Source organism: Triturus cristatus, chromosome 8 (assembly GCF_964204655.1).
Source record: "Triturus cristatus chromosome 8, aTriCri1.1, whole genome shotgun sequence".
Taxonomy (NCBI): Eukaryota; Metazoa; Chordata; class Amphibia; order Caudata; family Salamandridae; genus Triturus; species Triturus cristatus.
The window spans coordinates 1,351,484,017-1,351,628,195 of NC_140591.1; positions in this window are offsets into that span (position 1 = coordinate 1,351,484,017).

A 144,179-nucleotide genomic window follows, 5' to 3' on the forward strand; every position below is an offset into this window, starting at 1 on the left:
CGAAACGCTCTCAAAAGTTTGCAATTTCTACCTACCTACAAGATATAAAAGACCTTCTGGGACAGATAAAGGATCTACCTTTCAATCCAAACACGTCTTTCTTGGTAAGTCTAGATGTAGAAAGCCTCTACACTAGTCTACCACAAGATGACACCCTAAAAGATTTAGAATCCTTTCTCAATGTAGGCACCTGGGAATTTATAACACTAAAATCAGTCATCCTGAAATGCGCTGAGCTTGCACTAAAGGACAACTATTTTGAGTAGGAAGGCCACTTGTACCTGCAAACGTACAGCACTTCAATGGGCAGTACTTTTGCCCCAAGTGTGGCAGGACTGTATGTTTTTAATTTTTAAAAAAACTTACCTGTTCAATCCCGGCACACCACTGACTTCACACATTTGTTTTTATAAAAGATACATCAACGATGTCTTCCTAATCTGGAAAGGATCAGAGGAGTCCTTGGGGAATTTCCTGACATGGATAATTGGATGTGACACGAATCTGAAATTCACCAGTACAATCAGCAGAAAGAACATGACATTTCTTGATCTTGATATCATTTATGCCAATGGTAAACTGGAGACCAAAACTCATTTCAAAGGAACCGCTAAGCATTCACTACTCCACTGCACAAGTTTTCATCCTCGAACTCTAAGAGAGAACCTACCATATGGACAGTATCTGCGACTACGGAGAAACTGTAGTAATCTGTCTGATTTCAAGCAACAAGCCCAGGGATTAACTACCAAATTACAACTACGAGGATACCTAGACAGGATTACCAACAAGGCAAGGAACAGGGCTTGCAATCAAAACAGAGAAAGTCTACTAGAACACAAACCAAAAGTGGAATCCCCCTGACTTGTGTGACCACATACAATCCTGTTTCATGGCAAGTGACCAAAATCGTCCAAAAACATTGGAAAATACTGAACACTGGGAACTAACAAAGGAAAAATAACCTTTTTTTGTATAAAAAGGGTAGAAGTCTCAAGGACAGTCTAGTACATACAAGGCAACAGCAACTGACCAGACAAAAGAACACTATAAACAACGCTTGGGGTCTCCAAAGGGTTACTGGCCACTACCCCTGCGGAGACTGCAGTGTGTGCCATTTAACTAAACCAACTATAACTCTCAACCTTCAACCAGAAAAAGTATGGGAAATCCAAAAACACACAAACTGTAACACAGACACGCCATTTAACTTATTACCTGTCCATGTAGGCTCAGGTATATAGGAATGACCAGCCGCAGAGTAAAAAAAAGGATCTGTGACACAGAAGTACAATTTGGTGCAAACGAAATAAAACTCACATGAAAAATCATTTCCTAGAACAAGGCCACACAACCAATGATATGGAATGGGTAGTGATTGAACATCTAGAGACTGGGAACAGCAACGTCCAACAACAACTGTTTGAAAAGGAGCAACGGTGGATTTATCGCCTGTCCACGCATACTATTGGCTGAACGATAATATACCGTGGAATAGTCTAAACAGATAGAGACATCAACAACAGAGCACACTCAGCTGAACGTTAATGGACCATGGAACACTGATTGGGTCAGTGGATCCGGGCCTTGTACTAACCCGCAGCCTTATCCCATCGATATGCACCATTACGCTCTACATAGAGCAATGACCAGACAGTACATCAAACTTCACATGTAATTTCAAGTGTACCTCGTTCACATAATCTCAAAAATGGAGTCTTGACTGTGAGCTCTACGTGAATAGACCATGGAACGTGTATCTTGGGTTTTGTACTAACTCGTAGCCACATTCGAATTTGAATCGTAGCGCTCCACAATGAACTATGAGTATATGGTACATCAGACCGCAAATGTACTACCTCTTGTGCCTTGTTCATTCAATCTCAAAAATGGTGTCTTGATTCTCATTCCATTGCACACCCCTCATGCAGGTTGTACAATGTGAGTGATTAGTCTTACTCTACAAATCATGTGAACAAGAACCAACGTGCTTGCCAGAGCGCCACCACACACACGTTAAGAAACTAAGGGTTAGCGATCCAGCGTATCAAACACTTGGGTGACTGGTTCAAGCACACTACACACATGCACAGCACCAGCACGCCACACACATGATCAGGTACCTATGCACCCGACAATGCGCTACCACAAGCAAGTCGCTCACTGAGGGTTGGCGGTTGAGTTTACAACACACGTGATCACGCACTTACGCATGACATCACCATTCAGGAAGTGATCAGTAACATTTAATACCTGCTAGACCCCAGCCCCGGGACACATCCAGTTCCAGAAGATGCTGGAATAGGTTTATATGCGGGCGAGCAATGAGACACAAGTAAGACCTTTCTTTGTAGAAGCCAATCCAAACATCTTTAAATCTGCCACCATGGAACACTGACACACGGTAGAATCCTTATCTGTGTTTTTAATCCTCATCTAGATTTCTTAATACGGGCTCACCCCTCCCTGGAACCGAACGGCTACCCAAAAATCGTGAATTACGTAACTACATTTTAGTGATCCCGCTTTGGAACAGCACAATTAGAAGCCTAGACTACAGAGCACATGCAGCGTGCTTGCTAGCAATATCCCTTGTGGTTTTCTAGACCGCCACTTCCAGTCACTATCACTTAATATTAGCGGTAGTTGGCTCTTCACGGAGAGCATATTCTAATTAGGATATACCGGCATGCTCACGAAAATTGGCAACTAGCATGCAAGCCAAACAGGAGACATTATCGCTCACCCACAGCGATGGTCATAACGCGGTACAGCGCGCACCTTTAATAATGCAAAATAAACACAAGCATGCTCACCAAGTCGCAATCAAGCATGTCAAACGTGAATATTTGTACATAGGTATGAGTGGCTATGCACGCATGAGTGACACTGAATGTTTCTGTAACCACATGGGCAATAAGAGAATGAAATTGATAACAACAAACAAATGAACCACTGTTTTTATATTTTATATGTTGTATCGTCTTGTCCAATTTCTCTTCACAGGTACTTTTACAACAGTGGACACGGTGACACGGTCAGTCCACTTAGGATGAACTGTACACCTTAGCGTGTGTACAAAATATGCATTAACACGTGATTATAATTTTTACCACTCACTTTTTTCACTTTTCACCACATTAAGTATAGAGAGGTCCTGAAGAAAGCTCCTTTTAATATATTTCCTTGAGAGCTGAAACATGTTGACCAAAGGATAAATCAGGCGCAAATAGCAGTGCTGACACATTAATCATCTCATTCGTTTTTAATATACCCTGGGCCACTGGGAATAAAAGTATCGGTTAGTGAGTTTCCCAGAGGTATTTTTATTCTCACATCACTTCCAGTACCAACACATAAAAACAAAAAAACAGCTCCACTGTAATCAGGTGTTGCAGCACAGCTGGGTAGCATTTGGCTACCCAGCTGGGAACCCTATGATGAAGCATGACACCCACTAGGTTGATATGTGAGGGTTCTTTTTAAAAACCCTTGTGTTGTCAGACATTACAGTGACAAAACCACTCTCTAGTGGACCGTCTCAGTTGATTAATTCATTAATATACAGGGACAAGGACAGCCTAAATACTGTCCTAACTATCTCTTTTGGTTTTATAGAAATACAACTACCAAAGACCACCTCCTTTTTTAAGTGGCATGCCCGGGACCTCAGAGGGACAGGAACAGGAGTGGCAACCATGTCCATTGGTCAACAACGGAAGACGAGACGCCATGCGTCTCCACCCGGAGCATGACAGGGGCAGCGACCAACCAGCCAACAACAAGCCGGAAGAAAACTTAGTGGTAAACCTCACAGAGTATGAACTTACACCCGCACAGAATAGAGTCCTGGAAAGAGGTTTGGGTTTTGTCCCCACCAACATCATTGACAGATTCAAACTCTGTGCGGAAATGAAAGAATTTATCCACAAACTCAAATTGCGAGCCTTCTTCAAGGACAACAAACCAACAGAGGAAGAGAGAGAGGACACAGTCTTGAGGGTTAAGTCCACTTTTAACCCCCTGACTCTACATTGCCTTTAGAGCTGCTAACCTTTGAAAAGGTGGTGATGAATGAAGTATAGAGTATTAACACCAAGGACAATCACAACTTCCACAACATATCTAAAGAAGAAAAAGAAGCAATAAGCCAACTTTCAACAAATGGTGATATCACAATAAAATCGGCGGATAATGGAGGTGCCATTGTCATTCAAACTACCACCGCCTATGACAACAAGTGCAGAAGACTACTCGAGGATCATAGAAACTACGACATTTTACAGGAGGATCCCACGGAATCCATCAGGATCTGGATTGCATCTATGGTGGAGGAAGCATTATCTCATAACTGGATCGCCAAGAGAGAGAGGCTGATTACTCATAAATAAATTACCTAGGACCCCATATATCCACAAAGTCCCGATGATCCACAAGGATCTTGAAAAACCTCCAGGCTGCCCGATAGTGTCAGGCATTGGTTCCATCCTTGAGCCGCTATCAAAATTTGTAGACACTTTTCTCCGTTCCCTGGTCAAAAAGACTGGAACACATCTCAATGACACTAAGGAAGTCCTCCAGCTACTACAGGAGATTAATTTTGACCCCAGCAAACATCAACTGATGGGACTAGACGTGGAGATCCCCTACACTAGTTTCCCACATGATGAGACCTTAACCATAATAGAGCACGTATTAATCACCACTGACTGGAAGTACCAGATACCACCGAATGTGATCATGGAGTGTGTGTTTCTGGCACTCACTAAAAACATTTTCGCCTATGAAGACACCCTCTACCTTCAGAGACACGGGATCAGCATGGTTAGCACCTTCGCCCCGAGCATAGCTGGCCTCTATGTCTACCAATTGGAGAGAAGTAGAATCTCTTACCCAAACAACCCATTTTTCGACCACATAAGAACATGGAAAGTCTACATTGATGATGTGCTGGTGGTATGGGAAGGAGACATTGCATCAACTGAAGCTTTTATGAACTGGCTTAACCAACAAAACTCCTACCTTAATTTCACGAGTACAGTCAAACAGACCAATTTGGTCTTCCTCTATCTTAATATTTTCCCGGAGGATGGCATCGTGAAGACTAACACTCACTTCAAAGTCACAGCAAAAAATTGTTTGCTGTTATACAACAGTTTCCATCCTAGGCACCTCCGGGAAAACCTCCCTTACGGACAGTTCCTCTGCTTAAGGAGGAATTCCACTGAAGTCAAGGACTTTAAGAGACAGGCAACAGCCCTACATGAAAAATTGAGGAAACGTAACTATCCGGTACGGATTATAGACAAGGCCCTCAAAAGGGCACACAACAACAATAGAGAGGCCCTCCTGGAACCCAAAGTCCAAAAGGAACCAGAGCAGAGACCCATATGCGTCACTACCTATAATACCAACTCGAACCAGGTGGTTAAAATCATAAACAAACATTGGAGAATGTTAACCTGTGTTAACCTTGATCTTCCTAAACCCATGTTTGCTCACAGAAGAGGAAAAAGTCTGAGGGACATGTTGGTCCATACAAGACCACAGCATGTTGCACCCAAAGGAGTGGACAACACACTCCTACCACCAGTCAAAGGCCACTATCCCTGTGGAAGTTGCAGTACTTGCCATTTAACCAAAAAAAGCAAGCACATAAAATTCAGGAAGGGCTCAGATTGGGAGCAGCAACGATTTACCAACTGCTACAGTAAAAATGTAATATACATCATCACCTGTCCTTGTGGAATAGAGTATGTCGGAATGACAACAAGACTGTTAAAATGAGAATAGGAGAACACAGGAGCAATGTGTGCTGCAACAAAAGCACCACGAAGATGGCAACTTACTATCTGATGACGCAACATACTATGGAAGACCTGCAATGGACAATCATAGAACAGTTGAACAGTGAGAATGGTATGTTCGAAAAGAAACAATGTTGAGTGTTCAGTCTGGGCACACATGTCATAGGCCACAATGATGATATACTTTGGGGACAATTCACTTAAATTCAACCCCCTCGGAATTGGACACATTTTTTTTTTTTTTTAATAATTAGGGGTTAGTCTTACATCTCCTGTGATACACTCATCATAGTAAATAACCTCGACAACTCACCGTGCCAACTTATTCGTGATATTGCTCTTTAAAAACTTAATATGACAATGCCAACATGGCCGAGTTCCATCATAATCACTAACAAACGAGGCCAGAAAATTGAAGACGCCTTCTATTTTATGTGGGCACTAAACATTTTATCACCCTTGAACATTCTGTCTATTGAAGATAAAAATGAACGATATGTTTTTAACTTTATAAATATAACTAAAAATATGCAGTTGCACCAACATCTTTTGAGTCTCCACATCGGTTTTAATTGCTTTGGAACATCAGCAGCGAGCGCTTCATTTCTCGCAGCAGGAAGTGGGAATACTTACACTCACAAACACACTGCGATGAATGCGTTTTATTTTTCAGCGCGGACACAAACTCTCACCTTTGAACATTCTGTGTATTGAAAAACAAATGATAAGTTACTATCTTTATGAATATAACTATAAATATGCAGTTGCACCAACGTTATATTCAATGGCAACTTGCAATGCCGGATAACATCTTTTAGTCTCCACATTGTTTTTTTTGTTTTGGAACATCAGCAGCGGGTGCATCTATTCTCGCATATCAGCAGGAAGTCAGTATACCTACACTCACAACACACTGCGAGGTATGTGTTTTATTTTTCTGCGCGGACTCGAGCTTTCACGTCATGCTCAAGGGGATATTTACAGGAGTGATTTGACAGGAAGTGAGAAAAAATACCACGACCGTATGGTTCCATTAGTATACTCAGTGTTTTTCTCACACAGTCTAACTTTAGGAACAAATTAAGACAGGTTTAGAGTGCTTTTTACCAATCACATCCAGTATAAAACTACTACCCTCACGGAGGCTCAATATTCCACGAAGCTGCGGAGAGGAAGTAACCAAGTTAGGTAGTATCCTTGATAACATGAGTACGGCATAGCCGCTGACATGCTGACTTAACTGCTAACACAGGAGAGTTGAAGTGATAACTTTGGCGGTTCATATACCTTTTGTTTGTTCTTTTTTCCTTAGTGTCTGACTACAGGAGTACTTTCCTCCCATCCAGCAGGCTCATGGGGCACATAAGGGGTTAAAATAAAGTACTTGAAAAGCCCAGCAAAACTATCTGATGACATTGGATACTTGAATAATGTATCTTTTTTCCATATTGGAAGTGACTCTTAGCTATCTCTTTCCCTATTTTTAATAATATCAGCTCCAAGGAACATTAATGTTTTTTTTCAACTGAGCCAGATATTTTTTAAATTGACCATTACTTTCACTCACTTTAGACCCTTCCACTCACATTCCTACACCACACATAGATTTATTTTCAGAATTAATGCTCCCGCGTAGTATAGGTCCCATCTCACAGCGAGGCGGGAAGACCCCGATGATGAAGCATGCCACCAAAGGCCCTTTTGGTGGGTGAGGGGTATTTTAACAAATCTGTGTGTTTCTCACCACTGTAGAAGACACACATAGTCTGGAAGAATATCACTGTTGTAATCCTATAAGGTTGGATCCTTTTGTTTTGATGCAGCAGTGTGTCTAGTTGTTTAAAACTTGAGACTGGTACCCCCACTGGTAAATTAGCAAATAAATAGAGCAGCCTGAGGAGCATGGACATCTTCGAAACTGAGACCCGAGCCATTATGAGTAATTTGAGAGAGAACCAAAAAGAAACATAGAACTTTTGGGATCTAAGAGCTTTCCCCAGTTTACTCTCTCATAGATTTTCCAGGGAATGAAAGATCTAGATTCCTAGATATCGAAAGGAGGTGGAGGATGGTGTCAAGTCCAAAGGGAAACCCAGCGGGCCCACCGTGCCAGGGGGCACTGGAAATATATGTATCTGGCTGCCCCAGAGGCCCAAAACTGTCTTAAAATCTTGTAGGATTGTAAATGTCTTTGCAATGCGAGAAGTTCCATTCCTCAGATAAAGGTGGCTATCATCTGTGTAAAGTTCAATAATATGTTCCTCTCCTTCGACTGCTATACAATAACCTCTACCTCCCTGTCTAAAGAGCTCTGCAAGGGTTTCAATTGCTAGGGCAAATAGAAGAGGGGAGAGAGGGTACCCCTGCCTCCACATACCTTATATGGTGGAGACAATGTGGTGCTAGTCTTAACCTGAGCCATCAGGGCTGTGTTGAGTAATCTGATAGATTGAATCCGAACTTCCCCTAGGCCCATGTGCTGCATTACTTCAAACAAGATGTCCTATCTCACTGTATCAAATGCTTTTTAGAGGTCTACAGACACTAATACAGTGTCTCTGCAAACTCAGGCCTCTGGATGATCAATTACATGATACAACCATCTACAGTTCTGAGATGTATTACAAGCGGGCATGAAGCCGCTCTGATCATGGTGGAACAATGTTTTCCCTCATTCGCGTTCGTCAACATCAAGTTCTAGGGCAAAAGCAAGGAAAATCAACCTCCCGGTGAGATTTTCAACGCAGGCATTCAGATTTCTTAATGCGAATGGGTGACTGCTCGCATTGAGAAAATGTCCGCTCGCGTTGAGAAAGCTGCCGCTCGACCAAAAATATACTCAAGCGGCAGTGCATTGTGCCATTCGCTATGATTGCACAGTGCAGACAAGCATCAGCCACTGAAAATCAATGCAAACAGCATTTATCCAATGCACTCCGCTGCTTGCTGGGCTCCGTGTAGCGTGGCAGAGTTTTTTTACACTTCGCTTAGTTCCGCTTAGGAGAACTCTGTGAACTCCAGGCTTAGTTCAAGGTCACTCACGGTTTTCACTAGAATCTCATGTCGCACAGAGTGTTTCAGTAGTGCTATATCCTTCCGATCCGCAGCTTTCTTGCCCCTGGGTGCTTCAGTGACCCATCTAATTTAAGATCTAACTATGCTGCTTGGATTGGTTTATAGTTCAGGCCTCCCTAAAGATGTCATATTATGGGATATATAAGCCAACCAGGGAATCAAGGAAGGCTTATCCATATTCAGACAGTCTTGTATAATGAATCTGTCAAGACCAAGTTCTTCCTTTGTCCCAATTGAAAGCCAGAGTTTTAGACGACAGATTATGAGCTGGTCGGTGATATAACCAAATCCCAATTCTTTGTGGACAATTTTATAGGGTGCACTTTGTGGAACTCCCAAAAGGCCCCTTGGGAATTACTTTTCCGCTATTTGAATTTGAGCCACAGGGTCTTATCCCCATATTCCTAACCCATAACTGGCTATTAGGATACACTTGGCCTTGAAAAATTCCTGAACAGATTTTATGTGGGTGCACGAAAGCCAATGTAAAAAATCACCTATGCTAAACGTAGTTCTATTTAAAGACATCACATTATGAGTTATAAATGAATGCCAATTAAGGCCAGAATATAACTGAACCCCTAAATATCAAAACTCATCCACCTGACTGATACTCTATCTCCTGTGCTGATACAGGACCAGCCAGGTACTCATGCTGCTCCTCAGGTAGCCTATTTATTGGTAGGTTGACCAAGAAGGCCGATCATGCCTCTGGCTGAAGAAGTTCAGGTGCAGCATACAAAGTCTCATAGTGTCTGCTGAATTCAGCATAAATGGAAGCACGGGAGTACAGTCGCTGTTCTCTCCCTTGTTTGACATGTGTGATGGGGCCCCCATTAATTCAGGTCGGATAAGCCATGCTGGCCGACTGTCCGGGCGGCACGAAAATTCACCAATTTCTAAAACCTGATGACTGTGAACGAACAGAGTTTGACTACAGGGGTACCCCACAGAGTGGTGAGGTTCCACTAGGAGTTGAAACCTCTCCCAAAACGGGGTAAGAGAGAGAGAGAGAGATATATATACACACAAACGAGTATGGAGTGAGAGTCGATTAACAGTTTTTAATATTTCCGAGAGACACAGCGATTTTTAAAGTTACAAGTTTGAGCGGGAGTGAATGACACAGATGTTGTATCAATACCAACAACACTCTAGAGAGTGGAAGTTGATAGGATGCGGCGCAGTGCCGCCACTTCAATAGGCATTATGAAAACACGAGCGTGTGATAGATAAAGTATGATTTCACTCGCAACCTCTGCGTTTTCAGTGGGAAACCTTTCATCACAGGTTAATGTACATGAACGCATGAAGATATGAACAATCTAAAACTCTATATACAACGATATGTGGTATCTTTTTTTTTCTTTTTCTCATCCCAGATGGAGTGAATACATGAGACAAATTTGTCCTAAAAAAATAAGAAGCAGCTATCTGCCCTTATAAGAAGTAGAATAGGGAAATTCACTTTACTACTCTTACCAGGGGGCACACAGTCTCGCCCTGAAGAAAGTCCAGCACCGTTTATGGGGCTTACACGGACTGAAACATGTTGGCTATAGGGTCTTAGGACCATAATATCCCTATTGACCCTATCCTTATATTTTATTATTACCCCCGGCAGATCCAAGAATAAAGGGAAACTGGGATCTGTTGGTGGGCTTTTAATCTTTATCCCCCTGGCCAAAAACATCTTCCTAAGAGCTCCCTGAAAGATGGTTGAGCCCACCCTGACTTCTAGGCGTCAAGGTGTCCCGATGATGAAGCATGACACCACTAGGGTGTGTGAGGGAATATAAAACAAAAGGATTTGCCTCCTTTTCCACTAAGTAGTGGTGTTCCTGTAGGGGCTTCAAGTAGGAATCTCCACGCAATCAGAGTCTAGGGATTGTTCAAATAGATCCAACCACTTATTAGTTATTCGGTTATTGGGGAGTACTTTTTTGGTAAAGCAGTGTTAAAACACGGGAGGGTGCACTCCCCTCTTTAGTTCCTCTCGGCCCCCCCATAAGCCTGGAAGTTCTTCCTGCTTACATTGTGCATTACGTAAATTATTCAATGACCACCACCACATTCAAAAGTTTTAACTTAAAAAAATCATTCTAACTATTACAATAAACACATTACTAACTACATCACTGGCTAATGTTTGTGCACATATTTTTCCAATAAGTTTTTTCAAAAACTGTGTTTGAACCCTGCTTCCCATCTTCCTGCTGACGCTGAGAGTCGTGATGCCTTCAGGAACTGTGGAGATCCTGTCTTTTTTAAGAGGTGTAAAACACATATATACACATTTTAGAGTATTTTAGACACTAGGGGTATATTAGTGCACTGTTTAAAATCATATCATGCTAGGTAGTTTGTATGAAAACCATCTTTAAAACCAATTTTCTGTTTGTACTATGATGACTAGTGCCGCAATGATATCAGTAGCTGCGATCCCCTAGAGTACGCTGCAAAATGACAAAACAAAAGCACACATTCAATAGCCACCACCACATATAAAACGTATGAATACAAGATAGAATATAACCAGCACACCTAACACATCACTATCTAAATTACTCTATAACAGCATGCATAACGCACTTATTATCTCTATAATACAGTGTATAACATTTTCAGTGGAATCAGCATGTCTCTCATTCACTGTTTAAGTATGTCAGTGGATCTGTGAAATGGTGCATCAGTCTATCATTGGTTCTGTAACAAACTGTGTGACTGTCTTTGTGCATCTTTGACTGAGTGCATCAGTGTCTCAATGGATCTGTGAACTTGTTACATGAGTGTCTCAGTTGATCTATGAATGGGTGCATGAGTGACTTTGTGCAATAGAAAGTAAGTATATGACTGTCTGACCGGATCTGTGAGTGTATACATAAGTGTCTAAGTGACTGTCTCTGTGGGTGAGTGAGTAGGTGCATGAGTGTCTGAGTGGGTCTGTGTTGGACTTGGCCCTTTTTGCAGGGTCATCCCTGAACCTTTTGCCTCCTCCTGGTATTTTTTCTGACCTGGTGTTGGTAGCTTTAGGACTCTGGGCACTTTATCACTGCTGTCCAGTGTAAAGTGCATGTGCTCTCTATGGTAAACAAGGTAATATTAGTCTACACCTGTTTGGCGTATTTAATTTACCTATCAGTCCCCAGTAAAGTGGTATCTCTTATACCCGGGGTTAGTAAATGAAATGCTACTGGTGGGCTTGCAGCGCTGCTTGCGCCATCCACCAAAGTAGTCTTTCAAACCTGCCTCAGGCCTCTGCTATTGAAGGGCCTGCGTGTGCAGTTTACTGCCGCTGTGACCTGGCACATAAAGTGGATGCCACGTCTGTGACTCCTCACTTACTACATATCAGTCACCCCTATGGTAGGCCCTAGCTAGCCCTATGGCAGGGTACGCTGTAGGTAAAAGGTAGGACATGTGCCTTAACTGTGTGGCATGTCCTCGTAGTGACAAGCAGCCATTTTGGTTTCTCACGCCTGTGAGGCTGCCCTCTCATAGGAATGCATTAAGGATTCCCTGATAGGTGTTTCAGTGGTAATTCCTGATATGAGAATAGTAGCACAATCAAGTTTGGTATGTTTGGGATAGTGGTGATAAATGCTGCGTGGGGGTGTGCGCAGATTTATTATCACTATTTGAGAAATGCCACTTTTAGAAGTTGGCATCTCTGTGTGCTATGTGTCTTTGTGCCTGCCTGTTGTGTATTGCATGTCTGACTCTGGGTTGACAGAGGCTGGGGAGGTGCAGTGGCTCTAGGGGGGCTGGGTAAATCAGCGCTAGGCTGAATGGGCCTGATCTGCATTTGTAGTAGTAGGAGCAGTAGCCCCTGGCACTAAATAGGTCTGTGCCTGCCTTGTACAATTCTGACTCCGCCCCATATGGTGTGACTGGGGCCAGGACCTACACTGTCAATGTTGAGCTTTGTGCACTTGTTAAGTGCCCCCAGAACTAGTTTGGGCTGGGTCCCACGCCACGTGCCAGGGCAGAACACAGAAGACATGTAGTATAAGTATTGGGGCTGTGACCCCATGTGCCGTGTGCTTACTTGGGGCTGAAGGACTGCTGGGTGCCAGGAGGAACTGCCATGAAGGACTCCCTCTCTGTTGGAGGGCCCTGTGGGCTCGCCTGCCTGGGCCCAGCTCCGCCCCTGGAGACTTTGAAGTTCAGCACAGGGTGAGCGTGGTGCTCCTCACCCCTACACTGTATCTGACGCGCTGTGCTGGGATAAGAGTCCCATGTGTTCCCCGCGAAGTAGAGCAGAGGGAGGAACAGCATTGCCAGGCCATCGGAGGCCGAGACAGGGTTGCTCGACCAAGAATTCTGATTCACCCGGGACGTGGGAGAGTTTCCTGGAAAACCTGGGCAGAAGAGGGGAGCCCAGGGCGACACCTCGACAGAGGCCCCTGGGTAAAATTGCCTCCCCATTTCTGTCCTGATCGAAGCTGTGCCACACGATCGCAGGCAGCTGCATTTGCATCACAGCACCAAGGACACCCCCTTAAGAGGGAACAGGTGAGCTGCACCCCTGCCCCCTTTCTAGTGACGCAGGGGCGGTGGAGACATTCGGTGGCAGCTGCAAGGGAGGCATGTGGTTGCCCTCCCTCTCGACCGGCTGTATTTGTGCCCTAACATTGGGCTACAGGACAGGTGCCTATGAGTGAGGCAGTTGCTAAAGGTGGGCAGGGGGAGTGTATGACATGTGGCCCACTGCATTGTTCTTTTTGCCGATTGTGAGTCAGGCTCCATGATGAGGGCTTTGCCTAATACCTGATGTTCACATGTAGGTTGGGTTGCATTGCCAAGGTTGACACCCCATGTACCATAAGGTTGATTCTCTGGTGTGTGCCCTGATGCAATGTTTGTTATGGTGCCCTGCTGATTATGTTAATGCATAATGCATTATGCTGAGTACCCAAGTGTGCAGTAATGATGATATGGTACACTGCTGCTGATGAGGTTTAGGCCTAAGGTGGGTCTGATGTGATTATGACATATGCATAATATACTGTTCTATGTAATGCTATGATGTTCATGCCTCATGCTTGGTGCTAAGTGTACCCTTACCAGTAGGTCCTGTTTGTTTTCACTAATTCTGTGACATGGTTCTGACAGTGGTCCGATTGACCCTGTAGTGTATATAATCCAAGTAAAGTAACACCCAGCGCCAGGTGGGGCAGTGTATATATGTTCTTGCATTCTAGTGTGTATTATGAGTAAAACAAAGGCTATTTTTGATATAACCTTGTGTGGGGTCTATTTTGTGGTGTGCCAAGTGTGTCACTGGTGTGTGTGTTGCCCAAATGCTTTACAGATTGCCTCTGGGGTAAGCCTGACTGCTCTGCCAAGCTACCAAGGGGGTGAGCAGGGGTTATCTTCAGCGTGTAACTCCCTTGCCCTGACTAGAGTGGTGATTTCTGACTGGCTTAGGTACATGCCCTAGCCAGTCAGAAATTCCATTTCTAAAAGTCTGTGCCTGAGTACATAAGTCTCTCATTGGGTCTATGACTGGGGGCAAAAGTGTCTGAATGGTTCTGTGAATGGATGTGTAGGTCTCTGAGTGCAACTGTGAGTAGGTGTGTGAGTCTCTGAATGTATGAGTGACTGGGTGCATAAGTATTTGAGTAGGTCTGTGAGTGGGTGTGTGAGTGACTGTATGGGTGTGTGAGTATCTGGGTGGGTCTGTATGTGGGTGTGTGAGTGTCTGAGTGGATCTGTCAGTGGGTGAATGAGTGTCTCAATGGGTCTGTGAGGGAGAGCATATGTCTTTGAGTGGGTCTGTGGCTGGGAGGGCAAGTGCACGGGTGGGTCTGTGAATGGATGTGTAAGTCTTTGAGTGGGTGAGTGAGTGGGTGCATGTACATCTGAGTGAGTCTATGAGTGGGTGTCTGAGTCTCTGAGTGTATGTGTGAGTGACCGAGTACATAACTCTCTGATAGGATCCGTGATTGTGTGAGTGACTGTATGGGTGTGTGAGTGTATGTATGAGTGTCTGAGTGTCTATGAGTGGGTGCATGAGTGTCTCAGTGGGTCTGTCAGTGGATATGTGAGTGTCTCAGTGTGTCTGTTAGTACATACATGCATGTGTGAGTGGGTCTCTAAATAGGTGCGTAACTCGCTGAGTGAATCTGTAAGTGGGTGCATCGTTACCTTAATGTGACTGGATGTGTAAGTGTGTGAGTAGGTATGCAAATGGGTGTATAAGTGTCTGAGTGAGTTTGTGAGTACATACATGAGTCTGTGACCATGACCGATGAGTGTGTACAAATATATCTATTTTTTAAATATTTTTACCAACATTCATGGTGTAACTGTGACATTCACTGCGACAGAACACCAGGGGCTCCGCTTGAAAAAACATTTTGGACACAACTTGTGTCACTAATGCCCCCATTTTTCAAACATAGGGTGAGAGTATCTCCAACCTGACCCTTTATCTTAGCTTCCACAGAAACTTTCAGCCCCGGTAACCATTCCTGATCAATAAAATGGTGGCCGCAACTTCTGTTCAGGTTGTGTCCAGCTAATCACAGGCTTCCGACTGGTGCACTTTTGTAGTTTAACTTGTACAGGTCGCGATATCAACACGATCACAATAAAACTGCTACAACTTTCTGTTCAGATCACATTCAGCAAATCAGAGCATCCCCGCTGGCATGCTTTCATGGATTATCATGAACATGTCTCCATTTAACCGCGATCACTGCAAAACCACTGCAAAATATCCACAACTAGAGATATTATTCTGCATCAAAAAGCACAATCTGCATAACAACATCTACCTTTCTGCCAAATTTGGTGTAATTCTGTCCAGTGGTTCCGGCTGCAGGACCGCCAGTTGTAATATTACCTACTGGCGGTCGCCAGTAGGTAGTTATAGTTAGGACCCTGTTTCCATAGGAAATCCGCAACATTCTATTTGGAATAACTTTGGCGCCGGTCGACGAATCCTCGCGAATTTCTCAAAATAGGTGGGGCGCTACGCTCCGCTCCTACCCTGAAAGTCTCGGGGGGATTCGTCAAGCAGGGGCTGAGATAAAAGGGGGGTCCCAAAACGCGTTTTTCCCATGCATTTTTCCATAGGACCTTTAGACAGGGCTACAGCCCGAACGGCTGAACAGAATTACTAGAAATTTGGCAGAAAGGTAGTCCTCAGGTCAAGGAAGTGCCTTTTGTAGGTTTGGTGTAAATCTGTTCAGTAGATTCTGAGAAAATAGCCTTTAAATCAATATATATATCTGAGCCAGCTTACGGTACGCTTACCGTAAGCTTACCGTACGCGTACGGTGGCGTGCGCGAGCGCGATTCTGATTGGCTGTTAGATCTTAGTAAACATTCGAATCGGCCAAAACCAGGAAGCGGCGGCCGCCATTTTGTGTATTTCACTCCGGTAAAAAAGAGTGATATCTTGAAAAGGGGGCAAGGGAGAGAGTTACAGACCCCCTAACATTTGTAAGGGGGTCAAAGAAGGACAGAAAAGTGAAAAGGAAACATTTATTGATTTTAAAAAAAATCACGGGGTAGGCGTACGGTAAGCTTACGGTAAGCGTACGGTAAAAAAAAAAAAAAAAAAAGAAATGAAATTCAGATTTAAGTGTTTAGATATTAGGGGGCTCTAAAAAGAGCCGTTGTGTTTATTAAGTGATTTTTTTGTGGTACCTACAAGTAAGTACCGATGCAGAGTCTAAGGTTCAAGAGGAAGACTCTGTTCCCTTCATCATTGAAGTGCACACCATCTCCTCTATAAATGTCTTGCATGTCGTAACGCAAGTTGTTGTGGTAAATGGAACCCATACCATAGTCACGGAGGAAAGCAGAAACTTATATACCCATTTATTCTTCCATCGACCTTGAGATATACATATATAAAACATATGTAATTTTCAGAAAAACAGACATTCACTGGATGATGTAATCAGTGATGTCATCAGTGATGTCATTTGAGATGTCATCAGTGATGTCATGAGTGATGTCACTGACCATGTCATGAGTGATGTAATATGTGACGTCATCAGCAGTGCATTGCGGGCGCGCGAGTTATAGTTAGCTGAACTAACTATAAAGGGGGAATTTCAATGGTTTTGTACAAGTGAAAAGTCCAGCTAACTATAACACCCCTGAAACCTATGGTTTTTTCAGTGAATATATATATATATATATATATATATTATCTACTGGCGGTCGCCAGTAAATAGTTATAGTTACAACCTAGTTTCCATAAGAAATCTCAAAATTCTATTTTGAATAACTTTGGCGCCGGTTGACGAATCCTCAGCTCCGTTCAGCTCCTACCCTGAAAGTCTCGGGGTGATTCGTCAAGCGGGGGCCGAGAAAAAGGGGGGGTCCCAAAACGCGTTTTCCCCATGCATTTTTCCATAGGACCTTTAGTCGCTGCTACAGCCCGAACGGCTGAACAGAATTACGTGAAATTTGGCAGAGAGGTAGCCATAAGGTCAAGGAAGTGCCTTTTGCAGGTCTGGTGTAAATCTGTTCAGTATTTCCTGAGAAAATAGCATTTAAAAGCATATCAATATCTATAAGCGCGCACCGTGCGCGCACTGTGCGCGCACCCTGCCGTGCGCGAGCGCAATTCTGATTGGTTGTTAGATGTCGGTAAACATTCGAATCGGTCGAAACCAGGAAGTGTCGGCCGCCATTTTGTCTCTCGCAGTCTGAGGGGGTGAAAAATAAAGGTGGAGAACGTGAAAAGGGGGCAGAGTGGACAGTTCCTGACCCCCTAGCCTTGGTCAGGGGGTCACAGAAGGACCAACAAGGGCGAATTATTATTATTTTTTTTTTTTTAAATCGCGAGGTACGCGCACCGCGCGCGCACGGCATGCACTGCGAATTGTGGGTGCTCGGTGCGCGAAGCACACCGAGCACCAACAGCACGTGCATGGTGAAAAACCTGAAAAAAAAAAATGTATAAATACATAACTTAGCATTTAAAAAAACGTACAAATTCACTGAAAAAACCATAGGTTTCACACACGTTATAGTTACGAATTAGCATTTAAAAAACCTTGCAAATTCACTTAAAAAACCATAGGTTTCACACATGTTATAGTTAGCTGGACATTTCACTCGTAAAAAACCAATGAAATTCCCCCGTTATAGTTAGTGCAGGCAACTATAACTCACGCGACCGCAATCCTCTGCTGATGACGTCAGATATTACATCACTGATGACATATGTGTCTTTATGAAAAATAAATATTTGTAATATATGTATAGCTAAAGATTAATGGAAGAAGACATGGGTAAATAAGTGTCTAAATACAGTGATGTAATATCTGATGTCATCAGCAGAGGATTGCGGTCGCGTGAGTTATAGTTGCCTGCACTAACTATAACGGGGGAATTTCATTGGTTTTTTACGAGTGAAATGTCCAGCTAACTATAACATGTGTGAAACCTATGGTTTTTTAAGTGAATATATATATATATGTATATTACCTACTGGCAATCTCCAGTATGTAGTTATAATTAGGACCTGATGTCTATTAAAAAGCTGTTTTTCAGTTGCCTATATCTTTGGCGTAGTTTGACAAAACTTTGCAAACTTTTGAAAACCAATTTGACGCTCACTTCAGCGGCTGTCTTGAAGGTTATAGAGTGATTTGTCAAGCGGGGGTCAAAAAAAAGGGGGGGTCTCAAAACGCTTTTTTCCATGTTAATTTCCATAGGAATCATTAGAATGGAAATACACCAAATTTGGCAAAAAGGTAGCTATTAGTCCAGAAAGCACCCTTTCTGTTAAATGGTGTAAAACCGTTCAGTAGTTCCTGAGAAATATAAAGATTTCTCAGATATATAACTGTGGCCGTGGTGGATCCGTGACTCCTTTTGATCTCATGCCTGAGATGTGATTGGCTGCCAATTTTTCAAACCAGGAAAGGTTGGCAGCCATCTTTTGACTCAGTTGAACAGAGTGACAAGAAAAAAGATTTAAAAAAAAGAAAACGGGGCAGGGTAGAAACACCCTGACACCCTAGGCCTCTAGGGGGAGGGTCCCAGAGGTATACCAATGACCCAAAAAGCATTTTTTTTAAACAATTTTTATCCCGCCACGTTTGTTTTTAAAACTAAGCATGGCCCCCTATGCTTTATTAAATAAAGGCCCGCAGGTGGGCCAGGTTCCGGGGTGGGTTAAGAGTTAATGCTGGAATGTGCCTGGGGACCCCTACCTCCCCAGGGCAAAAATTATTAAAGAGGTGTGGGAAACCCCCCCAAAGCCCTGGGGACTGCCAACTACCTGAGGGTAATGGTTACAAAAAGGTGTGGGGAAGGCCCTCTGCCTTCCCGCAGTACTGTGGACTGCCACCTCCCCGGGGCTAATGTAATGGGATGGCCTTGAGGACCTTCCTGCCCCGGGGACCCCCACCTCCCCGGGACTTTAACATTTTAAAATGGGGGTCCTCACACACCCCCCAGCTCTGGGGACCACCACCACCCTGGGACTTTAACTATGTAATATGGGTGGGCCTCATGGAATCCCCTGGCCTCGGGGACCACCCCTCCATGGCCAAACTCTACATTTTTAGAAATGGGAGGGGGGCTGCATGGCCTTCCTCCCAAGCCATACTGGGCCCCAGGGACCATCACCTCAAGGAAGGAGGGGTGCTGAGTGGCGCCCATCCAGGAACCCTAGATGGCCCTGGGGACCGCCACCCCCCAAGGGCCTGCTCTAGCAATGTCCTGGGTTACCCAACCATGGGGCATTGCAGTTTGCTATGGCATGGCGGAAGCACCACTCCCTCCATGCCATAGCAAACAAGTGCTCCAGTTTCAGAAAGCAAGAGCATTTCTTTCTCACTTGCTGAAAGTGGAGCTTTTTGCACACAGGGAGCTGCATGTCATCAATGCCAGCTCCCGCAGGATGTTGAGCCGGCCGGGACCGTTGGGCCCTTCAGGCTCTCCCTGCAGTCCCCAATGAGGTGGCATGACCGGGAAACAACCGTTACAACGCAGTCATTACATCGTACTACCTTTACAATGCAGTCATTACAACGTAACATTCTTTGCATCACATGCCATTACAACTCAGCCATTATATAGTATGTCACTACGATGCACGTCATTACAATGCATGTCACTACAACACATGCCATTACAACGCAATATAAGGAAAGTAATGGGGAATAGTAATTTTTACCGCTACACTATCCAACACTTACCCTACTGTTGCACTCACTGGAGTGGGAATAGTAATTTTTACTGCTACACTATCCTACACTTACCCTACTGTTGCACTAAAAGTAATATGTGTTGTAATGGTATGCGTTGTAATGGAATGCGTTGTAAATGTAGTTTCTAAAAATGCATTCTGATGGCATGCGATGTAAAATCATACGTTGTAATGGATGTTGCAATGTAAAAACTACGTTATAAAGGCATACATTGTAAATGTTTGTGTTGTAACATCATACATTCGAGTGGGTGTATGAGTGGCAGTATGGGTGAGCAAGTGCATGTTTTTGTATCTACATGAATCAGTGAGTGGGTGTGTAAGAACTGGTATGGGCCTGTGATTGGGTTTGTGAATGCTTTTGTGGGAGTGCCAATGACTGAATAAATGATTCTATACGGATGAGAGATTGTGTGTCAGAGATGATGTGGATGATGTCATCAGTGATGTTATTTGCGATGTTATTAGTGATGTCACTGATCATGTCATGAGTGATGTAATATGTGAGGTCATAAGCAGTGCAATGAAGGGGCACAAGTTATAGTTAACTCAGCTAACTAGAACGTCCCTGTAACCATTTGTTTTTCAGTGAATATATGTTATGTTATTGTTATGTTATTGACACTTTTAAAGCGCGACAAATACCCGGAGGTGTCCTGGCGCTGTCTAGAAATCCTGAAGGTCAAACCAGTAAGTAACGAGCGGCAAAAGAAAGGAGATCAGTCGTACAGAAAAAGCCAGGTCTTAAGTTCCTTTCTAAAGGACAGCAGATCAGGTACGGTTCTAAGATATAGTGGTAGATCGTTCCAAGCCTTAACGGCTCCGTCAACAAAACTTCTACCTCCCCATCGGGCCTTCCTGATACGGGGGACTTGCGCCTGTTTTGTGCTTTTAGAACGAAGGCTTCTACCCGGAACATACCATTGTATACGCTGCTTTAAAAATTCTGGGCCTAGTCCTTAAATGCCATGGACAGCGCCTTAAAACGTATACGGCTTTTTATGGGGAGCCAATGTAGAGATCTTCTTTCCAAAGAAACTGAGGAGAATCTGGAAGAGCTTGTAAGTAAACGGACTGCCGCATTTTGCAAAATCTGTAATCTGTTCAGTATGCTTTGCTGCGCATTCAGATACAGGCCATTACAATAATCCAGTCTCGTTGTTACTAGGGCCCTTACCACCATATGCCTACTATCTCGAGGGAGCAAAGGTAGCACTTTTCTCATCATTCTGATGGTATACCAAGTTTTGGATGTTAGTACTTTTATTTGGTGCTCCATGGTGAGTTTATCGTCCAGTATCATGCCGAGGTTTTTCACCTTTCTGGCTGGGATTGGAAGGGTACCCATGGAGTTGGGCCAACAGGCAGGGGTCCAGAAATTGGATGAAATACCAAACAGAATGACCTCTGTTTTGTCCGAATTTAATTTCAGACAATTTTTGGGCATCCAACTGCTCACGGCCACCATGCACTCCCGCAGACGCAATTCCACATCCACCTCCCCCCCTGGTGTCAGTGGTACAACAATTTGCGTATCGTCAGCGTAGGAGGTGATGTCGAACCCATAGGACCCTATGACGGGTGCCAGTGAGCTAACGTAAACATTAAAAAGGGTGGGGCTGAGTGAGGACCCCTGAGGGACCCCACAAGGAGTTGAAAAATGTTTCGAGTGGAAGTCCCCCAGGGTCACCACTTGTTTTCTCTTGGCTAGAAAGGATTTGATAAGGTCCCCTGCTTTACCATCAATCCCACATGTTTTTAAACGATTCAGGAGTATTGAATGGTGGACCGTATCAAAGGCCGCAGACAAATCAAGCAAAATCAGAGCTGCCTTGCCACCCTGATCTACTGCCTCCCTAATCTCTTCTGTAGCTTTAATTAGGGCGGATTCTGTGCTGTGACCTGACCTGAAAACATATTGAGTGGGATCAAGTACTTGGGAGTCTTCCAAGATGAGACTAAGTTGTCTGTTCATGAGCTTTTCAACAAGTTTAGCTGGAAGCGGAAGTCTGGCTATTGGGCAAAAACTGTTGGGGTCATTAATCGGGTGATGAGGTTTTTTTAGTAATGGAAGAATAGATGCTAATTTCCATTGACTGGGAAAAAACCCAGTTTCAAACATCAGGTTAAATAGACTGGAAAGCTGGTCAGCAATCGGACCCGCAGCTAGTTTGGCCATCTTAATGGGGCAAGGGTCAAATGGTGATCCCGAATTAGCTTCCATCAAAATCTTTTGCGTGTCCAAGGAGGACACTGGCCAAAATTTGACCAAAGTCGGATGGGAGGCATGATTTAACCTCGAGCCCTCCCAGCTAGTGTCTGGGCTACTGATACTCCTCTTGTTAAAGACCGCAAAGATAGTCTCCACCTTAGAAGAGAAAAATTTGGCCAAGTCATCGCACAGCTGTTGGCTGGGTTGAACTGGACATGGCTTTGGTGCTACCAGCTTGGCCACTGTCTTAAATAACTCATTGACTGAGTTACTAGAGTCCAAAATCTGAGATGCGAAGTATGATTGTTTGGCCATAAAAATGACCTGTTTATATGTCTGAAGGCTGATTTTGTAAGCTTTTCTGTCGGATTCATTATAATTACTCCTCCATCTACATTCTTGCTGCTTACAAATAAGCTTTTGGGATCTAATCTCCTGTGAGTACCAAGGGGCAGAAGGAAGTGCTCTCTTAGGCCGCAAAATTTTTGTGGGGGCTACGGTATCACAAGCTTGCTGCAACCAACTTGTATAATTATAACATGCTATATCCACATCACCTGGCATTCCGACAACAGTGGAGGACAACAACTTAATCAAGGAGTCTCCTTCCACCTTGTTCCACGCTTTTGTTCTTATCCTGTCTTTATATCCTGTGGTTATCTTGCCTGAGTCATTTAATAGAATTTCAAATTGGACAGCGGAATGATCTGACCAAGCCAGGGGAAAAAGGTTCTTGAAGTGTATATTACATTGGTTGGAAAAAATCCCATCCAAAGTGTGTCTTCCCCTGTGCGTAGGGCCCACTACCCGCTGCCTAAGATCTAACGACAGCATCAGTTCCTCCAAGACCCTAGTATCAACATCCGCCGTGCGTTCCAAGTGAAAATTAAAATCACCTAAAACCGTAAATGCATCCGAAAGTAGCCCCTCTTCAAATAGCGTACCCACGGACGCCAGGAAAGCATTTCTGGTTCCAGGAGGCCTGTAAACTAGGCATCCCTTAAAAGATTGATGAGGCGTTAACATCAGATTGAAAAATAGGGCTTCACAGGTATCCATAGAAATAGGCTGAAAAGAAGCTTTAATAGAGTGATGATAAATCACCGCCAGGCCTCCGCCTTTCCTTAGTGGCCTATCCTGTGTATAGCAGAGAAAGTCCGGAGGGGTAGCAAGCACAATATCTGGCCCAGCGGCCGGATCAGTCCAGGTTTCCGTGACAAAGGCTACCTTAGCCTCGAGTTCTTCCAAGAGTCTAGCGCACTCGAGGCTATGTTTGACTAAAGATCTTGAGTTTAACAAGATGCAAGTTAGTGAGAGATCCTTCTTGGTTTCTACCCTTCCTCCCCTATGTGTGTGTATATATATATATTATCTACTGGCGGTCGCCAGTAGATAGTTATAGTTAGGACCGAGTTCCCATAGGAAATCTGAAAATTCTATTTTGAATAACTTTGGCGCCGGTTGACTTATCTTCCTAAAATTTTCAAAACTAATGGGACGCTCCGCTCAGCTCCTACCCTGAAAGTTTCGGGGTGATTCGTCAAGCGGGGGCTGAGAAAAAAGGGGGGTCCCAAAACACGTTTTCCCCATGCATTTTCCCATAGGACCTTTAGTCGAAGGTACAGCCCGAACGGCTGAACAGAATTACTTGAAATTTGGCAAAGAGGTAGTCCTCAGGTCAGGCATGTGCCTTTTGCATATATGGTGTCAATCTGTTCAGTAGTTCCTGAGAAAATTGCATTTAAAAGCACATAAATATCTATAAGCGCGTACCGGGTCGGCAGAGCTGCTCTAGAGCCAGAGAACCAGGTCAGCAGAGCTGCTCTAGAGCCAGAGAAACCAGATCAGTAGAGAAGCTTTAGAGGGAGTGAACCAGGGCAGCAGAGCTGCTCTAGAGGGTGAGATTCAGGTCAGCAGAACTGCTTTAGAGCCAGAGAACCAGGTCAGCAGAGCTATTCTAGAGCCAGAGAACCATGTCAGCAGAACTGTTTTAGAGCCATAGAACCGGGTCAGCAGAGCTGCTTTGGAGCCAGAGAACCAGGTCAGCAGAGCTGCTCTAGCTGACACTGACTGACTGACACTCACTGACTGACACTCACTGATTGACACTGACTGACACTGATTGACTGACACTGATACTGACTGACACTGACTGACACTGATTGACAGACACTGACTGACTGACTGACACTGACTAACTGAGACTGACACTGACTGACATTGACTGACTGACACTGATTGACTGACACAGACTTAAACTGAGAGACAACTCTCTACTACTCTACTACTCACTCTCTACTAATCTGTGCTACTCTCTCTCTACTACTCACTCTTTACTACTGACTTTCTACTACTGTCTACTACTCACTCTCTACTACTCTACTATTCTCTACTACTCACTCTCTACTACTCACTCTCTACGACTCTCTACTGCCCACTCTCTACTACTATCTACTACTCTCTACTATTCACTCTCTACTACTCTCTGCTACTCTCTACTACTCACTCTTTGCTACTCTCTACAACTCACTCTCTACTACTCACTCTCTACTACTCTCTACTACTCACTCTCTACTACTCTCTACTATTCACTCTCTACTACTCACTCTCTACTACTCTCTACTACTCTCTCTCTACTACTCACTCTCTACTACTCTCTAGTACTCACTCTACTACTCACTCTCTACTACTCTCTACTACTCTCGCTCTACTACTCTCTACTACTCAGTCTACTACTCACTCTCTTCTACTCTCAACTACTCTCTCTGCTACTCACTCTCTACTACTCACTCTCTACTACTCTCTGCTACTCACTCTGTACTACTCTCTACTATTCACTCTCTACTACTCACTCTCTACTACTCTCTCTCTACTACTCACTCTCTACTACTCTCTACTACTCTCTACTACTCTCTACTACTATTCTCCACTACTCACTCTCTACTACTCACTCTCTACTACTCTCTAGTACTCACTCTACTACTCACTCTCTACTACTCTCTACTACTCTCGCTCTACTACTCTCTACTACTCAGTCTACTACTCACTCTCTACTACTCTCAACTACTCTCTCTGCTACTCACTCTACTACTCACTCTCTACTACTCTACTACTCTCTACTACTCACTCTCTACTCCTCACTCTCTACTACTTTGTACTAGAGAGTAGTAGAGTAGTAGAGAGTGAGTAGTAGAGAGTGTGAAGTAGAGAGTAGTTGAGTAGTAGAGAGTGAGTAGTAGAGAGTAGTAGAGAGTGAGTAGTAGAGTGAGTAGTAGAGAGTAGTAGAGACTGAGTAGTAGAGAGCAAGTTGTAGAGAGTGTGTAGTAGAGAGTGAGTAGTAGTGAGTAGTAGGGAGAGTAGTAGAGAGTGAGAAGTAGAGAGAGTATTAGAGAGTAGTAGAGTAGTAGAGAGTGAGTAGTAGAGTGAGTAGTAGAGAGTAGTTAAGAGCGAGTAGTAGAGAGTGAGTAGTGGAGATTGAGTAATAGAGAATAGTAGAGAGCGAGTAGTAGAGAGAGAGTAGTAGAAAGAGAGTAGTAGAGAGTAGTAGGGAGAGAGTAGTAGAGAGTGAGTAGTAGAGAGTAGTAGAGTGAGTACTAGAGGGTAGTTGAGAGCAAGTAGTAGAGTGTAAGTAGTGGAGATTGAGTAGTAGAGAGTAGTAGAGTGCAGGTAGAGAAAGAGTAGTAGAGAGGGAGTAGTAGAGAGTAGTAGAGTGAGTAGGAGAGAGTGAGTAGTAGAGAAAGAGTAGTAGAATGTGAGTAGTAGATTAGTAGAGAGTGAGTGGTAGAGAAAAGTAGAGAGTAGTAGAGTGAGTAGTAGAGAGTAGTAGAGATTGAGTAGTAGAGAGAAGTAGAGTAGGAGAGAGTGAGTAGTAGAGAGTAAGTAGTAGAGCGAGTAGTAGAGAGTAGTGGAGTAGTAGAGAGTCAGTCGTAGAGAGTGAGTACTAGAGAGCGAGTAGTAGAGAGTGAGTAGTAGAGAGTGAGTAGTGGAGAGTGAGTAGTAGAAAAAGAGTAGTAGAGAGTAGTAGAGAGAGAGAGTAGGAGAGAGTGAGTAGTAGAGAGTAGAAGAGTGAGTAGTAGAGAGTGAGTAGTAGAGAAAGAGTAGTAGAGAGTGAGTAGTAGAGTAGTAGAGAGTGAGTAGTAGAGAGTGAGTAGTAGAGTAGTTGAGAATGAGTAGTAGAGTGAGTAGTAGAGAGTAGTAGAGAGTGAGTAGTAGAGAGTAGTAGAGCGTGAGTAGTAGAGAGTGAGTAGTAGAGAGTGAGTTGCAGAGAGAGAGTAGTAGAGAGTAGTTGTGTGCTGAGTAGTAGAGTGAGTAGAAGAGAGTAGTAGAGAGAGAGTAGTAGAGACTTAGTAGTACAGTAGTAGAGAGTGAGTAGTAGAGAGTAGTAGAGAGTGAGTAGTAGAGAGTAGTAGAGCATGAGTAGTAGAGAGTGAGTAGTAGAGAGTGAGTTGCAGAGAGAGAGAGTAGAGAGTAGTTGTGAGTGAGTAGTAGAGTGAGTAGTAGAGAGTAGTAGAGAGAGAGTAGTAGAGATTTAGTAGTACAGTAGTAGAGAGTGAGTAGTAGAGAGTTGTAGAGAGTGAGTTGTAGAGAGTGAGTAGTAGAGAGAGAGTAGTAGAGAGAGTAGTAGAGAGTAGTAAAGAGTGAGTAGTACATGAAATTTTGAAAAACACTAATACAAGCAAAGCTAAAAAGCCAGCTAATTACAATCAGAATTGCTTTAACTTAAACGAGGGCGAGACCTATTGCATTTTCATTGCTTGTTTACTTTGGTTCCATCAAGAAGGCATTCAGATGTGTCTCACATTTGCCATAAATTCTGGATGTTAGCACTCTAGTTGCTCATTAGATCACTGTAGTAAAGCTACTGCTCACCAGGGAAGTCTCCTGCTGGTATTCAAAGTGCATGGTTCAGTCTGCATGTCAGAATTCTTTAATTAAATAGAAGAGGATTTGAGAAGTCAAAATGTGCCCTAATTTTTCTTTCTGCAGCACTAATCATAATTTCTATGGCAAAATGAACCCCCTCATTTGGTTCCTTTGCAAATTAAATGTCTTAAGTGTTACCAGTTTATTCCAATCAAGATGGCTTCAGGTGTGCCATACTTACGTCATAATTAAGACTATTAGCGCTTTAGTTGTTCTTTAAAACACTCTGGGACATTCTGTCATTGGGCTATACTTGGGCTACATCTGGGTGATATTTGTGCTACATTTGGGCTCTTTTGTCTCTGGTGGCCATCTTGGGAGACTTCTTTGTTACGAAGTTTCCTTATTTCCTCATTCCACAGTCTCCTCAGCAGGAAATAATTTCAGTTTTTTACTTTGATTCCATCAAGAAGTCATTCAGATGCGTCACACATTTGCCATAAATTCAGAATATTAGCACTCTAGTTGCTCATTAGATTACTGTAGTAAAGCTACTGCTCACCAGGGAAGTCTGCTGCTGGTATTGAAAGTTCATGTTTCAGTCTGCATGTCAGAATTTTTTAATGAACTAGAGGAGGATTTGAGAATTCACTCAAAATGTGCCCTAATTTTTCTTTCTTCAGCACTAATCATAATTACTATGGCAAAATGAACCCCCTCATTGTGTTCCTTTTTAAATTAAATGTTTTAAGAGTTACCACTTTATTCCAATGAAGATGGATTCAGGTGTGCCATACTTTTGTCATAAGTAAGACAGTAAGCGGGGGGGCGGAGCTAGCCGGCAGCGAAGGCGGACGCGTGAGTGCGGAGCTCCTCGCTGTAACCCTCACAAGATCCGCCCAATGATCCTGCCCAACGGTGCTGCCTAGTGGGGAACAAGGGGGAATCCTCCCTCCTTGGAGCGGTGTTGCCGATGGGGAACCCCCGACTAGTTAGGGGGCCAAGTGTGCTGATGTGGGGGCCGAGGCTGTGACTTGCGGGCAGGCCCGGCATCCCCGACCTCTCCTGGGGAAGTCCCTGACGTGCGTGCTGCGACGTGCGGCAGCAAGATCGAAAGTGAACCCGATCCCCCGGGCCTTCATCTGGACCCCCCGCCAGAGGAGAAATCAGCGTGATGAATACAGGCCCCAGCTAGGCCCGCAGGACACAAGGGTTCGCTCTCCTGCAATGGAATCTATAAGGAAGTTGGCACGGAAACTGCAAAGTACAAAGACAAGGTTTATTAACCCTTAAGGGTGGTCCTACAATCCATACAATACCCTTCAGTATTGCATAGAGTAGCACACAGAACTTGCGTACACAGTCCCCTTTTATACACAACAGAGGGGCTCATAAGTGGGAGGATACAACATGAGGCAAGGAATGTTACCTTTTATGGACATTTTCGATACAAGATCAATATGTGGGCGGAGCTGACATACTCCTTGAGCCCGCGAAAACATGGTCAAGCAAGGACTAACTGATAACAGATGTGGTCAAGCCTGGGCATGCGCCAGGCGGACAAAGGAACTATTTATAGACTGTTACTAGGCATATTACAAGAGCAACTAACACGGAGATAGGACTCTTCTCGTGTTGAGCACGTGGAGACATGACAATACAAAATGGAGTCCAAACTTCAGTCAACATAACGAAAGAGACATGTGTAAGGCAGGAGAATTCATGTCTTTAGTAAATGCTTAATCACATCGTGGTTTCAATTTACAACAAGCGGAGCGGACGGCTCCGACGGACGGTGCCCAGGCCTCAGACCCTTGCAGTGGCAACCACTGGACCAGGTACGGGCTGGGACAGACGTCCTGGGTTCGGTGGCGCGGCGGAGCCCTGAGGCGTTGGTGGACTCGAAGACGGCTGAGGAGCGCCCGGACGGAAAACCCCCTGGAGCGTCCCGGGGCCAGTGTGGCGGTCGGGCTGCTCTGAGGACTTGCTGAGCGGAGTGACCGGCGGTGGGTGCGGGGACAGCGCCTGGTGCTGGTATCTGGAGGTGCGGTGGGCGCGTTGGCCCCTCTTCCCCCCCCCATTGCTGGAGGATCCTTACTGGCGAGTCTGCTGGGCGCCCCGGGTGGCATGAGGGGTCCGGAGTAGCCCCCTCGGGCGCGCATTCGCCTGCCTTTTTGGAAGTGCCTGGAGGTTGTGCGGCGTGCCGGGGTCGGGTGCGTTTGCCGCTGTGGTGCAACCTGACGTGGATGGGGTCTGCCTGCGGGGATCGCCTCTCCTGACAACGCCGGCCTGGGCCAGGAGGTGAGGCCCGCTCGAGAGGTGGCTGACGAGGTGCACCGGAGTCTGATAGCCCCTAGTGTCAGTTGGAGGAGCCCGGACCTGGGGTAGTGCTTAACCCGGACGGCAGCCATGGTGAAAACCGATAAGACACAGCCCAAGCTTTCCTTCGACCCCCGCAGGGCAAAGGGGCCGGCCGCGGAGAAGGCCGAGGCGGCGGTGGGCGGCTCTGCCACGGTGGGCCCCGCGGAAGCGGATATCCGAGAGATGCTGGTGGCGATGGAGAGGGGCCTCCAGGGCAGTCTCACTACAATCGACGCCAAGCTGGACGCGCTTACTTACCGAATGGACCGCATGTCAGAGCGTGTAGATAAGAATTCGGAGCGCCTCGACACGACGGAAAAAAGGGTGTCCCACGTGGAGGACGCGCAGACGGAGTGTGATGCGGATAGAAAGCAAATGAGCAGGCTGTTGCAGGCCATCCAGGACAAAGCGGAGGATTTGGAGGCCCGCTCGAGGAGGTCTAACATCCGTATCACGGGGGTCGCGGAGACGACGCAGACCGGGAGGATGGAACTCTTGGTGGAGAAGCTTCTGCGTGGCCTGTTGAGGGAGGACGTGTTCTCTCCCATGTTTGTAGTCGAAAGAGCGCATCGCTCGCTGGGGCCTCGCCCGAAACCTGGGGCACCAGCGAGGCCCATAATTGCAAAGCTGTTGAATTACAGAGACCGCGATGTGGCCCTGCGGGTGGCCAGGGAAAAGGGCGTGCTCCAATATGAAGGCATGGACATATCCATTTTCCCCGACTTCACGGCCAGGGTGCAGGAAGAGCGCTGACAATTTGCTCCATATAAAAAACAGCTTAGGGAACTGGGCCTGGACTACGCGATGCTGTACCCTGCGTGACTGCGGATCAACAGACAGGGCCGTTCCCACTTTTTTACTGACCCCAAGGAGCTGCATCGTTCCTTGAAGGACTGGTCGAAGGAGCAGCGGGGTGGTCAGCGGCGACAAACTGACACCTCGGAGGAGTCCTCCCGCCGGAGCAGGACTAGCCCGAGATGAACTGTCGGACTTTGGGTGCGACGGGGCAGATTGCTTTTGCTCTGCGGGCGGGGGGGTGATTGCTGGCCTGGCGGCGGAAGGGACTTTGGAGTTACCCGCCTAGCTGAGTTTGGCGTGGACATACATGGAGACACTGCTGCAGCCTCCTGGTGAGACCTTTCTGACATATTGGGTGGGTGGGTGTCTGGGGGCCCTGTGGCGTGCTTTTACGGTGCGGCAATACGTTGAGCCCGCTCAGAGACTGGCATGAGTGATCCGACTCCTGGGGACCTTGGGAGCCCTTCCCCCCCCCTCCCGGGATGAGGTCTGTTATTTGCTCCCCTGACCCTGACGTGAGTTTCCCCGGGTGGGGGGCTGGCTGGCGGGGGGGCCCCAGCGGACTTGTGTTGCGTAGCGTCTGGCTTGGTTCCTCTAGGGGGTGCCCTGAGTCCTTCCCCGGTCCCCATGGGGTAGTGCAGGTGGGGCGGCACACGTTGGGTGGTGTACGAGGGCAAGGCGGGGAGAGTACGCGACTGCCCAGAGGCGCTATCTAATTGAGAGTACCTGGCGCCTAGCTCTCTCTGCCCCCACGCTGCGGCTATCGGTGGCCCCAGTTGGGGCTACTTTGGGAAATGTTCTTGAGTGATGTTTGTGGTTTTGAGGGGTGGGGGGTGGGATTGGGGTCCTGTCTGGCCAGGTTTGGGGAGGTCGGCTGTGGGTGGGGGGGAAGCAGTTGGGGGGGGTTTGAAAAGTGGGGAGGTTGGGCACACTACGCGCTGCGAGACCTATGTATTGGTTGGTTTCTGGCATACTGGCAGTGGAGGTATGAGAGCGGCCCAGTCGGTGCTCTCATGTGTGAAACTCCTTCTGTTGGCACGACTGTTGAGTGGATGTTGCGATGGCAGCCCCTGAAGTGGTGACTGGTGACGGTAATCCTGGCACTTTAAGAGCACTGACGTGGAATGTACGAGGACTGAATGACTTCCGTAAGCTCCGGAAAGTGCTGAACTATTTCCACAGGCACCACATTGACCTAGCCTTAATACAGGAGACACACCTTCCCACAGGGAGTAAAATGCTTTCGGCACGCGGCTTGGTGGGCAACAGCATGGCGACTGGCTTTACAACACACTCCCGGGGGGTGGTCACGTGGGTGAACCCGACCTCCAAATTGAAGCTTACGGTGCTTGAGGCTGATCCACACGGGCGTTACTTACTCGCTAGGTGTACAGGGCAGGGTCACGACCTAGTGGTGGTTAACGTGTACGGCCCAAATTTTGACGACCCAGAGTTCTACAGCACGCTGGCCGCACTTTGTAGGCAGTACGAGCATGCAAGAATGGTGTGGGGGGGCGACTTCAATTTTATATTCAACCCGTCGCTGGACCGATCATCGGGGTCGGTGAGGCGCCCGGCGGCTGCGGCCGTGCGCATGCAGGTGGAGATGACTAGGCTTGACCTGGTTGATGCCTGGAGACACGGTCACTCGGGGAAGGGAGGCTTCACGCACTACTCCGCACACCACGACGTGCACACCCGAATCGATTACTGGTTGGTGTTGCGTTCACTACTGGCGGCGTCTAAGGGGTGCATAGTGCTCCCTCGTACGCTTTCGGATCACTCCCCCCTCCTCCTAACCTTGGCCTCTCCGGTTAGGCGGATTCCGCCGTTCACCTGTCGCCTGCTGCCTTATTCGTTGCTGGACGAGGTCTTCAGGGGGGAGCTGGCGGAAGACATCGCATCCTTCTTTGATCAGAACCTGGGCTCGGTACAGAGTTTCCACACGCTTTGGGATTCCTTCAAAGTGTACATACGCGGCATAGCTATGTCCAAGCACTCTAGTGTCCTTAAGTGTGTCCGACAGCGCATGCGGACCATTGAAACGCAGTTGACACAGCTTGAAGGGCAGCTACTGCGATCCCCAGCAGCCGGGGTCGAAGAAAGAATCCGCAAGTTGGTCTCAGAATACAATAGCGAGGCAGACAGAGAGGTGCAACACATGGGCAAGTACGCAACCGCCCGTACATATGGGGAGGGTGAGCGCCCGGGCTCCTTGCTGGCAAAGTTGCTGCATAATCGCAGACGGCCCCTGGTAGTTGAGGAGCTGGTCTCCCCTGCAGGCGCAGTGCTCACGGACCAAGAGGAGATTGTGGCTGAATTCAGAGCGTTTTATGCAGACCTCTACTCCTCTAAGTCGTCACGGATGGAGGAGGAAATAGATGATTATCTCAGCTACATCAAAATGCCCTTCTTGTCGAACTCGCAGAGGGAGTTTTTGATGCTACCTATACAACACGACGAGATACGGGAGGCACTGGGGGGCATGCGGACGAGTAGTGCGCCGGGTGCGGACGGGTTGATGGTGGCCTTCTACAAAGCATTCCAGGACGTGCTCCTGCCCCACCTGATCGCGCTCTTCGATGAGATATGCCAGGAGGGGTGTATGCCTGATACCATGAGAGAGGCACTTCTGGCTGCGGTCCTGAAGCCCGGGAGACCTCCTAATGTATGTGGGTCATACCGGCCCCTTTCTCTGCTTAACGTAGACGCTAAGCTGTATGCTAAGGTCTTGGCAATGCGCCTGGCACTCTTGGTGCCGGAGCTGGTTGCCCCGGAGCAGGCGGGCTTCATCTCATCGAGGAACCTCACATACAACATCCGTACGGTACTGGGGGCCATGCAACATGTACGTCCGGATTGCAAGGTTCTGGCGCTTTTCCTGGACATGGAAAAAGCATTTGACTCCGTAGAATGGCCATTCATGGTGCGTGTACTCCGTAAGTTGGGGCTGGGTGAGCCCTTCCTGCAGATGTTGGGGGCTTTGTACTATCGCCCCACTGCTAGGCTGCGGATTGGGGATCGTGTCACGGACGCATTCGACATCGGCAGGGGAACTAGGCAGGGCTGCCCCCTCTCTCCGCTCCTATACGCCCTGGTGGCGGAGCCCTTGGCTTGCGCTATCAGGGAATACCATAGACACGAGGGCATCAGCTTTCACACTTATAAGATCGGCATCTCAACCTATGCTGACGACACGCTGCTGTATGTCAGGGACCCGGAGGTGAATCTCCCTTCCATCCTCAGGGAGGTGGTCCGGTTCGGGGCGCTGTCGGGCCTTCGGGTTAACTGGAGTAAGTCGTTGGCGTTCCCTTTGTTGCCGGTGACACAGCAGTTTCCCATGGAGTACCCCCTGCAGTGGACCACTGACTCGATAAGGTACCTGGGGATTCAGCTGCACAGGGACCCGGAGGTGCTCCTTCGGGAAAATTACGGAGTGGCATACACCAAGTTAGTTGAGGATGTGGAGGCATGGAATAGGCTGCCCCTGACGTTGCTGGGCAGAATAGCCATCATGAAAATGGTGGTCTTGCCGTGGTTCCTGTTCCTGTTTAATAATATCCCGGTTGTGTTATCTAAGGCCTTTTTCAAGCAGCTCAACCAAACGCTTACTGCCCTGGCCTGGGGGGGCAAGCAGCCCAGAGTCCGATGGGAGGTGCTGACGCTGCCGTACGAACAAGGGGGACTGGGGGCTCCAGACCTGGAAAGGTACTACAGAACAGCGCAGGCGGCGCATCTGCATACATGGATTCATGCTGATCCAGGGGTTCCCCATGTGATCCTGGAGAAACTGTTCGCAGACCCGCTCCCCTTGCCGGCTATTGCCCTTCAGCAGGTAGATCGCAGGGTGGGCAGTCTTGACTCCCTTAAGGCCACGACGCACGCCTGGTGGGAGTTGGCGAAGGCCCGGGGCTGCGCGATTTTGTACTCCCCGTTGCTACCAGTGGAGTGGGCGGTGTGGCTCCCCCCGCTGAGAGAAAGGGGTGTGTTGCAGGCGCTGAACGCTCTGGGCATTTCAAGGATGGAGGACCTATTCGTTAACGGGGTGGCCAGGGCGTGGCTCCCACGCCACTGCAGCGTTTTCAGTTCCACAGAGTGCGGGCTGCGCTCTCTACCATGTTGGGGCCGGGAATGGTGGAACCCCCGGAGGTTTTGGAACTCACTTATGTAATAAAGACCGCGGCGTCTGCCAAGCTGATCACGACGCTCAAAAAGCTGGGGGACCAGTGTATGCCACACCGGTGCGAAGCGGTGAGAACTGCATGGCAGACGGACCTGGCCATGGAGATCACAGACGATATGTGGAAGTACTGCTGCGCCAGCACTAAGACGGTGTCCTTGAACGGCCGGCACAGATTGGTGCATTTTAAATTCTTGCAGCGTGTATATTATACCCTGCAGCTGTTACATAGGTATGGGCTGCGCCCATCTGCGGAGTGTGAGCGCTGCCACCATCCGGAGGCGGATTTCATGCATATGGCCTGGAGCTGTCCGGGGGTCGCCAGGTTCTGGGCGGGGGTGTTCAGGGAGCTCAGTAAGATACTGGAGGTTGAGATTCCTCCTAGCCCCGCTTTGGCGTTGCTGGGGTACTCTCGACCCCTCCGACCGGCGTTGCGTCGCCTGGCGGACATTGCTCTGTTGATCGCCAGGAGAGTGGTGGCGCTTTGCTGGATGAGAGGACCTCTGCCTACTGTGAAGCGATGGGCCAGCGACCTGTTGTATTGTAGTACGCAGGCGGAGATATATAGTGAACTACTACCACCTAAAAGCCGCCCCAAGAATTTTTGGGGGCTGTATAGAGCGTCGCTGAAGACCGGAGACCCTGCAGTGGATAGTCAGGGGGGGACACTGAATGTGGAGCCCAGTGGAGGTGTGACGGCGGCCGGGGATGCCGAGCATGGCCGGGAAGCCGGGGAGGAGCGCCCAGGAGGCACTCAGTAGCACAGAATGGTGGAGAGCGCTGCATGTGGAGAGTGTGTGTGGATGAACTCATGGTTTGACTAGGGTCGGGTTCCCGTTGGGACCACATTAGGGGTGAGTGTGCTGCCAGGGGAAATATAGACTGACTGCGGGAGGGCACTTTGCCTGGGTTAGCCAGGATGGCGGGGTGGCAGATGCGGGTAACATCACAGAGACATGTGGTTAAGGCAGTGCGTGTGTGCTGGGTGGGGTGGGAGGGGGGGGTTAGGGGTACGGTTGGAGCTTGCAGGGGCTAGGCCGGCGGTGTGTGCCCTAGTGGGTGCGTGTGTGGCCACAAGATCTACTGCCACACTATCCTAGGGCGGGAGGTCCACCGTGGTCCTGTCTGCGGTTGGGGCACTGCTTGGGTGCTACTAACGTATTGAAGGTGGCAACGCCGCCGGTCCTCCGGGATGTCGGCTAAATGGCTGTGTAAGAGTCATCCCAACTGCCTGCACAAGGGGTTCCCCCCCTGTGTTGTGATATGCCCGGAGGGCGACTGTACCTGTATTGCTTCTTTGTATTAATAAAGACTTGTTGAAAACTTAAAAAAAAAAAAAAAAAAGTAAGACAGTAAGCGCTCTATTTGTTCTTAAGAACACTCTGGGACATTCTGTAATTGGGCTATACTTGGGCTACATCTGGGTGATATTTGGGCTACATTTGGGCTCTTTTGTCTCTGGTGGCCATCTTGGGAGATTTATTTGTTAAGAAGTTTCCTAATTTCCTCATTTACTGCAGTCTCCTCAGTAGGAAATACTTTCAGTTTTTTTATTTTGATTCCATCAAGAAGGCATCCAGATGTGTCACACATTTGCTATAAATTCTAAATGTTAGCACTCTAGTTGCTCATTAGATCACTGTAGTAAAGATACTGCTCACCAGGGCAGTCTGCTGCTGGTAATCAAAGTGCATGGGGTAGGGCAGGAGCAGCAAGATGACCATGGAGGTCAGGCAGGATGGGCACTAGAAACAAGACACACCATGGAGAGCAACAATGGGACTATGATGGCATACACACAGACCATGGAGGGAAGGTGGGAGGGGGTCAGGGCAAGCTAGCTGACCACACAGGGAAGGTGGGAGGGGCCATGGCAGCACAGAAGACCATGCATGGCAAGCGGGAGGGTTAGTGGCAGCACAATGGCTATGATCGGCAAGAAGGAGCGTTCCAGGGCATGCACAAAGGACCATGGAGGAAAGAAGGGAGGGTCAGGACCTGGGCACAGACAAGAGAGTTCAGGGGAAGGGGCCTCACAACAGACCATGCGGGGCAGGCAGGAGGAGCAGTTGCAGAACAACAGACCACGGAGGGCAGAAGGGTGTGGCAGTAAAATGGACCATGGAGGACAGGAGGAAGGGGATAGGGGCATGGCATTTGGACAGGCAGGTTGGAGGTGGCAGGGACAGGTTACAGTCATCTGACAATGCTAGGCAGGTGGGAGGGAAGTGGCAGCTCAACAGAACACTCAGAGCAGATAGGAGTGGCAGGTCCATGGAACATGGTGGGCAAAAATGATGGAGCAGGGACATGCACAGAGACCTCGGAGGGCAGGGGGAAGGAGAATTGGGGCAGCAAGCTAAGCACAGAGGCTAAGCAGGAGGTCAATGGTGGGCCAAAGAATTGGGCAATGGAGGGCAGGAGGAGTGGACTGGTATATCATGCTAAATGGAGGGCAGTGTCAGCACATCAGACCATACAGGGCAGGAGGGAGGAGGCTAGTCCATGGATTCAGACAACAGAGGATAGGAAGGAGGTGGATGGGGCAGCAAGCTAACTGTTCTGAAAAGATGGGTATTAGGAACTGTATTGTTTTTAAAATGTGTGTCTGTGCGAACTGCTTAAAATATGAACAAGTATGCAGCATAATCTCAGTTTTATTCAGGAAGAAGAGGACGCTTGTGACTGTGACTCCGGGCTCACTTGGCAGAAACACCCCCTGACCCTCCACCCCCATCGCAAAATGTAATGCCCATGAAAAGGGTCGGTGGACGCAGTGTTATATAGAACATAGTCCTGAGAGCACGATTAAAAATGAAAACTAGATATACTATATGGTATAAACTATGCACCAAAAAGTGAAATATAATTTGCAATACATTGTGCGCAATGACAGATTCATTGTAGAGCATGAGACAGCACAGGCACTAGCACGTGCTATGCGATATGCGCCTTGGAGTGTAATATGCACAGGGCAGTGTTGTGTAACCTAACTAGTCTCTAAAGGTGTAATATAAAATATTTGCTGGGGAGTGGAACGTTGCATATGCACTGTGACAAAGATATGGATCCCAGATTGTAATATGTATGGCATAGCGCTGTGCGTTATAACATAGGCATCGAGGAAGGCACGTTAGATGGGGCAATATAACCCGTGCGAAGGCAAGTGTGGCATGACATATTCACGGGGTGGTGTTACAGTGCACATGGGCTTGAGAGTGTCATAGCATACGCACTAGCTGGTGGAATACAACACAGAGGTGTGTGGCACTCGGCGGGCACTGTGAGTGTAACACAGCATTGGGCTAAGCCAGGAGCACGCTGTGACTCTCAAGTGAGGTTCGTCTCCTTTCCAGATAGTAAAATAAAAAGTATTACACATCCAGCGGTGGATGTGTGTTTCATTAACCGTGAGGGGGGTTTCTTGCATAGTTTGGTTGAATTTTTTTCTAATCCCCTTTGAATGACTTGGTGTGCGGGTGTATTAAATGTGCCCGTCAATAGCTACCCATGTTTGTATAAATAAACGACTGGTGTCTTCTTGGAGAGCACCCACCGGCGGGGGTGCTGGGATTAGGCACGGTAGGGCGTCAGACATGTCAGAGCTTCACTAGCGGTGTAAATACATTCCACGTGGATTCATTGTATGCATAGTCACCTTTTAATGAATATCACGCAAATCGTCATGGTGATAGGTACATACGGTTTGTCCAGCATGTCCTAGGTGTTTCTATAAATATATATTTTTTTTAAATAATAAAAAACAAAGGCTGGCCCCGGGGGATGGGGTCCCCGGCGCCATAAGTGGCCTGAGGAGGGGGGCAACACAGCCCCCCTTCTACAGAATAAAAAACAAAAAGGCCATGACCCGGGGGTTGGGGTCCCCGGGGCCGATTAAGGCCATGGGAGGGCCAAATTAATTAATTAGGGTGAAGGCCCTGGGGGATGGGGTCCCCAGGGCCAATAAATTGGAAAAAGAAGGGGGGGGGCACACAGCCCTCCTTCTTAAATAAATAAATAAATAAAAGACCGGCATCGCGCCGGAGGCCACACCCCCTCCTTGCAGCACTCTGCAAATGCGCCCCCTGGCCAGTTGTAAGTTGGGGAAATAATTCCCTTTCAATCCTGAGGGACCCTGGGGGCCAACTAGCCCACCAGGTACTTCCAGTAAGCACCACTGCTCTGCGTTGCAGAGAGGTGCTGCAGGCCGTGCCCCTTTTTACACCTCTCTTCAATGGTGCTTACTGGATGTACCTAGTGGCTATTTTGCCCCTAGGGACCCTCAAGATTCAAGGGGACTTAATCTCCCAACTTAAAAAATGGCCACAGGGCGTGTTTACACAGCGGGGAAGGGAGGGGACGGGGCCTGAGGTGACGTGTGCAAACACGCCCTATGGCACGTTTTAAGTTGGGGAAATAATTCCCCTTCAATCCTGAGGGCCCCTGGGGGCTAACTAGCCCACCGTGTGCTTCCAGTAAGCGCCACTGAGCTGCGTTGCAGAGAGGTGGTCCAGGCCGTGCCACTTTTTACACCTCTCTGCAAAGCAGCTCTGTGGCGCTTACTGGAGGTACCTAGTGGGCTAGTTGGACCCTAGGGACCCTCAGGTTTCAAATGAACTTAATCTCCCAACTAAAAACTGCCACAGGGTGTGTTTACACATTGGTGAAGGGAGGGGACGGGCCTGAGTTAACGTGTGCAAACAAGCCCTGTGGCGCATTTTAAGTTGGGGAAATAATTCCCCTTCAATCCTGAGGGACCCTGGAGGCCAACTAGCCCACCAGGTGCTTCCAGTAAGCGCCACTGTGCTGCGTTGCAGAGAGGTGGTCTAGGCCGTGCCCCTTTTTTTATCTCTCTGGAACGCAGCTTTGTGGTGTTTACTGGAGGTACTTAGTGGTCTAGTTGGACCCTAGGGACCCTCAGGATTCAAGGGGACTTAATCTTCCAACTTAAAACGGCCACAGGGCGTGTTTACACAGTGGGGAAGGGAGGGGACGGGGCCTGAGGTGATGTCTGCAAACACGCACTGTGGCGCATTTTAAGAGGGAGTTTTAATCCCCTGCCCTATTATATACTAGGGGTTTACAGAGGAGGTCATGCTAATCACAGGGGGACCCCAATGCATAGTGTTCCCTTGTGTATGTAGGTGTTTTCACTGTATTCTGAGTGTCTTTTAACTTAGCACTGGCTCTAGGACTGGTTAGTTAGACGCAGTTACCACCAGTATCTTGCAGTATTTTGCAACAAGGCTTCTTTCTGCTCTTCTGTTTGTTCTTTCTGCACATTATCCTTCTTCCTGCACTTTTCTTTGTCTTTGAGGAATTCTGTTGCTTCTTCCTGCATTTCTTTTTTTTCTTTCTGGACATTTTTTCTTCTTTCTTCACATGTCCTATCTCTGTAGGCATATTTAGAAAATAGAATTTAAAAAAACTTTGAAATTCACTGAAATAAACATAGGTTTCAGGCATGTTATAGTTAGGTCATTTGAGATGTCATCAGTGATGTCATGAGTGATGTCACTGACCATGTCATGAGTGATGTAATATGTGACGTCATCAGCAGTGCATTGTGGGCGCGCGAGTTATAGTTAACTGAACTAACTATAACGGGGGAATTTCAATGGTTTTGTACGAGTGAAAAGTCCAGCTAACTATAACGCCCCTGAAACCTATGGTTTTTTCAGTGAATTGCTAAGATTTTTTAAATGCTAATTCCTAACTATAACGTGCCTGAAACCTATGTTTTTTTCAGTGAATATATATATATATATTATTTTATTTTATTTTTTAGCACCAAACAGTCCAATTTCAGCGTGCACTCTTGGACAGCCGGTGCGGTCTTCGAGGTCAGACTTTACCTTTTGACGATACCAAGATCAAGGCCATTTTTTGGCTGAAACGTTGGTGGTGGTAGGGGTGGAAAATGCGCTCGGAATAAAGTAAAATTGATGAAGATTCGGGGAGTACGGTACCTTTTCTTGCTGAACTATATCTATCTATCTATCTATCTATCTATCTATCTATCTATCTATCTATCTATCTATCTATCTATCTATCTATCTATCTATCTATCTATCTATCTATCTATCTATCTATCTATCTATCTATCTATCTATCTATCTATCTATCTATCTATCTATCTATCTATCTATCTATCTATCTATCTATCTATCTATCTATCTATATGTATATGTATATGTGTGTATATATATTACCTACTGGCGGTCGCCAGTAGGTAGTTATAGTTAGAACCAAGTTTCCATAGGAAGAGCATTTTTTGTTTTGCTTATAACTTTGTCGTCGTTTGATGAATCTTCATGAAATTTTCAAACTAATTCTTTGTTCATATCAGTTCCTATGTGGGAAGTTTGGGGGTGATTCGTCAAGGGGGTGCTGAGAAAAAAGGGGTCCCAAAACGTGTTTTCTCCATGTTCATTTCCACGGGAACCTTTAGACAAGGCTAAAGGTCGAACGGGTGAACGGAATTGCCCCAAATTTGGCAGGTAGAAGGGTCTAGGTCTAGAAAGCATGCTTTTGTTTATTTGGTATAAAACCATTCAGTAGTTTTGGAGAAATATCGAAATTTACAGATATCGATATTTGGGAATTCTGCCATCTGATTGGCTGAGGCGTTACGAGCACGAGCTTGCTGCTTATTGGTTGTGAGCGCTGCTAGTGGTTGCAACTAGGAAGTGTTGGCCACCGTTTTGTGATTCCATTGAAGTGAGTTTGGGGGAAAAAGGGTGAAAAGAGTAGGAAACAGGAGGATAGGAGCACTGTAACCTCTGTGATGGAGTGCGAAGCGAAGTAGTCACACCTACCGGTCTGAAAGTGCAGTGTTGCTCAGAGTGACATGGTGCTGAGATGAGATGCTGCTACAGTCGGGTATGAAACCTAGAGCCTAAACGGAAGGTCATTGCTGTAAAGTGATGTGCTCTGGTGTTTGTAGGATACCTGTGGAAGTAGTGTTAGTAGGCGTTTATACCATACAAGAAGTGGGAAGCGAACTACTTAGCTCTACCATGCGTTTATACTATACCGGAAGTGGGAAGCGAAGTACTACGCCTACCGGTGTGAAGACTCAGGGATCAAACCAAGCTGATTGTTGTAAAGTGATGGGCTGTGGGCGCTGTAGCATACTTGCCGCAGTACTATAACTGTAAGTAGTGTTAGTATGCGTTTATACTATACAGGGAGTGGGAAACAAACTACTCACCCCTATTGGTCTGAAGACTCGGGTATTAAACCGTGAGCTCATTGCTGTAAAGTGATGAGCTCAGTCTACTATTTCAATGTAAGTCATAGTACAATGTTAGTATGTAATGATTCTATAATGTAAGTATGTAATGTTAGAATGTAGGGCTGTCATGACGGGAATCTTGGGGAGTTTGTACACGGTGTTGAAGAAGACGGATGCCTTGGTGTCTGGTCCTGTTGGTGGCTGTTTAAGCTGTCTTCTTTTCCTGCAATAAATCTACTTATCGGATCCACTGCTGTCTTCCTGTTCACTACATAAATTTGGTGACAAGCGGGAGAAGGAGGAAAGAAGGCAGCACTCACTAAGATTTTGCGCTTGCTTGCGTTGTGCTGAAGACCGTTTTCTTGGTGAATCTGTTTCTACTCATCCCAGGGTCGTGTGTTGAAGACCCGTTTTCTTGGTGAATCTGTTTCTACTCATCCCAGGGTCATCGGCTGATCAAACTATGTGATCGTACCTCTGGTAGGATTTATATTTTTTGATTTTGGGCTTCCTCTGCCTCTTCACTACACTCTGGTTGCTGTACCACACGTGTGCAAGTAGTGTTAGTATGTGTTTATACTAATTCTGTAGTTATGCATTAAACAAAGCATCATGGTCCCATGGAGCACCACCTCCCAGACGCAGGTCATACAATGTCCCCGGGTGTGCAAGCGTGGGACATTTATGTTTGCCATTACAGGGCGGGAGCATTGCTTGTACCCTGTGATAGTAAATTCTTGTTTGCCTCGTTGAAGCGAGAGGAGGAAAACCTCGTATCGTTTCAATAAAGTGGAACCGGATGGTAAAAATGGAGAAAAAAAAAAATGAAGCAGTGTCTCACTCGTGCATTTAAATGAGCCCACTGGTGGGTAATGTTCCAGGACCAATCCTATAATTATATTGCGGTGTCTCTGCAGCACCGGGGATCTTAATCTCACATCTAAATTAGGAAGGGGAGTGGACAGAGACGTTTTGCAGACTAGGGGATCGACATCTCCCTGGGTATTGTTTACGAATTGTTCGCGGGGCTTCGAGGCCAAATCAAGACCGGGGATCGGCAACCTCCGGGGCTTTATTTAAATATGTAGGGTGGGCCTCGCCAGTCCTTGAAGCCTCGGTGGACCTAGGCAGTGCCTTATTGGTTATCAGCAACATCAAGTTGCCAATCGCGAGCGTGGGAAATAAACCTCCCGGCGAGATTCTCAATGCGGGGAGGTCAGGCTTCTCATTGCGAGTGGTCGTGTATGCTCGCGAGAAACTACCAGTCCGAGTTGAGAAAGCTGACGCTCGAGTAAAAATCTGCTCGAGCAGCAGAAAACTACAGCTTGTACTGTGCAAGATGCCGTTTTCAATGATTGCACAGTGCCGGATGCTTGCCGGTGTGAGTTCCAACTCCGGGGTGCCACTCTCAGGGTGGCCCAGCAGGTACTGGTCGGGGACGGTGTCTTGATACCATGGTGGAAGGCATCATAATGCCCAGGGCATCATCACTGGGTGAGCACCCGCTCCGCCCATTTTGGGTCCACTAACCCAGTGTCTGAAAAGGGAGAAAAAATATAATGTTGGAAACGTCTTGAGGTAAATGAAGGTTTCTTTCATCGTTAATAGAGAACACCAGTTGAGTGCATCCTTCCTTCTTGAAGTACGATCGTGGTTCAAAGAGGAGTTGGAGTGCACGAGAATACACAAGGTTAAATAATAATATTTTATGCCAACGTTCACATACAAAGGAACAGAGCGCATGGTAGAAGCATAATGTGCGCGTGTAATGCAGTGGTGCAAGCCTGTGTGCATGTACACTTAATAATCAGCTCACTACAGTGCCCCAAAAGCCAACGCCACATTTCTGTAGGGCAGCGCTGCTCACTGGCTCATGCCTACAGTACGGTCCAGCAGGTCCTTAACCCCATCAATGCGCATGACGGAGCGGTTCCGTCATGCGCGTCGGTTGCGCTGTGCGCAAGACGGAACCGCTCTGTCACGGCCCCGCCCGCTCAATAGAACCTTCAGCACGGCACGGTAATCCGCGCCGCGCTGAAGGGGTTAAAATGAGACAGAGATGTGACTGAATGAGGTCAGAGATCACATTGGTATGCAGGGTAACATCGGTTGTTCGCACCTTTGCACACAGGCTGATGCACCCCACCCCTCCCGCATTACTGCGCTCAACACGTGTCTAAAGGGCAGTGCTGCCCGCTGGCTCAGGCCTACAGTACGGTCCAGCAGGTCCTTAAAATGAGACAGGCATGTGCCTGAATGAGGTCAGAGAACACATTATTAAGCAGGGCAATATCGCTTGTTTGTACCTGCGCACCCAGGCTGATGCACCCCACCCCTCCCGCAGCATTGCGCTCAATTGCAGCCCCTGTGCACCCAGGCCCCACTGCTCACCTGCTGTCATTGTTGTGTGTCCCAACACGACGGGCAGCTGTGTTCACAATTCTGGTGCAGTGTTGATTGTGACAATGGTGTATGCCTTATGAGGCAGTGTAGAAGAACTGGGACATGTGGCGTTGTCTTTATCCTATTTATATGTACGCAAAGTGGGCTGGGCTTGCATACGCCAGGCGAGCGTAGGGGTGTGAATAATAGTTCCGGGGACCTGGGCGTTGTTCAATTCCTGCCTGGCCAGGAAATGTACTTATGTGTGTTTCTGTTGCAGTTTTGACGTAGCAGAATGCGCAATTTACATTAATGTAGCATGTACCCGGAGGGTGGCACCTATCGCTAATGAGATGCTGTTCGAAAACATAGAATGGCGAACATCACATGTCATTGTCAAAGTTGTGGATATGCGAAGACACTCATGTCAAGGGTGTGCGGTATTATTGAAAGTGTTGCTATCGCGAAGCGCACACATGTGAATGTGCTCGAATGGAGGGAGGATCAGCAGTGAAGCTACGTCATAAATAGTGATAACGTTCATTATAGTCAAGCAATGCATGCCAAACGTGAATCTGAAAGTCTCACATACAACACACTACTATACTGGTAAAGCCTGACAACAGAGAATACAGCAATACAAATGTACACATTACTGTTTACTGTTTGTCACATGTGATCTAGGATGTGAACTCTGCACATGGCTGATGATACCACTTCGGGCCAGCAATAACCAGGCCGAAAGGCTGCACAATAATGTGCACACACACACACCAGGGGCATCGTGTAACACACATCTGATTTTTGATGTAACTTTTGAGCTGCATGGCCATAATACGTGGAAGGCTAATGTACAGACCATGAATATTGATCAAGATGATCGTTGCATGTTGTGTGTAGTAGAAGATATGTGTACACAGCAAAAAAACTTTTCAAAAAAGCTCTCTAAGCAGAAGGGGTGTGTCTCATCAAACGCTGTAGAGAGAATGACTAAAATGGGTGGGGTCCTCCAACTGTTACAATGGGAAATGTTATGAACTAATCAAATTCTTTTTTTTAAGGTCACATGGCAATCGCACATCGAGGGCGCAAGGAGGCCGCACAAAACAAGATTTTGAGAAAATATATTTATCATAATATAAGTTTATTACAGTTAGAATAAATTTTTAAAATATTTTAGAATATCGCTTGCTTTCATATAAGGTTTAGAGTTATTTAGATATAGTTTTGAGACATAAAAAAAAATGAGGGAATGGAATACCCGGCGCGACACCATACATCTTTGACATAACACAGGGCCTGGCAGCGTGCACTCGTCGCAACGCGCAGCGAGCGTGACCTCCTACGTACATGATGTAAAACGTGGCTTGGTACTGCATACCCGTCGGATACCTATGTAGCAGCAGGCGCAAACTCATACATTCATGATGTTACGTGGGACGCGGTGCCACGAATCCATCGGATACGAAATGCGCATCCTTTACGAGTTTAGCAATATGGTGGATAGGATTCTCGTGGTGATGGAGCTTGGTACACTACCGGTATGGAAGTGCAGTTTTCTAAAAAAAAAAAAAGATATACATTACTTCATTTTTAAAGTAAAAAAAAATAGAGTTCCAAAATATTACAAAAAATAGAAAAAATATAGGTTTTATAAACATTAAAATATGAAATAAACATTTAAAAAACCTTCGAAATTCACTAAAATAACCATAGGTTTTACAGATGTTATAGTTAGGAATTAGCATTTAAAAAACCTTTGAAATTCACAAAAAAAACCATAGGTTTCAGGGACATTATAGTTAGTTGGAAATTTGACTCATATAAAACCAGAGAAAATCGCCTGGAGTTAGTTGAGCTAACTATAACTTGCGTGCCCTCAATGCACTGCTGATGATATCACATATTACATCACTCATGACATGGTCACTGACATCACTCATGACATCACTCATGACATCTCAAATGACATCACTGATGACATAATCCACGTGATAATCTGATGCACATACTGATACACCCATTCTAAACTTTTACTATTTTTGAAACTATACACGCAACAATGAGATATATACTTCATACCACTCACTGTTTCCTAGGTCTACAGACATATCCAGTCACTTATACATTTAGTTACTCATCAATACAGTAGTATAATATGCACTCATACATCTATACATGGAGTCACACTCTGCCGCTCATCCATAGAGTTACTCTCACACCTAGTCAGTAATGCAAAGAATGAATCACATATCCATTTACTCATGTATACAGTTATAAACACCAAGTCAGTTATTTATAGACACAACATATCACTTATTTATAGAGATACTAACACATATTTACTGTCTTATACAATGACTGATACAAGCACACTCATTTATACACAAACTCTTTAAATAACTTACTCTCATGTATAGTCATTTATATACTCCAACACTCACATATAGTGCCTTAAAACATATGTAGTTAGTCACACAATTACCACTGAGACATTCATTCACTCATCAACACACCCATACACACAGTAACTCATCCAAACAGCCCTTCCCAGATGCGCTTTTGAATCAATACAACCAGTGAATCACCCACTCAGACATCTATGCACAGAGTCATACACCCCCACCCACCCATACAGACACACAGGGACGCATACAGATAATCAGACAACAAATCAATAACCCATATAGATATTCATGTAGCTAATTAGCAACCCATGCAGTTGCTTACACACTAACTGAGAGACTAATACAGATGTTCACACAGTGTAGTCACTAACCCATGCATTCAGTAAGACACATTCAATCACTCACTTACACAGTCAGTCATGCACCTACTAAATAATCCCTTCAGGCACTTGTAAATGCATTCATTCTTCAATACACCTTGGCATAGATATATATGAAAACTATTTAAACTTTACAGAAACACACATTCACTGGATGATGTCATCGCTGATGACATCATCCAGTGAATGTGTGTTTTTCTGAAAATAAATATGTTTTATATATGTATATCTCAAGGTCGATGGAAGAATAAATGGGTATATAAGTGTCTAAATGGATGATTTGTTTTTGAAAAATTGATTGTATAACTGACTGATTAAGTGTATCTTAGTGAATACATGGCTTAGTGAGTAATGTTTAAATATGTAAATATCTGTATCAGTCTCTCACTTTGTGTATAAGTGGCTGCATAGGTTTGTGAATAGCTACATGAGTGTCTATATAGGTTATTAGTTGGTTTTTTGAGTATCAGTGTCTATATGGTTCGGTGGGGGGTATTACGTAGTGCATAGGTGCATGAATGAGTGACTCACTGTTTGTATGTGTTGAAGACAGCATATGTGCTGGACTGTATGGGTGGAAGAGTGTGTGTATGGGTGTGATAGTGAGTGAATGGCTGTCTCAATAGTGTCTTTATGAGTAACTACATATGTTTTAAACTAGTATATGTGACTATTGGTGTATATAAGTGAGTATATATGAGAGTGAGAGATTGAAAGAGTTCCTGTATGAATACGTATGTGTTTCTATAAGTGATTGTTTAAAAGACTAAGTATGTGTAAGTTTCTGTAGAAGTAAGTGTGGTGGTGTGTGTATAACTGTATATACAAGTAAATGTGTGTTTCTTTCTTTTTTTCATGAGTGACTAAGTGTGTCAGTAACTCTGTGGATGAGTGGCATTGTGTAACAGGATGAATTGGTGTATGAGTACATATGATGTGTGAGTACACGAATGAGTGACTGTACAGGACAGTTGGTGAATGAGTGGATGTTTATGTGGTTCTTAGAATTATTGAAGAGGTTGTTGTAATTGGTATTGGTATGTCCATTTTTTTGAAAATTTCAGTCTCTATTTTTGAATGTGTCTATCAAAGGTTATATTAGGGTGAGAGGACATCTGCCACTCCATCACATGGATGATGTAATCAGTGATGTCATCAGTGATGTCATTTGAGATGTCATCAGTGATGTCATGAGTGATGTCACTGACCATGTCATGAGTGATGTAATATGTGACGTCATCAGCAGTGCATTGCGGGCGCGCGAGTTATAGTTAGCTTAACTAACTATAACGGGAAAATTTCATTGGTTTTTTACGAGTGAAATGTCCAGCTATAACGTGTGTGAAACCTATGGTTTTTTCACTGAATTTGCAAGGTTTTTTAAATGCTAATTCCTAACTATAACATGTGTGAAACCTATGGTTTTTTCAGTGAATTTGCAAGGTTTTTTAAATGCTAATCCCTAACTATAACATGTGTGAAACCTATGGTTTTTTCAGTGAATTTGCAAGGTTTTTTAAATGCTAATTTCTAACTATAACGTGTGTGAAACCCTTGTTTTTTTCAGTGAATTTGTATGGTTTTTTAAATGCTAATTCTTACCTATAACATATGTGATTCCCATATTTTTTTTTATTGATTTTGTATGATTTTTTTATTATAAATTCTTATCTTAAATGTGTTTTTTTTTTAAAAAAAAACAAGTTTTTTTTAACTTTTTATTCTCTTAAAACACTATGTTTTTTTTAAAAAAAATATGCAATATATCAAGTTTTCTCTTTTTTTTTTTACCAAACAGGTAAGATATATTAGTATAACATAGAAATTTATGTATTTTTTTTTTTTTTTTTTTTAATGCGCGCACGGTAAGCGTACGGTAAGCGTACGGTTTACGCAATGTTTGTAATTTTTCTACTCTGTTTGCGTATAGTTACGCAATTTGCGTAGCCGCGCGTACTGTGCGTGGGCGCGTAGGCGTGTACGCTACACGCGCACGTTACGCGGAAGTGTTGTAGAGTGTTTTGCGCATGCGCGCGAGCGCGGTTTTTTTTTTACGCGCATGCGCACTTTTACCGTAAGCGCACCGTAAGCGCACCGTAAGCGTAACGTAAGTGTAACGTACGCGCACGGTGGGTCATGTGATCATGAAACACAACTTTTGATTGGTTGAAACTACTTTCAGTTCTAGAACTCTCCTACACCACACCCATTCCCCTCATTTCTGCTTGTGATCCCTTAGGAGAACGAGCTGACTTGTCTTTGTGATACGATGGCAGAACAGCACTCTTCTGCTGAGAGTGAGGCAAGCAGCACTACCATCAGGCAGAGAAGGAGGAAACAGAAGGGCTCTTTCATATGGGAGTATTTCAGTTTTCCAGAGGGTGAGAAAAAAGTCAATGCTGCCTTGGTGACTTGCAAGCTGTGCCAGCGTGTACTTTCGCGAGGTAATCCCAACAAGAAGTATTCCTTTGGGAATCACACTATGTTGAGACACCTTGAGGATGTGCATCCTAGGACACATGCACGACATACTAAGGGCAACCCTTCAGTAAGTCGAGCAAGCACATCCACAGCAGCTCAGCCGAGTCCTTCTTCGGAAGCTCAGCAGAGCCCTTCATCTGTGGGGGCACATTTTCTGAACCTCTGGAAATGAACCCTCGGTTTGGTAGGGTTACTATGCGGTGTTCATTTTGCCATGATCTAATTGTTCATAGGGAGACCAGTGTTTCCCTCATTAACAACAGAATAGATCAGCACAAATGTCCAACCAGCTAATGTTCCCATACTTCTTTTCCTCTGTCCCTGCATGAACACAACAGCTCTTTTAAGAGCCAACCTTACCTCTCAATTTTTTTTTATTTTTTCTTTAAAACTTTTTTTTTTTTTTTTACCGTACGCGTAAGCGTATTTTTTTTTTTATTTTTTTTTAAAAAACACTAAAAATCAATTACCACATCTCAAGATCCTTGAGGAATTAATAACTAAATACTAAAAATCTGTTTGAGGAAAAGTGGAAGAAAGGGACCTTCTAATTTCTCAGTTACCTGTCCCACCCAACAATTTATTTTTTAATTAAAATGTAATTGAAATTACTTAAAAAAATGGTTGGTTTTTTTTGAATATTTTCTTTCACAATCTGAAAAAAAAGAAAAAAGTATTAATATTTAATAAATCAATATATTACACAGTACACGTAACATGTTTTTCCCCAAAAATGTTTTGCCTTTTCTTTGCTGTTTTCAGAATATATTGCATTTCACTATAAATTGTGAAAGCAATTGCATTCATCATTTAACAGCGGGCAAAAAAAAAATAACAATCTCAAAGATTGTATAAAAAAGCCCAGAATCTCTTTTAACTTAAACATAACATTATAGAAATGCATAATATTCTAAAAAAATATCAACTAATATCAATACTTATTTCTTTAAAATACCGTCTGACATTTTTGTTTCAGAAGTATAATCACAAAAATATATCTCAAATAACTCCACAATACATCTGGTTCCATTTCCTTTAGGCCAAATAGTAATTTTAAAATTCTTTTTTGATTAAATTTCCAATGGTAATCCAATAAAATTCTAAAGTTTAAATTGTACAGATCTCACCGATTCTCTGTAACATTTTGGTTTCCGAAAGATTAATTAATAATTAAATAAGTCCACAATGCAATTGTTTACCTTTCCTCATGGCCAAATAGTAATTTTAAAAATCTTTTTTGAATAAATTTCCAATGGCAATCCAATAACATTCCAAAATTTAAATTGTGCAGATGTTACCGATTTTGTCTAAATTTTTGGTTTTCCAAAGTTTCATTAAAAATTTAAAAAGTCCACATTACAATTGGTTACCTTTCCATTAGGCCAAATGATAATTTGAAAAATATTTTTTTTTGAAAATTCCAATGGTAATCCAATAAAATGGTAAAATTGTTTTGTACACATCTTGCCAAGTCTCTCTAAAATTTAGGTTTCAGGAAGATTAGATAGGAATTTGCTAAATCAAAAGGCAAACGTTGCTTGAAAATCAATTGGGAATCATTACACAGTGTCCAGACTTTTTCACATTTCAGATAAACTGTGTAATGTCCAGAAGTAACAGTAGGTCCTTCATGGAAAATTATTGCAACTGTTACAAAAGATTTTCCTGAAATTGATAATTGCTGTCCTGTAAACTTCTTTATTAAAGTATCCAATTTTGAACCATCAGCTTTACATCGTTGCATCATTAAAATTACATATTGTCCGTATTCCTTTAAAAGTAACGTTGAAAACATTTCAGATTGACACTCACTGCATTCCATGTTATGATTAGCATCTTTAACTAATTTAGCAAAAGTGACTGTTTTACTTTCTGGCAATGTTAAATAAATAAACCTTTCAGAATCAACATTAGAGCCACATGTATTATAACAGTTTTCACAACTATGTTCCCATTTATAAGAGAGACCAAACAAATTTTCAATGGGAACCCCTTCTTCTTCCAGTACCTGAAGAAAAAACATCAAGAATTCCTGTGCGTCTTGCTGTACATTTTGAGAAAACTGTATTCGTCCTGAACATACATCTAAAAGTTTTCTAATTTCAGTAGCACTTTCTATTTGAGTTTTATCATTACTCAGCTTTTGAAAAAGGAGACTCAACTCAGAACAGAATCTTTTTCTCTGATTTACTATTATCTGCTCTTGCACACTTTCCAGATAAAATGCAACATTCAGCACTACATTAGCGTAGCAGTTCACACCAGAGCTATTTTCAAAATGACATCCTACAACCTCTTCTTCATTTTCCTTTTTCTTTTTGCTTGCAATTACATCACTCCTCTTTTTTTTCCTCCTCTCTACATCCTCATTACAGATATTCTCATTTCTCCTTTTACGAGAAACTACACGTTTCTCCAACACAGGATACTGACCTAAATGAGGAGCATAGGTTCTTCTTAATCTATTATACTCCTTTACACAATTTGTATCAGCACTAACTTTTGAGTCATCAAAGTCTATCATGAATAAACCAGATAATGTTTTCACTCGTGACAAAGCTACATAAGCCATACCTTCTTTGAACACAGTTGAACCAATGTTCACAAAAGCACAATCTACAGTCAATCCTTGAGACTTGTGAATAGTTACAGCATATGCTAGCGAAAACGGAAACTGCTTCCTACGTACATATAAGTCTTTCACAAGCATGAAACGAACTGAACAACGACAAATGTCTTTAATTTCTTCTATCTGATCAAATTTTATTTTTAAACATTCAATTCCATCTTTTTTCTGATAATTAATAAAACCCACAACTCTTCCCATAGCTCCATTAACTAAACCTTTTTCAACATCCAAATTTCTCCTTAAAAATACTCTACAGTTCATGCAAACATATAGATTTTTTTCTAATCCAGCTGTTTTGGAAATGTTCTTCTCTAGTGAATCCAATTTTTTTTTCAGTGTGCCTGTTAATGTGATAGGAATTCTTCCATCCTCAATTTTGTCCACTGCTTCCAATTTCCTGATATCTTCCTTTTCCAATTTTAAAAGCTCCTCATTGAATATTGAGCATTCACGTAGAGTTGGCATTAAGCAGATGACACTTTTCTTTTCTGCAATGTTCTTGTATATCTTCTCTGCAACTATTTCTTCCTTTGGAAATAAATTATGTAGCAGCCGACTTTGTAATGCTTTTTTGCCAACTTCTGTGAGTAGTCCAATTCTGATATCTTTCAGAATACTTCCATATTCTTCATCGTTTGCTTGCCTCATATTAGTAGTAAGTTCCTTGTACTCAAAGAAGGACCAAATATTTGCATTACCGATGCTTCCCAATGATTTCTTTGTGTCTTCATGTGTCACAGTATTAAACACTGGTTGTCCTTTAACTGGAGTAAGCTGTAGAAGATCCCCAAAAACTATGACATGTTTTCCACCAAATAACACGTCATAGTCTGTCCTTAGAATTTGCTGCATTCTTAAATGCACAAAGGCAAGCATTAAGTTTGATACCATGCTTACCTCATCAATAATCAGAACTTGCATCTTCTTCAATACTCTTGAAACTTCCAAGCATGCTTCTCCAGTTAGCTTGTTGTATTGTATTTTGTTCTCATGCTCCACTGGTAACATTAGCAAACGATGTAAGGTGATTCATTTTATGTTATATGCTGCTAACCCAGTTGGAGCAGTAACCACACAAGACAAAGTAGAATCCGTTTTTTGCTGTAGGTAGCTTCTGATGACTTTTATTAGGAAACTTTTTCCAGTTCCAGCTTGTCCGCTTACATACATCCTGATTGGATGAAATGATGTGCATGAGCACTCTTTTTTTTCATGTAGAAATCCGTGATCAATTTTGCTTCTGATCTCTTCATAAATTTGTTGCTGCTCTTCATTCAGTTGTCTTTCCAAATTTTGTAAGTCTATAAATTCTTCTTGAGCTTGATTCATAGCCGTTTCCACTTCATTCATGGCTATTGATGCTTCATTTTCAACGATTGGTTGTCCTAGGGGATCTTGACTGAGTGTTCCTGAACTTTGGCTGTCTTGAGAACTGTCTCTAGCTACTTCAGCTGCAATTGTAGTTTCCTGTTCAATTTCTTCATTTAACATTTGCAGATAAGTTGAGAATGTACTGCATTGTATGCTGTCTTTGCAAGCATTAAAAGAATCTTCATAGCTTTGAAATTCTCCCAGTAGTTCATCCTCTGTACGCCATGGTTTAAACAGCTGTAAAAGAGCCAAGTAGTAAAATTCCTTTTTGTCAGTAGTGTCGCAACTCAGCTTCCTGTGATTTATCAAACTTCCTTTTGTTTGCTTCACCAAACATCCTTCCTCACCAATGACTTTATATTTTCCATTGTTGATGTCTTCTGCGGCTTTCCGTGAATAAATGTAGTTCTGCAGCACTTCATAGAGACACATGTTCTCAAGATGATGACTTCTCTTTGGGTAATATGTGTCCAACATGTTTGATTTCAAAATATCTGTACTTTCTGGGTCATTCTCGGCCAAATATTCAATTTCTCCAACAGATTTCAGTACCCGATTTCTCATTGCTGCAAGGCCTAAACTTGCCCAAATTATTCTTCTTGATTTCGAGTAGAGACTTGCAGAAGATAACCTATCTGAACATTCGTAGGATCCAATTTCTCGATGCGATAACATCTTTAAACTGAAACTGTACAGCTTCTTACTGACAGTCTTCTCGTGAGAAATCTCTTCCCACATTTCTTTCAATTCAGTTTTTTCAGATTTAGTAATGTAAGACGTTACATATCGAGCAACAGCAATGGAATTGTCAGCTACATACTGTATATCCATGTTAGCATTCCACATGGATAAAATGACTGGGTTGTAGTCATTTATATTTTTTGATTCTTCTTTTCTTTTTAGGTTGTAGGTATTCTTAGGTGATTTTCTTGTGATAGTATGTCTCACAGATGACATAAAACTGTTTACTCTTCCATTTGAAAGAACAGGTCTAGGAAATCCAAATCGACATTTAGTGTAGTATTTTTCTTTGCTCTTGTATTTCCGTCGACAGTATTTTCCACACCGATGACTTTGGAAACGTAAAACTTGCTCCTTTAACTTTTTCTCTTCTGTGCTTTTTGGTATAGCACATGTTGCATATTCTTCAATGTAAGATAACACTGCTTCATCAGCATCTGTTCCAAACTTTGGGGCATCCTTGATCCACAACAGCATATGAATATGAGGAGCACATCTTGCCTGGTACTCTTTTCTCCAAAAGAAATCCACTACTTCTCCAAGAGGTGGATTTTTTTTATTGCAGATGAAGGACATCATAGCCTCAAATCTATGATTGAAATATCTGCAAGCATTAACCGGATCCAATGAGCACAGTTCTCCTGCTGTCTTGTATTCGATGTTTTTAATGTTTGAATTTGCCTCTCGTAGAAAATCCAGTAAATCATCCCAAGCGTACTCAGCACATCTTAGGGTAAGGAACCATGTTGGTGTTCCTAAATTCCGTAACATGCATTTTAATTCACCATGGCGTCGGTACCAATATTCATTTGTCCCACGCTGACAAGCCATCAGATTGATCAGTTGTGTTTCCAAATGATCATCTCGGTGCTGCACTTTCTCCATAAAATCCTTAGCAGACACATTTTGTAAATGTACTCCACTTTTTAAAATGTGATTTACTGCATAAGACAGTGCAGACAAGTCGCTTTCAAATAAAATATGGAACAAATAAGGAATACTTTGTCGAAATCTGGGATCTTCAGCATATAGTCTTGTAGTCCGATACTCAGAAGCTGGAATCTGTTCTGGACGTTCATCGTATCGTCTTCCTTTTCCTTTAGGAAACAGCTGGGGAAAACATCGAGCTTCCAAGCTCTCCTCCCATACACTCACGGGAGTTCCTTTTGCTTTCTTCATCTGAAACAGATCAATATTGTCTACCATAACTTCTTTTGAATGAAGAGGATGTATGCTAAAATGTTAATAAATTTCTTCTTCCTTTGACTTGTCCACTTTTTCAATTTTTTCCAGTTGATGTTTCTGTGTCTTCTTGTAAATCTTCTTCTTCTTCTTCTTCTATATAAATTGATTCATACCATTTGTTATTCCTTTTCAAATACAAATTTGCTCTTTGTACTTTCCGTACATCTACCAGCTCCCGCCAAATCTTCTTATTCTTTGTAGGTACACCATTAACCAGAATAACTAATGGTTCAGTTTCCAAAGTATCCGCATCAATAGTTTCCATATTTTTTTTCAAATCCAAGGGCAAATACACCACTCTACCTTTTAAACCTCTCAGTAAATCTGAAGGAGGTAATTTACCAGTTTTGGGCTCCATACGTACTATGGTCTGGAACGGATGAACACATTGAATAAGTATAGACTCATATGTATTTAATTCAGAAAGTTCAGCAGGAATAGCATCCAATTCTAAATTATTATGTACAGCTCTGGTCGGCATTCTATTTTCCTCTAACTTGTTGTAACAGTATTTACAAATACGCTGATCTTCACCCAATTCAAAACAGTTTTCTAGAAATATATATGTGGCAAAATCTTTCCACTTATAATTATCTTCATTTTCACTCTTTCTGTAGAGATCAACATTCCTAGTTTGTTTTCTATAATGAGTTCTGCGGCAACAAATACAAGTAATATTTGGTCTTTCATTAGAGTTTTTTTCAAATTTTGTTATGTGATCATTAAATGTCTTACTTACAGAGGGTTCTACATTCTCTTCCACTTCTTCCTCATTTACTGTGTCCTTTTCTGCACTGTTTTGTCCAGGACCAAAGTAACAAAACTGAATTTCATCAACAACCTTCTCTACATCTGATACCGATCCACGGAACAGAGCCCTATTCAATTCATCTAACTTTATTGCTGGACTTTTAGCAAAATACAACCGTCTCACAAACTTTCTCATTTCAGTATGATGAACAGCCAGCATCCTAAAATGATGGAAAACACTATTACACACTTTTCTAGATAGACAAGCCAGAGAATGACCCTGCAAACCAGTATTCTCTCTCACTCTGCATGGATCTAGACTTTGAAGCACCTTAATCTTCTGTTTTACACTTTTTTTTACTATATTCTCTTAGAAACTCACGAAATTTATCAATAGATTCCTGACGCACAGTGCAAATACTACTACAATTCCAAGTGTACACTGGGGCTTTAGGACGTCTCCCCATGGCCTCATCCGCCATCACTTGTACCTCATCTCTTGGAACCATTATCTCCTTCTCCATTATGCAACCATTTTTCACTTCATAAGCACGACCTCTGGTGTCAACTGCATGCAGCAAACTATTACTTTGAAAATAACTCTCTTCATTAAAAAAAGGTTCACTACTTGAACTATGCATCCATTTTCCTAAAAACACTTTACAAAAGTTTGTTCTGTTCACTACTCTTTTCCTTTTGCTTTGTGATTTCAGTACATTAACCATTTTATCTAATGTACGCATCCTATTCAAAATTAAAATGAATAGTTTCCTTTTTAATTCTAATGCCTTTGCTGCAATGGCTTCAATTTCTTTTTTTCTCTTGTAATATTTTGCCTTTTGCTTATATTTCTTCACATCCTTTATCAAATTGGACATAACTCTTCTCTGAAACATTTTTCTACGTATCTCTTTAAACGCTGTTTTTCTGTTTAAGTTAATCTTTGTTGTTGCAGAAGGTATATTTGCATTAACTAAATTCTCAATTTTTTCCTGTTTTTTTCTATTGAAAACATTCTTTCCAGTACAGACATTTTGTACATTTTTCCTTTTTTTGAAGATGTTCTTTAAAAAATCTTTTGTCTGCTTACCAGAAGATTTGTTCTTTTTCCCAACATGAGCATCTCCAACTAACTTAGGTCCTCCAGTTGTCTTCATATATAGGTTTTTTTTGTGGTCTTTCTTTAGTCTGGATTTTGTAGGCATCTTAAATTTTGTTCACTGCTCTTTAGCAATACCTGAAAAAAACTAAAAAAAAATTCCTTTATTTTATTTAAATATATTAGTACATTATTTATGATCTTTTCAAATCTTAAAATACTATGTACCCCTTTCCTACAAGTGAAAATCACAATAACACCATCACAAATTAAATATCTAAAAACAATTCCTGTGTGCACACAGAGTCATGGTTTGAAATTAGGCAGAAAACGAAATTTCTTTGCCAATTGCAAAGCATATTTTCTACTACTTTTTTGGCAAGTGATAAGTACTTTTACAGTCTGACACATTTTGAATCCACTTTTCAGATTATGAAAACAGCACATGTCCAAACAGCTTTTTCAGACCAGCAACATGTGTAACCTGGGTGACTGACTACACTCCAGCAAGGGCAACCAGCCTTAGTGATGCTGAATGTATTTGCATTACTGATTAAAACCTCAAACCCCACTCGGTTGTGAATACTGTACTTGATTCCACAGGATAAGCAGCTGGTTGTGTGCTAAGAGTCTGCTTCTGCATAAAAAAATAACACCCCCTTTCCATCTATTGCAAATGTAAAATCACCAGAGCAATACCAAACACCTTTCTGAGACCAGCAACATGTGTAACCTGGGTGACTGACTACACTCCAGCAAGGGCAACCAGCCTTACTGATGCTGAATGTATTTGCATTACTGACTGAAACCTCAAACCCCACTCGGTTGTGAATACTGTGCATGATTCCACAGGATAACCAGCTGGCTGTGTGCTAAGAGTCTGCTTCTGCATACAAAAAAATGGCTCCCCCTTTCCATCTAATACAAATGTAAAATCACCAGAGCAATACGCAATAAATCTCTGCCTGTAATTCCTATTTACACACAGAGTCATGTTTTCACATTAGTCACAAAACGACATTTCTTTGCCAATTTGAAAGCACACTTACTACTCTTTTTTTTGGCAAGTGATAAACACTTTTACAGACTGACACATTATGAATCCACTTTTCAGATTCTGATAAAAGCACATGTCCAAACTGCTTTTTAAGACCAGCACCATGTGTAACCTGGGTGACTGACTACACTCCAGCAAGGGCAACCAGCCTTAGTGATGCTGAATGTATTTGCATTACTGACTGAAACCTCAAACCCCACTCGGTTATGAATACTGTGCATGATTCCACAGGATAACCAGCTGGCTGTGTGCTAAGAGTCTGCTTCTGCATACAAAAAAATGGCTCCCCCTTTCCATCTAATACAAATGTAAAATCACCAGAGCAATACGCAATAAATCTCTGCCTGTAATTCCTATTTACACACAGAGTCATGTTTTCACATTGGTCACAAAACGAAATTTCTTTGCCAATTGGAAAGCACACTTACTACTCTTTTTTTTGGCAAGTGATAAACACGTTTACAGACTGACACATTTTGAATCCACTTTTCAGATTCTGAACACAGCACATGTCCAAACTGCTTTTTGAAACCAGCACCATGTGTAACCTGGGTGACTGACTACACTCCAGCAAGGGCAACCAGCCTTATTGATGCTGAATGTATTTGCATTACTGACTGAAACCTCAAACCCCACTCGGTTGTGAATACTGTGCATGATTCCACAGGATAACCAGCTGGCTGTGTGCTAAGAGTCTGCTTCTGCATACAAAAAAATGGCTCCCCCTTTACATCTAATGCAAATGTAAAATCACCAGAGCAATACGCAATAAATCTCTGCCTGTAATTCCTATTTACACACAGAGTCATGTTTTCACATTAGTCACAAAACGAAATTTCTTTGCCAATTTGAAAGCACACTTACTACTCTTTTTTTTGGCAAGTGATAAACACTTTTACAGACTGACACATTATGAATCCACTTTTTAGATTCTGATAAAAGCACATGTCCAAACTGCTTTTTCAGACAAGCACCATGTGTAACCTGGGTGACTGACTACACTCCAGCAAGCGCAACCAGCGTTAGTGATGCTGAATGTATTTGCATTACTGACTGAAACCTCAAACACCACTCGGTTGTGAATACTGTGCATGATTCGACAGGATAACCAGCTGGCTGTGTGCTAAGAGTCTGCTTCTGCATACAAAAAAATGGCTCCCCCTTTACATCTAATGCAAATGTAAAATCACCAGAGCAATACGCAATAAATCTCTGCCTGTAATTCCTATTTACACACAGAGTCATGTTTTCACATTAGTCACAAAACGAAATTTCTTTGCCAATTTGAAAGCACACTTACTACTCTTTTTTTTGGCAAGTGATAAACACTTTTACAGACTGACACATTATGAATCCACTTTTTAGATTCTGATAAAAGCACATGTCCAAACTGCTTTTTCAGACAAGCACCATGTGTAACCTGGGTGACTGACTACACTCCAGCAAGCGCAACCAGCGTTAGTGATGCTGAATGTATTTGCATTACTGACTGAAACCTCAAACACCACTCGGTTGTGAATACTGTGCATGATTCCACAGGATAACCAGCTGGCTGTGTGCTAAGAGTCTGCTTCTGCATACAAAAAAATGGCTCCCCCTTTACATCTAATGCAAATGTAAAATCACCAGAGCAATACGCAATAAATCTCTGCCTGTAATTCCTATTTACACACAGAGTCATGTTTTCACATTAGTCACAAAACGAAATTTCTTTGCCAATTTGAAAGCACACTTACTACTCTTTTTTTTGGCAAGTGATAAACACTTTTACAGACTGACACATTATGAATCCACTTTTTAGATTCTGATAAAAGCACATGTCCAAACTGCTTTTTCAGACAAGCACCATGTGTAACCTGGGTGACTGACTACACTCCAGCAAGCGCAACCAGCGTTAGTGATGCTGAATGTATTTGCATTACTGACTGAAACCTCAAACACCACTCGGTTGTGAATACTGTGCATGATTCCACAGGATAACCAGCTGGCTGTGTGCTAAGAGTCTGCTTCTGCATACAAAAAAATGGCTCCCCCTTTACATCTAATGCAAATGTAAAATCACCAGAGCAATACGCAATAAATCTCTGCCTGTAATTCCTATTTACACACAGAGTCATGTTTTCACATTAGTCACAAAACGAAATTTCTTTGCCAATTTGAAAGCACACTTACTACTCTTTTTTTTGGCAAGTGATAAACACTTTTACAGACTGACACATTATGAATCCACTTTTCAGATTCTGATAAAAGCACATGTCCAAACTGCTTTTTCAGACCAGCACCATGTGTAACCTGGGTGACTGACTACACTTCAGCAAGCGCAACCAGCGTTAGTGATGCTGAATGTATTTGCATTACTGACTGAAACCTCAAACCCCACTCGGTTGTGAATACTGTGCATGATTCCACAGGATAACCAGCTGGCTGTGTGCTAAGAGTCTGCTTCTGCATACAAAAAAATGGCTCCCCCTTTACATCTAATGCAAATGTAAAATCACCAGAGCAATACGCAATAAATCTCTGCCTGTAATTCCTATTTACACACAGAGTCATGTTTTCACATTAGTCACAAAACGAAATTTCTTTGCCAATTTGAAAGCACACTTACTACTCTTTTTTTTGGCAAGTGATAAACACTTTTACAGACTGACACATTATGAATCCACTTTTCAGATTCTGATAAAAGCACATGTCCAAACTGCTTTTTCAGACCAGCACCATGTGTAACCTGGGTGACTGACTACACTCCAGCAAGGGCAACCAGCCTTAGTGATGCTGAATGTATTTGCATTACTGACTGAAACCTCAAACCCCACTCGGTTGTGAATACTGTGCATAATTCCACAGGATAACCAGCTGGCTGTGTGCTAAGAGTCTGCTTCTGCATACAAAAAAATGGCTCCCCCTTTCCATCTAATACAAATGTAAAATCACCAGAGCAATACGCAATAAATCTCTGCCTGTAATTCCTATTTACACACAGAGTCATGTTTTCACATTAGTCACAAAACGAAATTTCTTTGCCAATTGGAAAGCACACTTACTACTCTTTTTTTTGGCAAGTGATAAACACTTTTACAGACTGACACATTTTGAATCCACTTTTCAGATTCTGAAAACAGCACATGTCCAAACAGCTTTTTGAGACCAGCAACATGTGTAACCTGGGTGACTGACTACACTCCAGCAAGGGCAACCAGCCTCACTGATGCTGAATGTATTTGCATTACTGAGTGCAATCTCAAACCCTTAAAGTATTCCTTATTTTTACCAGTACACCTTAAATTTTTGTGAAAACATAGTCCATATTATTTTACATGTTCCTCACATTTAAATTTCTCCCAAAACACAAAATAATAAACACAACTTCAACAAAAGGAATTCCAATTCTATTATTCATTTCTTAATTTACCATATACATCCCCTCTCAAACTCTAAACTCACCTTTAAAATTAGTTAATTGTAAAAGAAATGTGGCACTCAAACAGCAGATTATCAGAGCCAGGATCCCGGTTCTCTACACCTCTCTCCTCTCAGCAGAACCAGATAATGGCAAAGTTTCCCTCTCTTTTTCCACACATATACATGTAAGTTTCAAATCTCAGTGCTTCCCCCTTTTTTTCAAATGTAATCACACATTTCTATTGGTTGAAAACCAACCCTTTTCCAAAAGTACCCTTCCCCCAACTTGACTTCTGCCTAGTACCCTTCCCCCAACTTGACTTCTGCCTGCTACCATAGCAACAGCTCTTGAAACACTGCTGTGTAGAGTCAGGTCAGAAGTTCACCAAACAATGTTTAATTTCCAAAGAGCAGGAGTGCTTGACTTTTCAAACCTAACAGCAAATCCATAGTACTGTTCTTTGGTAACACATTTTTTCTGTACCAATACAAAACATGCTTCTATAAATTTACACATACAGCCTAGTTTTTATTCTAGAATGGTATGAAACAGCCAATCAGTTTAAAAAATAAATAAATATGTATGCCTCCATTTCCAAACTGTCTTTCATTTCTTTTTACCATTCTACTGAATTACACCTCTTGAGTGCATCCAGTTCTCCTTTGAAGATGTTCACAGTGTGGATTGTAGGGCACAGCTATGTCTTCTGGAGTGAAAAGTATGCAGAGAAAACAGATATGGTGAGAGACCTTGCTTTACCAAATGTAGACATTAAATGGATTGGTCAGAGAGGGTTAAAGTGGCACCAATTGATGCCATTGGTGAAATCCTTCATGCAAATCCAACACCCTGACCTCATAATAGTGCACTGTGGTGGCAATGACCTAGGCACTTTGACTGGGGTTGGTCTGGAAATGCTTATGAAGGAGACCTTTGCACAACTGTTTTCACTTTTCCCTAAAACTGCCTTTGTGTTTTCTAACATATGCCAAAGGCAAAAATGGAACTGGTCCAATCATTTCTGTCCACAGATTGACAAAGCAAGAAAGCACGTCAACAAATCTGTTTCTGCTTTCCTCCGAGACTATGGTATGGGTTCCATTTACCACAACAACTTGCGTTACGACATGCAAGACATTTATAGAGGAGAAGGTGTGCACTTCAATGATGAAGGGAACAGAGTCTTCCTCTTGATCCTTAGACTCTGCATCGGTACTTACTTGTAGGTACCACTAAAAAATCACTTCATAAACACAACGGCTCTTTTTAGAGCCCCCTAATATGTAAACACTTAAATCTGAATTTTATTTCTCTTTTTATTTTTTTTTTCTACCGTACGCGTACGGTAAGCTTACCGTAAGCTTACCGTACGCGTACCCCGCGATTTTTTTTTTAAATTAATAAATGTTTTTTTTGTACTTTTCTGTCCTTCTTTGACCCCCTTTCAAATGTTAGGGGGTCTGTAACTCTCCTCCTTGCCCCCTTTTCATGTTATCACCCTTTTTTTTTCTGTGTGAAACACACAAAATGGCGGCCGTCGCTTACTGGTTTCGACCGATTCGAATGTTTACTAAGATCTAACAGCCAATCAGAATCGCGCTCGCGCACGTCACCGTACGCGTACGGTAAGCTTACCGTAAGCGCACGGTAAGCGCACCGTAAGCTGTCACAGATATATATATATTGATTTAAATGCTATTTTCTCAGAATCTACTGAACAGATTTACACCAAACCTACAAAAGGCACTTCCTTGACCTGAGGACTACCTCTCTGCCAAATTTCAAGTAATTCTGTTCAGCCGTTCGGGCTGTAGCTGTGTCTAAAGGTCCTATGGAAAAATGCATGGGAAAAACGCGTTTTGGGACCCCCCTTTTATCTCAGCCCCCGCTTGACGGATCCCCCCGAGACTTTCAGGGTAGGAGCGGAGTGTAGCGCCCCACCTATTTTGAAAATTTCGCGAGGATTCGTCGACCGGCGCCAAAGTTATTCCAAATAGAATGTTGCGGATTTCCTATGGAAACAGGGTCCTAACTATAACTACCTACTGGCGACCGCCAGTAGGTAATATATATATATATATATCCACAAAAGATTCTTCAGTACTAAGAATCGGAGAGACACAGCGGGGAATACAGGAAGGGTCTTTTATTCACCAGAGCAAATGGCATGACACGTTTCGGTCTGTACCTTCATCAGATGCCTGTTCCAGCAGAGTTCTCACACCAGGAAACCCACAGGAATACTGCCGGTAGTTCCGCCATTAATAGCTGTTCAGGTGCGCGGAGTTAGAGTCCCAAACGGTAATGCAGACGCATTGGCGGACTGCAATTACCAGCATATATATATATATTTTATATTACCTACTGGCGGTCGCCAGTAGGTAGTTATAGTTAGGACCCTGTTTCCATAGGAAAACCGCAACATTCTATTTTGAACAACTTTGGCGCCGGTCGACGAATCCTCGTGAAATTTTGAAAACTAATGGGGCGCTACGCTCCGCTCCTACCCTGAAAGTCTCGGGGGGATTCGTCAAGCGGGGGCTGAGAAAAAAGGGGGGTCCCAAAACACGTTTACCCCATGCATTTTTCCATAGGACCTTTAGACACAGCTACAGCCCGAACGGCTGAACAGAGTTACTTGAAATTTGGCAGAGAGGTAGTCTACAGGTCAAGGAAGTGCCTTTTGTAGGTAGGTCTGGTGTAAATCTGTTCAGTAGTTCCTGAGAAAATAGCATTTAAATCAATATATATATCTGTGGCAGCTTACCGTGCGCTTACCGTGCGCTAACGGTAAGCTTACCGTACGCGTACGGTGCCGTGCGCGAGCGCGATTCTGATTGGCTGTTAGATCTTAGTAAACATTCGAATCGGTCGAAACCAGGAAGTGTCGGCCGCCATTTTATCTCTCGCACTCTGAGGGGGGGAGGAAAAATAAAGTTGGATAACATGAAAAGGGGTAGGCTAGACAGCTCCTAACCACATAGCCATCGTTAGGGTGGCCCAAAAGAACCCCCAAGGCCAAAAATTCAATGTTTTTTTTTTTGAAAAAACGCCGATTGCGCTTACCGTACGCGTACGGTAAAAAAAAAATAAAAAAAAAAAAATATCCACATTTTCCCCACCCTGTGTGCAACAGGTGCCCGAAGGGCACCTTTTGTGCATGGCATATAGCTTATTAAGAACAATTAACAGATAACCTTTCACAACGAAGCGCATAATATGTCCTCCGTGTGCGGACGGTGCGCGTACTAACTGCGTAAAGTGGGCGCTCGGTGCGCGAAGCGCACCGCGTGCTCACTGTGCGCGCACGGTGCGCGCACGGAACGAACTGTGTGAAGTGGGCGCGCACGCCACGAACGGCGTAAAGTAACTTAGCATTTAAAAAAACTTACAAATTCACTGAAAAAACCATAGGTTTCACACACGTTATAGTTAGGAATTAGCATTTAAAAAACCTTGCAAATTCACTGAAAAAACCATAGGTTTCACACATGTTATAGTTAGCTGGACATTTCACTCGTAAAAAACCATTGAAATTCCCCCGTTATAGTTAGTGCAGGCAACTATAACTCACGCGACCGCAATCCTCTGCTGATGACATATGTGTCTTTATGAAAAAAAAATATTTGTAATATATGTATAGCTAAAATTTAATGGAAGAAGACATGGGCAAATAAGTGTCTAAATACAGTATTAGCATCAGCAGAGGATTGCGGTCGCGTGAGTTATAGTTGCCTGCACTAACTATAACGGGGGAATTTCAATGGTTTTTTACGAGTGAAATGTCCAGCTAACTATAACATGTGTGAAACCTATGGTTTTTTCAGTGAATATATATATATATATATATATATATTTTATTCACTGAAAAAACCATAGGTTTCAGGGGTGTCATAGTTAGCTGGACTTTTCACTTGTACAAAAGCATTGAAATTCCCCCGTTATAGTTAGTTCAGCTAACTATAACTTGCGCGCCCGCAATGCACTGCTGATGACGTCACATATTACATCACTCATGACATGGTCAGTGATATCACTCATGACATCACTGATGACATCTCAAATGACATCACTGATGACATCACTGATGACATCATCCAGTGAATGTCTGTTTTTCTGAAAATTAAATATGTTTTATATATGTAGATCTAAACAATGATGGAAGAATAAATGGGTATATAACTGTCTAAATGGATGATTTGTTTGTGTAACTGACTGATTAAGTGTATCATAGTGAATACATGGCTTAGTGAATAATGTTTAAATATGTAAATATCTGTATCAGTCTCTCACTTTGTGTATAATTGGCTGCATGGGTTGGTGAGTAGCTACATGGGTGTCTATATAGGTTATTAGTTGGTTTTTAGAGTATCAGTCTGAGTGTCTGCATGGTTCGGTGGGGTGTATTACGTAGTGCATAGATGCATGAATGAGTGACTCACTGTTTGTATGTGTTGAAGACAGCATGTGTGCAGGACTGTATGGGTGGATGAGTGTGTGTATGGGTGTGTTAGTGAGTGAATGGCTGTCTCAATAGTGTCTTTATGAGTAACTATATATGTTTTAAACTAGTATATGTGACTATTGGTGTATATAAGTGAGTATATGTGAGAATGAGAGATTGAAAGAGTTCCTGTATGAATAAGGATGTGTTTCTATAAGTGATTGTTTAAAAGACTAAGTATGTGTAAGTTTCCGTAGAAGTAAGTGTGGTGGTGTGTGTATAACTGTATATACAAGTAAATGTATGTTTGATTCTTTATTAGCATGAGTGACTATGTGTGTGAGTAACTCTATGGATGAGTGGCATTGTGTAACAGGATGTATAGGTGTATGAGTACATATGATGAGTGAGTACATGTATGAGTGACTGTATAGGACTGTTATTGAATGAGTGGATGTGTATGTGGATCTTAGAATTACTGAAGAGGTTGTTGTAACTGGTATTGGTATGTCCATTGTTTTGAAAATGTTAGTCTCTATTTTTGAATGTGTGTATCAAAGGTTATATTAGGGTGAGAGTAGGTGTGCCACTCTATCACAAGGATGATGTCATCAGTGATGTCTTCAGTGATGTCATTTGAGATGTCATCAGTGATGTCATGAGTGATGTCACTGACCATGTCATGCGTGATGTAATATGTGACGTCATCAGCAGTGCATTGCGGGTGCGCGAGTTATAGTTAGCTGAACTAACTATAACGGGGGATTTTTAATGGTTTTGTACAAGTGAAAAGTCCAGCTAACTATAACACCCCTGAAACCTATGTTTTTTTCAGTGAATTTCTGAGGTTATTTAAATGCTAATTCCTAACTATAACGTGCCTGAAACCTATGGTTTTTTCTGTGAATTTCAAAGATTTTTTAAATACTAATTTCTAACTATGCCTACAGAGATAAACATGTGAAGAAAGAAGAAAAAATGCACAGAAAGAAAAAAAAGAAGTGCAGAAAGAAGCAACAGAAGTCCTCAAAGACGAAGAAAAGTGCAGGAAGAAGGATAACGTGCAGAAAGAACAAAAAGAAGAGCAGAAAGAATCCTTGTTGCAAAATCATCCTGTACCCTCAACTTTTTCAGACGGATACTGGTGGTAACTGAGTCTGACTAACCAGTCCTAGAGCCAGTGCTATGTTAAAAGACACTTAGAATACAGTGAAAACACCTACATACACTAGGGAACATTATGCGTTGGGGTCCCCCTGTGATTAGCATGACCTCCTCTGTAAGCCCCTAGTAAATAATAGGGCAGGGGCGTTAAAACTACCTCTTAAAACAGGCCACAGGGCGTTTTTGCACACGTTAACTCAGGCCCCGCCCCCCCCGTCTTCACCACTGTGTAAACATGCCCTGTGTCCGTTTTTAGTTGGGAGATTAAGTTCATTTGAATCCTGAGGGTCCCTAGGGTCCAACTAGCCCACTAGGTACCTCCAGTAAGTGCCACAGAGCTGCGTTGCAGAGAGGTGTAAAAAGTGGCACGGCCTGGACCACCTCTCTGCAATGCAGCTCAGTGGCGCTTACTGGAAGCACTTGGTGGGCTAGTTAGCCCCCAGGGGCCCTCAGTATTGAAGGGAAATTATATCCCCAATTTAAAACGTGCCATAGTGCGTGTTTGCACACGTCACCTCAGGCCCCGTCCCCTCCCTTCACCACTGTGTAAACGCGCCCTCTGGCTGTTCTAAGTTGAGAGATTAAGTCCCCTTGAATCCTAAGGGTCCCTAGGGTCAAACTAGACCACTAGGTACCTCCAGTAAGTGCCACAGAGCTGCGTTGCAGAGAGGTGTAAAAAGGGGTTGGCCTCAGAACACCTGTCTGCAGCGCAGCTCCCTGGCGCATACTGGAGATGCCTGTTGGGCTAGTTTGCCCTCAGGGACCCTCAGTATTGAAGAGGAATTATTTCCCCAACTTACAACTCGCCAGGGGGCGCGTTTGCAGAGTGCTGCAAGGAGGGGGCGTGGCCTCCGGCACGATGCCTGTCTTTTATTTATTTTATTTTTTTAAGAAGGAGGGCTGTGTGGTTCCCCTTCTTATTCTCATTTATTGGCCCTGATGACCCCATCCCTCAGGGCCTGTCTCCTAATTATATTTTTTTGACCCCAATCCCCAGGGCCGGCCACTGTTTTTTATTATTTTTAAAAAATATATATTTATAGACACACCTAGGACATGCTGGACAAACCGTACGTACCTATCACCATGACGATTTGCGTGATATTCATTAAAAGGCGACTATGCATACTATGAATCCACGTGGAATGTATTTACACCACTAGTGAAGCTCTGACATGTCTGATGCCCTACCGTGCCTAATCCCGGTAGACACCCTTGTCGTTTATTTATACAAACATGGGTAGCTATTGACGGGCACATTTAATACACATGCACACCAAGCCATTCAAAGGGGATTCGACAAAAATTCGACCAAAACCCCCCTCACGGTTAATAAAACACACATCCACTGCCGGATGTGTAATACTTTTTATTTTACTCTCTGGAAAGGGGACAAACCTCACTTGAGAGTCACAGCGTGCTCCTGGCAGAGCCCAATGCTGTGTTACACCCACCATTGCCTGCCGAGTGCCACACACCTCTGTGTTGTATTCCACCAGCTAGTGCATATGCTATGACACTCTCTAGCCCATGTGCACTGTAACACCACCCCGTGAATATGTCATGCCATACTTGTCTTCGCACGGGTTATATTGCCCCATCTAACGTGCCTTCCTCGATGCATATGTTATAACGCACAGTGCTATGCCATAAATATTACAATCTGGGATCCATATCTTTGTCACAGTGCATATGCAAAGTTACACTCCCCAGCACATATTTTATATTACAACTTTAGAGACTAGTTAGGTTACACAACACTGCCCTGTGCATATTTCACTCCAAGGTGCATATCGCATAGCACGCGCTAGTGCCTGTGCTATCTCGCGCTCTCCAATGAATCTGTCATTGTGCACAATGTATTGCATATTATATTTCATGCCCGGTTCATCTTATATCACACTTTTTGGTGCATAGTTTATACCATACACTATATCTAGTTTTCATTTTCAATCATGCTCTCAGGACTATGTTCTATATAACACTGTGTTCACCTACCCTTTTCACGGGCATTTCATTTTGCGATAGGGGGTGGAGGGTCAGGGGGTGTTTGTGCCAAGTGAGCCCGGAGTCACAGTCACAAACGTCCTCTTCTTCCTGAACAAAAGTGAGATTATGCTGCATACTTGTTCATATTTTAAGTAGTTCGCACAGACACACATTTTATAAACAATAAAGTTCCTAATACCCGCCTTCTCTGAACAGTTAGCTTGCTTCCCCATCCCCCTCCTCCCTATCCTCTGTTGTGTGAATCCATGGACTAGCCTCCTCCCTCCTGCCATGCATGGTCTGATGTGCTGCCACTGCCCTCAATTTAGTATGATGTACCAGTCCACTCCTCCTGCCCTCCATTGCCCAATTCTATGCCCCATCATTGACCTCCTGCTTAAACTCTGTGCTTAGCTTGCTGCCCCTATTCTCCTTCCCCCTGCCCTCTGATGTCTTTCTGCATGCCCCTGCTCCATTCTTTTTGCCCACCATGTTCCATGGACCTGCCACTCCTATCTACTCTGAGTGTTCTGTTGAGCTGCCACTCCCCTCCCACCTGCCTAGCATTGTCAGATGACTGTAACCTGTCCCTGCCACCTCCACCCTGCCTGTCCACATGCCATGCCCCTACCCTCTTCCTCCTGTCCTACATGGTCCATTGTACTGCCACACCCTTCTGCCCTCCCTGGTCTGTTGTGCTGCAACTGCTCCTCTTGCCTGCCCCGTGCGGTCTGTTGTGAGGCCCCTTCCCCTGAACTTTCTTGTCTGTGCACAGGTCCTGACCCTCCCTTCTATCCTCTATCGTCCTTTGTGCATGCCCCTGCACCCTCCTTCTTGCCCATCATAGCCATTGTGCTGCCACTAACCCTCCCACTTGCCATGCATGGTCTTCTGTGCTGCCATGGCCCCTCCCACCTTCCCTGTGTGGTCAGTTAGCTGCCCCTGACCCCCTCCCACCTTCCCTCCATGGTCTGTGTGTATGCCATCACAGTCTCATTGTTGCTCTTCATGGTGTGTCTTGCTTCTAGTGCCCATCCTGCCTGACCTCCATGGCTATCTTGCTGCTCCTGCCCTGCCCCCTTGCCCCCAGCCCTCTGTTTACATGTGCATACCCCTACTCCCTCCCTCCTGGCTAGTCTGTTCCATTGTAATGCCCCTGATCTGTCCCTCCTGCCCTTTATGGTCTGTTATGCTGCAGCTTTCTCTCCTGTCTGTCCATTATGGTCAGCTAGCTACCATTGCCTCTTGCCCCTCTGTTCTCTGTTGTCCATGTGCATGGTCCTGTCCCCTCCCTCTTGCTTTCTATGGATTGTTGTGCTGCACTCCCATCCCGCATGCCCTGTGTGGTGTATTGTGCTGCTGCAAACCCTGATGCCTGCTCTGCAGGGTCAGTTTGGTGCACCTCTCCATGTCCCTCCTGTCCTCTGTTATCCAAGTCCATGTCCCTACCCCATTTCCTTCCATGATCCAATGTACCATACTTGCGAACATTTTGAGCTTGGTAAGAGGGAGATTTTGAAAAAAAACTGGGGTATTGATTTTCCCCTTTGAGTTACATTGAAAAAGAGGAGATTGTAGACAGGAGACAGATCAAATAAAGCCCATTTGAGCTTAAAAACATTGGACGTTTCCTGGCTGAATCGGGTCTGTTGGCATGTATGGTTGTACTACCATTGCCTCTTCCTTCTGCCCACAATGGTCTATTACATTGCCACAGCCTCTCTTGCAAGTCCTGTATTGTTGGTTTGTTGCCCCTGCCCCCCTTTCCACTGCCCTCCATAGTCTTTGTTGCTGCCACGGCCCTTCCTGCCTGCTCATTGTGGTTAAATTGTTGCCTTTGCACCCTCCTACCTGCCTTCAATTTTCAGAGTCCGTGCCCCTGGCCTCTGCCTCTCAACAGTATCCTAATGAACAACTAGATTGCTAACATTCTATATTTATTACAAAAGTGTGGAACGCCTGACGCCATCTTGATGTACTCAAAACTGTAATACCTAGAGCATTTCCTTTAGAAATTACATATATGAGAGGGTCTTATTGGCATCAAAAGTATGGTTAGTGCTCTAAAAGACTAAAATAAGGACATATTTTCTGAGTTTTCAAATAGCGACAAAGCACTTTTAAATTATTTGTTATCTTTATGTTTTTTTATCCAGTTGACCACTTGATTAAATGTTGCACTTAGGGAAGAGGATGTGGTGTTACTTCCAGAACTGCAGACTTTGCAACTGGGGAACCAGGTTGGAGTTTCTGCTTCAGCTCGACATTCTGGGATTCTGGTCAAATCACTTAGTCTCCCCATGTCTACAACCAAAATGAATTTGTTCTTGTGTGATGTAACCAATGCTCATGTAAAGCACTCCAATACCTGACAAGTCTGCACTATATAACACTGCAAAAACACAAAATAATAAGTGTTTTGCACACTTCTGTCATTGGGCTATATTTGGGCTACATCTGGGTGATTTTGGGCTACATTTGGGCTCTTTTGTCTCCGGTGGCCATCTTGGGAGATTTATTTGTTATGAAGTTTCCTAATTTCCTCATGTACTGCAGTCTCCTCAGTAGGAAATGCTTTCAGTTTTTTACTTTGATTCCATCATGAAGGTATTAAGATATGTCACACATTTGCCATAAATTCTGAAAGTTAGCACTCTAGTTGCTCATTAGATCACTGTAGTAAAACTACTGTTCACCATGGAAGTCTGCTCCTGGTATTAAAAGTGCATGTTTCAGTCTGCATGTCAGAATTTTTTAATGAAATAGAAGAGGATTTGAGAAGTCACTCAAAATGTGCCCTCATTTTCTTTCTTCAGCATTAATCATAATTTCTATGGCAAAATGAACCCCCTCATTGTGTTCCTTTTTAAAATAAATGTTTTAAGTGTTACCAGTTTATTCCAATCAAGAAGGCTTCAGGTGTGCCATACTTTTGTCATAATGAAGACAGTAAGCGCTCTAGTTGTTTTTAGGAACACTCTGGGACATTCTGTCATTGGGCTATACTTGGGCTACATCTGGGTGATATTTGGGCTACATTTGGGCTCTTTTGTCTCTGGTGGTCATCTTGGGAGACTTATTTGTTATGAAGTTTCCTAATTTCCTTATTTACTGCAGTCTCCTCAGTAGGAAATACTTTCAGTTTTTTACTTTGATTCCATCAAGAAGGCATTCAGATGTGTCACACATTTGCCATAAATTCAGAATGTTAGCACTCTTTTTGCTCATTAGATCACTGTAGTAAAGCTACTGCTCACCAGGGAAAACTGCTGCTGGTATTGAAAGTGCATGTTTCAGTCTGCGTGTCAGAATTTTTTAATGAAATAGAAGAGGATTTGAGAAGTCACTCAAAATGTACCCTCATTTTTCTTTCTGCAGCACTAATCATACTTTTTATGGAAAAATGAACCCCCTCATTTTGTTCCTTTTTAAATTAAATGTTTTAAGAGTTACCACTTTAATCCAAGCAAGATGGCTTCAGGTGTGCCATACGTTTATCATAAGTAGGACTGTTAGCGCTCTAGTTGTTCTTTGGAACACTCTGGGAAGCTGCAGTAGAACACAAAGGAATCAACTGACAGTCTCTGCCCTTGTTGGATGTACATGTTTTACTGAGAATGTCAGACTTCATTCTCACATGACTGAGAAAGATAATGTGAATTTACAGAAAATAAGCTCTCAGTTTAGTTTATAGATCACCTTCCAAACCTCTGTGGGAAAAGCATGAGAAAATATTTTTCTCTCAATCATGATATCCCAGCAAAAGGCTTTTTCACTTGGTGAAATCACCTTAGAACATACCACAATTCCTAAAATGAGTATGGTACCATCAACAAATGATTTATAATGTAACTAAAGTCTTAAAACCTTCTATTAACTGCAATGCTTTTTAATGAGGTGCTATCATGTATATTGGTCCCAAGATGGCTGCCAACACTTCTTGGATGAAGTGCTGACAGCCAATCAGATCTCAGGATGAGATGTGTGGTTAGGCTCCGCCCACATATATATATGATTTTACTTTTGATCTTCTCAGGAACTCCTGAACAGATTTACACCAGTCCTGCAAAAGGCACTTCCCTGAGCTGAGGACTACCTCTCTGCCAAATTTCAAGTAATTCTGTTCTGCCGTTCGGGCTGTACCTTGGACTAAAGGTCCCTATGGAAAATTGCATGGGGAAAACGCGTTTTGGAACCCCCCTTTTTTCTCAGCCCCCGCTTGACGAATCCCCCCGAGACTTTCAGGGTAGGAGCGGAGCGGAGCGCCCACCTATTTTGAAAATTTCGCGAGGATTTGTCAACCGGCGCCAAAGTTATTCCAAATAGAATGTTGCGGATTTCCTATGGAAACACGGTCCTAACTATAACTATCTACTGGCGACCTCCAGTAGATAATATATATACGTAGGTAGCTATAGTTAGGGCAATGTTTACAACAGAAAGGAATTTTTTGACTTGCTTATATCTTTGGTGCCGGTTGATTGATCTTGCCAACATTTTTTTCCAAAAAAGTGCCCCAGTTATTCTTGTTGTGCATGGAAGTTTCAGGATGATCTATTGAGTGAATACAGAGAAAATGGGGGGTCAAAAATTTTTTATTCCCATGCTAATTTCAAAGGAGATTTTAGACACGACTTCAGCCCAAACCACTGAAGAAATTACACCAAACTTGGCAGAAATGTAGCCCTTGGTAAAAAAGAACCCTTTTTGGTATTTGGTCTGAATCAATTCAGTAGTTTTTTACTTTTTAGAAAACCTAATTTGTTAATAGGGATGTATAGGATCTGATAGTCCCTGTGCTCAAATCTGATTGGCTGCCAACTTTACAACCAGGTTGTGTTGGCAGTTATCTTGGGACACAGGTTTAGCCGAGTCCCACAAAAAAAACATTTAAATAAAGAAAAGGGGCAGGGTAGGAATACCACAACCACTTAGCTCTGGTCGTGGGGTCACAGAGCGACCCCGCTAGGGCATGAAATCATTTTTTTTATGCGGAGACTCGACAGAGCCTCAGCAAAAATGTATTTTCAATATAGACCCTGGATGGGCCAGGCCTGGAGACATTGTTTAAAAAAGGATAAGGATGCAAGGGCCCAGTTCTAAGGTCAACCGCCTTCCTGGAGCATTATTAGTAAAGAAGGACGGGGCGCACGGGGCTACCCTCTTCAGGCTCTGTAAGACTACCTCCTTGGAGCTAAATAACGCAAATTGGGGGGACCAGTGGACTCCCCGGCCCTAAGAACCACTACCTCCTGAGGAAAATATATTTTAAAGAAAGGGAGAAGGGTCATGTAGCCCCCTCCTGGGACACATAGGGCGCAGGGGTCACAAAGCCCCCTTCTTGGAGCTATATATGGCACTGGGGACCGCCACCAACAGAGACATAACTATTTGCTTCTGTATTGCTGAAGCTGACAGCCAAGCAAAAGAAAGCAGTCCGGTTCCAGCTGGTGGGAGCAGTCAAAGTGCTCCTCCCCCCTGGAAGTAGAGGTTTCATCTCTTTCCCTGCTCACAAACATGCAGGCAGGGAAAGAGATGATAGGTTTACTCCTGCACACAGGGAGCTACATTTGAAGCTGATCCCTGTGTGCAATAGCAGCTCTAGGTTCTTCAGGAGGCAGGGAGCCAGTTGGGACTGCAGTGGCCTTGAGGCTCACCCCTCAGTCCCCATCATGCACACTGATTGCCTTGGCTAGTACCAGGGTAACCAGACACACATGCCTGGGTCCTGGACATTGGATTCTGGGCCCAACATCAGCCTAGGGAGAGGGGGCTGCAAAGCTCTCATCACATTTAGGCTGGGCCCAGGGGGATACGGTCTCCGGTACCAAGATTGGCCTAGGGAGCAGGCTGCGTGGTCCCTTATTTAATGAAGGCCAGGCCCTGGGGGACAGGGTCACCTGGGCCGAATCGAATATGAAAAAGGGAAGGCAGAAACTCAAACTGAAAAAGACAAAACAGAGGACAGAAAAACAAAGAGAAATGGCAAAACAGAGAACAGAAAAACAAGCAGAAAGGCAAAACACTGAGCAGAAAAACCTAAAGGTAAGGTATAACAGAGCAGAAGAGGGCAAACCAGAGAAAAACAAGTAGGAAAGGTGAAATGAGGCAGAAAAATGAGCAGGGAAGGCAAAACAGAAGGCAGAATAACTAGCAGAATCATGCATCCACTCACAGAATCAGAAACTCATGAGACCTACTCAGACACACATACCCACTCACAGACCTATACAGACACTCACACACACACTCACAGATCTACTCAGAGGCAAACACCCACTCACAGACCTACTAGACACTCATGCACTCACTTACAGACCCACTCAGAGACTCATGCACTCATTTATAGACCCCTTCAGAGACTCATGCACCCACCCACTGATCCACTCAAAGATTCATGCATCAATCAAACAATCATGCATTTGTTGAGCATGACTACTCACCTGTAACGGTTTCAAGGCGCAAGGTATAGGGAGGGTGCAGGTTCCAGTTCATCAAGGAGGAGGTCTTTCGAAGAGCCAGGTTGTGAGGTTTCTTGCGAAGCTGGGGAGCGATGTTGTCTGTCTTCAGTGGAGCGGAAGGTCGTTCAAGGCTTTGGCCGCAAGGAAGGAGAAGGAGCGGCCTCCAGATCTGGTCTTTCTAGTGCGGGGGACCATGGAGTAGAAGAGCTGGGCTGATCGTAGGGTCCTTTGGGTGCATGGAATTTGAGTCGGCTGTTCAGGTATAATGGTCCAGTATCGTGGATGGCCTTGTGTGCGTGAGTGAGTATCTTGAAGGTGATTCTAGCCTCGACGGGGAGCCAGTAGAGTGTGCGCAGGTGCTGAGAGATGTGGCAGTGTTTTGTCAGGTTGAGGACCAGTCTTGCAGCAGCGTTCTAGATGTTTGTAGCTGGCGGGTGAGGTGTTTGTTTATTCCGGCATAGAGTGCGTTGCCGTAGTCAATTCTGCTAGTGACCAGGGCATGAGTGATGGTCTTTCTGTGTTAGAGGGGGATCCATTTGAAGGTCTTACGAAGGAGGCAGAGGGTGTGGAACCAGGAAGACGAAACGGAATTGATCTGGCGGTCCATTTTGAGCTCGGAGTCCAGGATGATTCCAAGGTTGCGTGCGTGGTCCATGGGGGTTTGCTGGGTTTCCGAGGGCGGGTGGCACCAGGTATCACTACAGTTGTCAGGGTTTGGGCCCATGAAGAGTAAATCTATTTTGTCGGTGTTTAGTTGTAGGCAACTGTTTTTCATTCATTTGGTGATGGCTTCCATGCCTTCTCGAAAGTTGTGTCTGGTGGTGTTGGGGTCCTGCGATAGGGAGAGGATGAGTTTGGTGTCGTCTGCGTATGACACAATGTTGAGTCCGTAGGTTCTGACAATGGGGGAGAGTGGAGCCATGTAGATGTTGAAGAGCGTCGGGCTGAGGGAGGGGCCCTGGGGACTGCACAGGTGGTAAAAGTAGGGTCCGAGAGGAAAGGGGGGATTCTGACCCGCTGCGTTCTGCCGGAGAGGATGGAGCGGATCCAGTCGAGGCCCTTGTCCTGGATTCCTGCATCGTGGAGTCTGCGAATTAGGGTGCGGTGAGAGACTGTGTCGAATGCCGCTGAGAGGTCGAGGAAGATGAGGGCTGATGTTTCTCCTTTGTCCAGTAGGGTGCAGAAGTTGTCTGTTGCAGCGAGGAGGGCATCTACTTGCATACACAGTGAGAGTCACACATCCACTCACAGAAACACTCAGATACTCTTACATGAACCCACTTATATGCCATTCAGAGACTCAGGTACCCACTCACACGGCCACTAGGAGATGCATGCACCCACTCACAGATCCACTGAAATAGTCATCAAGCCACTCACAAACCTTCTTAGAAACTCAGGCACTCACTCACATACCCACTGAGACACTCACACACCCACTCACAGATCTATTTAGGCAGTCACACACCCACTCACAGTCCTACTCAGTGATTCACACACACATACAGACCTACTCACAGACTCATGCACCAACTCACAGACTGACTCATGCACCCAGTGTTACACTTATTCAGCCACTCCAAGGTAGACCCACTCCGAAACTCACACACCCATTGACATACCCACTCAGACACTCTCATACCCACTTACAGACTTACTGAGACACTCTCACTGTCAAAGTTTACTAGTTACAGTTAAGACATATCATATGAGATGTAATCCCTAATGTCACTGACCTTGTCATGAGTGATGTAAAATGTGAGGTCATAAGCAATGACTAGCAGGTGCACTAGTTATAGTTAGCTCAGCTTACTATAACTGCTGAATTTCATTGGATTTTGTACGAGTGAAATCTGAGCCTAACTATAAGTCCCTGAAACCTTTGGCTTTTTCAGTGAATTTCTAAGGTTTTTTAAATACTAATTCCTTTCTATAATGTTGCTGTATCCTTTGATTGTTTTAGTGAATTTCTTTGTTTCTTTAAAGTAGTAGTCATGTTTACAGCGTGGTGGAAAAAGTGGGCTGGGCCTCTGATCATCTCTCAGGAATCCAGTTGTGTAGGACTTACAGTAGGTACCAGGAGGACTTCTTGCACACCAAGGTCCATCAGGAGTAAAGGGGACTTCATCCCCCAACCAGTAGTGCACCATGAGCAGCGCTTGCAGAGTGGTGGAGAAAGAGGACATGGCCTCCAAAGACCTCTGAGCAAACCCACTGTGTGGAACTTACTGAAGGATGTCCTTGGCGGCCAAATACCACTCCTGTTACCTCCAGTAAGTCCCACACAGTGGGATTGCTGAGAGGTTTCCGGTGGCCACGCCTTATTTCTCACCAACTCTGCAAATGCTACTCCTGGTGCACTACTAGCTGGGGGATGAAATCTCCTTGGCTCTTGAGGGTTCTTGGTGGCCAACGACCCCTGGTGTTACCTCCAGTAAGTTCCACACAGATGGATTGCTTAGGTGTTTGGAGACCATGCCTCCATTCTCCACCACTCTGCAAACATGCCTCCTGGTGCACGATTAGTTGGGGAATGAAGTCTGGTTTACAGTGGCGTCACTAGGGTTGGTGTCACCCGGTGCGGGCAACTCATGGTATCACCCCCTCACGACTTACCGCATGGACCTCCTCCGCCCCGAGTCCGCCAGTGGACACAGTTGGCAAATAACGGGACCATACAGAATCCTTAGTAACGTTTGTAAATGTAGGTCCTATATTTACAAAATGTGCCTGTTAACAACAGTGTGATAATGACTCATTAATCAGGTTGTACAGTGGGCTACCTGCTAGTCAACAGTTTATTGGAATTTATAATATCATAGGTATGGTACTTTTTACTGGTGTGGTGTTCCCACTATCCAGCAACACGATATATCAGTGGTCGAAGTGGGGGAAAAAAAGGAGGGGAACTGTGGGCGGAGAATCAGAGGGCGGGAATAACCCAAGGATTGGATCAGTGGGCAGAGCCAGAGGCGTGGCCAGAATGCGCAAACATCCCAATTTTTTGTGTTTGTTTGGTTTCACTGCCCAGTTTTATCAACCAATGGATATACATGATTATTTAAGGTTATAATGAGTTATTGACTGTAAAATGTGTTCACAAAGTGGGATATGCTTCTAATCACAGAATGTCCCCAAATACGATAAAATGTGGAAGCACAAGCCATTTGTCTCCGAGCCATGGAGTTTCTGTCATTAGCACTTCTCCCTTTTCCAAAACAGCAGTTCAAACATGAATGGATAAAAATCCTAGTTTGCAAATGTTTTCTAAATAATAATGGCTCTGCCATATTTGTCTCATAATGAAAGATCTGCAGTATGATCTGACCATTTAAACTAATAAATTGTTTGTAGTTCAAACGTATCAAAAGTTAATAAAAAATGTGACTTGTGTTGCTGCGGAGTAGATGACAGTTAATAGCTCACTGTTCTATGTTAGGATTTTAACTTATAAACTGCAAGTAACAAAAGGGTCTCTCTGACAAAAGCAGTAGCCCACTGGCTTATTTAAATTATGTACACTTTGTGATCTGCATGGTACATGTTCTTTGCAGCAGGTACATTAACCCTCTGAGCTACCTTTTCATGAGTCAAATCTTCCATTAGACAGAATTCCGATCTCTCTCTAGGATGAACATTAATCACCAGAGTCATCATGACATTTTTATTGTTACCGAAAATTACTGGAGGTCAGGAAGGAGGCAGCAAGCGCTTTTAAAACCATAATATACTTTCAAAAATGATGCCTCCACCTAAAGTGAGCACCTGGTGCAGTCACACCGGTTGCACCGCCCTAGAGCTGGCCCTTGTCAAGGGTCCTGTGATCTCAGTGACAGGGTCAGTGTTCTAGGGTGTACTGTTTCATAGGCCTGCCCGCAAGACTGGAGGTGAACTTCAGTATGAATAGTGGTGGACAAGCCTTGAAGGTTAACCTACACTTGTCATGCTCGGGTGCACCTGGTGGTGCTACTACACCGGGGCAACTAATGTCTTGCGAAGCCTTCTAAGGTCTAGCATGAGATAGTGCTCTCTCAGGAGAGTGGTCTGGCGGACTGGTTATTAAGGGTGAACCAGGTTCCCCAGTTCAAAATTCAGCAGCTCTGGCCATTGTGCCACATCCTCTCCCCCACTGAACACCATACTGCCCCACTGAGAAAAACTTAGACTGCCTTCAACTACAACCCAATTGTTGCCAGCTATAAACACCTGGATGCGGATCAATTTAAATTACGCACTGGGCAAGAGCAATATGTGGCCTACAAAAAAAAGTGACAGCATCCTGCGAAAAGCAAACGTTCATAGGGAATGCAAAATTTTGCAAACCATGTGAAATGTAAGCAGGAACAACATGGTTACCTTAGCGCGTTTACACTCACTGTTCAGAAATCAGTGAGTGTTTTTGCCTGAAAAGTTAAGGACATGACAGAAGGGCCCTGAATGGACCCATTTCAATGACCGTTGCTTATATCCTTACAAAATGTAAGCAGCATGGTAAAAAAAGACAATATCCCTAGATACAGAGCAGCAGTACAAATTTTGTTTTTCAATCCTCACATTGCAGTACCTCCAGGATTGGTGCAGTAGTTCCAAGCCCAGGGAAAACAAAGCCAAGACAACAAAAATAGCGCTTCACTGGCATACAATTTAAAAGTGGCGCTAATGTGTTTGGGTGTGAATAAAATCAATCTGGGCAGTTTGCTACCACTCTGTCTTTAGTTATTTATTTTTCATATTTTTAAACTTTTATTCCCGATGCTGCATTTTGGAATTAAATGTCAGAAAAATACAACATTGATTTCCAGCAAAAGTGATTTTCTTTTTTGGATCCATTTCACAGGGAAGCAAATAAAAGAAAGGAGAGGAGGCAGTGCGCGCTGCGCACAGGCACCTCCTCCTCCTAAAAGGTTAGGTTGCTCTGCGCACACCGGCCCTGTTGGTGTCCCCCCATGTGAGGGTGTCACCCGGTGCGGTCCGCACCCCACGCACCCCCATAGTGACGCCGCTGCTGGTTTACTCCTGGGGCTCCTTGGGGGCCAACTACCCCTCCTGTTACCTCCAGTAAGTCTGACACAGTTGGATTGCTAAGAGGTTTTTGGAGGCGGTGCCCCCTTTCTCTACCACTCTGCAAACACACTCCATTGGTGCACTACTCGTTGGGGGAAGAAGTCCACTTTAGTCCAGATACCCTACTAAGGCAAGGGGATGTCATCCCCCACCAGCAGTGTACAGAGAGGTGCATTTGAAGAGTGGTGTTGACAGGGGGCATGACCTCTTAGTCTTCTCAGCATTACCATTGTCTGGGAATTAGTGGCTGTAGCACAAGAAGCCCCTGGACCCCTAGGGCCTTCACCATCTAAGGGGACTTAATCCCCCAACCACCACTTGGGCCAGGAGGTACATTTGCAGAATTGTGGAAAAGGGGATGGGGCCTTCTGTAACTTGCCAGCCTTTTTTAAAATTAATTTGGGAATGGGGGCCCTGTGGACCCCTTCCCTGGGTGAATTTTGGATCCAGGGACCCCATCCCCTGGTGCCAGGCTTATTTTGAATATGGTAGGGGGTATCACAGCCACACTCCCAGGACAATTTCAGCCCTGAGGAACCCATCCCCGAGGGCCTAGTCTTTGTTACTTTTTCTAAAATAATTAAGTAAAGCGGCTCCACTCCCAGGCTGATTTCACTATGAGGACCCCATCCCCTGGGGCCTGGCCTTTTTTTAAAAACTTTTTTTAAAATTAAATAATGGAACTAATGGAAAGGGGGGCAGCACAGACAGAATCCTGGGCTGATTTTGCCCTGGGGACCCCATCTCCCATGCCTGGCCTCTAATCTGGGTGCCCTGGTCCAAACCAGGGCACACAAACACTTTGTTGGGGACCACAGGGGAGCCTGTATGCCCCCACATCCTTGCCAGCTCCCTGCATCTTGCGGGAGCCGGCATTGCTTTTGGACAGAGGGAGTTGCTGAACATGCAGCGACCTCTGTCCAAAAACAATTCTGCTCCCCTTTCAGCCTTTGCTTGTTGAAAGTGGAGCAGCATTTGTAATGGCTTGGCAGGAGCAGTAATGCTCCCACCAAGCCATAGCAAACAGGTATGTCTTGAGGGTGGCAGTCCACAAGGCTTTGGCTCAAGAGGAGGGGGTGCTGTTTGACTTAACCCTGGGGAGGTGGTGGTCCCCGGGGCTGCGGAGGGTGTGCACAGGGCCGTTTCTACCATTAGGCAAGACTAGGCGTCCGCCTAGGGCGGCAAAGGGGCTAGGGCGGCAAAAGGGCGAAACATTTTTTAATTTGAAGGCAGCAGCACCCGTATGTGAGTGACTGTGCAAGCGCACCTGCTTTTAAATGCTGCGCACCCTAGCATAGTGGTGTGTGGAGCGGGCCGGTGGTATCAGTGTATACACCTTCTCACTCCGCTTTCTGCTAGTCGCAACTTCCTCCCAATGTTCACGCATTATCTGCTGCTCACTCTTCTCTCACTCAGTGCTCCCCACACTTTCATGGAATGGGGCCATTCACCTCCCCCCTAACCCATCGCCCCCCACCTGCGCCAGTTACTTGTGAAGAGTTTCTTTGCTGGGCTGCTCGCATCCCCTGCTCATCCCTTTTCTGTCAGCCCCCATCTCTCCGCAGCACTTGCTGCTGCCTTTTCTTGCCCACCCTCTCCCTGCTCCGGGCATTTCCCCCAGCCCCCTCCCCAGCCCTCCTGTGCTTCCGCAAGCCTCCTGTGCTTCCGCGTTGAGCTCCCACTGTAGTTAATGTGTCCCGCCGCGAACTCAGCCCCGCGCGGGGATGCTCCCGCCTCGCAGCCCTCGCCCTCCCGTCCACCTCCACCAGAAGCACCTCCATCCGCTGCGCCCCCACGAAACACGGCTCCGCCATGGCCTGCCCTTCCCGTGACCCTCTAGACCCGCCCTGCCTTTATCTGCCCCGGCAGTCCACGAGGTGACAGACCCGTGGACCCACCGCCCTTCCAGCCACGGAGCTCCTTTCCCCTCGGAGGCCGAGAAGGCAGAGAAAGCACAGCGTCGCAGTGACAGAGGTAGAGGGAAGGGGCGCTGAAATGGGCAGCAAAGGCCTAGCTTTCAAGGGTGCAGTGGCACCGACACACGGAAGGGCCCAAATAAAGCTCTTATTTTTTACTACACGGGGGCTGTTTTCCTTGCTCGCGCCTCGCAGGAGGGCCTGTTATATATGGCACCCTTGCGAAGGCACTAGTAGTAGGCAGGAGAGGATGTGTGGGGTCTAAATGAGCGGACTAGGGCAGCAGCAAGTGGAGAATGATTTGTAGGTGCATGTAGGAGAGGCAGCGGGGCTCGAGCCTCGAGGTGGTGGCAGACGAGAAAGGGGGTGAGAGCTGATGAGAAAGACGAGAAATCAGGAACTGCTAATGAGGGGTGAGTGGAAGAGAGCAGACCACGCAAGAACCAGGGACATCTGGTGTATTAGGGAAGCAAGGAAGGGCAATGCAACACAAAAGAATCAGGGTGTGAGCAGGAACCACTGAAGGGAGGTAAGGCACGCACAGAAACAGGGAGAAGAGAGGCTAGTGGGGGAGGGCAGGAAAGAAAGAAAGGGTGAGCAGGAACTGGTGAATGGAGGGCAGGCGTGCTGAAGGAAGGGACACAAGTGAGTAGTTAGAGAATTAAAAGACCCCCCCACTTGAAACTTACCTCTAATCACACCGAGCTTTCCACTCATCCATCCACCCCCTTCACCTTTCCATACACTAATCTCTTGCTCCATTCAGCCATAGTTTTTCCATCCATCCATCCGTGATGGCAGGCAGAAGAGGACCACAAACAACGCATTCACTTTTAAAGAGGGGACCAGTTTGCCAGTCTATGGGGTCAATGCTGCCCCTGCTTAAGCTGCTGGAGTAGGAGGGGTGGTTCCCCATGCCACCACTGAGAGAAGCAGTGAGCTCTGCAGAAAGGAGTATATCAGAGAAGCGGGGGGAGGGGTAAGTGTTGAATTAAGGTGAAATGTGAGGACCACTGATATCAGGAAGTGATGAAAGGTGACGGGGAGGCATGGGTTAAAAAAGGGGGAATATTGAGTGCTATAAAGTCAGTGGAGATGAAAGACACCAAGAGCAGAGATGAAAGAGGCGAGGCGGGAATCATTGAGGGAGAAGGTGGTATGATAGGAAGTATCAGGAGTGCAGGGCCTGTGAAGAGATGCGAGCTGGTGAGACAAGAAGGACAGGACCTTTTGAATAGGGACGGGGCAGGGGGGTGGTTTAGAACAACACGGAGTGCTGGAGGGAGAGGGACAATTGAGAACTGCAGAGAGAGTAGGGGGAAGAGGCAGAGGAAGAGGAGAAACGCAATGGAACGAAGAACACTGGAACAATAGGTGATATTCTCAGGGAGAGTTAATAAAACCAGTGGAGGGGTGAGAGGTGCAGAGTAGGGAGCTCTGAAGGGAGGGCGCGACACACTAGTGAGGAGTCCATGAACTTCAGAAGGAGAGATGCATTGTTGGAGAGATCTCTGTTTTGTGTAGTCCCAGATCTGAATAAAAGTAGTATTGAAGGTTAATGTCTCCTTCAAAGCACATCATGTAATGTGCAGATGACCGAATCTTTTTTTTAGTGTAGCTAGGTAAGTGGGCGAGTGATGGTAGTAAAAGGGAGGGGCGGCATTTTTCAATTCTCGCCTAGGGCGGCAAAACATCTAGAAACGGCCCTGGGTGTGCAGGCCCCCAACTTTAATACACAAACACCCCGGGGAGGTGGCAGACTCCAAGGCTGTGCAGGAGTTCACGTGGCCCCTCGCATTATTTAAAAATAAAGCCCCGGGGATTTAATGGAACCTGGGGTTGTGAGGGGGCAGTCTGTATGGCTCTCCACATTAGCTGAGCACAAAGCCCTGGGTCGGTGGTGGTCCCCGGGGCGGGGGGGCAAGAGGCCCCCCATTTGTAAAGTAATGCGCACCGGGGACGTGGAGGTGGTCCCTGGGGCCATATGGGCCTCCCCCATATTTGTTTAAAGAAGAGGCCCCAGTGAGTTGTTGGTCCCTGGGGAATTAGTAAACCCCATGAGGGTGCTCCCACTCGGGGTACGGTTAGAAATGAAGAGCTGAAGCCCACGCTTTTGTTTTTATAAAAACAAATTTGGTTAGAGTTGTGGCTCCAATGCCACTCCTGCCAAAAAGTTTTGAATAATAAATGATTTTATGGCCCTGTGGGGTTTCTGTGGGACCCTCCAAGTGTCTTGGGTGGTCAGGGTGTTTCTACCCTGCCCCATTTCTTTTTTTACAGTTTTTTCCTTTGACTCTGTTCAGCAGAGTCACAAGATGGTTTGAAGTGTTGGCAGCCAATCAGATCTAAGCAGGAGATCTCAGGAGGGGTCGCGTATCCTCCTCATTCCCACATGTATATCTGAAAAACCTTTAAATAAGTCAGAAACTACTGAACAGATTTACACCAAATCACAAAAAAACACTTTCCCGAACTAACATCTACCTTCCTGCCAAATTTGGCGTAATTTAGTTCAGCAGTTAGAACTGTAGCCATGTCTAAAGTTCCAATGGATATTAACATGGGGAAAATGCATTTAGGGACATCCCTTTTTCTTAGCCTCTGCTTGATGGATCACCCCGAAACTTTCAAGACAGCAGCTGAATTGAGCGTCAACCATATTGAGAATTTCACGAGGATTCGTCAAATGACGCTAAAGTGATCGGCAAAACATATATATGGTGCAAAGTATTTTTCCTTCCATGTTTTTTACTAGGTTTCAGAACGTGGACGAAAAAATGGGTTTCTCGAATGTGCCTCCCCATGTTCTGTTCAATGTTAGTTTTATTGTTTGTAGGTGTTTTTGTGCTGTATCTTAATATATCAAGTACAGTTAAATGGATTTGCGACCATGTGTCAGCAGGTTGCAATTTTATACTGTCCATAATGGCTTGAGCATTGAAAACACCTATCGTAAAGTTTTCTTTCTCTCTGTCTCATTGCTTATTATCTTGTTCCCTAGAACATAACATGGTTGAATGTGTTGATAAGATTGAAAATACTTGCATGTGTAATTCAGACAGGATAGCGTGGGTGGAGTATGGGGATAGTTTGTTTAAGTTGGGCACAGCTTTTGTAATAGGGATTCTGGGAACATAAGGGTTTAGTAGGATAGTAAGAAAGTGAGGAGTATAAAGAAAGTTTTGTAATTCAGAAATAGAAGTAGATACATTTGATTTTGAGACTGGCTATGGAATTATGGTTGGATATTTACAGTGATGGTGGCTTATTTTCCCAATTCTATCATTTCCTATTCCTTTTCAAGCATTAGTATGGTGTAAATGTTTGATCAAGCAGTCACCAGAAAAAGAGAAACTTTTTATCACCCTGCACAAATTAAAAGTCACATTTCAACACACCTTATTCTTCCAAAGTGATGCTGTAATGTACAGAGGGCAGAGCCGCTCATATCACAAATCATGAAAGGGAAACCCCTGATTTAGAATTAAGATAGATGCATATCCCCCATGTGCCTTTGCAGCCCCATTGAGCAAAGTTACAGGTTCCCCATATCGAACAAATCTGGTTTAAACTGACCACAATTGTGCCACCAATAGATACATATGTACATGAACAATTGTTATCATCCTTAGCCACATGATGTAGAAAGGAATAGTTCTATTAGGAGTGATGTTAAATATTACATGCATTATGATTACACCACGCATGTAGTACAATAGGATGTGGGATAAGGTGTGTGCAAAGAGAAGGATTTAATTGAACACAAAAGGGTTCAGCACTGTTCCATTTGTCAGGTGCGGTATCTATAGCCTCTACCCTCTCATTGTGTGCACAGAAGGATTTAATTGATTTAAGTCATACTAATGAGTTGTTTCCATCAAAGTATGACTTTTTCTGCAGACCCTCATAAGCTAAGTGACTTATTAACATCATTGGATTAGGTTTTCTATTTTACTAGTATTTGTTTCCAACTTTCCGCAGCAATTACATGGAACTAAAGACATATTTTGCAACAGAATAGTGAACTAGGGCATTTTTTCCCAGGTGATCAAAGGATTTTGAAAAGGGGTTGGGGTCATGCAAAATTGCGCTGTGCCTACCACTCTCCGGCAGCGGGCACGGTAGAGAAGTAAGGTGTGCAAAAAGAAACATTGGATCGATGTACTACCATTTGTTTGAAAAAGTGAAAAGAGAGACCAAACTGAGCTCATGCAAAATAGTGTTTGGCTGGCCCATGCACATCTCAGGTCATGTGTTAATTGTTCCAATGTCAGTAGCAAGTACTTATCATCAGGCACTACAGGCCCGTCCTGACCGAACAACGCCAACTGGGAGCTTACCAATGCTCACATCAGATGCCACTGACTTTCCTGCATGCCCCTCTATAACTGAGACAGTTGCAAAGTGTGAGGGGCTGATTTCCTAGAAGCATGGCACAGCTGTCACACCAAGAATGTGCCCCCATCACTGGAGCAACAGCAAGGACCAGGGGCACCAGCTTCATCGCCTTCATTGCCTGCAGTTCTGGCTAAAAGACATATCTGTGGGGGCTTGTTAAGGATTTGAACTAGTAACCTCCTTTGTAATATAGCTGTTGCATTAAGTACCGGGGACCTCTGGCGCAACACAGAAGGTAGATGAAATGTGTTATTTTTAAGGTTTCTTCCGAAACGTATGGAAAGAACAATACCGAACCCTTCTTTGAGGCCTGCCAGGAAATGGCTGTGGGTGTCAACAGGTATCTGTGCTACTGTACAGCTCATGGTGCCTGTGGATTAAGCACAAATACCTTTTACTTCAAAGTAGAAACATTGAGACTTTGAACTTTTTCTGACAGAGAATAAAGGAAACAGAGCAAACATGTTTAAGGCAGAACCATGTTGAGCTGAAAGTGAAATATAATGCAAAAGAGCATGTATTATGTAATCTAGTAACTGTGCACACCTGCTCCTACAGTGCCTGGTGGATAATAACTTACAGAGTAATTGGGAACATCACATTTATCAACTACAGCAATGAAGAAACACCTGCATGAAAGTTCCATTAACTGTCTAACAAGAATTGTCATCAATAACTTAGTATTACAGAATTCCTAGTTTAGGGATACTAGTGGGAGACACTCTTGGGTTTAAATATAAACCAGCAAGTAGTGGTCCAACTATGAATGCGAAGTTCCCCAGTGCATGGAAAGAAATATTCTTTCGCCAAGTACACACACCACAGGTAGCTGATAAATATCTTGCTTTTGATATTAGCAAACATATCCCAGGTGTATTATTTGTCAATACAAACTAGCACAAATAGCTGTACACTATGACAACCACCATGAAGTGACTAAAAGGTACTAATGATAATGCAACACAGCAATAGTAATCATTACCTAAGTTAGCTCCTGCCCATATGCCAGACATAACATTTACAATGATGGATACGGGGCAGTACCAGTAGAATTTGGAATACGAAGTACATCATTGATTATCAGGTAAAGGGAATGTGGAAGTTTGGTATTGTCTGGGGTCCATTTTGTTTGTCCTATCCTGTGATATTCAATGATGACAGGGCCTGCAAAATGTGTGCAGGAGTCTAATAACAACAGATAAACTAATTTACCCTGCCGAAGGCCTTGTAGCGCAAGGCTTCCTCAAGGACACCTAATGTGACACTCACTTCCGCTTTAGCCCAGCAATAGCTACCCAGATTGATGACAAGGACCAAGTGTCTGCATTAGACCAGCCAGGTGTTGTCCAAATACTGTCTGCTGATGCACAGGCAGTTGCCAAGTGGAAATCACACCAGCTGCCATATTGATTCAAAGCTTATGGCACAAGATGTCACTCTGGTCTGATTTGTCGTATGCTTAATGCTCATGTAATTAGTGTGTCTTTAGAACAGCAACACACCAATTATTTGTCCATAATAGAGAAGAAATTACTTTTGACTGTAACATGAATGGATCATGGACATGGGTTTAACACTCCTTCTTCTGTTTTTTGGGTATAAAAGATCTTGTAAAGTTTCTGCAATTGGGAATTCTTCTATCTTTGCCTGTGTCCCTGCAATCACATATTAAATGCCGTGGAAGTCTTGACCATATCTGTGTTTCTTCACGTAGCTCCTAGTGGATTTGACACAATCATGATTCCTTAAGGTTTTCACTCTGGTTAGTGCAGATGTGTGATCCACTTTATAATTATTAAGTACCTTGTAAATAATCAAGTATCTTCCATTTTCGTCCACCATTTTCTTTTACTGATGCTCAATCATGATTCTTATGTCTCAAATCCCTGACTTACATGGGTGCATGAAGGAGGTAGACATTGAATGTACTTAGCGTTTTCTTATCTCTTTTATCTCTTTCAGATCATCAAGAACTCTCTTCAGTAAGTACAAGGTTCACAGAGGAAACCATTTCCTGAATGGGCAGGTAAGTTGGATCAGCAGGAGAAACACAGGTGATGTCTCCTATGGAACTTCGATTGCCTAGCAAACTATGTGGTCCAAGGGAGTGGTATTTATACCCTCCTGAAATAAAAGATGGCATCCACCATCGCATGACTGGTTTGTTGCAGAGCATCCTGGCTTTGTCCAGATAGAATGCCATGTGCTGTCAATGCATATTTTCTGGCTTCTTCCAGAACCTTCTGGTTTGTTCCCGAACCTTTTAGCTTGTTCCGAAACATACTGGATTGTTCCAAATAGATTGCAATGTGCTTTCAAAGTCAACTTATAAGCAATTAGTTGACAACGCTGTTTCATTTTACCAACAGTCTTAAATTATGTTTGTTTGTTGCAGTTTGTTCAATTTTAAGACTTATGACTCCCCCCTCCCTTCAAAGCTCTGGGAACCAACTTTGTGTATCTCCACAAACGTACCTAAAAAGACCAACCCCTTGAGATGTTCTGTGAAATACCTGACTCTGTAAACTGGGTGGCCATGAGATCCACTGTATTCTAATTCAGTGTATACTACTCTACTGTGCGCTATTCAGTGTATGCTAGTCTACTCTATTATATTCCACTGTATGCCATTCCACTATATGTCACTCACCTATGCAGCACTCTAGTGAACGCTATTCAACTGAATACCAATCCACTCTATGGCACTCCACTCTATGCCACTCCCCTGTATGCCACTTCACTTTATGCTAATCCACTGTCTGCCACAACACTCTATGCCCTCCCTTGTATGGTAATTCACTGTATTCCACTCCAGTCAATGACTGTATAGTACTCCACTCTATGCCAATCTACTCTACGCTACTACACTGTATGCAACTCCACCATACGCAGCTCTACTCAATGCTCTTTCACTCTACCCTACTCTACTGTATGTCACTCCAATGTATGGCATTACAGTGTACACTACTCTGCGGTATGCTACTACACTCTGCGCTGTTTCACTCTATGGGAGTGCACTGTACATCACTCCAATCTATGGTATTCCACGGTATGCCGCTCCACTCTATGCCACTCCACTATACACTATTCCAATTTATGGCACTCCACTGTATGCTAGACTGCTGTAGAACAGTCCACAACAGCACTCTACCCCACTTAAATGCAAAATGAGTTAAAGGCAAGCCACGGTACCCAACTCCAATCTATGCAATTCCAGTGTATGCCACTCCACTGTATGCTATTCCATTGAATGTCACTTCGCTCCACAACTCTACACTATTTCACTGTATGCTACTCCACTGTAGTACACTGTACCAGACTCTAGTCTACTGTACCTCACTCCACTGCCCAACACTCTATTCCACTTTATTCCAATACACTGTACTCCACTCTATGGCACTTTCACACACTCCACTGTACAACACTATGATCCGTTTTATGCCAATAGATTGTACTCCGCTTGAAATAGTGTAACACACTCTACATCACGGCATACCACTCTACTGTATGATATGCCACTCTACTCTGTAGCACTTCTCTACACTGTATGCAATTCCACAACAGTGTACTATACTCCATGGCACTGTACTATATGAGACACCACTCCACTACATGGCACTTTCAGTCCACTCTAGGCTACGCCACTCCACTCAACCACACTGTACAACAGTTTACCCTACTGTATGCCACTGTTTGACACTTCAAGGTATTCCGCTCCACTCTACAACAATCTACTGTACTCTGAAAAACAGCCCTGTGCAACACTCTACTCTACTCTATGCCATCCTATGACACTCCTCAATTCTATGTCACTCAATGACACTTCACTCCACTCCACTCTAGGATACTACAGTCAGCGAGACCCAACTGTACAGTACAACACGCCACTCCACTGTACAAGCAACACGTTACGACACTATGCAATACTCCACTCCACTATACAACATATCACACCACTCCACTCTCTAGCACTTTAGTCCACTGTACTCAACGCCACTCCACTCTTCTCTGCTCCACTGTAGTCCACTCCACAACACTGTATGACAATATCATTTGTAACACATTTTTATTACAAAATAAAAAACAAAGATTAAAGAAAATTATAGTTCGAAAAACTTGTATTCTTTATCTATAAACCCAACATAAACTATATAAACTGGAAAAATTATACAATTATAGTTATAGCTTACATTTTTAATTAAGGCGCCACTAGGTAGAGCGTATATTTAAAATTTAGGCAGCACCTAAAATTTACTATAAGGCACACATCCGTACACATTGGTCTTGCATCAATCGCCACACTATATTACCTATAACTTGCCCTTTCTCCATGCACTGTTTATACCCTTGCATAATATACAACTTATAGCATGTAAAATCATAGCAGTCATAATAAGAATTATGACATCTAAAATGGCATAATTTCTCAGAACACTGTGCATGATAGCGATGTCTGCATTTTCATTTTTATGTTATTTTAGGGAGGGGCTTGTGTACTCCCTTCCTGAGCCACAGATGGATCCCGTAGATCCCCATTCCCAGGAGAAACATTTATGAAAAAAGGGAGGGGTGGGGGTGTGAGCCTTAAGAGGCCTAGGGGACCCATCCCCCAGGGTTGAAATATATTGTAATAGGGGAGGATGGGTGCACATTCACCCCCTCCATCAGCCCAAATGCACCCTGGGGATCCCATTCCCTGGGTCCAAACAGTAACTTTTGGGAGCGGTGACCTTGGACAATACTGGCTTGGGGAGGAGGCCATGTACCCACCTCTGCTTTTTAAAAAGAAATGGCCCTGAACAGGTCACCCCCCGAGCACACTCCCCGTGAGTGAGCCCGTCCCCTGGTGCCACCTCTGCCCTGAGCTGGGCCCTGCACCCTCTGTTGTGCCCCGACCGCCGGATCTGCTTGGTCTGCGGGTCTCCTGTGCCCCCTGCCACCAGCTTGCTTCGCCGCCGCTCGCTTTCCCGCCGTTTTGCCCAGCCCCCTGTGCTCCCCCCCCCTCGCCCAGCCCTGGCCGCGCTTCCCGCCACCTCCCTGCCGCTGCCCCCTGTGGCCCCGCCCCCTTCCCTCGCTCGCCCTCCCCATTCGCCACCCCGCTCCCCCTACCAGCTGCCCCTCCCTCCCACGAGACTACTTAAAGCCCGTTGCTGCCAGCTAGGTGCAGTGACCTCTGTCCCCGGACAGGTCACCCCCCGAGCACACTCCCCGTGAGTGAGCCCGTCCCCTGGTGCCACCTCTGCCCTGAGCTGGGCCCTGCGCCCTCTGTTGTGCCCCGACCGCCGGATCCGCTTCGTCTGTGGATCTCCTGTGCCCCCTGCCACCAGCTTGCTTCGCCGCCGCTCGCTTTCCCGCCGTTTTGCCCAGCCCCCTGTGCTGCCCCCCCCTCGCCCAGCCCTGGCCGCGCTTCCCGCCACCTCCCCGCCGCTGCCCCCCTACGGCCCCGCCCCCTTCCCTCGCTCGCCCTCCCCATTCGCCACCCCGCTCCCCCTACCAGCTGCCCCTCCCTCCCACGAGACTACTTAAAGCCCGTTGCTGCCAGCTAGGTGCAGTGACCTCTGTCCCCGGACAGGTCACCCCCCGAGCACACTCCCCGTGAGTGAGCCCGTCCCCTGGTGCCACCTCTGCCCTGAGCTGGGCCCTGCGCCCTCTGTTGTGCCCCGACCGCCGGATCCGCTTGGTCTGCGGATCTCCTGTGCCCCCTGCCACCAGCTTGCTTCGCCGCCGCTCACTTTCCTGCCGTTTTGCCCAGCCCCCTGTGCTCCCCCCCCCTCGCCCAGCCCTGGCCGCGCTTCCCGCCACCTCCCCGCCGCTGCCCCCCTGCGGCCCCGCCCCCTTCCCTCGCTCTCCCTCCCCATTCGCCACCCCGCTCCCCCTACCAGCTGCCCCTCCCTCGCTCCGCCCCCCCACTCTCCTCATATGGCAGAGTGGCCAACGCGCAGCGTGCACGCGCAGCGGGCGCGCCGATTGAGCGCCGAAGGTGCTCCAAAGGTAAGCCCATCTGCGCCCGTCCGTGCCTGGCCTGCGCCCAGCGCCCGAACCCCTGGCTCCCGAGGACCCCAGCCCACCCGCCAGACGTACGACGCCGCCACCCTCAACGCACTCAACAACGGCCGAACCCCGGGATGCCACCAAGCCACCCCGAGACGCACCCACGGACCCTTCAGCTGCCGCGCCTGCAAGTTCACCTGCATCCGGATCTGCCCTGCACCAGCACCCGCCAAGCCGAACACCAGCAGCAACCACCTCAAGTGCATCCTGCTCAACACCCGCTCCGTCCACAGACACGCCATCGAACTCTGGAACCTCCTCGACACCACATCTCCAGACGTTGCCTTCCTCACGGAAACCTGGATGAACGACTCCTCAGCGCCCGTCATCGCCATCGCCATCCCAGAGGGATACAAGATCACCCGGAGAGACCGCGACAACCAGACTGGAGGAGGCATCGCCATCGTCCACAAGAACACCATCCGCATCACGACCAACACCGACGACACCCTGACTACCGCCGAACACCTACACTTCCAGATCCACACCGACCCTAAGACCACCCTCAGAGGCACCCTGATCTACCGACCCCCGGGACCACGCACACCATTCAGCGAAGACATCGCCGACTTCATCAGCCCGCACGCCCTCCCCTCCGCTGACTACATCCTCCTGGGGGACATCAACTTCCACCTGGAGAACAACAACGACTGCAACACCACCACCCTGCTTGACAACCTCGCCAACCTCGGACTCAAGCAGCTGGTGTCCACCCCCACCCACCTCGTCGGACACACACTCGACACCGTCTTCTCATCCAGCAAAGACATCGCCTTCAGCCACGCCACTGGACTCCACTGGACGGACCACAGCTGCGTCCACTTCACCTTCAGAAGAACCACGATCCACCACCACCAGCAACAGGATGCTCGAAGAAGCTGGAACAAGATCACAGCCGACCAGCTCGCCGCTTCCCTGAGCCAGCACCCTCCAGCCAGCTCAGCGAACCCTAGCCAGGCCGCCGACAACCTCACGAAGTGGATCAGCACCTGCGCGGATGAACTCGCCCCACTGAGGACCCCGCCCAGCAGACCCGGCAGCAAGAAGGCCCCATGGTTCACCGACGAACTCAAGAGCTCCAAGAAGAACTGCCGAGCCCTCGAGAAAGCCTGGAGAAGGGAGCCAACACCGGACAACATGACCACCCTCAAGCTCGCCACCCGGAAGCACCATCAACTAATCCACGCCACCAAGAAAACTGGATTCAAGGACCGGCTGGACAACAACGCACACAACTGCAAGGAACTCTTCAACATCGTGAAAGAGCTCTCCAACCCCAACGCCGGAAACAACGACATCACCCCATCGCAAGACCTCTGCAACTCCCTCGCCTCCTACTTCCACAACAAGATCGCTGACATACACAACAGTTTCATCCCACAAACAATGCCCCCCACGACCGCACCAACGCCCCCCACCACCACCCTCAGCGCCTGGACCCCGATCAACACAGAAGACACCATCCGGATGATGAACTCTATCCACTCCGGATCTCCGACCGACCCCTACCCTCACCACGTATTCAACAAGGCCGACGCTGTCATCGCACCCCACCTGCGAGACATCATCAACACCTCCTTCGACACCGCCACCTTCCCTGAGAGCTGGAAGCACGCCGAACTCAGCGCTCTACTAAAGAAACCAACAGCGGACCCCACCGAACTCAAGAATTACCGCCCCATCTCGCTCCTCCCGTTTCCAGCCAAAGTCATCGAGAAGACCGTCAACAAGCAGCTGGCCGCCTTCCTCGAGACGAATGGATCCCTCGACCCCTCACAGTCTGGCTTCCGAGCCAACCACAGCACCGAGACCGCCCTCATCGCTGCCACCGATGACATCCGAGCCCTGCTGGACAACGGAGAAACAGCGGCCCTCATCCTTCTAGACCTCTCCGCGGCATTCGACACTGTCTGCCACCGCACCCTAGTGCAGCGCCTCAGCAACGTCAGAATCCAGGAGAAGGCACTGGAAGGGATCATCTCCTTCCTCGACGGAAGGACACAGAGAGTCTGCCTACCACCGTACAAGTCAGAGGCCACCGAAGTCATCTGCGGCGTCCCCCAAGGATCCTCACTCAGCCCCACCCTCTTCAACGTCTACATGAGCCCCCTGGCAGCCATCGCACGCCAACACAACCTCAACATCATCTCCTACGCCGACGACAACCAGCTGATCCTCTCCCTGACCAACGACCCCACCGCCGCCAGAGCCAACCTCCACGAAGGAATGAAAGACGTAGCCGAGTGGATGATGACCAGCCGCCTGAAACTGAACTCAGACAAGACGGAAGTCCTCATCCTGGGCTCCTCGCCCTCCGCCTGGGACGACTCCTGGTGGCCCCCCGCCCTGGGCACCGCACCCAAACCGACAGACCACGCACGAAACCTGGGCTTCATCCTGGACTCCTCCCTCTCCATGACAAGACAAGTCAACGCCGTCTCCTCGTCCTGTTTCAACATCCTGCGCATGCTACGGAAGATCTTCCGGTGGATCCCCACCGAGACCAGGAAGACGGTCACCCAGGCCCTTGTCACCAGCCGACTGGACCACGGCAACGCCCTCTACGCCGGAACCACCGCCAAGCTCCAGAAGAGACTCCAGCGGATACAGAACGCCTCAGCCAGACTCATCCTCGACATTCCCTGAAGCAGCCACATCTCCGGACATCTGAGAGACCTGCACTGGCTCCCCGTCAACAAGAGAATCACCTTCCGTCTCCTCACCCACGCACACAAAGCCCTACAAAACCAAGGCCCGAGCTACCTCAACAACCGCGTCAACTTCTACGCTCCCAAACGCCATCTCCGATCAACCAGCCACGCCCTCGCCACCGTCCCCCGCATCCGAAGAGCGACAACAGGAGGAAGGTCCTTCTCCTACCTGGCCGCCAAGTCCTGGAACTCCCTCCCGACCGACCTGCGCCTGACCCCAGACCACCTCTCCTTCAGGAAGAAGCTCAAGACCTGGCTGTTCGAGCAGTAGCGGCACCCCCCCCCCCCCCGTAGCGCCTTGAGACCCTCCGGGTGAGTAGTGCGCTTTATAAATGGCTTGATTGATTGATTGATTGGTTCCTGGTGCCACTGTATGCTTGGGGGAGGGCTGCATCCCTCATTATTTAAATAAAATGGCCCTGGAGTATCGGGTTACCGGGACTCTAAAGGCTTGAGCAGGGAAGTAGTACGCTCCCCAATATTTATTTTTTAATATTTTTTAAAATTGCTAAAACCCACCATGCACTGTGGCTGACTGGAGGGGGTTGTTTGCTTGTGGAGGAGTTTGGCTTTCAGTACGGTAATAAAATATTACTTTACATAAAAACCCTAGGAATTCACTGCAAAAACCCAAACGCTAAAGTGACATTATAGTCAGGGTTAAATTTCAGTGCCAACGTAACGTTTTAAGGTAAAAAATAAACACTGACATTCACCAGTTATAGTTACCTCTAATAACTATAACTCGGGCCCTACGGTAACTATAAGTCATACCCCATGCATTGCCAATTTTCTCCTATATTGCATCACTCATTACATGTTTTATGATATCATTGATAACATCACTGCAACATTTGAAATAACTTAATTGATGAGAAGACATGCATGGCAGGGGATCGAGTTATAGTTACCTCAGGGCACAAGTTATAGTTAGTAGATATAACTATAACTGGTGAATTTCAGTGCTTTTATTTTTTTTTCAACGTTACACTGGCACTAAGGTTTTCACCAAACTTTAACATCACCATAACCTTTGGATTTTTTCAGTTAATATATGTATGTATATAGCATTAAAGTGCCTTAAATATTGCTGTTCTTAATATCTCAACTTCCTTACAGGACACAGTGCTAGTGTATTTGCACCATATTCATTAAGTTGAACAGTTTCTGATTGCATTGGGTAATTGGACTCCATATTTGTACTCATCCTGTACTCGCTGGGAACTTTGTAAATAATAGTCTGCCTTTTTAAATGTCTGCAATGATTGATGCAGCTCAGGAAGTGGATATTTGAAGCAATTATTCCAGCCCTATTATTTATCAAAGACCATTCAGATGATAACGAGAGCACAGACATTATATATGCAATTTACATGACATCCCTCCTCTGTTCTGGTCACCAGCTATTTTAGTCTGCTAGAAAAATCACAACGATATGCCAAAAAGCTTTTAGCAGGCTGCATTAAATCCAATTGTCCATTAGACCATACCACGTAAGTTGCCTCAAGAGAAGTGCCGTCTTGATCGCTGCTAGTAAAACCATATTCTCAAAACGGGTTTTTTTTTCCGATAAGAAATATTTCATCAACTGTTAACAATAAAATAATGAATTCCTTATCAGAAAGCCGTGGGAGCGAACATTTTATCTTCAGTACTTCTAATGAGCGTGCTCAAATACTTATGGAGAGAATACAGGTAGATTAGGCTTTTTAAAAATCTTTTTTATTTTTATTTGTCAAGCATTGATCAATATTAATGTGTAAAAGGCTCGTAGCTAGTCGTATGTGTTTATTTAATGGATTTTTAGATCTCATAGCTTCAGACATGTTTCAACTGCTGGCCACTAATTCATAGTAAATGTTTCTTTTTAATTTAGTCAGTCAAACTATATCTTAGTTGCCCGTACTCTCAAATAATAATGCGTTTTCTGCAATGCTCTCCTAATGCCATTTTTTGGAATAACCACGCCATAGAAGATAAAACTCAAAGTGAATCATATGAATGAATACAAAGACAGTTTGTATTCATTCCTTAGAGAAATTTCAGTTGATGCATAAACTCCTGCTCTTATTTACAAGGTGGGGAAACTACAGTTGTTGCTTGTCTGATTTTTCGTTATCTGCGAAACATAAACCACAGTCTACCAAGAACATTGTAGTGCACAGATGTACGCAAACATAGGCGTGGAAGTAGGTGTGTGTGTTGCTGCACCCCAGAAACAAAAACATGCTGGAAATGGTGAATGAGCATTAAAGATGTCTTTAAAGTTTCTGCTTATTTTGTCTCATTTTTTGTGTATTCGAAGCAAAGGTCAAATGTCAGGCTATGTCTTCTGACAAGTTGCTGCTAGTGTTCACTCACTGCAAAGTGAGAGGATTTAGTAAAAGTCACCCAGGTGTCAATATTGCTGGGGTAGAAGAAGGAAAAGAAAAGACAGCAGGATGTCAATTTTTTATGATATCAAACATTTTAATACCTGTGAATGAACTATACACATATTCAAAAATATATCAACAATTGCCAAAGCACAAATGAAGCATGTGTTTGTAATTCTGAAGTATGATAGGAACAAAGGGGCAGATTTATGTTGCACTTGCGCCTCATTTACGCCGCCGTTGCGTCACTTTTGTGACGCAGCAGTGGCGCAAATCCTGCGCCATGGTGCGGGGCATTTACAAACGTGACGCATCTCCCAGATGCGTCACGTTGTAAAGCCCTGCGCCACATGTAGGCGTTCCAGGGCAGGTGGGGGCGTTCCGGCGCAGGAACGCCTCCTAAAAGTGGCTGAGTGAAATCTACAAGATTTCACTCAGTCACTTTTAGGCCCATGCTGCGTCAAAACCCTGCGCCTGCTTGAAGCAGGCGTAAGGATTGACGCAGCATTGTACAGATAGGGCCCCCCAGATCATTGCTGGAGCTGCGTCGCGCTCGCGACGCAACTCCAGCAATGCGCCACTTTTCGGCACAGATGCGTCACGCATCTGTGCCGTTTTTGCCCCATGGTGCGCCGCATTATAAATGCGGCGCATCCATGGTGGCGCAGCTGTGGCGCATAATAACTGGCGCGTCCCTGCTGATATGCAGGGATGCGCCAGTCGTCATAAATCTGCCCCAATGATTTTAATTGGATTAAAACAAATAGGACACTTTACTTGTTGATGCACAAATGATACATTTTCACTGAAACTCTATTTTCCCACATTATTGTTTGTAAGCTATATAGTTTTACCAGTAAAAATGTATGTCTGTACAAATTTGTCACCACTTCAAATGAAAATGTGAAATTGTTTTATCAAACAATTTCCTCAAGAGTGTGGGGCATGGGTGGCATTGATTGCTTTTGAAAAGAATACCTTTCTGAAATGTGTACGCAATAAGTATTTACCAACATTGATTATAATAACCAGGGTCAGGTGGAACTCTGTAGAATCAAAGGTAGTTTTTGGGTCACTCAGCAGAGTCTGCCCACCCCTACGTGTCACTAGTACTGTGCTGATGTTTTTGGAAATCAAACTTGAGGAAGAGCAAATGGTGGCGAGGCTGCCACAGACTAAACCTTTATAAATGAGAGATTTTCTGGCCAATGCAAGTTGCATGGCAATGTCAGGGGCAACTTTACCACACCACAAAATAATAATTTCCATAGCGGTAAAAGCTGATTTATTCAGTTGGAGGACATTTTTTGAAAAGTTTAATGGAGTTTCTATGTTTTACCTGGATGAGAACACACTTTGGCAAGTTCAAATTGTTTTGGACGCTTCAGAGACTCATGGTTTTGGACTTTTTGGGCTAGGAAAGTGTATTGCTGAGACATGGCTGAAACAGTGGAGTAGACAGGGATGGAGCATTGCCTTTTTAAAGTTATTTCCCTTAGTTATAGCTTGAGTTATTTGGGGCAAAGAATTATCAAACATATTAGTGATGTTCAATGTGGACAATACAGTTGTGGATTTGGTGAATAAACAGAAAACAAGTAACCTTAGGGTTTTAAGATTGTTCAGACAATATATGCTACTTTGTTTGTGGCTAAACATTGTTTTTTGGGCATAGCACCTGCCAGGTGTTAACAATAATATAGCTTATGCTTAGTCTCGTTCACAGTGGCAACGATTTTGAATGCTGGCACTAGAAACAGAAGACATGAAGACACAGTTACCACAAGACATTTGGGCATACAAGAGTAAGAGTTATTGAGTTAGTTGAAAAGTCAATGGCATAATCCAAGAGGAGTTATCAGCAGGCATGGCAGGAGCTTAAGAGTTTTGTGTCAGGTGAACAGATGTGGATTGTGGGTGAGCATGACACAAAAGAGGATAGGGTGATATGCTTTGTCCAGCAGTTAATAAACAAGGGTTTATCTCCAACTACAACAGCTGGTAAATTAGCAGGTGTGTCATTTCATGGAAAGCTATACTGGAGATGTGATCAAGCAATCAGTGAATCGGTACAGATCATTTGCTAGAGAGTGAGGGTCAATTACTACGTTGAGTGATCTTGTAAAGTTCGATTTGCTGAAACAATTTTGCAAGTCTTACCAGAGTACTGCTATTATTTCTTTGAAGTTACTATTTTCATGTTATTTATGTTGTGGATGTTTATTGGTGCCTTTTGTGTTTCTGAGTTAATAGGTTCTAAGTTGAAAGAGGAATACACCATAATGGAGTTTGCTTGGAAGGTGACAAATTCAGGATACGACAAAGTAGTTCAAAAACAGATCACCTCTGCAGGAAAAAATAGTTAACGCTCAACAAAGGAGGAAGAACAGAAGCCTGTCCACTGATGGAATGGGAAATATTTATTGTTTGGCCTGGGCAGAGACAAGATGAAAATGTATCTCATGAAGGGGCAGGAATGGTTACGGTGCCTCATTTATTATCAGTGATGAGACTGGCTTTGACCAAATTGGGGTTAGAACCAGACAGTTATGGGACACATGCGTCCTGAATTGGAGCAGCTACAGAAGCAAGAAACCTAGGTTGAAATTGGGGCCAGATAAGACAAATAAGGAGGTTGAAGAACCAGAAACCTTATGGGTCTGGCGGCGCAGGGTACGCCTTAATCTCCTGGGTTCACTTGCTTTACCTAACAGAGACACAGGACACTCTGTTGGGCGTAGAAGATCAGATTAATTAGCTGCAGCTAAGTACAGTTGTCCTAGAAGTACACTCGGTATGTTCTCAGGAGACTGCCACTTCACTCCGTGGCGCACAATCTTTTATAGTACATGGATGACATACAGATTAACCAAGAACACTCACAATACATACATAAAGAGCCAATAAGAAGAGTTCGAAAACAAAGCTTTACCAATGAAAAGAACTTGAGAAAAAAGGTATCGAGTAACTCGAAGAAGCCTCTCCTCCAACTGTCTTTGTCACCCCTCCCCACAGGTTAATTCATTAACGTGTCCGCAACTGACTTGCAGGTGGCAAGATACGTTTGTGTGTTTTGGAGGACTGTTGTGAAACGAGAGAATACGAGCAGAGAACAGTGAAGGCCAGAAGATAAGATAAAGTCAGGAAAGAATGGTGCGAACCAACAGATAGTTGAGACAGGGATTAGTCAGACCAGACAGGGATTAGTGGACTCGGCCAGTCCCTGACACCAGTTCGTAAACAGAGGCAGAAGGCTATTTTGACACGAAGCCGCAGGAAAAGCAGAAAAGACCTCGTTCGCCGTGCTGCCTGAGTGAGGGCAACACAAAATGGCAGCGGAACACAAAATGGCGGCTCGATACGATCGAGATCGAAAATCGAGTTTCCTCAGACCCTCCTTTTGCCAGAACTCAGGCAAAATACACAAACTCATGTTAATCTGAGTCGATGTCGATGGCCATGAGGTCATCAAGCTGTTGCTGTAACATCATTTTAATGTTCTATGTTCTCTGTGACTTAGGTCTTGGGATGCATACAGAAGCACAAAGGCCGCAGATGGCGGGGCCACAGTGCATACAGAGACAACAGGAGAAAATGATGGCCAAAACCATTCCAAGAAATGTTAATACCTTCCATCCCTATTTTCACAGTAGTCCCCAAAACCTTCCCTATAACAACCAATCTCCTTAGTCCTGATGAATTGACTCAGAGATTACATGTAATTTAGAGATGGCTTGGTATACCGTCGGAGCATCGTCAGGTATATAAATACAGCAACTAGATCCGATCAATGTACAGACTCCACCACGGTCCGCAACAATAACATCTAAGGCAACTCGGTTCTGTAATGTCATAAGACTATCCGCCTGTAGTTCAGCTGTAATATTACTTAAGGCTCCTACAGTGATGTCTATAGTAGTCTCTACAACATGAACCAGTTGTCTCTTATTTCTACTGTTGGCCATTGGACCCCAAAAAGGAAGAATTCCTCTGAGGAAATTTCCTCCCTCTTGTCCTTAAATCAATAATTCCTCTGACATATCTGTTTCTATGGTGAATTGAAGAGGCAGTGTATGTAGGGGGAAGAAGGAAAGCTATATAGCATGTTCCGGAGAAACCAGTCGGCAACCACGTATAGGCTCGATCGTGACAGATAAAATACGTGCCCTGAGATGGTACTAACGGCGGAGAATTCTGAGACGTGTAAATGTATGTGTGGGAACAAAAGCTCTTTTCTTGTCCAGTGTTAGCAGTCTGACCATTTATCTGCAAACAGAAATTACCTTGATGAGGTACAGTCCAAATTGGTGGAGAATCTCCCTGTTTAACCCTATCACTAAGGCTAGTGATGTAATGAGTGACGTTCCAATTAGTATATGCTTTTCTCTCATCAACAGAAATTGTACTATTCTCCATGATTTTAGCCATAGCTACCATTCCCTTTATCAATGAACTATGACTAAAATCTGTTCCACCAATATATGAACTGACAGGTCGTTTAAATTGGCTCTGATATGCGTTAGAGAATATTACAAAATAAGCCCAAGCGGAACCTTCATAAGAGAACGGAAGGACTAAGTATGGCATCCCTTTTTCTGTGGTATGAGGCATAAGTTCACACACCCAACAGTCGGTTGTATTGATTACTAATTGGTGCTGGTGCAATAACTGGACAAATGAATTATTGTAGTATTCAGTTCTTCTTATGAATTCATGCTGAGGAAGTGTATGAAATAGATGTGGAGAGACAGTAGAATAAGAAGGCAAAGAGATAGAAGTTGGGACAACTTTTTGCTGCATAGCATAAACAATCCAACCGATACACGCCAATAAAATACACAATAATATAAAAACACATAACGTTACACCACAACGACTGTACATTAATTTACAATACTTTTCTCTCCTTTTGTTCTTCTTCTCTCTTTTCCCTAATGTAGTCTCCATCTTCTAAGTGGATGCTCACGGCAATCTTCCTCAATCACTTGGTTATGATTATCTGACGTCCTATGACACTGCACGTCCTGCAGTCCTATTGCCACTACTCAGGTCACAATCAAGACTCCTACCGTGACCCTGCAACCGGGATAGAAACTACATGGAAGAAAGAATCTCAAGTTTTCTTAATTAGTCTTGGTCTGAGATTATAACGGACTTTGTCAGGTACAGTCTGGTCTCGAAACAATGTTTGTGGGTTTGTAGTGTTCAAGCGGAGATGTGGTGGTACAGCTTCTTGAAGAATATCGTCGTCTTCTTTCTCCGACCGAATTCCACTCAGGCGTGCATCGCTAAAAGGTATGAACTGGGGAACCTTTTCGCTTTCAGAGTCACGTATACCCTTACGGACCCACTGATCAAAGGGCAAAGGCAAAGGCAGTGCACGCCGTGTATCCAGTTCTTCTTTCTTTCAACCTTTATTGCTGTTCGCGTCGCCAGGAGGACCTGTCGAGGTTCCCTCCAACGAGGCTCCAGATTCTTTGTCCTTTGGAAATTCTTCACGCAAACCCAGTCACATGGTTGGATGGAATGACCTGGGTCTGTAGAGGCCTCTGGCAAATCGTTCTGAACCTGTTGATGGAGAACACGCAATTTAGTTGTAAGGTAGTGCAAATAATCAATCAGCATTGGGTATGGTATGTCAGAATATTTTCTAGGGCGAGGGGCTCCGCATACATTAGCTGGGCGTCCGAAAACAACCTCGTATGGGCTGAGTCCCAAACGAGAATGCACAGCTGTTCTGGTGGACAGAAGAGCCAAAGGTAAAGCATCGGGCCAGGCAAGACCTGTGCTGGCTTGTAGCTTTGCAAGTTTAAGTTTGAGAGTGCCATTATAACATTCTACCAAACCCGCTGACTGTGGATGGTTTGCCGCATGGAACTTCTGCTTTATACCAAGACCTGCGCAAACTTTTTGCATGACTTGGCCCACAAATTCACTCCAATTGTCACTCCAGACAATGCGCGGTGAACCAAACCTAGGAAAGAACTCTTTCAGAAGAACCTTGGCAGTGGACAAAGCAGTGTTGTCTTTCGCATTGCTCCATGTGAATATAGTCAATTTGCAACACCTCAAAAGGATATGTCGGGGGAGCAAAATGACCTGCTGGAGTTGGGGTTCCTTTTCCCGGATTGTACATCAAGCAAATGATACAATGCTTTACCACATTATCTGCACATTTTGGAATTCCTTCATTCAGCCACACTGGAGCCAGAAGTTTACATATTCCTTTCGCACTGATGTGGGCTGGACCATGCGCCATAGTAACTACAGGTAGTACATAGGCGTCTGGTAACAGCCAACGCTGGTGCTCTGACAATTCTACCCAACATCCCATCTCATCTAACATTCCTGTACTTTCTTTCCACTTTCTCAACTCTTTCTCTGTAGCATCGCCTTGAATCGATTTCACACTTTCTATTGTGTCTTCACACATCCCTCTTTCCCTGACCCAATTTGCAGGGCCCGCAACATACATGCGACTTGTTGCATCTCTGGCTGTCCTTTTTGCTACCTCGTCTGCAAAAGCATTTCCGCGACCAACATCATCAGTAATTTTCTTATGCGCACTACATTTCACAATTGCTATCTGGGTAGGCAGGGCAAGTGACTCAAGAAGATCAGTTAACAATTGACCATGCTGTATTTTTGTTCCGTGGGAGGTAAAGAATCCTCTTTCCTTCCACAAATGTCCGAAGCTATGCGCCACACCGAACGCATACTGGCTGTCGGTATACACATTCAATCTCTTTCCTTTAGATAACACACACGCTCTGGTCAAAGCTATCAGTTCAGCCGCCTGAGCTGAACTATGTCTGATGAGCGCTGTCTCCACAATTGTATGCAAGGTAGTAACAGCATAAGCTGAAGTTGTCTCACCATTCGAGAGTTTGAAACAAGACCCATCCACCCATAGGATCCCATCTGGATCCGCTAGCGGTGTATCTTTCAAATCAATTCTACCTTTTGTCTCCTCTTCAGTACGGAGAAAACAATCATGTTGTTCTTTAATACCTTTCCCTTCCGGAAGAGGTAACAAAGTGGCTGGATTTAACGTGTTACAACGTTTGATGTGCACATGACTAGCCAAGAGCGTCAGCTCATATCCAGACAAGCGAGCACTCGTAAGATGCTGCGTTTTCGTCCTATTTAGCAAGGTATCCACTGCATGTGGTACCAACAATGAGAGTATTATCTAGCACCACTCCAGCAGACTGACGAATAGAAATCGCTGCTGCTGCTGTAGCTTTAAGACAACTAGGCAATGCCTTGGCTACTGGATCTAACGTAGCTGAAAAATAGGCACATGGCTGCTGTTTATCTCCAAATCGTTGTGTTAAGACTGACAACGCACAACCCTCTCTTTCATGGACATAGAGCGTGAAGGGCTTACTGTAATCCGGAGTACCCAACACAGGAGCAGAACACAGAGCAGCACGTAAATCAGTAAAACTCTTCTGACATTCGTCAGTCCAAGGAAGGGGTTGGGGTGTGTCTTTCAAAGTGAGTGCTAACAAAGGTTTGGCCAGCAAAGAAAAGTTCGGGATCCATTGCCTACAATACGAGGTAATGCCCAGAAAGGCACGCACCTCTCTTTGTGTGGATGGCACAGACATTTACGCAATTGTTTGAATTCGTTCTGGGGTTAATCGCCTTCCCTCCTATGATAAGAGATGACCCAAATAGGTAACCTCTCGATGGACATATTGTAGTTTAGAAGGCGAAACCTTATGATTAAGATCAGACAAGTGACGTAACAATGCAACAGTCACATTCCTGCAGACACCCTCTGAGTAAGCAGCAATTAACAAATCATCCATATATTGAATAAGAGTAGCACCTGGAGGCAAAGGGAAAGCATCAAGCTGACATTGCAGAACTTGACTATAAATGGAGGGGCTTTCACAATAGCCTTGGGGTGCGCGCTTGAACCGGAAACTTCGGCCTCCTAGAGAGAAACCAAAAATATCCCTACTGTCTTCGGCAATGGGAATGCTGAAGAAAGCATTTTTCAGATCAATAACAGAAAACCAAGCCGCTGAGGCAGGTATCATAGTTAACAGGGCAGTAATATCTGAGACAAAAGGAAACTGTGGTACAACAATTTTGTTAACCTCCCGAAGATCAATCACAAAACGATAAACAGGAGGCTGAGAAGGGTCGGTGCGTTTAAGAACAGGAAGAATAGGACTATTACATAAATTTCCTCTCGTTTCCTCAATCACACACCTCTGAACCAAATCATAAATGATATCCAAAAGCGCTCTTTCACCTACATTGGAAATTCTGTATTGAGGAATGCGTGGCAATTTAACATTGGGCTTGAGAGTAACAACATAAGGCGGAATCTCAAGACAACCAACATCATATGGACCTGTAGCCCAAAGCGTTGCAGGAAGAGAGAGCAATTCAGGTGGGAATTGATCTTTAGACAAATACATTGGAGAAGTCAATTTCTGCCCCAAAGTAAGATGTACACCAGAAGGAGAACAATATATCGTTGCATGCAATCTTTTCAATAGATCCAAACCCAACAGATTCTCGCCGCAACCTGTTGTTAATAGAAGAGGAGCTTCCAAATCATAAGGGCCAATTGAAATAGGCAGAGGGCTAGAGACCGGATTACGAACTGGGGCGCCAGAAAATCCTATTGATACATTCGTTGAGCAAGACAAAGGTGCCCCAGGGAGTTTAGAGTGAATGATATAACTTCTCATCGCACAAGTATCTAAAGGAAATGGCTCTGAAACACCCATTGTAGTGACATTAACTTAAGGTCCACTCTGATCTACTGGAATCAATACAACTCCCTCACTTTGTCTATGGCTGTCCTAGTTAGCGTGAAGGCTTTCATTTTCACCTTCAACATGATAATCATCATTGTAATACTGTGTAGACTGAGTATTTTGTTGATCAAAGCAGTTCATAGAATTTGGAGGGGGAAGAGAACGCTGTTTTTGGGTCAACACACCTCGATCTCTACCCCTGGGTGCTAACTGATAAATACCTCGACCTCGTGGAGCAGATAGTCCTTCACTACGCTGTAATAAAACCGGGCAACTATTCTTAAAATGACCTTCCTCTCTACAATAGGCACATTGGTTGGGACCTAATAAAGGTCGCGGAATAAAAGGCTCAGGCTTTTGATACATCCTCTGAAACTGTGGAGGCTGTTGAAACTGGCGATGATCAAGATGAGGAGGATAAGCCTGTTGCAGAAAAACCTTCGTTTTTAATTCTTTAGTCTTTTTCTCTTGCTTATCTTTCTCTTCTTTATCCCTGTTCTCATAATATCGAGCAGTAGCCAATATCTGAGCAGAGGAAGAAACAGCCCATGAACTTTCAGAGTCTTTCAACTTATGTGAGAGCTCGGGAAGCAAATTAAATACGAATTTATCTACAAATAATCGCTGTCCACCCTCCGTAGTCATATCCTTACCACTGTGATCAATAACCGTCTCCTCAAAACGAGTGAAGAAATCAGAGACACTCTCATCTTTCTTCTGTTTACACGCAGCTAGTTTATCCCAATTAACTCGCAAGGCGGGCATCATCGTTTTCATTAAAGTAATAATCCTACCAGGCAGTTCTGCAATCAAAGCATCAGACTTAGCACCACCCTCTTGGGCTCTATCTGCGGCAATTTTAGCATTCCAATCACCACCTAATGCTTGGGCGTGATCCTCTCTCCGAATTCGAGCCCATAATGCTTGTGGGACTACATTCCCCATTAACATATCAATATCGGCTAAATTCATAATGCAGGCATCAACAGTCTGGGACAACTCTTTATAATAACCAGCAGGGTTTTTACGGGGATCCGGTAGAGACTGTTTAAGAGCCAAAACTTCAGCTCTTTTCCAGGGGACATGTACCCATATACGCTGGAAATGCGCGGGAACATCTAGATTAGCACCTGCTGCTGGAACCTCTTCTCTCCACACTGGTGGAACCTCTCTCATTGGATTATGTTTGGATGTCAGCCTAACAGCAGGGTCAGAGTCAAGGAAAGTCTGCGAGGAAAATAAGGATCTAAAAGAGACAAGTGTCTTTACGACGTCCTCAACCTTAGGACCCACGATGAGTCCCTTGTCGAAATTAGCCTGAACATCCAACAGACCCTGAGGGACTGAACCCAAATCCATATCCTCCCATCCTTTAACAAGAGTGTCGCACATAACATTAAAAACATATCTCTGCGTGGGCGCTTCCCACTGATGAAAGGTAGCCAAAATATCGTTCACACTATATAAGGGACCTTTCTCGATCCATTTGCGAGCGAGAGAGTCCAATACCACCCGTTCATCGAAGGCTGGAAGCTGACTACGAGACTGTCTTCGAGAAAAAGCCAGAGACTTATTAAGAGTCTCAAAGAAAGGAGACAGTATCTGTGATCCATTTTCGGGGGACAAGGTATTGGGCGAACTAATAGGAGAAGAACTGGCAGTTATAAGAGGAGCCGAAGGCAAAGGAGATTGTGGCTCAAGAGATGGAGGTAAAGCAACCGGTGGCAAAGGAAGCGGGGGCGCCAATGCTTGAAGGGGCAAATGCGGAAGAACCGGAGCAGGCGGAGGCACAACTAATGGCTGAACTGGTTGTAATAATGGGGGCGCATTAGCACCTTGTACATAGGGAGGAGGCAATCTCAATAAGTGAGACATCAAAGGGTCTTCCTCCAATTCCTTACTTTTATCAGAAGGGGAAATAGGCAACACCGGATAGCATTTATCTATCGCAATACGATGCTGTCTCTCTGAAATTTCCATTTCACGATCAATCTCATTATCTTTAAACTGCTGGGCAGCCTGTATAATCGTTATACCTTGTGCTTTCTTATCTCGTTTTGCCTGCTTAATTTCTCTCTGTTTGGCTTCCTTACGCCAGAGGAGGAAAGAGTCAAACATTGCCGGCCGGGCTTTTCTTTTAAACAAAATTGCTTCCAAATTATCTAATATGTCAGACTCAAAGCTACCATTCTGTGGCCACTTTAAAACACCATCGTTCTTCGTGTATCGGATCCATGCCTCATTAAAGGCAATGGGGCCAACACCATGTTTAGAATAAAGCTCATAAGTTGGAGTTCCAACCGAAGGAATCGGACAAGAGTCCTCCAGCCGGGAGTCCCTATCACAACCAAAACAACAAAGTTTCCTAAACTTAGTCAGACCAGGCATCGTTATTTCACTGGACTGTTCACAAACATCAAGGGGGTTAAATCAATTAACACAGCACAAATGTACTCACCCCTCGTCTTCGGCTTTTGCAATAGCCGAATCAAAGACCCAAAGGACCAAACAAAATAGTGGGAGCTACCCACCACCAATACTTAACTAAGTGTCTTCTTATGCCAACAGAGACCCGTCTAACGTCTCGCCTTACCATACATCACCAAAGAAGGGCCAAAGCAAGGCGGCAGTCAGGGCAGCAGTCGTCAGCAGCCGTCAGGAAGGAGAAACCGCGCTGAAAAAGACCTTCGGACTACTTCGACATACAGGGGTCGCTTGACGTGGCTCGCGATTCCTCCGGAATTTTCTTGCGGGGCTCCTCACGACCTTCAGGCAGAACCACTACCTCTGAAGCCTCCCCACATTGGGCGCCAGTTGAAGAACCAGAAACCTTATGGGTCTGGCGGCGCAGGGTACGCCTTAATCTCCTGGGTTCACTTGCTTTATCTAACAGAGACACAGGACACTCTGTTGGGCATAGAAGATCAGATTTATTAGCTGCAGCTAACTACAGTTGTCCTAGAATACACTCGGTATGTTCTCAGGAGACTGCCACTTCACTCCGTGGCGCACAATCTTTTATAGTACATGGATGACATACAGATTAACCAAGAACACCCGCAATACATACATAAAGAGCCAATAAGAAGAGTTCAAAAACAAAGCTTTACCAATGAAAAGAACTTGAGAAATAAGGTATCGAGTAACTCGAAGAAGCCTCTCCTCCAACTGTGTTTGTCACCCCTCCCCACAGGTTAATTCATTAACGTGTCCTCAACTGACTTGCAGGTGGCAAGATACATTTGTGTGTTTTGGAGGACAGTTGTGAAACGAGAGAATACGAGCAGAGAACGGCGAAGGCCAGAAGATAAGATAAAGTCAGGAAAGAATGGTGCGAACCAATAGATAGTTGAGACAGGGATTAGTCAGACCAGACAGAGATTAGTGGACTCCGCCAGTCCCTGACACCAGTTCGTAAACAGAGGCAGAGGGCTATTTTGACACAATGCCGCAGGAAAAGCAGAAAAGACCTCGTTCGCCGTGATGCCTGAGTGAGGGCAACACAAAATGGCGGCGGAACACAAAATGGCGGCTCGATACGATCGAGATCGAAAATCGAGTTTCCTCAAGAAGGTAATCAAAATCTTAGTAATGCTATGTAAGAAATAGGACATAGGGAAGAATTGTTTAATATTTTCATGGTGTTATGCTTCAATTTTTTCTTTGCTATAGGTTGTGTGAAAGTCCTTTCAAGGAGTAAGATGTCAATCTGGATAATATGACATTCTTTTATGTGTTGGGCTGCAAAATATGCAGATCAGCAAATCTATAGACGGAGTCTTGGTTTTCCTAGTAGCAGACACGAGGTGATCTAGTGGGCAAGAAGTGTGTTGTGTTTGGGCAGCTTATTGCTTTTTTTAGCAAACACTGTGACTGAGAGGGGCTGCCCCAATACGATGTTAATACATTTGGGAGAAAATTATTTGGTAAATTATCATATTTAACACTGTTAAAACAGATGAAAGAAAATTAGCAATTGATAAAGAGAACGTTTTCGGGGACATGGTTGATTTGGATGGAATTTGTGCCAAAAAGACATAGGAGAGGAGTGCTCAAACAAGCCGCTATTGACAAAGTAGGGAGGAGATTGAACAGAGACATGAGAGTTTTTTGTATGTAAGTTGACATCAATTTTAGATTACACGGTTGCATCAAGTAAGAAGACATGTTCTTGTTTAGGGAGGAAAGTGTTCATTTGTCTCAGTTTTGCAATGCTTCAAACATGATGGAATTGAAATAGTTTGTGAGAAAATTGTGAAGGGAAAGGTTTTAGTGCAAAGGCGTTTATCAGGAGTAACTTATTGCATATGATTTGCAGGGTTGTAGGGCAGTAAAGCACCCTTTGTAGTTTTCCTGGATGGCTGTAGTTAAGGGGATGGAGAGCTCAGGTGTGGGCATATCTACCCCTCAGGTGGAGGGGAGGAGTACAGGGAGGCAAGACAAAGTTTAGATCTTTGGAGCAGGACAAGGAGGTTTAACTTGGAAATGCTTGGTAGGGTGGGAGACAGAGAGAATGGTGAATGCAAGGGAACCCCGGTGAATGAAAAAAGAAAGAATGAGGTTCAAAGAAGAGGGACTTGGTTGGGAAATGGTTTGTTTACTATGTGCAGTTGTTTAAGTAGGGGTTTGTCAGGAATTTGATATATTAGTGAGTTTGATACTATGTTGTTTTTGATATTGAATGTATTCATCCAACTACAAACCTGTCCAAATAAAGGGGTCTTTTATGCAATATGCTGTGTTTGGAATGTGATTATTGCACAAACAAGGGACCAGGGGGAGCAACGTGAAAGTCAGTCTCCCCCGGGAGATTTCATGGTTTTAGAATGGGCCATAAAAGGCAAGGCAGATGATAGGTTTAGGGACAATAGGGGTTGGGTTAGCTGACAGGGCATTTAGCGACACCAACGTGAAGACTTCATCCTCTTGCTGACCCTATTTACCATGTGGGCAGGCGGGTAAAGCTTTTTTAAGCCACCCACCCACCATGCAGTTAAGAAGTAAAGTGAGCAGGAGTCAGAAATCATACCACAGTAGGATAGGTGATTGTATTTTAGCTTGTGTAGGTGGTGGTTTGATGGGGTGGAGAGACAGGTGTGAGGGTATCCACTCTACAGGGTAGAGGAGGGAGTCCAGGGGGGAGATAACATTTGGGGCTTTGGGTCAGGGCAAGAAAGTTTCACCTGGGGATGCTTGGGAGAGTGAGAGACAGAGACAAATGCAAGGGAAGGTTGGTGAATGAAAGAAGAAAGAATACATTTGAAGGTACAGGGAATTATTTGGGGAATGCTTTGTGCACTTTGGGGAGTTGGTCAAGGTGGATTTTGTTAGGTTGTTGATGCATTAGCGAGACTGATACTATGTTTTTATCTGTAATATAAGCAATTTATCCAACTATAAACCAATCTTTATAAAGTGGCGTTTTATGCTATATGCCGTTTGTAAATGTGAATGTTACATATTGCATGCCATCCTTAATTATTTTATTATTCATAGCAGTAGCCAGGCTGGTCCAGATATAAGCCATGAAAAGCCCAGATATAAGCCCACAAAAGTCATAAAATAATCCCGCAGAAGTTCTTCATGACAAGAGAGACAAGAAACAATTTGCGGGAAACCACAAGGCGACAACAAAACATATGTTCTTTCACTTACATAACACCTACTATTAGTAAAATAACTAACCATTGAGATACACTATATCCTATATATTTATAGCAAGGTATTAGTAAGGCGTGCTGCCGAACCTGGCTGCAAAATCAAATATGACCCCCTGCGAATGGTAACAAATGTGACCAGTGACAAGTATTATCAAAGGTAAGGCTGAGATATGAGAGTGCACGCAGGTTTTCAATTATGCAGTTCTTATTTCTCAGTTGTACTTCATCTGTAAGTGTTCAAACCCATATTGCTAAATCCTAAAATGAAGGCTACTTTTAACATGCTGTCAGTCAATCACTGCTATTAACATAATTCTCAGCTTCATCTTTGTTCCAAGAAAAGAGATGCCTCACATTTATAAAAGTCTTTTGTTCTGAAATAACTTGCATATTCTGTGTGTTTTCATGCAAATAATATGTTGATATTTGCTAAATCTTAACATTCATTAAGTTCACACGCTCTCTATCCAAGCTTGATATTCATATGAAAATGCCACACTTTCATATTACTTATTCCTTGCTCAGTAAACCAACATCAATCTGGATAATAAAGTTTAATCTATGGGAAAGTGTTCCTATGATCTCTTCAAACGGTTGTCAGTGATATTTCGTCAGCTGAAAAGTAATATGTCAACTATGGGAACGGTTTCATCTCTTTAAGAGGGATTTGTTCAAGGGCTGGTTAAACTCTTAAAGTTAATGTTATGGAAATTATATTCGCCGAATAAGATTATTTTATTAAAACTCAATGTAGCATTAATAAGGGCTAACAGACGTCAAAACTGAAAAGCTCTTTAATGCCGCTGTAATATACAATTGAACACTGTTGGAAAGTAAAATCCCTAAGATAAGGGCTCCTATTATTAGAAACCTGCATAGGAACCCTGCACCAAAATGAAACATGAATTTGCAGGAAGGAGAAGGAGGAAGACTGTGAATTAAAGGATAACTTTCTTCACCAGTCCTGTTTCCCTTCCGTATGCATGCCGGAGCTGACAGCTGTATTAAGGAGCTGAAGTTCAGTCACTCTGCTTATTGCTTGCATAGGTTTCATTTAGATTGCCCAGTAAACTTTAGCCTGAATATTTATAGAGATAATTCTCACATCATACGTTCATGATGAGAAGTGGATAAGATGGCAAGAGTGCAGAATGCAATTTTTTGGGGAGCTTCTGGCCAACGAGGCCCTTTTGAATGAACATTCCCATGGAAAGCAGGCATGTGTGTGTGCAACATGTTTTTAAATTGTAATTTCAGGGGTGCATCAGGGTGTCCTCTTGGCACCCTTAAAATTGCATGCGCAATTTGTGTGTACCGATTTGGTACTCGCAAATTGCGCATGCAATTCCCATTGATTCCTATGGGCCTCTAGCCCCAAAGGAATGAATGGGAAGCAATTCCTTATTTGCGATTCACAATTTGCGAGTGGCAAATAAGGAATGTGTAGGAATTACAATTTTGTTTTGCGATTCCTACATGCATAAGGAATTGCGATTCCTAAATTGCAGTTTCTTAAATAACGCAATTTAGGAATCGCAATTCCTAACTATGATGCTTGTGGCCCGCAAAGTTTTAGAAGTAGCAAAGCAGGTAAAAGGTCAAAAACACAAATCATTAAGTATCCTACTCCAATTTAGAACAATAGAGTAAAATTTTAGAAACAAAAACACACCTATCCAATAAGGATAACTGTACATTATGATTTTTTTAAGATTTAAGTGAAAATAGCACCAAAAAAACGTAAAACACCACTTGTAGTCAATGGTAGCAGTACGCCAGGATCTAGGCATAATTTTAGACCGATGAAGCATGGGTCATCAACGAGATTGGTCCAAGTCCTCATCTGAAAAGCAACTTGGTTGTTTTTCTGAAGAAAATCTCTTCTCCCTATCGGACAAACTTGAAATTCCTTCTGGCACTGTGGAACTGCCAGTCGGATACTTAGAGCAGTTGATCATTTTGAAAGGTCTGCAGACCTTAATCAAAGTTTTGAAAAGTGTACAAACACTTTCCGGTGCCCAAAAAACCACAGGACTACACTTCCATGGCCACCAGGGAGCACACACAGATTTTCAGGAAGTCAGGTAGAGGGCAACAGCAAACTCCAGTTCAGGTCCAGTTGCCCCCGGTCAGCTAGGATACTTCACAGAAATGTCCTCTCCAGCTGGAGGATTAGCCATACGATTCTTGGAGACCTTTGTGTCTTGGATTTCAAATGGAAGAGGGTCTATCCTCCTCTGCCTTTCTCACAGGTCACAGATGCCAAGTCTAACATGTTCAGGCCAGCTTTCACAAGTCCAGCAGTCTTCTGGGGAAGAGTGGGTGAGGGTACAGCTCTTTAGGGCACACCAGCCTGAGGTTAAGGGACTACCTGAGATACTCCTAGTTCCTCTTTGACCAATGCACTTAATATTCCCAGGCCCTGACCTACCTACTTTTGCAGTTGCTCCTGTTCGCTTTACTGCAAATAAGCCACAAATGCAATGTGTTACAGCAAATCTAAGATTGTGAAGGTCTTCGGCCACACTAATCTCGGACTCTGAGGTACATGCTGTGAGTGTGGAGTGTACTATGGTAGTCATAGCATTCTATATGTGATATACCACGCACACCAGTTCGAAGAAGTTATTCCAAATTTTAAAAAAAGTGAAGTATCAAAAAGTTTTGGGCGTGCTGGGAGGAGTCGTCCTCTAAACCAAGACGTAATCATTAATTCATTAATGCACCAGTTGCACCACTCAGAACTGGGTGGTGTCCCTCCTGAAGCACAACCAATTGTGGGCGACAACGTCGCCAATCCAAAGTATACCAAAAGTTTGAAGAAATTTGAGGATCAATATTTTATTATTGATAGTTCATCATGGAATCATCTACATTGTAATCATGAGATTATCCGAAGATTTGAAAATTCAAAGGTTCAAATTATTTAAAGCAGCTGGAGAATGAACCCCAATGCATTTCGGGTATTGATTTACCCTTCATCAGGAGAGAAATCCTGAAAAAATATATGAAGGTAGGAGTAAATTGAAGCGACCATTTGAAGTAAAATAGTGTTAGTCAGATTGGTGCCTTGAAGTTGTAAAACGCGATCGAGTAGATTAATGAAAGAGGAAGGAAAATAACCCGTTAAACCAATGTCGACTGCCCGTGTCAAAAAATGCAAATGTGCTGATAAAACCGTTTAGTTTATTTACATGTTGAGATGTCACCCGATATGGAAAGGTGTAAAAGAAGATATGACAACAATTGCCCAAAATGGTTAAACTCAATGTGAGTTTACGTGCTAAGTTACAGATAAGTCAAAAATTAGAGAGAGCATGCTTTAATGTGAATGAAGACAGCGTTCCGCGTGCTGCCGTACATTTATTCGCGGATTAAGATGTCACCTGATATTGTGGTAAGTTAGAAAAGTATAAAAGAAGATATGAACACCAATAGCCCAAAATAGTTGAACTTAATATGAGTTTACGTGCTGAGTAGCAAGTGAGCCAGAAATTTAAAAAAGCATACCTTAATGTGAATGAGGACAGCGTTCCCCGTGCTGCCGTTAGATTGTGAGGGTTTACACGGCGGTCATCGACTGCTATCATTATAAACAGTGAAAAGGGAAAGTGTACTGTGAATCATGCTAAAGGCGGCCATGTTGGAATGGGTAAAAGTGCGTAATCACAAAAGTGACTGTGATGTGTGAACAACATGACAGCCAAGCTGAAAAAGGATATGGGTAAAGCAAGATGATCATGGTAATGGCACAACCATGTGTGTGCCTCGATGTTAATAGGGATGGATGTTATATGTAGATAAACGTGGCAGCCATGGGTTACCATGGTGGCAAATACCTATACGTAGTGGCCATATTGAGATAGGTAAATGACTGATAGGGAGAAAATAGTGACACAGGGTAAAAAACTCGAAGTGATGAAAAATTGAAAGTAGAACAAAGAAAAGCGAGACAAGAGGGTAAATGAAAGATAACAAATAAAATTGAGGTTTAAAACGAATACACAATACATTACTTCAGATGATTAGAGATATACATGAGATAATACAACCTAAAGGAACAGTAAAACGAAAAGTTCAAGGCTACACATGAAGGTTATGGAGAGGAAACTAGGATGAAAATAAGGATGAACATGAAACCAAAGCACAGTGCAAAGAACAAATGGTTTACATGAAACAACTAAATTCAACGCAGTCATTGAGTCCGTGAGGTACCAGTGAGTTCATTTTGTAAATCCAAGCGGTTTCTCTTTGGAGTAGGAATTTGCGATTGTCTCTGCCTTCTTTAATGGGTACTACTTCGCACACCAGAAATGTTAATTGGCTGATGTTGTGATTGTGATTGGTAAAATGGACTGCCACTGTGGATTTGATGTTTTTGTTACGGATGTTACTCTTGTGTTCATTCACTCGGGTTTTAATTTTTCTTTCAGTTTTGCCAATGTATACAAGGCCACAAGGGCATTTGAGCATGTATAAGAGTCACAAGTAGCTGTAACATATAGCTTGATATTAAATCCATGTGTGGGATGCTGAGTGCAGTTCCCTTTGATGATATTGTTGCAATTGCCACAGTTATGGCAAGGTACAGTGCCTTTGTGTATTAAAGTTAAATCAGGTGATTTTGATGATTTAAGTAGCTCCATTAGGTTTTTGCTTCTCTCATAGGCAAACAAAGGTCTGTCCAAAAATATGTTTTTGAAGTCTGGTAACATGGGCCAATGTTTCAGGATGGCTTTCTTGAGATTTAAACTTTCAGTAAAGAATTTAGAAACGATAACTGCCCTGGATGAAGCTTTGATGTTTCTTTTGGTATTAAACAGTTGAGATCTAGATTTGGATGATGCTCGATTAATAGCTGTGGTGAGCGTTTCTTGAGGGTAGCCGCAATTAAGAAATCGACGTTCCATGATCGAAATGTGCTGTGTGAGTTGTGAAGATTCAGAAATGATTCTTTTAATCCTGAGTAGTTGAGAATATGGAAGATGTCTCTTGAGTGCTGGTTGATGAAAGCTGGAAAAGTGTAATAAGTTGTTCCTGTCAATGTCCTTTCTGTATAAGTTGGTTTCTATGTGATTGTCCTTGATGTACACCAGTACATCCAAATAATTGATCTGAGACTTATGAATGTTGTACGTGAATTTCAATCTTTCATCAACGTTGTTGAGTTCGTCAATAGCGTTGGTTAATAGATGTTTTGAGCCACTCCAAATTAGAAAGATGTCATCGATATAACGGAGAAAAAAAGTGAATGTGTTTTCCATGGGTCAATGTTAATAATGTTGTCTGATTCAAATTTATGCATGAACAAATTTGCATAGCTAGGGGCTGCACAATTTCCCATGGAAGTACCGTTGAGTTGTAAAAAGAATTGATTGTTATGGCAAAAATAGCTGTGATATAAGGTGAAATGAAGAAGTTCAAGTAAAAAAAATTTGAAATCCTGTGACAGTTGTGAATGTAGTAAGAAAAGTTCAATGGCTTCTATCCCAAGGTTGTGTGGTATGTAGGTATATATAGACGTGACATCAATGGTGCAAAAATACATATCTTCACCTCACTCAATGTTGGTTTTTTGAAGTTTATTAAAAAAATCAGTTGTGTCTCTGATATATGTAGACATTTGTTGAACCAATGGCTGAAAATGTTTGTCAAGATATTTGCCCACTGGCTCGTGAAGCGAGCCACGGGTGGAAACAATCGGTCTCATGGGTGGATCTACAAGATTTTTATGAACCTTAGGCAACATTCTCAAGGTGGGACATGTCGGAAAATCTTGAATCAACCAGTTCTGAGTGGTGCAACTGGTGCATGAGTCATAGCATTCTCCCACATCTAAAACTAAAATCCAGTTTGGAGCAGGTAGTGTACTCACAACAAACCCAGAGACAGAGATTTGGTTGGTAAAATGCAGGACACTTAACCAACCAGGAAAAAGGGTGCAACACTTTTGTATGTACTTCAGACATATCTGGCATGCAGAATTTGATACTGGGTTGTAAACAGGAAGTGCACAGCCCCCGCCCTCCATATTCTTTTGAGCTCAGAGGCGTCATCTCCGTGCTTTTTTTCACGGTAGCCTATTTGCACTCCTAGGAGATATTTCACACTTCATTCACATTTCATCCAAGACTGAGCACTGGCAAGGAATAGCTTGAGACCCAATTCTAATTAGTTCAGTCAGTCAGAAAGCACTTTTCTAAAAGTTACTTTTTCTTTTTGTCTATTAAAGATTTGATTTCACTATTTAATTTGAATTGTAATACCTATTAATATTAGTGATTTAATTATTTGTTTAGCTGGTCCCTTTCCTAAGGTAGCAGTATTAGTATTTTAATCTGGCCTTTGTTTTTCTATATAGTGATAAATAGCTTTTGGGGCCTCGTCACTGTAGGAACATACTAACATTAATTTTCTACATATCCCACTCTTAAATTCCATGCACAATACTTTATGAGCTACAAGGCCTGCATTAGGTGAATTACTATTATTTAAAAGGGACATTTTTATCCCCAAAAGGGTACATTTAAAAAGTCACCTCAGGTTTAATAAACTGCAGCATTAAGGCTACAATGGTAAGTCTGCAGACATTTTTCTTGTAACACTAATATTTGTCGCATAAGCACTGCAGCCCACAGGTGACATTTTTCTTTCTATGCCATGTACTATGGACTTTTAGAAGAGTTGAATAAAATAGGGATCAGTCGATTTCTTCATGTTTTAGGGCGCAAAACACATTCACTAGGCACCGGAAAGCAGTGCAACAATGTGCAGTATTGTATAACCAGCAATACAATTCAGGAAATAACAATGGGGGTGACCATACAAAAATGGTCATTTTCTCATAACTGTTTTTCAATTTATTTGACTTTTGAGTGATGAAAATCACTTGTTTAACAGCCACGTACTGTCCAAAATGTACAGGTCATCCTCAAGCACACATTTCCATCCAGGACTTTAAATACCAGCCCCTTGTAACCGTCAATACCAGTCGCCAATGAAAAGGAAAGTATTATTCTCGAAGATTAGCTTATTCATGTCAAGGGGTATTTCTGTGAGTTCCAAGTCATCTACTGGTCACTTGTTCTAAAAGTGTGTTAAGCATGGAGGCCTCACTCAAGGGCAATATTTGTATACAAATATACTACATCCAACATCATTAACATCATTTTATCTCCCCATGTTACATCATTCATTAGGTTCAAAATATGATTTGTGTCTAAAATACAAAAGGGAAGGTTAATTACAAATTGTCCAAGAAATATGTTCACTGTTGATGAAAAAGTACCCAATATAATGGGCCTACCAAGTGGGAAAGGCATCAATTTGGTAGCTATAGAGTGGTATCTGGGTTCCTCCACTCTTAAATATAAGTACTCATCATCATATAAGAGATCCCTATCTAACCAATTTCTGAGTTTCAGATTAATCTTTACTTAAAATAGGGGTGGGGTTGGTGTGTAATTTATGGCGACATGTCTTATTAGTCTATTTAGCTTGCATACACATCTTGAGAAACCAAGTACAATATCACCTACATATTGTAACAAACACACCATACAAGATATTCAGGACACTGCCCTACTCCTGTCAATCACTGACCCGAGTGTTCTAACCACAATATTAACAGATTCAGAGACTAACCAAGGTTTTAGTATGAACATTGAGTTGAAGTAGGAATCAAAATTTTACCACAACCAGCAAGTGGCAACAACTGTTATCTATTTTTTCATGTATTGACCACAGTAGTGGAAATACAGAGTTAAAACTGTGTTGTATAGAAGCACTATGAAGTATGAAATTGAAAGTGGCTGATTGGAGGTTGGCAATTGATCATGAATTTGAGTATTTTCAAGGGAATTAATATTAACCCTTGTTGAAAGGGATGAAATAATCAGCTTTCACAATTAGAATCTACCTTATACTGTCCTACCCCCCATCTTAATACCACATGTCTAATTTACTATAAATACAAGGTGGAACTTTAAAACATTGGCTAATTATAATTGCATTATGTACTCCATTTACAAGTATTGTGTTTACTGACACTACTTAACAAGATGTTTCTTCTCATAAACATGGTATTTTGTACACACTTGACTATATAATTATGTAATCACTCTCCTCTTTTTATAGTTACAAAATTAATAAAACTAATAACAATGCAAAATGCATTTTTTAAATGTTATCCGCTTTCACATACCCTAAATACACTGCACTGCATGCACCATCAAACTAATTGGGGGGGTTAGATAACTCCCAAACACCTTTTTTGAAGCTAAAATGCAGAAAATTCTGGACAAACTGCTTTTTGCACAGGCCAATTAATCAGTTAAGTTCTTTACTCCCCCCACATCGCATGTCCATGCCAAACTCAAGCAATTCGTCCCTCCCTCAATCTAAGAGATAGGAAAACTAATCACCAGTGTAAATCCTTCTTGCTGTGTGACCCCCTTCTCCTCAAGTCATGACCCTCTTAGGAGATTGCTTCGGTTCTACATTCCATTAACTATTTACCACCTCCCTATACTCAGGGAAAGTGCTCTCAGCGTGGAAAAAAGCAAACATGATCCCACTATTAAAACAACCTAACACAGACCCTGACAATCTAGCTAATTTGCGACCCATTTCCATACTTCCCTGAACAGCCAAAGTGTTGGGCATGGCCCTTCTTATGAGATTTCCCTTAAAGGTTTTGCTTTTTCTCCTCCTGGTTTTTGCTGATTCTCTTTTTGCGGCCTTAGGACTCTAGGCTCATTCCCACTGCAAAATTTGCACTAGAAAGGGTCAGAGCTTGACAGATCCAGCACTAAACATTTATACTATTCCGAGCCTATCTTATTTCAGTCACTGTGCGTTGGGTCTGGGATGTGACTCATATGCATCCCACAAGGTAATTGTATATCACCACTTAACAAAAAACAAAAGTGACCCCGCACCCGAGCACAAAAGCATATATGTATCTCTCTAGGATATTACTCAATATCCTAGTATGTCATAACAACAAAGTTCATAGTATCTAAATAGATGGCTCCCCAAAAAATTGGATGCTTTTTCGTCTCTACAAATAATCCGATCGTCTTACCATTGCGGAGTCATTGGGAACAGATTTTTGGAAGGCATTGTGGTTTAATAGCAAGATAATAGATTGTGAAGAACACAAACCCTTATATCTGTCTTACCAATAATTGGTTCCGTCATTGCTGTTATTTTCGTGTGTGGCATGAACCGTCACTCAAATAATTTCGAACAAGCCCTGAAGAAGTCCAATGAGGGATGAAACACGTTGGCGGCAAGCAATTTCATGATGTTTTAAAAGAATAAAATGTCTTCAAATGAAAGTCTAAAAAGAATAAATTGTTTATAATCAAGTCGTGCGATTGTCAAACTTGTTTTTTTGGGAAGCAATCTATTTAGATACTACGAACTTTGTTGTTATGACATACTAGGATATTGAGTAATATCATAGAGGGATACATATATGCTTTTGTGCTCGGGTGCGGGGTCAATTTTGTTTTTCATTCCCACTGCAATGCTATGTGAAATCGCTTGTGCCCTACCTTCCCATGCTAGGAAGTGGTGCTGGCTTTAATGGTTTAAGTATTGTACCTGTGAGTGCCCTGTAAAAACATACATCACATACTCAGGGCTTGTACAGCACTAGGTAATGGTGGGACTTAGCTCTGATTGTGCCACCCACCAGAATAGCTTTTCAAATATGTATCAAGCCTTCCATTGCAGGCCTGAAGGTATGCCTTTGCACCTTTGTTCAGGTTGGCCTGTCCAACTCATTAGCCAACCCTGAGTAGACCTTCCACTATCACTGAGGCACCCGTAGTGTAAGCCCTGGGAGGTGGAGCAAGTGGTAGGTGAAATGCAGGACAAGTACACATGGGTGTTCCCTGCCCAGGTATTGAAGAACCCCCATGTGGATTTTCGCTACCTAGGAGGTTGGCTCTTCCCATGGGATAACACCAGGGATTTGCTGAATATTTTTTAGTGGCCTCAGGGCTCTGGGCACTTTCCCACTGTGAATGCAGAGTGAAAGTACAGGCGTCCTTCTTACACATTCTAGGAAGTTATGCTTACCTAATGTTTTTAAATATATCCAGCTTGCCATTGAAGGCTTATGGGTGTGCACTTGCACTTGTGAGGTTTTTAAACATGTGTCAAGTCTGTCATTTCAGGCCTGTGTGTGTGGAATTGACTAATGCTCAGGTTGGCCTATCTAAACCACTGGCCAATCCTGAGGGGACCTTTTACTATCACTAGGGCACCCTTGGGGTAAGTCCTAATGGGTGAAGCAAGTGGTAGGTGAAAGGCAAGGCATGTGCACATGTGTGTTCCCTAAACAGGTAGTGAAGAATACCAAATTGTGTTTTCACTACCTTTGAGGTTCGTTCTTCCCATAGGTTAACATGGGGAAGTGGCTGAGATTACTTCAAACTGCAAGAGTGGCTTACAGTGGAGCAGCCTCATAATGTTTTCTATGATTGGATTCATTATGACAAACCCTCTCCTGTGAAAAATAGGAATTTGTAATTGATAGCTTAGAAATACCACTTCTAGAAAGTGGGCATTTCTCTGCTCTAAACATTTTTTTATGCCTTTTTGTTTGGCTCTAGTCAACACTGGAGGCTGGGGGAGCACATCTGTGCCTTCCACAGAGACAGCTATAAACACTGGGCATGCAACTGGAATGACAGACCTCTGCCATTTGAGGGCCTGGCTGGATATATTGTAGAAATAGGTTTTGACATTTGGACTCTGGGAACCAAGACATGGCTCCACTAAAGACTAAGATCTGCATTCCATGGCCCCATGGCAGACAGAACTTACATTTAGGGGAGACATCCAAGGTTCAAAGGGAAACCCTCTGCTCCACCCCTAACTTCAAAGACACACTAGAGTATAACTACTGGTGCCATACTTCAGCAGGGCAGAGATACACTTGTGGGGACATAGAACCAAAGATCCTGGAACTGCGTGGTGCACACAACCAGAGGAATTTGTGGGGCACAAGGACGATCTGTGCCATTTGAAGGGACCCTTCCTAAATAGTGGCTGGCCTGGATTGACTTCCAGCTGCTGTGTGGTACCCTTAAGTGAGCTCTCTAAGGACTTTTTGGCTTGCACCATGTTCCCTTGTGGAGGTCTCAGGATCATCAAAGACCTCCGGCGAGTAACCCACACCATCTGCCTGTGATACCTGGAGAGTGGTGCCCTCTTAAGTGCCCACATCGTCTGCTGGATCCTAACTAGTAGCGCAGAGTGAGTGTGGAGCTAAGTATTGTGCTTGGAGGCTAGATTGCTTGGTGTGGAGCCCCAAAATTGACTCCTGAGGCGGAAGCCGGGAGCTTTTTAAAATTGTTGTCATTTCTTTTTGCTTTGCATAATTCTTTTATTTTGCACTTACCTGGGCTCACCTCACGCAGCATTCGCTGTTCTACCTCTCGGTCGGATCCCGCATCGCTCTTCGCGGTGTTTGGAGACGAAGGTAGATGCCTACGCTCACTTTGGCAGCCATATTGGGTGAGGGCCCAGACAGCGTTGTAGACGCACAGAGGCCGGGGGGGATAAAGTGCAGATGCCATCGCGCACACGCTGCATCCAGATTGACTCCTGAGGCGGAAGCCGGGAGCTTTTTAAAATTGTTGTCATTTCTTTTTGCTTTGCATAATTCTTTTAATTTGCACTTACCTGGGCTCACCTCACGCAGCATTCGCTGTTCTACCTCTCGGTCGGATCCCGCATCGCTCTTCGCGGTGTTTGGAGATGAAGGTAGACGCCTACGCTCACTTTGGCAGCCATATTGGGTGAGGGCCCGGACAGCGTTGTAGATGCACAGAGGCCGGGGGGGGATAAAGTGCAGATGCCATCGCGCACGCGCTGCATCCAGATTGACTCCTGAGGTGGAAGCCGGGAGCTTTTTAAAATTGTTGTCATTTCTTTTTGCTTTGCATAATTCTTTTATTTTGCACTTACCTGGGCTCACCTCACGCAGCATTCGCTGTTCTACCTCTCGGTCGGATCCCGCATCGCTCTTCGCGGTGTTTGGAGACGAAGGTAGACTCCTACGCTCACTTTGGCAGCTTTATTGGGTGAGGGCCCGGATAGCGTTGTAGACGCACAGAGGCCGGGGGGAATTAGGTGCAGATGCCACCGCGGACGCGCGCAGCGGGCGCGCTGACAGCGCGCCGAAGGTGCGCTAAAGGCAAGCCTGTCTGCGCCCGTCTGCGCCCGTCCGCGCCCCTCCAGACCCAGGGGCCAGCCACCTTGGTCGGCCCATAACCTATTCACCTGAGACACTGAAGGCGTTGCATAACATGTACAGTCAACCTGCTAGTAAGGTCTCTTCTATTTTAATTGCCAATAATTTACTCACTGCATGTAATAGTTTTCCGGCGCTTCTGCCTACCACGGCATTTAATCCGCACCCCCTTATTCAGTCTATGGAGGGAGCAGTCCCTCTGTCAATTTACTACCTTAACACCCGATCCTTGGTGAAACATCAATTGGATATTTTTTTACTCCTCACTACGGATAAACCTGATGTTCTGCTATTGACTGAGACATGGCTTACCAATGATTCTGCCCCGGATATACTCGCTGCACTACCCGCTGACTACTACATCATGTCGGCTAATAGAGGCCCGGGCAAGTTAGGTGGCGGTGTGGCCGCTATTATCCACACTGACCTCTCCTTTTGCTCTCTGAAGTGCCTATCTCTCATAGACACGGATAACATTGTGATTAAACTAGAGTCAGCTTATGACTCTTTGGTCTGTGTCCTATTGTACAGACCACCTAAGCCGATGCCTTTCTTCCCAATGACTTTGAGTGAACAGATAGCTACATTAGTGACGGAACATGCTAGGATTCTCCTGGTAGGAGACTTCAACTACTGGTATGGTGACCCCAATGAAGGGTCTCACTCTGTAGAAATGTCTGACCTACTTAAAAATCTTAATTTCTCTCAGCTCGTCCCCTCCCCAACTCACTCTAAGGGCCTAATTCTGGACCAAATTTGGGCTGCTAACCTGAATATCACTATTCCATCTGTGTTACCTTGCATCTGGTCCGATCACCATCTACTAAAATTTCAAATCATGAGATCGGCCCCTCCAAAAGCCACAGTACGGGAAGGAGGCATGGCTAGAAAATGGAACCTCATTAACAAAGAAGATTTTTTCAATACATTAGGAGATTCGACTCCAGTTTTACATCACGATGATGTTAACATTCTGGAAAATAAGGTATCCAGGTGGCTTCTTGAGGCCAGTGATAAACATGCCCCTTCCAAAAGAGTTAAATTATTGCGTCGGACTGAAACAAATAGATGGTTTTCAGATGATCTTAAAGCACAGAAACTGACGGTACGTCAATTGGAGAGACAATGGCGCCAACAATACTCTCCTGAAAAAAGATCTCTGTACATCATTGCGCATAAAGATTATAGGAAAAACATTCTGACCGCCAAAACTGCTTTCCTCTCTGATCGCATCCTAAAGTCTAATCATAGCTCTAAAATAATATTCTCTGTTATAGACGAACTTTCAAACCCGGAACGCACCCTAAGAAAGGCCGCTCCTTCCCAGGAACTATGTAATTCCCTGAATGATTATTTCATTGATAAGATTACTCTAATAAAAAGCAGTATACCGTCCCCCCCCCCCCCCGCAGAATGCCCCGGCTCGTCATTGTAACAACAGCACCCTTTACACTTTCCCTCCGATTAGTGAAGAGACCTTCCTGTCTCTTTTAAAGGAAACTAAATCAGGTGCACCCGCGGACTGCTGCCCACCTCATATTCTAAAAGATTGCTTGGCGATCCATCCTGGCCCGGCCCTTGCCCTTCTGAACAAATCTATTATATCTGGCACAGTTCCCTTAGCTTTTAAAAAAGCCACAGTGGTCCCCCTCTTGAAAAAGTTGGGAGCTGACCCGGCGCTCCTCGCCAACTATCGTCCCATATCCTTGTTACCTTTTTTGGCCAAGGTATTGGAGGGTTATGTAGCTAGATGCCTCTCCAACTTCTTGGAGATGTATAAACATTTGGACTCCCATCAGGCCGGCTTTCGTCCCACGCATTCTACTGAAGCTGTGATCCTGTCAGCTATGGATAGTCTACGTGACTTCGCTGATAGAGGGTGTCCTCGAGCCCTGGTCCTGCTGGATCTGTCTGCGGCCTTTGACACGGTCGACCACAACATCTTGGTCGACCGTGTCAGGGGGACTGGAGTCTCAGGCACAGCGGCGCGTTGGATCTCCTCTTTTCTGAGGACCGCTCTCAAGCAGTGTGCCTTGGCCAATTTTCTTCTGCCTCTCACATTACCACCTGTGGGGTGCCTCAGGGCTCGGCTCTCTCCCCACACTTATTTAACATCTATATGTCCCCTCTGATTAAATCACTGAAAGAGAGAAAGGTACCGGTCCTTAATTATGCTGATGATCTGCAGCTTCTCCTCAGGGTTGATGGTACCAACGATTCCGTCATGGAATTCCAGGATACTATGTTGTTCATCCAAACTTGGATGGATCTGAACCATCTGAAACTTAATCCTGGGAAAACTGAGATAGTCCTCACTGGGGATAGCTCTAAGCATTGGGGCCCCCAATATTGGCCTTCTGCACTCGGTCCACCTCCCATCCCCTCTAGCTCCGCCAAGACTTTGGGGGTACTTTTGGATAGCGGCCTATCCTTAAAAGCCCAGGTTGGAGCAGTGGTGTCCAAATGCTTCTACCAACTGCGTAAAATCAGGAAGATCCATCGCTTTCTCACTCATGAAGCTACGGTCCAAGCTATGATCTCTACTGTACTATCTCACTTAGACTATTCCAACTCGGTCTACTTGGGAATGCCCCATTATCTGTTCAAACGCCTTCAGCTGGTCCAAAACCAGGCAGCCCGACTGATATACCACCAAACTAAATGGCAACCTGCCTCTCCTCTCTTGAGGAAATTACATTGGCTCCCGGTGTCACGTCGCTGTGCTTTTAAAACCGGTTGCCTTATTTTCAAGGCTTTACACGGTACCAGCCCGGAATTTATTAACAACATCATACTTAGGTACGCCCCTACTCGCCACCTAAGATCCACCCATCTTTCTCTTCTTACTATTCCAAACTTCAAGAGGGTCCGTCTTGGAGGTCGCAGGTTTGCCATTCTTGCTCCCAAGCTGTGGAACTCTTTCCCTCTTGAGATCCGAACGTGCATTGAAATCCTTCCATTTAGGAAACTCCTGAAAACCTGGCTGTTTAGTCAGGATTAGCTTCCGCTGCCTTGTCAAACTGTCTGTCAGCGCCATGAAGCCAACCCGGCGTACGTGCGCTCTATAAATACCCCCTAACATTAACATTAACATTAACAAAAGTTCTTCCTGCATCTAAGAAGTGTGGCCCCTGCATTGTGGGGCCTCAACACGCATAAGTGTCTTCTTGGTGGTGAGCAGTTTCACTGGTTGTGGGACCCCATGTGACATGCTTCATTGATCGGGCCACCTCGCTCTTGTGTGATACATCTACTGCTTGTTCATTGCATGTGGTGTATGATTCACAGGTTGTGACCCTTGTAGGTGAAGGCCTATCTGTAGTAGTGCCTCATTATATCTAATGTGGCACTGCTGAACTTGCACCTGTGTGTGTGACTGGAATCGTCTGGTGCAACTCAGATCAATGTGCACCATATCGTGTGCCTCATTTCCAGGGAGGCACCGAATTTGCAACTCTTTGTTGTATGTGACTGGAATTGTCTGGTGTGACTCAGCTCAACTCTCACCAGATGTTGTGCCTCATTTCCATGGAGGTACTGAGTTTGTGACTCTGCATTGGGTGTGAAAGGAACTGTCTTGTGCAACTCGTACAAACGCGCACCAGACATTGTGCTTCTTTTCCAGAAAGGCACAGAGGAGCGGACTCATGTTATGGGGAACCTGGATTGCCTAACCACTACTTTAATCAATGTGTGTCATACGGGTGCCTCCTTCTTCCGAAAGGCTCTACTGCTTCAGCCTCCATTCATCGACTGCTCTGTTTTGTGTTCTCAGTGTGGTGGATCAACTGCCCTTTCTTCACATGGCCCTATGACTTTGTATTGCCAGGTGGTATCACCTGTATTGGGCCTGGGTGATGCACGTAATTGACTAGGCTACAGAACGCTTCTGAGAACTATCAGAAGTGGGTCAAGAGACTGTGTGACCCCTCCCTGTGCTTTGCGGAACTGGAAGGCACAGTGTGGAATCATTTGATTGAACAACTATTGCCCTCAGCCTGCTTCTGCTCTGCATACCGTGGGTGAACTTCCCGATTAGTGGGTAAACCCTTCATTTTTCAACTGCTGCCGGATTAGTCCTCCTGCCTATCCCACCTGCTTCCCTAGGACCCTGACTAAGTGTGACTCCAGCCATGATCAGCCTAGTATCAGGGGGAAGGTTTTCTTTATCCCCAGCCAATAGGAGTTGGGTAGTCAGGTTAGCAGGAGGAGGATTTGGGGCCACTGGGTCTGCTTGTGCATTATCAACTAAGATGCTGGATATCAGGTGCACCACATTACTGTGCTGTGTGTGTGCAAGAGTGCTCCATTCAGATATGCCTTATATCCATGGCACTGCGTATCAGTGCTGAGCGTATTTTGTAATTCCTACAAATCTATATAGGACCAGCACGTTTAGACAACATAAATTAAGTGATTGGTGTCCACACTGATTCCAGACACCCCCGGAGGATATGTAAGTCTGTTAGTCCAGCTAGCTCACTGTGCCACTATGAGCACCTCTTACAGAGGAGCAAATAGCTTCTGGTAACTATTGAACATGACAACCCTGACCCCTCAGGGATCATTGAAACAGTACAGTACTTTTTGCTCATTCACTCGTGCTCACTTAGTCTCAGAGAGATACACAGAATAAATGGTGGGGACGTTTTCAATAAGTATTTATTGAACACGCGTGATTCTAGTTTAAAATATGTGGGCTGCAACAACCATGAAACAGAAAGATATATATTCAATTATGAGCACCAATAGAGTAAAGAAAATATAGAATTCTTCCATGATGCTACAACAATGAATATATGCTGGCATATATAAACATAACAGTAATAATGCGTACTCCTATGATGTACCTAAATGTACCTAGCATGTTTGTAGGTATGTAGCCAAGAATCCCCTTAGGATACAGCCAACCCCATTACCTGATGTGGGAGAGCGAAGGACCCCGTCTTAATCTCAAGATAGCCCCCCCACAAGGGATGTCAGACCACTGAGTGTTGGAGTACAATGGTAGGACAGATGTAGGTAAAAGGTCTTGTAACTACCTAGCCCTATATTGGAGTATCTTGGGGTTCATAACACCCACTCCTCATCTGACTGGATGACATACAAGTAAATGCTAAAATATGCCTGTGTATAAAAATCATAAAAACATTGCTAAAATATGAGTATTAAAAAACATCTAAAAAGCCGGTGTATGTTAAAAAAAAGATATAAATAATGCCGCTGTAAAAAGCCCTATGAGTCCTCTAGAAAGTAAATATACTGCAAGACCAACTGAGCATTCCGAAAGCCATAGTGTTCAGTGAGAGCAGAAGAGGAAAAATAAAACATAAATGATGTTTTTGAATTCCAGTTTTAGTTGTTTTTGTAAAAGGGCCAAATTGTTCCCAGCACAAGGAGAGACAAATGTTTATGTGTCCTGTGCAGATGACGCAACATCACTGTTGCCTGCCTTTGCAGAGGATGGGCCCTGCAACACCTCTTGGAGCAGGTCAATGGACCAAAGGTGATCTTCTCCGGTTCCCACAGCCGTTGCTAAGGAAGTACTTGATGCCTGTAAGCCTGGTACAGAGCCGGTGTCCATTCCAACAGGAGCTGACGCATCTCTTGGTGGCTCTAAGAATATTGACTTCAGGATTGAAATACGCTGAGGACACTACACTACATGTGTCTTCAACGGGTCCAGCAGTACATCCACGCCCTGGAGGCGCAACCGATTGAAGTTTTAGACAAATGTCCAACACGCATTTGTGTCCGCAGAATAAACAGCAGAGTACTGGCAAGACGCAGTCAACCCATACAGATCTGAATGATAAGAACCAATGCTCGCTTAGTTCCTGGATCCAAGGTGTGCCCAGATGCAGTACCATGCGTTCACGGCAACATCGCTCCAAGAGCGCTTTTTCCATCGCCTTGTAATTAAGGACGTCCATTGCATAGCAGAAAAATGTAAATAAAGATATCCATTACCAGTAGTAGGGTCAGTGGAAGCCCTCCAAATATGCTTCCAAATACAGAGCATATTAAAGATGGAATAACTCCGAAAACCTTCTGAAAGGTGCTTAATAGCCCAGAACGTATGGTCTTAAATAGGTGTACTTTCCGACTCGTATCAGACATGTTAAAGATACGATGTACCATTTCTCCGAAATGGAGCTCGAAGTTTGTTCGGACTAGAGCCTGTATCTCAGCTGAAGGCATTGAAACCAGGAGATCAAAAGTCTCTTGAGCTGAGGCCACCTCCTTCTGAAAAAGCATGGCTTTCAGTCTGCTCAGAGAATCAAACCATATAGGAGAAACATTCAATGAAGGCTATAGCAGCACCTCCCTGACTTTGTGAATCAGTCGAAACAATACTTGCATACATCAAGTAACCTTGGAACTTACTGTGACTAGATATGCGATGCCCAGTAGCATCCCACAACAACCTTGATCATTCAGCATTAAGTAACTCCCATTTGAGTGCCGTTTGAACACTGGATGAATAACGGCAGCTAGGAATCCTTTCAAATGGCAAGATAGGTTTGCAATCAAAGCATTGCAAGTTCCGTGAAGCATAATATCTTGACAAATCAGACATCCACTTAATGAATTCTCACAGTCTGAACTGCTGAGAAAAACTTCAGTGCCCTTATTCCTGCATCCAAATCTGTATGGGAATTCCCGAGATTCATGGATGTACTCCTTTCCCATCACTTCATACCTGCCTACCTGATGATATTCTAGGCAATGTTGAAATTGGAAGGTTGTTACAGGCAATGTTATATGGCCATGAATTAACCATTCTGTGGATGGTGACTCAGCCACGGTGAAAGGTAATTGGTCCAATTTTTCAATGTGCAGTATTCTATACCTCGCATCTCTCTGTGCCATTGTTGTCTGCCTTGCTTAAGCAGAAAACAGAGACATACTGGTAATATAACGCCAGGGCATGTGACCAGAGCGCAATGATTGAAGTGTCCAGTTCTGCAACAGAATGGATCGCAACTGTGATTGCCCATGTTGTAAATTGGGCAGATCCTGTTACATTGTATCCATAGCGGAAGACACAATGTTGCCCAGTGAATAAATTATGGATAATAGTGTGGTCAAGCCATTATCGACCACTGCCAATGCCTTCTCTAGGTTAACTTTGTTCATTTCACGCATACTCTGTGCAGCCTCCTGTTGAAAGATTTTCTAAACTTCGTTGTAAATAGTGTATAAGAAGCATTTACGATGTGGTTACCGAGGACCTAGCAAAAAATCCCTTAAATCCATCTAGTCATCTTAGAGTAAGGACAAGAGCTGTTTCACCTGGGATAGTGTTTAGGTTTTTAGCCAATCTAGGCATAACTTTCCAACACTGTAGGATGTCACCACCCCCAGATGTTCTTGTTGTACATAGCTTTGGTCCGGCCTATGGATACTAAACCTTTCAGCGGTACCCTTGAATCTTGATTGAAACCCATTTGTGTCAATAGGCCAAACTAACCATCCCTTCCAATTGGGGTGTGAAGAATTGTATGAACCTTCATGTATAATGACATTCAGTGTATTCTCACTAAGTGATGTATAATTTTGCCATCCCTCAATGTGTGTAGGTGAGGAAATCTGAGGTGTGTTCAAGTCCTTAATCTTGGCTAGTCCAAGACAGAAGGCCTGTTACACCGTATCATTCAGGAAGATAGTTTGCCGTGGTATGATGCATGCTATAAATAGTGCCTGAGTTCCCTTAAGCTGCCAATCTGTCTATTGTGTCCCTCCAAAATTCAAAACCTTGTAAAAGACAGCTGGAAAATAAAGGAAGCAGAGTATATCTTTTCAATGTTCGTGAGCATTTTTTTTTTGCAGATGTAGGTACAATCTTATAATAATGAAGTGTTAAACCCAGAAAAAAAAGCGAATTTTGTGCAAATGGTAAGTAAAAACATTACGTGGAATACTTGTTTTTTGCAAGAAAGGATGACCATAGTGTTGATAACAATACATGGTGTCGAAATCTGATGTTTCACCATACAATTCATTTTTAGAAAATGCAGCACATTGTTCTAAATCAGACAGTATGCTATTCACTGTTTCAAAGTCCCAATCATCAGAGAATGTACTGGAGGTGATGATATCATTCAAAGAAATGTTAAATACATGTGGTATTGTCAAAAGGTCAGTGGGACCAAATATATCATATGAATCCCTATCCCAAACTATTCCTTTAGGAATCCAAGCTGCTGTAATGTTCACAGAGGACAGGTCACTTCGTTCACAACGAGATGACGTATGTGGTTTCAGGACCAAGTTCACATGTGGCACTGCTGAGCGTTCTGGGAGATAATGTCCATTCAGAAGCAGAAAAAAAACTGTCACTACCCCTAACAAGATAACTAGGAATAGTGGACCAATTGCAATCCAGAGCTGTAGCCAGGAAGAAACAAAGTAAGTATTTTTCAGTCAAAGGTTGATGTTATATTCTTTTTCTTAGCAGGAAACAGGCGCTGTCGGTGACTCAGGTTCATTTGGATCCAGAGAGAAGGTGTCAAAATCAATGAAGCAGCCAGATGCTGTTTGATCTATCTTTGGTAGCTCAATAGGCTTTGTTGAAATGGTAGTTGACTCATTTTGAGGCATATTCACAGAGATATCGGTTATAGGCCAAATGGAGATCTGTGTTTTATTGGTGCTTTGTTGTTGTTCAATTTCAATAGGCACGAGTTGCATTCCATTGTTGGTAAATCCGTTACTTCATAAATTAGAATCTTCAAACGTTATTAGTCTTTCAGTCTGAACTTCCTGTATGGTAGTGAGAGGGGATCTACTGCTACCCAGGAGCCCATGCGGCCTACTATTCAGTATTGGCCACATAGTGTGGTTTGATCAGATCAATGGAGACAAATCTCTTTTCTTTATTTACCGGTAAGGGGCAGAAAAAGTACTGTTCTTCTGCCTTCCAAATTTAAGACAACTTGTAAAAAAAGAAGACGTTTTGAAAAACGACCTCTAATTCATATGTTTGTATGGGTACCCACAATTTTGGAGATGTGCAAAAAAACACTGCTTATAAACTCTATATTTTGTTCCTATTTCAGAAATATATTGGTTTCCGTGGTACCTATTTTTCATTCTTTCTGTTTTACCAAATGAATTGCGATATACCCTGTTATTGGCTCTAGGTTCCTCGGGTTCTTGGTGAACCTCGAAATCCTTCATATCCCCACAATTTGAAGGGTCCTGCGGATGTAACGATATATTGCTTTAAAAAGTCTTTCATACTTAGATGAATTTACAGGTGAAAACGTTGGCACAAATGGCTGTTTTTTTTAACTCAATTTCAATATTTTCTTTTGTTAGTTTCTATAAAAAAAACCTTAAAGGATCTAAACAAATGAACCATTGCTACATTCAGAATTTTGTCTAGTTTTCAGAAATGGACAGCTTTCTGTGATCCATTATTGGTTTCACACCCATTTCTACCACTAACTGGAAGGAGGTTGAAAGCATAAAAAATAGGAAAAATCGGCTATGTCCCAGTGAAATGCCAAAACTGTATAGAAACTTTCGATTTTCTGATAAAAGTATGCCTGTCCCTGAACGCTGAGAAGATGATAATTTCAGCACTAGAAACCCTTTGTTGATGCCATTTGCAGGGAAAAAACAGATGCTTTCTTCTACATCAATTGTTTTTTTTTTTTTTCAAAAACCTTTATTCAGCATGACTTCACAGTACACAGCCCCATGCCTACAACCAACAAGTGGCCGGCGGCCTGGTATAAATGAGGAGTTTAACGCTGAACACAGCTGCCTGCCTACAACCCTCCAAGGGCCGGCTGCGGCATAGGTACTAATAAACTAGGACACACATTAGAGGAACGCGTCACCCCCCCCCATGGAAGCCCCGCAGTCAGTAAGCACTCCATAGCATTATGCATCGGCGTGCAGAGGCAACCCTCAGCACTGTGCGTTGTCATTCCCCCCTCCCTATCACAATACCTAGCGCAACATGGCAGTACCATGAGATCCATCCATGTCGGAGAACAAGAAAAGTGGAGGGGAACTCAGGACTCATCGCTTGACTACATTCCACCAATTGGAAAAGTGTAGCTCACTGGTTAGAGGAGGCATACCCTGAAGCAGAGATCAGACCCGGGACCTGGGTTCGATTCCCGACACGGCAGGGTCCAGAGCCCAATCGTCCACGGACTCGATAATTCTCGCTTCGGTGCCCACTCTAAGCACGAGTTCACACTATGCAGCTATGGGCAACAAGCCTGCTTAATCTCCACAACGGCCCCCCGCGGCGGGATGCCTGGCTTTCACCTTGGGGATGCCCAGTACGGGTTATCTTACAGGGAAAAACCAGGACGGGTTCCCAATGCAAGCGCCAAGATGCCCGTAGGGTGATAGCTGCGCTCTATAAGTACATCAATCAATCAATCAATCAATTCCCGCCCCCCCAACCGGGGTAAAGCAATTGGATGAAGAGCGCGGAGATCTAATGTGGATGTGAGTGGGAAGGTGCGTTAAGTCTGCGGGTGTGACAATAGATACGTCTGTAGGGGACCCCAAATGTCAAGCGGTCGGGATGCGGAAGGGAGGAGTTCAGCGTATAGTAGTACATTGTCCTGACAGTGAACCATGTCTTGGATCCAATCCTTAAATTTCGGAGCTCTGCCCCTCCCCCATCTACATGCTATGAGTCGCTTAGCCATGAGAAGGGCAATTGTGGCAAATCTACGAACCGGCTTCTTAGTAGTTTTGGTGTAGCCCAACAGTGCCTGCGTCGGAGAGGGTACAAGAGGGGTGTCAATCATTTCCGAAATGCCAGAATATACATGTTGCCAGTAAGTGGCTAATTCGCGGCATCCCCACGCCATATGAAGGAAGTCAGCCGCGGGAGCATGACAGCGCCAGCAGAGATCTTCCTCCCAAAGGCCCACCCTGTGCATGTGCGCTGGAGTACAGTATAGTCGATGTAGGAATTTATAGTGAATCACCCTGAACCTGCTGCTGGAGGAGATTTGTTCGGTTTGCAAGCAGCAATAGCTCCAAATCTCGTCCGCTATGGGCTGACCCAACTCCTCCTCCCATTTGGCCCGTGCCCTACAAGGTAGGGAATCTGGTGAAGTGCGTAATGAGTGGTAGAGGGTGGAGACCACGTGTGAGGGAGTGACAGCCTTGAGTAGCTGATGGAGGGGCTCTAGAGTGGGCGGTTCGCTGGGGAAGTCCCCCGTCAATGCTCGGATACCACTGCGAAGCCTGGTATAGAGGAATGTGTCCATGAAGGTTGGGGCAGTGTCAGCAAATAAGTGTGTCTGGGAGCGGAAGAGGCCATCATGATAGAGATCCCCCCATGTCGCTATGTGAAATTTAGCCATAAAGTTTTTAAACAATTGTTCTTGTAAGAGGGGCAGCCGGGGGTGATATGCCAGGGGAAGCAGTGGAGAATAGATCAAAGTCGTGTGGGCAAGTTTCGCTATGTATTGCCACGCCAGAATGGAACTGGAAATAGTGGTATGGTACATCGTCCGAGTCTCTGGCGCACTAAATATCGCACCCGCCAGCGGGATAGGATCCGCCAGCCAATGTTCTACAGCTGTCTGTGGTAGAAAGGGAGTGGAGCGGATCCAGTGATGTATAAAGTGGGCTTGCGCGCTATAATAGTACAACTCAAAGTTCGGCAGGTCCAACCCCCCCTGCACGAAGGGGCGAGTCAGTGTCTCCCAACTAAGACGCGGCCGCCTTCCTCCCCACACCAGCCGAATAAGCTTAGAGCGCAGGAGTCGAAAAAAGGACCGGCCTGGGTAATATGGGATATTTAGGAAGAGGTAGAGGAGCTTAGGAAGAACTACCATCTTGATGAGGGAGGCTCGGCCCGCGAGGGAGAGAGGCAGCGTGATCCACCTGGCTATGCAGGTCTGAATGTGATCAAAGGTGCGACCATAGTTCAACCGCGTCAACTCCTCCCGATCACGAGAGAGAAGTATGCCAAGGTATCTAACTTCATCCTCCTCCCATCGTAAGGGGTATTCCAGCTGGAACGGCCGAGCAGCCGCGGTCAGCGGGAAGACAGTGGACTTACCCCAGTTAATATGAACACCAGACATGCCTGCGAAACGAATAAACTCTCGAAGGATGGGATTTAGGTTAGTGGCGGGATCCCGGATGTATAGTGTAATATCATCCGCGTATAGGGAGATCAGTACCTCTCTCTGGAGACAACGCAACGCCCTGTCTCGGTGATGTTGTCGGAGCCGGGCAGCCAGTGGCTCCATCGCCACCGCGAACAACAACGGGGATAGGGGACACCCCTGACGAGTGCCCCGCGAGATCGCAAAAGCCTCCGATATCCGCCCATTTATCCCCACTCTAGCGACTGGCCGGTCATACAGGATATCGATCCAGCGCGTGAAACCCAGTGGGAATCCCATATTACGCAGGATACAATGCAGATAGTCCCATTCCAGGGAGTCAAAGGCCTTAGTGGCGTCCAAAAAGACCGCCACTAGTGGCAAATCAGGGTCTACATTGTGCATAATGGAGAAAAGCGTCCGAAGATTATTGGAAGTGGCTCTGCCAGGAACGAACCCTGCCTGATCCGACAGTACCAGACCGCCCAGTAACAGCTGTAATCGATCGGCTAGAACCTTGGCCAGAATTTTTGCGTCACAATTAATCAGAGAGAGAGGGCGGTAAGAGTCACACGAGTGAGGCAGTTTACCCGGTTTCAATAGAGAAGTAATCAGCGCTTCCTGCATTGATGGAGGGAGCGCACCCGTCTCATGCGCCTCCAGAAAAACTTCTCGAAGCACAGGGGCTAGGAGATCCATATAAGCCTTATAAAAATCCATGGGCAGACCGTCCAGACCGGGGGCCTTTCCAGGTGCCATCTGATTAATTGCATCTCTGATTTCGTCCAGGCCTATGGGTTCCGCCAAAAACTCCCGCTGACGATCCGAGAGCCAGCCCAGGGTGAGCTCCCTCAGGTAGTCGTCCATGTCCAGTGCGCCAACTCTGGTGGTAGAGTAAAGCGTGGAATAGTGCATAGTAAAAGCCGCCAAGAGCGACTGTGTGTCGCGCATAGGAACTCCCTCTTCCCCCTCAAGTTCTAGCACGAAGTTGGAGCCACGCAGCGGACGGACCGCGTTCGCAAGGGATCGACCGGGGCGTTCACCCTCTCCGTATGTCCGAGCCCGGAAGTATTTGCCCCGGAAGCGTACCTCTCTGTCGGCAGTGGAAGTGTATTCAGACATAGCCGCACGGTACTGTGCTTGCGCATCTGTGCTGACAGCAAAGTCTGGACTAGTTTCCAGAGTATGTAACGTGGATTCTAATTTATGTAGTGTAGCGTGTAAGGTCTTCAGCACCCCGGAACTCTTAGAGATACATACTCCACGCAGCGTGACTTTCAGTGCCTCCCATAGGGTGGCCACCCGGTCAACCGAGCCTCTGTTACGCGAAATGAAGTCTTCTAGTTCCTGCCCTAGTTCGGATCGGAACAGTTCATCGAGTAAGATGTTGGGCTGTATTCGCCATGTCGGGGATCTACCCATTATGTCCGGTAAGCGGAATTTGGCGAGCACCGGAGAGTGGTCGGAGAATGTGCGGCCTATGTGTTGCACACTGACCAGGGAGGGGGCCAGTGCCCTATTTATCATAATGTAATTTAGTCTAGCCCATGTGGCATAAGCAGTGTTCCAGTGTGTGCCCTCCATGGAGGTCGGGTGTAAATGACGCCAGGTATCCACGACCTCTTGAGTGTCGCATATGTCCCTCAGGTATCTGTGTGTGTTATCATAGTGGCAAGCGGAGGGGTTGGATCTATCCACAGCAGGGTCTAGCACAGCGTTGAAGTCGCCTCCCCAGATGAGGTGCGTGGAGCCCACCTCCCGGATTTTGTTCCAAAGAGCAATAAAGCTGCGTGGGTCATCACAATTGGGACCGTAAGAGCAAGCCAGGGTAATAGTCTCGATGCCTATCCTACCCCACGCTACACAATATCGGCCCTCTGCATCCTTGGCTGTACCCAGGGGAACAAAAGGAACCCCACGTTTTAAAAGAATAGCAGTGCCTCTTGCATAGGATGAATACGACGCGAAAAGCGAGTGCGCAGCCCATCTAGCAGCAAAGGATCCCCGACGGAGGGGGTCCATATGTGTCTCCTGCAGGAAGACTACCTGAACATGCAGCCTATCCAAAGCTCCCAAGATTCGCCGCCTTTTCCTCGGGTCCCCCAATCCCCTGACATTCCAAGAAATAGCGGTGAGCAGTCCCCCCCCACCTGGCTCAGTGTGTGTGGCGTGCGCTAGGTCCTCGGACACGGGAACCCCAGGTCAATAAACCCACCCGGCGGCTGTCCCAAACGTGTAGCCATCTAGTAAGGGCAACGAGCTGTGCTATGTCAACAAGTCTGCGTGTAGTGTTCATGCTGAAAAAAACCAACAAACCTAAAATAAATACCTGAGAGCCCACCCACCCACCCACTCCGACATCCCAATCATGCCGGGCATCACCCCCACCCCTTACAAACCCAAAACATCTTGTCATTCACTCATGAGGGAGCACCCAAGTGGGGAACACCAGGGGTCCAGACCCGCTATCCCACTCCCCCGATATCTCACCCGCTACCCCCTGGAGCCAAGATCCAGTGGAGAAACACGGGAGGGGGAGGTTGGTGCCAGGGCGCAATCGAGTTGAAACATCGTCAAGGAACCATCAAGAAAAGGAGAGGCATAGCCTAATGGGTGGTAACTCCACCAGAACGGGCGAGAACACAGAGTCACATATTAAGCAGTCATTGAATTGCATAGAAGAAAGGCAGAGGCAGAAATAAGTGCACATCAAAAGAATACCATCAACGGAGCTCAACGGCGGCCAGATATCCCCAGTCAGTCAAGGGCAGAAGTGGGCGATCGGGATCTCGTACTCCCCGAAGGGGAGTGGGCCAGGTCAATAGATCTTTTGTGGTCTTTCAGAAACAGTTCAACTTGGGCAGGATCCAGAAATATATGTGGCTTGCCACGATGGACAACCCGTAGCCGGGCCGGGTATAGCATGGAGTATTGTAGTCCCTGTTGAAGCAGTCGTTTCTTGACCTGGCCAAATTTACGACGTGCGTCTTGCACAGATTGTGTAAAATCCGGAAAGAAGGATAGCGTGGTGTTTTCGAAGAGGACTGGTTGTTTTTCTCTGGCAAGTCGGAGAAGGGTGTCTCGATCCCTGTAATTCAAAAAACGGATGACAATAGGCCTCGGGGGCGCGCCGGGCACGGGGCGAGGGCCCAAAGTGCGGTGAGCCCGTTCCACCACCAGCTGAGGAGAGAAGGCGTCCGCACCGAAGAGATCAGAGAGAAGTTTCTCGACGAATAGTTCCATCCTGCCCACTGAGGTAGTCTCCGCCAGACCAATAAGGCGAACGTTGTTCCGGCGCGATCTCGCCTCTAAATCCTCATTTTTGTCGGCGATCACCTTCAGCAATCGCTCCATCTGCGATACCTTGGACGTGGTGGCCGTCGCCCCATCCTCCAGCCCGGAGACCCGCTGTTCAGCCTCCTTAAACCGCTCCTCGTGCTGATCCAATCTATGCACCACGGAGTCCAGGCGGCGCGTCATACCATCGATCTTGGAGTCAATGGAGGTGAGGCTGGTCTGCATGTTTAAGAGGAGCGCTTTCCAATCCACCTCATCTGCGCTGCCCCCTTCAGCATCGCCGTCTCCCGGCGGTTGGGCGTGGGATTTTTTTGTAGGAGCTTCGAACGGGAGCTGGGATTGTTTGGCGTGCTTGGCATCAGTCTTGCCCATTGTGGAGGTCGGCCCCCCTGGTTTCGGAGACGGATTACCAACACGGAGCAGTCTCTCCAACCCAGTCAGCGCCTGGTCGCGTGCAGCAGGGAGAGAACTAGGCCGTACTCCGGTCACCTCCGAATGTGACCCCTCCGCGAAGCCAGCCAGGTGTAGGGCCCACAGATATCCACTATGTGCCAGAAGTAGGAGGTATCGTCAGGAGAGGGGCCACGAGCAGGCACCTTCTGCACGAACAGTAGCTCACAGGGCCAGGTCAAGCAGCGGGGTCCACGTGGCAAGGCCCGTGGGGGGGGGGGCACCAACAGCAAGGACAACGTACCCCCGTCACACCCAGGGCCGACTTAAGCAAGATGGGGCACTCTTCGTCAGCTCCGCAAGGCTCGTATGGGCTTACGCTTGTAGCTCCGCAATCTCGCGCCCCCAGTGAAGCATCAGCCCGCCCCCGTCTCACCAGTGTGTCCGGAGGTCAGCGATGGGCAGGGGAAGACACCTCAGGAGCGTCCGACGTCAGCAATCGCCCTCCGCCTCGGCCGCGCTTTGCGGCCTAGCGTGCACAGCAAGTCCCCGCTGCAGCGTGTGCACAGCGGCCGGCCTCCTCGCACCAGCTGAACAGCCGCAGCGGCCGCGGGGGAAATCGGCGGTCGTAGCAGGCGAACCACCGGCAAGATCGGGCCCCAACTCGGTGGAGCCGTGCGTCGTCCTCTGCCCGTCCAGTAGAGCCAGTCAGATTAGTGTTCCTTGTACATTAGGATGGGCTGATGAAGATTCGAAGCGCCCGGCCGGCGAGAGCCTCACACAGGTGCGGCCATATTGGTCTGGCGCCCTCTAGCGCCCCCTTCTACATCAATTGTTTCCCATTTTTTCAAACAAAACAAAATGTATCTGTATTTTGGCTAATTTCTGGCTCCCCTCCATGAATTCTGGAAACGTTTAGAATCCTCAGGGTGTTGAAAAAAAAGAGCGCAAATTTGACGTTTGGACCTTATGTGGACCTTATGTGGACAAAACGTTACAGGGTCCTAAGCGCAAACTACCCCAAATAGCCCAAAAAAGGTTTAGCACGGGGGAGGCCAGCAGCGAAAGTGTTAACTGAAGAATAATAAGTACAGGGAGCCGAACGTCTGCCGCTGTTGCTTTCGAATGACGTGGTGCTGAACACAAAGACTGCATGCATTGATACATCTAGTCTAATGCAAGGCAGTGCAAATTGCTGCCTTGGGTTACTCTGCAGCATGGAGGCGTTCCGTGTGTGAAAGATGGATGTTCCCTCACATCTATCTATGGATTTTAGTGCATTCACAGATTTACCATTATTGGTATACCTGGGAATGGGTCAAAATGTTATGCCTTCCCAGGTTGAGATTAACAAGGGAAAATATCTTTATTTCTCCTCTTTTCTATAACATGTTACGTGTCCTGCATTCCGCTGCACACATAGAAAGAGGAAAATGCCTCTCAGGATTGTTTTTGCACAGGAAGCTGTCCCTTCCTACACAAAACCAATACTGCCTAAAAGATAGGCACCCTTGCACCATGACGCAGAGGTGTCTGCATATGTGCTATCAGTCAATGACAGGAATGTGCCATATAATGGTAAATACGAGACATTCCTACCCTTTCACGCAGCGCAGCGAGGTGACTTGTTGTGTTGCGCTGCGTAAAAGAATGATAAATCTATCCCAAGTGTTTAACTGTAGAAGAATAAGTACAAAGAGCCTAAAGTCTGCCACTGTTGCTTTCGAATGCGTGGTGCCAAATACCAAGTCTGCCTAGTCTTGATTCCACTTAATGCTTCTAACTAGTCCCACTGTACACGTCTTGTCACTTAATCTCACTCTTGCATGCTATTTTGCAACACTGCATTTGCCACTGTTTTTCGGTCTTCTCTTTCTTGTCCCTCTTCACTCTCCCTTTTCAACTCTTCTTTTACTTGCACAGTGGAAAGTCTGATGAGGAAAAATATGTCCCATCCCCAAAAATATTTACTTGTGCCCATCACCGGAACCACCGGCCAAAATTAAGCAAGTGGAGTGCCTGGACTAGTTTTCCTTATAATTTCAGATGTCCTCCGTAGAGCAACACAGCAATTACAGACATGTCCCTAAAATAGCATTGATACATACGTATAAAATTGTTCAACTGTATTTGTGGTAAAATAGGGTTTTAATATGATCATCATCAAATCCATAATATTTCAGTGTTGAATGGTGCAAGTTTGAGGGTTTTTTTTGCTCTGGTTTCCAATTTTCAAAACCTCGTCATGTATCAGATTCCATTAAAAGAAAAGCAACTTTCATGCAGCATAGGAAACCATGGCATTTTATAGCATCACCATTAATTACCAAACATCAAGTAAATTTGGAACAATCACTCATGATATGGCAATTGAACATACGGGTCGCATATATTATGAGGTTTGAAAAAAAAATCTATTATTCAGATAATGTGTGATAATGGTGCATCAAATTGATAACTATTCTCAGAATTGTCCATCCTTGATTTTATCAGGTTTATGTGGGAGGACAGTTCTCAAACATAAGTGATTCTATATTAAATTGTATTTCACTTTAAGTGATCATTTGTGAAAGCATTCTCTATTCCTATGTCTAATTGATGTATAATTTATTTTTGGAAATGCGTGTGAAGGTAAAGGACAGTTCTGTCATGAAATGCTTGCTTCTTTAGAAGACAGTTTTATTTTTGACTCCTCTGTAATAGAAACATTTGAAGACATCAAGAATAGAATATTTATTAGACCTGCATTTTAATGTCAATAAATAGTTTTTTTTTTCAGTATATATTTGTATTTCCGGTGTTGCTGAGATCAGGAGCTACTGTAATCAAACACTTGAGCTATCAAACCAACATTAGTTCAGACTCACAATTGAACAGCCAGAGTGAAAGACGTACTCCAGTTGTGTATTTTATATTTTAACATAGATTGAAAGCATTTTTTATTTATCAATATCGGGCCGTTAGTGAAAATCTCATTGGAACTGTTATGTGTAGGCCTGTAAATAAACAGCAACCCACAGGCAGACATTTTACAGTGCTTCATTCGCTTGAACATAACTGCTCTGCTGCTTCCCCGTACCTTGAAACCCGTAGCTCGTGTTATTTCATAAGGCCACCACCACTATAGTACACAAATGAAAGGAGGGGAAACTCAACACAAGTCACACATGAAAAAATACTGAGGTCATACTAACTCATGGTCAACATTCCTCCCAAAATACAGACAAAACAACCAGTAACGGTCTTCTGAAATATATAATCCGAAGGTGTGTCGAAGTCATGATATTGATGGGAACGCTAAGGTTCTCCTTCAAATGGTACCAAGTGCCCTGCAGGGCATCCCCTTTGTCTTTCGTCTCTGGCAGGGGACTCTTTCGCTGACCCAACCACGTCTTTGTTACTGCGGAGCAAGTCAGAGGGTAGCCTTCCATCTGAAA